Source organism: Giraffa tippelskirchi, chromosome 13 (assembly GCF_054371585.1).
Source record: "Giraffa tippelskirchi isolate mGirTip1 chromosome 13, T2T-mGirTip1v1.2.pri, whole genome shotgun sequence".
In the NCBI taxonomy this organism is placed as follows: domain Eukaryota; kingdom Metazoa; phylum Chordata; class Mammalia; order Artiodactyla; family Giraffidae; genus Giraffa; species Giraffa tippelskirchi.
This window is the reverse complement of record NC_137287.1, coordinates 57,192,066-57,336,244: the sequence shown is the minus strand read 5'-3', so window position 1 is coordinate 57,336,244 and position 144,179 is coordinate 57,192,066. Positions and strand designations below refer to the sequence as shown.

The 144,179-nt window shown below is 40.4% G+C and overlaps 2 long non-coding RNA genes across 2 annotated transcripts; one reads left to right on the top strand and one right to left on the bottom strand.

The window, feature by feature from the left end:
* Positions 1-73,251: 73,251 nt before the first annotated feature.
* LOC145532377 (uncharacterized) lies at positions 73,252-88,688 on the bottom strand. Its single transcript, XR_014073178.1, has 4 exons — positions 87,852-88,688; positions 77,376-77,446; positions 76,961-77,180; positions 73,252-73,951 (listed from the first exon to the last, which is right to left on the bottom strand). It is a non-coding gene; the product is annotated as an uncharacterized LOC145532377 (long non-coding RNA).
* Positions 88,689-88,757: 69 nt separating this feature from the next.
* LOC145532378 (uncharacterized) lies at positions 88,758-115,556 on the top strand. The gene is made up of 4 exons (XR_014073179.1): positions 88,758-89,418; positions 111,195-111,344; positions 114,400-114,582; positions 114,925-115,556. It is a non-coding gene; the product is annotated as an uncharacterized LOC145532378 (long non-coding RNA).
* Positions 115,557-144,179: the final 28,623 nt, after the last annotated feature.

Sequence of the window (144,179 nt, the reverse complement as noted above, 5' to 3'; positions counted from 1 at the left end):
ATGTCGGTCAAAGGTACGGAGTTCCAATTGTGTAGGATGAATGTCTGGTCATGTACAGTACTGTGACTAAAGTTAATAACATTATACTGAACGCCAGAAGTCTGCTAAGAGTACATTTCAGTTGCTCTATTCAAAAAAAATAATAATAAAACTGTATGACTATATGACTAATAAAACTGTAGTCATCATTTCACTGTGTAAGTATCAGAGATAAATTAGAAATATGGGATTAACAGATACACACCACTGTATATGAAATAGATAGACAACAAAGATTTATTGTATAGCACAGGGAACTCTATTCAGTATCTCATAATAGCCTATAATGGAAAATAATCTGAAATATATATATATATGTATATGTATATATATATATATATATATACATATATCTCGGAGAAGGCAATGGCACCCCACTCCAGTACTCTTGCCTGGAAAATCCCATGGACAGAGGAGCCTGGTAGGCTACAGTCCATGGGGTCGCTAAGAGTCGGACATGACTGAGCGACTTCACTTTCACTTTTCTCTTTCATGCACTGGAGAAGGAAATGGCAACCCACTCCAGTATTCTTGCCTGGAGAATCCCAGGGACAAGGGAGCCTGGTGGGCTGCCGTCTATGGGGTCGCACAGAGTCGGACACGACTGAAGCGACTTAGCAGCAGCAGCAGCAGCAGCAGCGTATATATATCTTAATCACTTTGCTGTATACCTGATACTGACACAATATTGTAAATCTATACTTCAATAAAAATATGTGACTCCCCAAAACAAACAAAAAAAGAAAACTATATGAGGAGATGGTATGTTAAGAAACTTGACTATAATCATTATTTCACTATCTAAGTGTATATCCAATTGTCATGCTTCCACCTTAAATATATACAAGTCTATTAAAAAATAAAAACACATTTGTATTAGCAATTTCATGTTCTATATTCTATAACTTCTTTTTTAAGTGGATAATCATATTAAGGAAGCTTTCAAATAACAAAATATGTATTATGTGTTCAGAGATGGTTGGTTCTTTTCCATCCCTGTTGAAAATTAAATGAGAAATGATTGAAAAATCAAGTTTTCAACATAAAGAACTCTCTCCAGTGACGTTCATTAACACACTAGGATGATGTTTGATGGTAGAAACTGAAGATCTCATTCCAAATATCAGCTGCTCATCAAAATCCATAAGATGCTGACGCCATCAAATTCACCCAGAACACTCTCAAAGCCACTGCTTCAGCCACACTTTTTGTTTTCTCAGAGAACCTCGAAAGCAGGATCTCTGATTCTCTGGTAGGACAGTTCTATGTATCCTGGAAGGACCAATCTCAAATGTCACCCCCTCCAGGAAGTCTTCTGTCATTCCCCACCCTTAGCCCCCTAACAAGCACGTCTCCCTCTCACACCAATAGCACTTTGCTTATATCACTATGTCAACATAAAATTATTGGCCTTTGATTAATGGTGATAAATGGTTTATTTGTTGTGCTAAGCTGTGAACCATTTGTGAGCACTGCACACTGACCCTTGGTATCTTTGGCACCAACCACATCAGTGACCCACAACAGATATTCCATATTTGTCAAGTGAAATAAATCCATTCCAGGCTCATCCCCAGCCCTTAGCTCCGCAGAGGCAACTTCTGCATGAATGTGGGCAGACTGAAGGAATGGTATGTTTCCAAATGAGAAGAGATAAGGCTCGATTTTCCCTTTGAGGGTTAAGGGGGAAAGGTCTGACCAGTTTAAACCGAAGAGAAAAGTGTTCAAGGGTTGAGCAGTAAGGCAGGTGAAGTATCCCGGAGGGACCCCACCCTCTGTTCTTTCCAAACCACTTCAGAACAGGTTCCAAACCCCCTGGCAAAATGGCTGGGCCAGCTCCTGAGGTCTGGCCCCAGGAGCTGAGTGCAGGGTGCACGTACCACCGCCAGAGCCTGGCCCAAGGAAAATACCAAATCCGAGTGTGACTCGTGACTTCTCTGCTGCTGGAATGGGCTCTGTCCTCTCACCCAGCTTTTTAAAGACTTCTCATGAAACCCAGGTCTCTGATAAAGTGCAAAAATACTAGTGCAGTTGTGACCACAAACAAGAAGCTGCAAGGAAAAAATGAAAAATGGAACAGAGCTTGGAAAGTGGGCCTCGTAAGTGTTGTGGCCAGAACTTAACCACATGTTAATCTGTTTCTAGGGCAGTGGAGCCTGGATTTTATAAAACTGTAGACAACTGTCACTACAAGTCATACTGACAACCATACTAGCGTTTCTAAAACTTTGTTCTGAATCTATCCTATGTGACAGTCCATTTTAAAGTGAAAAATGGATCTATTTTCAGATTGCAGTGGATCAACTCGTAATTTTTGCTTCTAAAGTAGTAGATACCAGGACTTCCCCGGCAGTCCAGTGGTTAAGACTCTGTCTTAACCTAGGGATGTTAAGGATTCCATCCCTAGTGGGGCAGCTAAGATCCTATATGCCTCTTGGCCAAAAAATCAAAGCATAAAATAGAAGCAATATTGTAACACATTCAATAAAGACTTTAAAAATGGTCCACATCAAAAGAAAAAAATCTTATTAAAAAATTTAAAAAATTAACTAGTAGATACCAAATGATCATCAATCAGATGAGCCTGGACCATGAACAAATATTACAAGCTAAGTTTAAAATAAGTTCTCAAGTTTTGCTTTACAGAGATAAATTATCCACAATTAAAATTACAGCAGTAAAGTATGTCCAACATTAAATCAAATAAACCAATGTTTTTAAAGCTTCAATAGTGTATTAAGTAAATGTTTTTGGTTGACAGATTAGCTGTTCTAAGGATGTTCGAGTGGGAGGGGACATGGCTAAACCTATGGCTGTTTCATGTTGATGTTTGGTAGAAACCAACACAATGGTGTAAAGCAATTATCCTGCATTTAAAAATAAATAAATTTTTTTAAAAAGATTTTTTGATGTGGGCCAGGTTTAAAGTCTTTGCTGATTTTGTAACAACTTTGCTTTTGTTTTATCGTTTGGGTTTTTTAGCCTCAAGGCATATGGGATCTTAGTTCCCCAACCAGGGATTGTACCTGCAACTCCTGCATTGGAAGGGGAAGTTCCAACAATTGGACTGCCAGGGAAGTTCCCTCTACTATTTGAAAAGTTAAGTACTGAAATCACAACTTGCTGGGACTAAATTTATTTATTTTTTTTCCCCAATAGGAAAAAATAATTGAGGGTAGAAGGGAAAGAAATATTGTTTCCTCTTGCTTATGAGACTAATTTTGATTTTGCATTAATAAATAGTTAATTTAAATAAATTCATTCCAATAAGCACAATTTAATGACGCTTCTTTTTCTTCTGTGCCCCTGATAGTCCTCAGACGAAATCTGTTTGGGGATTCAATTTTAGGTTCCCTAGAAATGCTCCTTGATGAAAGTGAAAGAGGAGAGTGAAAAAGTTGGCTTAAAGCTCAACATTCAGAAAACTAAGATCATGGCATTCAGTCCCATCACTTCATGGCAAATAGATAGGGAAACAGTGGCTGACTTTACTCTTGGGGGCTCCAAAATCACTGCAGATGGTGACTGCAGCCATGAAATTAAAAGATGCTTGCTCCTTGGAAGAAAAGTTATGACCAACCTAGATAGCATATTAAAAAGCAGAGACATTACTTTGCCAACAAAGGTCCGTCTAGTCAAGGCTATGGTTTTTCCAGTGGTCATGTATGGAGGTGAGAGTTGAACTATAAAGAAAGCTGCGCACCGAAGCATTGATGCTTTTGAACTGTGGTGTTGGAGAAGACCCTTGAGAGTCCCTTGGACTACAAGGAGATCCAACCAGTCCATCCTAAAGGAGATCAGTCCTGGTTGTTCATTGAAAGGACTGATGCTGAAGCTGAAACTCCAATACATTGGCCACCTGATGCGAAAAACTGACTCATTTGAAAAGACCCTGATGCTGGGAAAGATTGAAGGCAGGAGGAAAGGGGGATGACAGAGGATGAGATGGTTGGATGGCATCACCGACTCAGTGGACATGGGTTTGGGTTGACTCCGGCAGTTGGTGATGGTCAGGGAGGCCTGGCATGCTGCGGTTCATGGGGTCGCAGAGTCGGACCTGAATGAGCGACTGAACTGAACTGAACTGAGAAATGCTCCCACTTCACAAGTTTATCACCAGTTTGCTGGAGATTATGAGAGAACATTTTTGATTGATTGTATCTATCAAAGTAGTTCCCATAGTTTCAAGAAGAAAGGCAGAGAACGTGGACTAAAACTAGCCTACGTCTACAAAAACACCTTTTTTTCTTTTTTAAAAAACTCATGACTTATTAAAACTGAACAGTTACAATTAACCAATTAACATGCCTTGTGACTCCAGAAGGCAGAAGTAGAAACAATAGATGGAGACAAATTTGGCATTTCCATCACAGGATTTTCTATAGCCTGGTACCCAAAGGTTAGGGAACAACCAGTTTCTACTTGGGCTTGGGGTGCTGAAGACAGAGTTCCCAGACTGACTAGGGAGAGGGCAGGAGCCAGGTGACCTCTACAGGATTTCCTTCCAATGCTAATTTTGTTGTTGTTCAGTTGCTAAACTCTGTCTGACTCTTTGCGACCCCATGGACTGGAGCATGCCAGGCTCCCCTGTTCTTCACTGACTCCTGAAGTTTGCTCAAATTCATGCCCATTGTGTCAGTGATGCTATGTAACCATCTCATCCTCTGCCTTCCCCCTCTGCTTTTGCCTTCAGCCTTTTCCTGCATCAGTGCTAATAGCCCTCATAATTTCAGGGACAGCGACCATTTGCTCACCTGAGTGACTCTTCTTTCCCCTACAGCCCAGCTTTAGGAAGGGGCAATGGAGACCCCCACAGCTGCCATTTTCACAGCTGTACCTCATCCCTCACCCTGCAGCTGCCTGGCTTCCACTCCCCCTCCACTTCTGCATGGAAACTACTGTCCCTCAGGTCCCAAATGACCTCCTAACTGCCAGAGCTGATGGACACTTTGATGCATGACCACATCCTCCTCTCTGAAACTCTTCCTTCTGTTGGCCTCTCTCTCCAGCCACTGTTTCCTCCACTGTCCCTCTCATCTGTTTGGAGAGCATGCTACTAGGCATCTACCATGTGCAGGAAATGGTGCCAGATGTTGAGATGCAAAGATGAGTAAGACATACTCTCCATCCCTAAGGGAACTGTGGAGTTGGTGGCTATTATTGATGGAGAACTCACTAGATTTCTGGCACAGTTCTGGGTATTCTGACTCCAGAATCTGTATACACTTTTCTGTGTTGTGTCTCTTCCTCGGGATTTCCATCACATCATTCTTCTTCTCTCTTTACTCTTCTTTGATTAATTCATTAACACCCAGTATTTACACTTGGGTTAAGCTAGATAGAATTACAGGTAAGACTTAAATCAACAGAACTATTTAAGACTCATGTTTTGTAGTTTTAAGTATACATATATATATATGTTTATAGGTACACTGAAAAAGGAACTAGATTCCAGCAGTTAAATCAGTGTGTTAAGCCCAATATCTAGTTTCTTTTTCCCTCCAAAGACAACAGAAAAAATGCTGTACAGTTTATGTCTACGTTCCAATAATAGTATTTTGTATAACTGAATATCAGTGTTGAAAGCAAAAGAATATAAATGAGGTGGTATCTTTCATCATTCTAAGGCAGAAAGTGAAGAGGAATTTCAGCCTCTTGAGGGTGAAAGAGGAGAGTGAAAAAGCTGGCTTAAAATTCAACATTCAAAAAGCTAAGATCATAGCGTCTGGTCCCATCACTTCATGGCAAATAGATGGGGAAAAAGTGGAAGCAATGAGAGACTTTATTTTCTTGGGCTCCAAAATCACTGCAGACATGATTGCAGCCATCAGATTCAAAGACATTCGCTCCTTGGAAGGAAAGCTATGACAAATCTAGACAACGTATTATAAAGCAGAGGCATCACTTTGCCGACAAAGGGCCTAATGGTCCAAGCTATAGTTTTTCCAGTAGTCATGTGTGGATGTGAGAGTTGGACCATAAAGAAAGCTGAGCACCAAAGAACTGTGATGTTGAAGAAGACTCTTGAGAGTCCCTTGGACTGAAAGGAGATCCAACCAGTTCATCCTAAAGGAAATCGGTCCCAAATATTCATTGGAAGGACTGACGTTGAAGCTGAAACTCCAATATTTTGGCCACCTGATGCGAAAAACTGACTCATTTGAAAAGACCCTGATGCTGGGCAAGATTGAAGGCAGGAGGAGAAGGGGACGACAGAGGAGGAGATGGTAGAATGGGATCACTGACTCAATGGACATTAGTTAATTTGAGTAACCTCCAGGAGTTGGTGATGGACAGGGAAGACTGGCATGCTGCAGTCCGCGGGGTTGCAAAGAGTCGGACATGACTGAGCAACTGAACTGAACTGAACTGTATGGCTATGAGAGCTAAACCATAAAGAAGGCTGACCGCCAAAGAACTGATGCTTTCCAATTGTGGTGCTGGCTAGAGAAGACTCTTGAGAGTCCCTTGGACTGCAAGGAAATCAAACTTTTTGATCGTAAAGGAAATTAACAGTGAATATTCATTGGAAGGACTGATGCTAAAGCTGAAGCTCCAATACTTTAGCCACCTGCCAGGAAGAGTGGACTCATTGGAAAAGACTTTGATGCTGGGAAAGACTGAAGGCAGACGGAGAAGGGGCAACAGAGGATGAGATGGTTAGGTAGCATCGCTGACTTAGTGGATGTGAATTTGAGCAAACTCCAGGAGATAATGAAGGACAAAGGAGCCTGATGTGCTACAGTCTGTGGGGTCACAAAGAGAGGGACATGACTTAGTGACTGAACAACAACAACCTTTCATCACCATTTTTGTCAAATTTTGAGTAAGAGCAATGAGCAGATAAATCAAGGGAACAATTAAACAGCACTCCTCAGCACAAAGAAAGAGATATACATCTGCTTGCAGGCTCAGAAAAATGCCAAGGGACCAAGGATTCTCTGGGTAGAACCAGACTGTCCCCAGCAAGACTTCCTGCGTCAGGCAAGATCTTAGCGCTCCAAGGCTCCTTCCTGAGCTCTGGTCCCTGCACAATATTGTTCTGCTGGGAGGGAGAAATTCCTTCCTGACTCCTGCTTGAGTGATCAACTCAAGCCCCAAAGCCTAAGATTACCTGTAATTACCCTTCATCTTTATCTCAGTTTACCAAGACAGACTTGTTGTCGGTGATGATCCAGCAGGTTTTTTCCTGCTCTTGAAATATTACATATCCTGGTTAACCACATAACAGAAGCCTATGCTGATAATGTAGACTTAATTTTGCTATAGAATATTTTTCTTGAGATCTCATTTCTAGTAAGATACTCTTTACTCTATGGCAAGGGAGGCTCATGGATTGTCTCAGAAGAAACACATTTGCTGTAAGAAAATGATTGAAAAAAGAAAATATCAATAAATAAACATCATAAATATCATAAAACAAACTTATGGTTACCAGAGAGGAAAGGGAAGGGATAAATTAGGAGTTTGGGATTAACAGATACATGCAACTATATATGAAATAGATAAATAACAAGGACCTACTGTATAGCATGGGCTTCCCTGGTGGCTCAGAGGTAAAGAATCCACCTGCCAATGCAAGAGACATGCAGGAAGATCCCCTGGAGAAGGAAATGGTAACCCGCTCAAGTATTCTTGCCTGAGAAATGGACAGAGGGGCCTGGCGGGCTGCAGTCCATGGGGTCGCAAAACAGTTGGATACAACTTAGTGACTAAACAACAACAAAAAAACTGTGTAGCACAGGAAATTATATTCAATATCTTGGAATAATCTATAATGGAAAGGAATCTAGAAAAGAATATGTGTGTATATATATATATATATATATATATATATATGAATCACTTTGCTGTATATCTGAAACTAACACAACATTGTAAACAATCCATATTTTAATTTTTTAAAAAGGAAATATTAGTAATTAAAGATATATGAAAAATTATATCTTGAGCTTTGAAGATGATTTCTTAATGACAAAAATTTCAACCAGACTAAAATGTGAAGTTGGCCTGTCCCTGAAATCTCTCGTGCCAGTTCACAGGGTATTTATTTGTGGTATATATGTGGTTGTGTGTGTGGCTGTATGTGTGTGTGTGTGTGTGTGTCTGTAAACGTGTTTGTGTGCTGTGTGGGGAACTTGGGAAGAGGGAATTCATTATGCAAATTAGCCCTTGTCAAAGTCTAAAAAACAGGTCTAGGTTAACCTCAAAGTGGGCCTGCAAATAATGGCCTAAATTAAATAAATTCAACTTGCTTTTTCAATACTACATTAAGTCTTTAAAAATGTCATAGAGAGACTGATGCCCGTAAATATGTAGTATATTAATCTCCTTCCCCTAGTTTTTGGTGTGATGAAGTAGTCCAGACAAGGAATTTATCTAAATCATTTGAAGAGTGCAGTGAAATTATGTAAAATTGGTTTAGGATAGAAATCCTTCCACAATGCCTCTTAAACAAACTACACTCCAGCATGCCAGAAAAAATTACTAGAATATTATAAGAAAATACACTCTGTGTAGTGGCTTTTCTACCTTTCTTTTCCACCCAGATGATAGGCTCTATGGAACCTCACTTTACATTGGAGATTGTCAATGACTCTTGAGCCATAGCTGTGAGCTGTCTACCTTTACAAATAAAGTTTTGTTAGAATACAGCCACACCATTTCACTCACAGACCTATTGTCAACAGCTGCTTCCGTACTACAACGGCAGAGAGGTATATTTGCAAGGGCCCCTATTTACTGCACAGCTGAAAATGTTTTTCTATTTGACCCTTTACAGAGAAAGTTTGCAGAGCCTGTTTGGTTGTTACTTCCTGTTGTGAGGGCCTTTTCAACAGCTCTCTCCTCTTTGAAAAACCAAGAACCACAGTTGTTGTTGTTGTTTTAATCCTGAATGTCTTTTTTTTTTTTTTAATTGGGGTATGGTTGCTTTACAATGTTGTGTTAGCTTCTGCTGTACAGCAAAGTGAATCAGCTATATGTGTACATATATCCCCTTCTTCATGGACCTCCCTCTCACCCATCTACATATATACAATGGAATATTACTCAACCAGAAAAAGGAACAATATTGGGTCATTTTTAGAGACATGAATGGACCTAGAGTCAGTCACACAGAGTAAAGTAAATAAGAAAGAGAAAAATAAATATTGTATATGAACAAATATATATTGAATCTAGAAAAATAGTACAGAAGAATCACACTTTGTAAGCTTAATAAGAGTAGATAGGGAGTAAGAACTACAGTGATTTTATTTAAAGTGTCCTGTGAAGGTTCCTGCAATCTCCCAGGTGCCTTAGAGAACTTTTAGGCAAGGTTTTCTTCCATTAGTAGCTTAAGGAGAATAACAATGAAATCTCAGATAGGAGAGGCTTAGTTGTATTTGTATGTGCCATTGATTAGATGGTGATATGAAAAAGCGATCAGAGGTTTGGCTAGTCTAGAATGACAGAGGCTAGTGAAGGTTTAAATGTAAGCAGGAGCGGGGCGTGTCCTTCTAGTGAAAAACTGAGTAGGGGGAAGGCACAGATGATAAGCTTAAATCTCTCTGCAAGACTGGTTTTGTGCCACAGAAGTAATTACCAGGAAAAGGGAAATGACCCCCATTTAGACTACCCTGCAAGAATCCGATTGAATTAATTTGTGGAGAATTTGTCCAACATGTTCACACATATACCGTCCTCCACACATAAGGAACCCTCGTCTCCTAAGGTAGAAAGCAAGAATAACACCTCTCTGTTCTCCTAAAAGTTCTTGTACAAACACAAACTCATTTGTGGTTCACTGAGTGTGAAACAACTACTCCCACAAACAGAGCAACAGAAAGCAAAAATAGACTCGTGTGTATTTTTCAGTTTGTGGTCTCCTCTGTGTTTAAATACAAAGAGAGAGTTAACAAAATGAATGACTACATTACACCTGAAGAAGATGGGGAAGCAGATAATCTTCTTGAGTGTTTCTCTTTGACAGCCATTACGACACATGTACCTCGAAATATAATTCAGTCTATTTTAGGGACACTTGTGCTGTCGTTTGAATGAGAACCATTAGCTTCGCGGCCCTGGAGGAAGTCAACTTCTGCCCCAGAGGAATGAGGATGGTCGCCTTGTGTACGGTGTTTCATCTATGAGGCTCCCCAGTGGATAAATCATGAGAATAACTTGACTTTGAACATTCTCAGATCACCAAAGAGCTGCTATTACAACACATTGGAGAAGATGGCTTTTATGTTTATTGTTGCTTAAAACTTTGTAGTTTGGGATGCCAAAGAAGAAGAAAAGAAGCTTATCTATTCAGCTATTCTGGATTCTAGAGTAATTTGCCATTCTTATTGCTGTGTATCAAGAAAGTGGCAAATTCAAAGGCTGTCGTTTATTTCACTGATGGAATTAAAAATGAGTGTGGTCCAGAGCAGTAATCAATGCCTTGCTCGTTGTGATGGATTATGGTTCAGCTAAATAGTATGACCTTTAATTACCTGAAAAAATGCAATTTTCCAATGTCTTTGCCATTTTCTCTGTGATTTCCCACACAAATATGACCTGTCATGTGCTATTTTTATTTAGCTTAAATAAATTTAGTGCTTATAAAAGGTGCCGGATTAACAGCCCAGAGTGAAATTCTTTATCCCTTTAGTCCTTTATTATTAAACACTTTTAGAGCACTTTGTTCTTTTTTTTTTTTCTGAACTCCACTCAGTCAATTCATTGGGTTGTTTTTATTAATACTCTTTTATAGTAGGTAAGATCTTTATTCTTATTTTTTTAATAAGAATCCTAAAACTTCAAGGATGGGACCTGGGTCGCAAAAAGAGTTCATGATTAGTTTGTTTTAGCTCCTAAATTTGCATGTCGTCCCCTGTCACATGCTGTTGTTGCCCCTTGGGTAGGGTAGCTGATGAGTGTTTGTACAGAACTTAAGTAGTAATATTCAGTTACAGATTCCCAAATGAAATCAGTCAGCTTGTATCTAATGAAGAAGTAAGGGAGGCACTTCCCTGGCAGTCGAGTGGTTAAGACTTCAAGATTCCAGCTGCAGGGGGCGCAAGTTTGATTCCTGGTCAGAGAACTAAGATTCTGCTTGCTGCACAGAGTGGTCAAAAATAAATAAGTACATAAGAGAAGTTAATGCTCAACATTTGATGAAACCCAAAAGTACAAATGTGAATTACCCGAAAATGTCTACCAGAGACTAACAATGGAAAGACAGAATCCAATAATGATTCTTTCTTTTTTTTAACGGAGATTTGGTGTTTTGGAGGGGAAAAAGTTAACTTTAAAATACATGCATATAAAGGGGAAAAAAGTTAGACTCCTGCATCCAAGTATACTTATTCTACAACAAAGGAGAAACGAACATTTTTCCTCTGAAACTGTCTCTAGCCCAACATATCTCTAGCTCAACATGATCTCCTGTCACAAAAATGAGGTTTTGAAATTTTTATCTAGATAATTTGCAGATTCAGTGTCGCTAGGGTGCTGTTGACTGTTGACTTTTCAACACAAGGCAAAATTTTCAACATTTCATCTACAAAAATTCCACCAGTTAGTAGAATTAAGTATGTTTTCTGAATCACTGACAGATGAAAAAACAAGTGGAGGCAGGGTAGAAAAACTCTTTCTTTGATTTTCATTTCTTACTGAAGTCTTCACGAAGTGAAAAAAAAATCTTCATAGTAGTTAACTACTTTCATAATTTTAAAATGTGTTATAATTCACCCATTATCTCTTAAGATATTACTGTTCTCCAAATCAATGTATACATGGAATATTATATATTAGGACTTACTATATTTGACTGGGGTTTGCCTGGTGGCTTAGATGATAAGAGAATATGTTTGCAATGTAGAAGACCCAGATTCAATTCCTGAGTCAGGAGAATCCACCCTGGAAAAGAGAATGGCTACCCACTCCAGTATTCTTGTCTGGAGAATCCCATGGACAGAGGAGACTAGCGGGTTACAATGTAGTCCATGGGGTCACAAAGAGTCAGACACAACTGAGTGACAAATATGCACATATTTGACTATGGCATTGATTATAAATAACTTTACAGCTTGTTCTTCAGCCTCTAATTTTGTTTATCTAAAAAGACTGTGATCATTAGAATCTCAATGATTTCAATGTCATGCAGTCAAAATTATCTTTTTCAAAGTGAGTGTTCCCATAACGTTTAAGGAAAGCTGTCTCCTATTTCAGATTTCCATAATTAGCCACAAGCAACTTCTTGGATTTTTGAGAGAAGATTAATGGAAAGCTCCAGAAGCAAATCCTAAATCTGTCATTAGACCTAACACAGACTTCACACTTTCAGTGTTTAGGTGAAACACAGAAAAAGACACTTTCATTTATCATTTATCTTTAATGATTAAAAGCTACTCAGACATCACTCCTGAAACTAATATAATGTTTTATATATATATATATATATATATATATATATATATATAAATTATACATCAACTAAAAAAAAATACTTCTCAGACACAACACACATACAGTATCACTTAAAGGGGCTCAACAGGAAAAGAGCACTGGTGTCTCATCACTAGGCTGCACAATTTTGCTTTTCCACTCACCTCTGGAAGATTATCTTGGGGAAAGGTGCTCTACTTGGTATAGAAGAATCCTCCCAAATGGCTTTCTAAATTTAAATTCAGAAGCCCTCAAGTCAAACTGAATCCCACGAAATTGATCCCCTAACCTACAATTTTCGAATAGGGGTCTCCCCAGGGGAGGGATCACAAAACCTTTTCAACCCTATACTCTGACCCAGAAACTTCTTGGGTGACCTTCTACCTACATTCCCCTTGCCCTGAAGGAACCTGAGGGCTTCAACCCCCTCTCTTATTTGGCCTCCAAAGTCATTTTTTTCATCCTGACTCATCCCCCAGTTATGCTGTCGAAGTTTCCTCACTTGCCAAATTACTTCATGTTCCCAAGGAGCCATGAGAAGACACCTCAACACATCTCTTCCAAAATGACTCCTCCTTGGTCTAAGACCTCACCAGCCCCCCAAAGAAAAGCAGAAGCAAGGCCCATCAGAACTTCACTGAAGGTTCTCCAAGGAAAGTGAAGAATGAAGAAGATGGAAGATTCACAGAGGAAGGTTTCTTCCCTTTGGAGAAACTCAACACAAAACAACATACGAAAAGGGTTGAATATGGGGGGAGGGGGTTGATAAATTCCTTATCAACTTTCCAAATGTGAGAAATAGCTTGCCCTTCCTACCTGGGCAAATACCAGCCACGTCAGATCATCATTTTCCTCTGAACTGAAATGTGCTATTTGCTAGAGAAACCTGTAGTGGAAGCTGAGAGGAATATTTTACATAGATTTGAAGGAAGGTCCAGCTATTAGAGGCACTAAAAGCAGAATCAAGAGAGTTGTTCACCCACGGAGGGGATGAAGGAAGTTCATCAAAATAGCGTCTGACCCATGGACGGCACACAAAACAGACTTACATTTTGACTAAGAGTGTTAGACAGGAAGAGAGACAGAATTACAGAGAAAGGAATGAGGGGGGGAGGGAGTGAAGGACAGATGGCAAAGAGGATGAGAAGGAGGGGAAAGGGGGTGTGGGAGAGAAGGATGGAGGGAAGGAAAGAAGGAACAAATGAATGAACAAATGAAAGGATGAATAGAGAATATTCTGCAAGCAATTTTTTTCCAGCTAAGTAGAAACTGACGCTAGATTCATAAGTCTGATTTTCCTCCTTTAAAGGAATACCTAGGTGGAGAACCCACATATTTTATTTCCGGAGTACTTTATTTTATCAATAAGTCCCCCACAAATGACAAAACCCAGATCTATGGCTTACATTTGTTAGCTATATGATAAAAAAGAAAAAAATCAATTGGTTTCTATTAACCTCTCAAAGTTCTCTCCTTTCAATAATCATAATAGAAACAAATGCCATCCTGCCATCCCTGCAAGCCAATGGTCTATGCTTCTTTTATGATCTTCCACTTAAATTAAATACTAGGTACCTGGGCAGTGGAGTGCTGGTAAGGAGAGCATCTCATTCTGAGACTGGCTCTGCTGATGCCATTTCTCAGTAACTACAACAGGAAGGGCCTTCAAGAAGACAACACATCAAATACCTTGCCAAGAAAAGTTTTCTTCTTCATCCATTTATTTCTAGAAGTGCAGCTGGGAAATCAAATGACTTAGTAAGTAGACTGTTGGACCATAAGGCAGAAGCAAAATAAATAAATTAAAGCGCTGGCTGTTTTATTAAGGTCCCGTGGTATTACATAAGGAAACAGTTAGAATGTGGGCTGTTTCTGGTCTTCTGGGATTGGGTATAGTTTTGCCCTAGACATGCCATTTTTGGGCTTTCCTGGTGGCTCAGTGGTAAAGAACCCACCTACCAATGCAGGAAACATGGATTCAATCCCTAGGTTGTCAAAGATGCCCTGGAGAAGGAAATGGCAACCCACTCCAGTATTCTTGCCTGCAAAATCCCATGAACAGAGGAGCCCGGTGGGCTACAGTCCATGGGGTCACAAAAGCGTTGGACATGACTTACTGACTAAAAGAACAAAGCATACCATTTACCACTATTTTCAAGATGTGGAACAAAGTCCCAACAATGTTCTTTTGATCTTCACACATAAAGCTGTTTTGAATCTCAGCAGATATGACTCTAGTTCTTGGATTGAACAAAACTCCATTTTATTTTGCCACTTAATAGAGGGGAGTGGAAGCAGGTTAATTACCTTGGCATCGTATTTTACAGTGGAAGCTCAGTACAGGGTATGGTTCAAGGTGTATATCTCAAGAGCCACCTGAACAAAGCAGTTCGTGAGCTTTTGAAGTCAAATGAACACTCCTAAGAAATCCACACTAACAAAACCAAAAAAAGCACTCCAGTAGTTTTGACTCCAAAAAAAAAAAGAGGTTTATTTTGATAAACAAATAAAATAATTTGAAAGTTTGTAGCAGAGGAAGGAAGAGAATGAATGCCAGATTCTGAGAATTGCCTCCTATTTGTCTCATCGTATTACTAAGTATTGATTTTAACTTTTAAACCTTCCTTTATATAGTGGAAGAGGCATTGTTTACATTAAAGTTTCCCTTTTCCCTTACTTTCTGGCTAGTTAACTAGAGAAAAGAATTATTAGAAGTAGTTCACTTTGAAAATTTATAAAGATGAAGACAGAGAGTTTGTCTATGAATTAATGGTAGGCTGGCCTTTAGAAATGGCATGGATATAAACTTTTTAGCTTAAATTTTTAACAGTTTGTATTAGGAAAATGTCTCCTGGTAGTTCAATTATGTTTTTAGCATAAGCATACTTAAGCAAGTGTATCTTAAAATTATTAAAGAAAAATTCAAGAAACATTGAATGCCATCGTATATTCCATCGTTAATCATCTAGATACATCCTAAATCTATCTAGCATGTTTCTAAATTTTTCAAGCATATAGTGCTTATTAGGAATGAAATTTAAATCATCTGTACATGCAGTTGGCTTTCTAATTTTACAGATCAAAACAAAATGATGGGGTCAAGGGACTGACTGAAGGTCAAAGGTGAGTCTGTGGAAGAAAAGGGATCAAAGAGTTTATCCAGAGATCCAGACTCAGAGCATTGTGTCAGTTCCTATTGAGGCTTCATGGCTCACAAACTTTAAAAAGATTATTTTCTTATATAATAATAGTCATTCTGAAGTGAGAAGACAGAATTAGAAGTCCTACCTCATATTATTATTATGAACTAATTAAGTTGTTAATTGGGCTAAGTGATATTGTGGGGAATAGGGTAATTTTCTTCAGTGCGATCTAGCTCATTATAAATGGATGGTTCCAGAACACCTTAAGTATCTTCTCACTCACACAAACTCATTATTGTGAAAATGGTCTTGATGATTTAAAACAGCTGGCCTGGCTCCCCCATCTACCCCACCGGCTTCTCAGATTAGTCACCATGTTCTCAAGTGAAGGAGATGCCAGCTGCTGCTCCCACTGAAAAGGCAGCAACCACAGCCAGCCCCATGTGGGAGCCCTCCTTGGGTTCTCTGCCTTGCACATCATTAAGCAAATTGTCAGCTACGTTTTAATTACAGCACTTTTATGACTGCTGGTGATGTAAGAGACACAGTGGCACACCTTGTTTTTTCTCCAAGCTTGGCTGTGTTTGTAGGGCTGGCAGTTGGGGCCAAAGCATTTTTCATCTTGCACAAACCGAGCTAATTTATGTGGGAACCCAGACCCTCTCAATGTTGTTTGTACTGGGTCAATTTGCAGCGTCTAATGAGCCCTTTTAAATGATGGAAAAACCCTCCTTGGGTGCATGACTGAATATGCTTTTAAAGCCTGCCACAGAAAACAAAGATGCTCAATCAGAAAAGGAACCAGGCTCACCTTCCCCTCATTTACTACCTAACCCAAGAGAGCGACGCTCAAGCATCACCATAGTGCGAACAAGCTCCAGATGGCCGATGGCTTCTGGCTTGTCCCGTCTTTGGTGGAGAGGATCCCCATTAACTAATCTGGTTGAGAGTGGTGGAGGTCTAAAGGAGTCTGTTGTCTTCTGGTTAATAAAGAAGTAGTACATCCACTGCCATGTACCCAGTGGATTATATAAGCCAACATTCTAGAAATATTGTGAGTGGTGCTTGTTGAAATGGATAACCAATTAAGATATCTTTGATGACTTGATGAACTTTGGCTGCAAGATGCAAAAGCCAAACTCTCTAGTCAGTGTCACCCTAATGTCTTACAAGGCAGGAATCCATTGTCTCTAAGGACAGAGAGAGGCCAGCATGGCCTAGCCCAGCAAAATCTCTAGAGACAAAATGGGGCTCACGTTACTAGAAATCACGCAATAGTACGGTGGGAATAAGTAGATAAAGCTTTAACAAGAATAATATTATGTCCCAGACCCTATGTTAGGGGATTAAAACCTGTTTGGGATTTTTTTTTTTTGGCGGGGGGATGGCTTTTTATTGAAACTCAAGACACAAATCCTACATTTTGCTTTCTTTTTGGAGTCATTATTAAAATAGGTATATTATAATATTCTGAATTTAAAACCTGTGTTTACCTAAGAATTTCCTCTAAACTTTTCTTTTTTTATTTGACTTTATCTTATTGATTGCGCATTTATTTTATTTTTTATTTTAATTTTCTATTGGTGTGTAATTGATGAACAATGTTGTGTTAGTTTCAAGTATACAGCAAAGTGATTCAGCTATACATATACATGTATCTATTCTTTTCTACCAAGGTCAAAATTACACATGGGTTCTAAGTACATGTCAATATTTTCATTTCAATGGTCATCTACTACTTTTTAAAGTTATATCAGTATTAACATGCCTCTCAAAAAGCTTTTAAAATGTGGCTCGAAATAAAGGCAATGTGAAGTTTCCCAGAGTGAAAACTTGGTAAAGGAATATGATAACCTGGCTTGTGTGATTGGCTCTTGTAATAATCGTGTTACTCCAGAAAATGTGGCGTTACTTGATTTATCACATCAATGGGTTGATGACTGAAAACAACTTTTTTTTTCCTCTCCTCCTCCCCCACTACCCTTGTTACTCACACAATACAAGCACACAGAAGCTAGTCAAAGTGTACTTGTGAAAATGAATCAAACATATCCAGCTTCATCCTTTTACATGAGAAGAGAAATTAACACACTTGGATGCTCAAAAACTTGCCTCACAAGATGTGGGACCAAGACACTTCTCCAACTCAGGATGACTGGAATTCAACAGAGGCTAAAACTTCCCAGAAATGATGACAACATTCCTAAGTTGATCTTCTTTTAATTTTAACTTCCTTTATATTAGGACCTCAAGATGCAGTATTTTCACTACAAGACCATGATTGGCATGCAGAAGATCAAGCAATGCATGGCCCCTAGTGATTCAAGGCTGCACACAGACCCCAAAGTCTTGATTTCATACAGAAAGTAAAAATCACCAAACTGCAACCATTGACAAAGGACATTTTTCTATGTCAGTTTTCCAGGTATCCAAGAAACTGAAGTTCTTCCTCTTCACAAAATCTTCTTATGACACAGAAGACAAGAAAAGGACAAAGAAGGTCATTTAGAGGAATGTAAAACTAGAAAAACCACCACCAATGCAATGGCTTCCTAAGCTAAACACAAAACACATGGTGTTGAAAGTATTTTAATTATTTTTTTAAAGTACACAACCTGCTGGCTTGCCCCAGCATACTGAAAGGGTTTACACATTAATGTTTTTTCTAGGGAAAAAAAAAAAAAGACTTGTTTTCAAATATGATTCATCTGAGTCATCTTCAGCAATTCCCCCCACCCCCAATCTGATGTCAGGGAAAACTACTAGAAAATTCTGTAGCAATAAACCCTTTAAACAAGAGTCAATGAGAAGGAGATAGGCAAAATATTTCCTAGCATTCTAAGAAGGTAGCATTTCTCATGCAATTTAGGATGTTTAACTGTTCTCAGCATCTTGTGAAAATTTTATTCGGCTCGATTTCATGAAGATGACTTTTATCTTTTTCGTGACATATTTTACATCATCAATAGGTCAAGGATGAAACATAGCAATGCTGACAGGGAGATACAGAAAAACAGAATTACTAACGCGAGTATCAGATAGGTCTTGAGCATTTTCCAGCCTGGACTTGCTCAACTCAAGGGGTAAACTTCAGATAAGCATCTGAGCTCTCAGGTGTTTAACTGAATCCAACCTTCCAAACTTTTTGAGGTTTGCCGGTGACTGGTAATTATATTGTCATTTAACAAATGTATCTGCATTAAACCAGTGATGTTACATTAATGGTTAAGTTCACATCCATTAAAAAATGTGTATCTACGGCATTCATTGGGGTCTCTAAAATGTGTGGACAGAGATGGAAACTTATGTAGGTCTGTAGCCATAAATCAATGTCTAAATACTACCTGTCAGGTTTTGAAGTTATGCTAATACAAGAAGTTTTACTTCTCTCCAGTGTATAGAGGTCAGAGAAGGAGGGACAGATAGGTAACTTACATGGAAACGTTGAGGAAAACCCCAAAGAGTAAGGTATCAACATACGAATCTTGAAGAAAGTGATTATATCTAAGTCGGAACTTTAATCATCCTTCTCTAAGGTAAACACGAAATTCTTGGGTTTCCAGAGGCGGCAACAGAAAAGCTGAGAATTCATCCGTAAAATCTAGAACCCTTTCTTCAAAGTGTCTTTCATTTTTGACTAAAGCATTTGTGGGGGTAGAAAGTAATTTGACAATTTTCTCACTCACAAGCTTCAGAAGTGAATAAATAGCCCCTAACTGCTGGAGAAGACTCTTGAGAGTCCCTTGGACAGAAAGGAGATCAAACTAGTCAATCCTAAAGGAAATCAACTCTGAAGATTCATTGGAAGGACTGATGCTGAAGCTCCAATACCTTGACCACCTAATGTGAAGAGCCAACTCCTAATGCTGGGAAAGATTGAGGGCATTAGGAGAAAGGGGTGACAAAGGATGAGATGGTTGAATGGCATCACTGAATCAATGGACATGAGTTTGAGCAAACTCCGGGAGATAGTGAAGGACAAGGAAGCCTGGCATGCTGCAGGCCACGGGGTTGCAAAGAGCTGGACACTACCTAGCAACTGAACAACAACTGCTTCCCAGGTGATCATGGTAATAAGCAATTTTAATACACAAGATCTTTTTATATTTCTTATATGTACGTAAATACTTTCCCCCAGAATTATAAGATGGCAACTGGCTATATGCTAAAGTAAAAGTCAGCATTTTGAATGGATGTAGAATAAATGTAAAGTTAACATAAATAATGCATCAGTGGAAAAGTCACATGAGAACACTTGCAATTCTTCTTTAAAGGGATAGACACTATTTATAAATAGTTCTTGTTTCCTAGGCAGAAACCAGAGCTCTGAACCAGAAAGAGGAAGAAATGCATAAAATGGGCTTCCCAGGTGGCACAGTGGTAACAAATCTGCCTGCCAATGCAGGAGACCCAAGAGACACGAGTTTAATCCCTGGATCTGGAAGATCTCCTGGGATTAGGAGATCCCTGGGTAGGAAGTGGCAACCCTCTTCAGTATTCTTGTCTGGAAAATTCCATGGACAGTGGAGCCTGGCAGGCTACAGTCCATGGGGCCACAAAAAGTCATATAAGATTGAGCAACTGAGCACACGTTGCATAAAATGGAACCCTGGATAAAGACCTCATGATCCAAAAGTGAGCAAAGGCTTTCAGGACCCAAGACAGCAGAGTCTGAGCCTGAAGAGGAGAAACGTACACAGTCAAACCAAGATCAGAATTCAAGCCAAAGTCAAAAATAAAGAACCACACTAAGAAAGGTCATGTAGAAACAGGGGCAATAGGGGAGTCTGGTTCTCTGATCTTTTAAGAAGAACTGACAATAGCCTCAGTAGATGCCCTCCTCCAAGACTAAAGATCAGATCTCACTCAAGGAAGGATCCTCTTACCCAGGGTCCAGCATCTACCACTGACATCCAGGTCTCATCAGCCCAACCCTGACTTTGTCTCTACAGTCCAAGGCTAAAAAGAGGGATGCCAAGTCTCTAATGGTATTTAAAAGCTTGGAGTTTGTCTTTACAAAAGCTAGCAAGTCTGTAGAGCCAAAACTCTGTGATCCTAGTCTTTCTGAAGCCAAGTTCTGGCCATCTCTCTGGTTCATCAAAGCTTTTCAGGGTCTCCTTCCTGCCTACCAAACCCAGTCCCCATTACCTGTGAGCTAACCACCATCTCTGACCTCTGCCAGACATGAATTCTACTTTCTAGCTAAACCCAAATGCTTGCTCTACTCACTACACAGCAGCTCCATGATGTCTGAATCTCGAGCCATTTCTTCTACCTTAAATGTCCTTGCCCCCTTCTTTCACAGCCCTATGCCTTCACCTTCCAAATCCTACCTGTGCCCCAAGACTTCCTCAGATAGTACATCTCAGATAAAGCCTTCTTAGATTCTGTATCTCCATCTGAACTCCATTCCATAGGCCATATTTTTTTTTTTTACAAACACCATCTGCTGATTTGCTCCAGCCTTTGAAAACTCTAGGAAACTCTTGCTTTAAAATAAGATTAATTTGAATCACCTTCCTTGTTCTCCCAGATGGCCTCCTCTGATCGACCCAATTTTTTTGTCTGTGTCCTGTTCCTCTTTATATCTCTCATTGAGTTATTGATAGCTAACTGGTTGCCAGCTCAGTTTCAAACAGTGGCTGACTTTGGTGCTATTTTAGTTTTTATTTGAGGATGCCATAACTATGACAAGGAGCTGCTGCATATTACAAAATGCAGAGCTTCAAAGAGTCCCACCAAGAGTGACATTTAACCAATGACCTGCTGTTGTTCCTTGTTCGTTCACTAGGTTGTGTCCAACTCTTTGTCACCTCATGGATTGCAGCATGCCAGGCTTCCCTGTCCTCCACTATCTGCTGGAATTTGCTCAAATTCATGTCCATCGAGTTGGTGATGCCATCCAACCATTGTATACTCTGCCATCCCCTACTCCTTTTACCTTCAATCTTCCCCAGCATTAAAGTCTTTTCCAAAGAGTAGCCTCTTCCTAGCAGGTGGCCAAAGTATTGGAACTTCAGCTTCAGCATCAGTCCTTCCAATGAATATTCAGGACTGATTTCCTTTAGGATTGACTGGTTTGATCTCCTTGCTGTCCAGGGAACTCTCAAGAGTCTTCTCCAGCACCACAGTTCAAAAGCATCAATTCTTTGGTGCTCAGCTTTCTTTATGTTCCAACTCTCACCTCCATACATGACTACTGGAAAAGCCACAGCTTTGACTATACGGATCTTTGTAGGCAAATGACCTGCCTGATAACATATGTATGGTACCTGCCTCACAGATATCTACAAATCTGGGGCAGGCAGTATGGAAGGCAGGATAGATTTTAGGAGAACACCTCTGTCTTCAGAAACATATCCCCACAGGCTCAATTTCCAGCATGAGTAGCCTGACACCCCAGCACACTTTTGACAATGAAAACCATTGTGATGCCAGTCAGCCTGGGGTGGAGGAAATTTGAAAATCTGTCTAGAAATGCAAGAAGCAATGAAAGTAATGTAACCAAAGCACAAACGCTCCATTTTTTTAAATATAAGAACAGTTGGGTTGATTCCAATAATATTACAATCAACTGATATATAAGGCAGAAAACAAGATCTGATTCAGCTCCACAGATCATCTTGTACCTAGACAGCAAATAAAACAACGTATACTTGAATTTAACAAGTACATCAAGAATAGACATTGTGATGAGGAGGAGAGTTTGAAAGTTAAGTTGAAAACTGCCTCAGATGATTTTTTCTTTCTGAATCTAAATTTTTTTTTTTTTTGACAAATTAGTCCTCATGGTTGGTTTAAGTGAGATTTTGTTGTTGCTATTTTTATTGTTGCTGTAGTTTTCTAAGCCAAGTTTCATATTTACAAAGGAAAATATTAGCACATAAGCCAGAATTTGATAGAACCTGTTTATTCTGTTTCTTTAAAGAGATACATGTTAATGGATATTGAAATCACTGACTTTCTTTTGACTGGATTTATCAGCCCAAATTAAAAATATTTATTCCACTAGTGAAGAAAAAAACAGAGGATAGAGTTCTTCAAGAGTACACTCAGGAACTTCCCTGGTGGTCCAGTGGTTAAGAATCTGCTTTGCAATGCAGGGGACACAAGTTCAATCCCCAGTCAGAGAAGTAAGATCCCACATACTATGATGCAACTAAGCTTGTGCATAGCACCTACTGAGTCCCACTAATAGAGACTCCATGCCTCGAAGCAGAAGATCACGCATGCTACAACTGAGAGCTGATACAGCCAAATTAATTAATTTTAAAATGAATGCAGTAGAAAAGAACCATTAACCACTGGCCTAATCAATTAGACACTTAGTATAGGAAAGAATGGCCAGCTCAGGGTTGGGGTAATTTCCAGTTCTTTTCTAGGCTTGAAATTAGAAAACTATGGTCAAGAAAAACTTGACATTCAGCAACCTAAAAGACTTTCTTAACTTATAGGAAACGTGGAAATACTCAAGAATATACAGAAAAGAATGACCAAAATGGCTCATGAGGTTGGTGAACAATACCTCTAACGATAAGTAAACTGAGTATATCTTTATTCCAAAGAAGAGAAAACTGAGGCATATATTAGGACCTCAAATTTTTTTCGTGGAATCAATGTATATTCAATGATACTGAATAAGTTCAGAGGTGATTATCATGAAAAAAGGAAATGTAACATAGACAGCGATGAAGAAAAGGACAGGAAATGAACATACAATTCAACAGGAAGAAACCAAGTGAAGTAAAGGAAGTCATTACAGAAGAATTATTAGATTCTAAAATAGCTTACTGAAGAAACTTGTGGACATACTTTTCCAGGAGTCTTCTGGAACAATATTTTCTAGTCTTGTGGTATTCAGAGACTTGATGAACTTGGGGGCTTGTTCTTCAGCCCCAAAAATCATGATTTAGTTTACAGGAAAACTGATGTGGAAAAGACCAGAAGCTTCAACACAGGTTATATTTTTTCCTAATCAACAAAATAGAAGTCAGAAATCTAGGCTTTTACCCTGGTTCTGACTCTAACCATTTATGTGAATTAGAAAGACTCTAAATGTCTTGGGTAATAACATCCATACCTATAAAATGTCTGCCTGTAACAGAGATGTTGTGAAACTAACTGATGCCATACAATTAGGATAAGATTGCTATTGCTCTTTCTAACAAAGCAATTATTATCAACATCACCAAAACATAGCTGTCAAACTTCTGCTTCTAACAGTATGGGAGACCACATTTTTGGAAAGTTCCTCCTAATCCATTACAACTAAATCTGGGACAAATTCTAAAAAACATATTTTGTAATGTATTGCTAGGCTTAAAGACAAGAGAACTCTCTGAACAAACAAAATTATAACGGGGCTTCCCTGGTGGCTCAGTGGTAAAGAATTCGCCTGCCAATGCAAAAGACATGAGTTTGATCCCTGGTCTGGGAAGATTCTACATGCCTCTAACCAACTAAACCCGTGCCCTGCAACTACTGAGTTCTAGAGCCTGGGAGCCACAACTACTGAAGGCCATGTGCCCTAGAGCCTGTGCTCCACAGCAAGAGAAGTCACTGCAATTAGAAGCCCGAGTACTGCAACTGGAGGGTAGCCCCAGCTCACCCCACTTAGAGAAGACCCAACACAGCCAAAAATAAATAAATAAAATCATTGAAAAATAATAATGAGCTGAAACCAAAAGTAGAAATAGAAAGCTAGATTGCTCTGAGAACAAATCCTCATGTCAGTTCTAGGAACTGGATAATAGTTTTGGCCCTTTACAGAGTGAGGGAGTGTGAGCCAAGATTCCATATTTCTATGAGGATGCAAATAAAACAAAAATAGTCCAATTTCCCACAGTCTCTCAACAAAAGTGAATGTAAACTCTCTATGAAGGAAAGCATCCCCAATTTATGCAGCTGGGATGAGCAAGCAAACATGAACTTAAAATCATTAATTACCAAACACACACAAAAACAAGTCACCATCAGTGATAATCAATAGAAACAATAAAATCAGGTTTAGGTTTAGATTCAGAATCATATGGTAAGTCTTCGGATATTGGAATTATGAGACAAAATATGGAAAATCTATGAATGAAATTTTTAAAGAACGAGAAGATTTTAAAAATTGGCAAGAGACTGTTAAAATGGTCAAATGTACAAATGGATCAAATAGAATTTTATAAATGAAAAACTGGTTTTAAATTAAAATATCAATGATTGAGTTAAACAGTGTATTAGACACAAAGAGTGAATTAGTAAATGGGGTGATATATTGGAGAAATTATCTAAAATGTGGAAATCTTAAAAGAGAATCTTATGAAAAACAGGAAAGGTGGAAAAGTCTAATATAAATCTAAATAGAGGAGCAAAAGGAAAGACAAAATGTAGGAGAGGAAATAGCCAAAGCAAGAATGATTGAGAATATTTCAAATGATAAAAGACGTGAATCCCCAAGCTCAATGTAAAACAGCAAAATAAATAAAAAATAAATATATGCATCAGAGTGAAACTGCAAAACAGCAAAGATAAAGAAAAGGTCTTAAAAGCAGTGACAGTAAACATCACAACAAGGAAAGCCAGAACACAGAGCAGTAAGAACGTCAAACTGCTAAGACAAACTGACTAACCACCTGGAATTTGGCAACAAAACTATCAAAAACAAAAGTAAAATGAAGGTACTTTTAAATCAACAAAAACTAAAATGGTCCACTACCAAAGACTTTCCCTAAAGTGACATCTTCCAAACATCTTAGACTACAAAAACAAAACAAACAAACAACCAAAAACCTACTTGTCAATCACTGAAACAAAAATGCTCACAATAATACTTAATCTTCTTATGTAACTATTGTGCATTCTAAGTTTTATATTCTATTTATTTCCATTTTTAAAACAATGAATAAGGAAAATACGCAATTCATGTGTGTGTACCTTTTTAAGAGATTTTATACATGCATAGTTTCTACTTTTTTTTTTTTTTCGGCCATGCAGTTTGCAGGGCTCTAGCTCCCCAGCCAGGGATTGAACCCAGGCCACAGTGGTGATAAAGCCAAGCCCTAACCTGTGGGCTGCTAGGGAACTTGGAAAACAAAGAATTCAAATAGCAATAAATAAGAACAGAGAAAAAAGAACAGAAAAGAGAGACAAATGGAAAACACAAAATGGTAGAAATATAATTTTCCAAGAGTGACTCAAGAAGAAATAAGAAGGCAGAATTGTCAGTTGAGAAAAGATGACTCAGTCATTTGAAAGAGTCCCATAAGACAAAACAAAGCAAACCCCAGCAGGGTTAGACAAATGATAGGTGAGTGCTAACAAGATTTTCAAGGAGTGGATTGCCGGACACGGAAACTCTTCAGAGAACAGAAAATGAGTGAGCAGTCATCACTAGCAGTTCAACAAGGCTAGTACATCTTTCAAAAATAAAAGCAAGAAGGGAAGAATGTTATGAAGGAAATTACATAGCAGTCCATACTGAAAATCCACACCGGCACATGATGCTGAAAAAAGAACTGGAAGGCAAGAACTGCACAGCGTAAAACAAAACTGTCAGGCTTCCCTAGTGGCTCAGGGGTAAAGAATTTGCCTGCCAATGCAAGAGACATGATGGGATCGATTCCTTAACTGGGAAGATCCCACATGCTGCAGAGCAACTAAGCCGGTGCACCACAACTTCTGAGCCCGTGCTCTAGAGTCCGAGAGCCACGATTGCTAAAGCCCATGCCTGGAGCCTGTGCTCCACAATGAGAAGCCATTGCAGTGAGAAGCCTGCACACCGCAACTAGAGAGTAGCTCCTGCTCTGCGCAGCTAGAGGAAAACCCATACAGGAACAAAGACCCGGCACAGCCAAAACTTGATTAATTAATTAATAATTTTTTTAAAAAAAACAAAATTGTCTTTATTGGATCATGACTGTCTATATGGAAAACAAAACAAAATTATATACAGATTAAGATTAGATAGAATTAGTAAAAGAATTTAACAAAGTGGCAGAATATATATTCAATATATCAAATCCATTACATTTCTGCTGCTGCTACTACTAAGTCGCTTCAGTCGTGTCCAACTCTGTGCGACCCCATAGCCAGCAGCCCACCAGGCTCCTCTGTCCACAGGATTTTCTAGGCACGAATACTGGAGTGGGTTGCCATTTCCATCTCCACTGCATTTCTACCCAAAGGTAAATACAAAACCTCACACTAAGGAATAAGCCCAACCAAACAGCTGCAAGGCCTTTACAGAAGATAAAAGTTAAAATTAAAATTTCTTGAAATACACACTACAGAAGACTTAAACAATGTATAAGTCCATGGATAGGAATATCAGTGAGATATTAATTTGTAGTATTTTTTTCTAAATTCATCATTAGTTTTGATGTGATTTTCAACAAAATTCAAAGGTAATTCTTCAAGGAATTTGACAAGTTGTTTCTAAAATATATAGGAAAAAGCAAAGAATTGAGAATACCCTAGACATTGTTAAAGACTAAAGAAGGAGGGGGGTGGGGGGGAGCTCTTCTTATATCTAATACCAAAATATATTATCAAATAGTAGTAATTAAGACACTGATGTTGTTGTGAAGATAGACAAACCGATCAATGAAACAGAATAGAAAGCTCAAAAGGAGATAAGCACACATACAAAAACTTGTTAAATGGACCAGATGTCCCTGTTGTTCACTAGAGAAAAGGTTATTTAAAAAAAGGGTAATTCAGTCAATGATGCTTAGATAATTATTTGTGCATACATAAAATGTGAAATGTACACCCCATCTCCCATTAACCATTAAGACAAATTCCTGTTAGATTACAAACTTAACTGAAAAAGGCAAATTTTAATTGTATTAGAAGAACAGAAAAAAAATATCTTTATGATTGAGAATTGGGAACATTTCTTAAATAGGATGCCCCAATTTTTTAAACAATCAGTAACCACAAAAAAAAAATAAAGATTACATTTAAAAAGTTACAAAGATAAGCTACAAACTTGAATAAATATTTTGCAAAGAAAAAAGTAGAATCAATAGGTTTTTTTTAATTCAGAACTCCAAACCACAGAAGAAAAAGATGAACAATCCAGTAATGAAATGACCAAAAGATATAATAGATATAAAAGAAGAAAGTTCAATAAATAACCACATTAGTAACAGGGCAATAGAAAATTAGACCACAATGAGATGTTATTTTACATCTATCAGATGTAAAATTAAGAAAATAATATAATAAATTAATAATTTATTTTTCTTAAGAAAATAAGAATTTTTTTCATATTTTAAAATTAAGAAATATTTTATATTAAGAAAATTAAGAAAATAATATAATAGAAATTACTTATACAGTATTGCTATGTACTCAGATACTGTCCTAAGTGCTATATATATATATATATATATATATATATTCATTCATTTAATTCTCATAGAACCCTTAGATTATCATATCCATTTTGCAGAGAAAGCAGCAGGGGTAAAAAGGAAGTTAAAGACTTTGTCCAAACTCAAATGGCTCATCAATGACAGAAGAATTGTGAACCTGGACTTTGGTTCCAGAGTCCACTCAAGAACTCTCACGGCACCAGGTATTAGCAAGTCTAGGGAGCAACAGGAACTCTTGTATCTTGCTTATGGAAATTGAATTGGTACCACCAATTTGGGAAACAACTTTCATTTTCCTATAAAGTTAGACATCTGCATACCCATCAACTCAGCAGTTCTACTTCAAGATATAAATAGATATCAAAAAGAAACTTTCATCCATATATTTCTGGAGACCTATAAAAGCTGTTCAGAGCACCACAATCTGTTACCGAAACAGAAGTGGAAAAAATGTCAAGCGACAAGAAAATGAGATATTACTCAACCATAAAAAAGAATTAAGTAATGCCCTTTGCAGCAACATGGATAGACCTAGAGATTGTTATACTAAAGAGAAGTAAGCCAGACAAAGAAATACCCTGATATCACTTAAATGAGGAATCTAAAATAAAATACAAATGAACTTAATTCCAAAACAGAAAGGCTCAACAGACATAGAAAACAAATTTATAGTAACCAAAGAGAAAGGGGGAGTAGGGAGGGATAAATTAGGAGACTGGGATTAACAGATGCACTACTATATATAAAATAGATAACCAACAAGGACCTACTGTATATCACAGGGAACTATATGCAATATTTTGTAATAACCTGTAAGGGAAGAGAACCTGAAAAAGAATATATATATATCTATATATATATAGATAGATAGATATATAGATAGATATAGATATAGATATATAATATGTATAGATATATAACTGAATAGCTGTGCTGTACACCTGAAGCTAACATGATATTGTAAACCAACTGTACTTCAATAAAAAATTTTGAGAAATGTAAAAAAAATAAAAGGGATAAATTGTGCTTTACTCATACAGGATACTATGTAGGGGTGAGAAGGAATTAAACGTGCAAAAGCACTGATGAATCTTAGGTATATGAAGCTGAATTTTTAAAAAATTCTGTAAGAAGACTAAATTTAGTACAATATTTTTCCTATACTCAAAACAAGCAAAATTATTATTTGGGTCAAATATATGTGTAGTTTGTGTTTAAATACTAATGAAGAAATGATAAATGTTAAAAGTCATGTCTACTCTGGGGAGAAGGGAAAGAGACTAGGGTGGGATTGGGAAGAAGCTTGAATTTCTAGTATTCTGGTCCTAATGTGAGTGAACAGTTAGTGGATATTTGTTTTCATTTTTGTGCTTTATACTTACATTTAGCTTATTATAGTTATGAATAACACACAATCAACATGTTTAAATTTCCATATGTTTATTTCATGGTATTAAACATTCTGTTAAGGAAAAAACACTAATGTAGACATAATTCCAAAATTTCAATCCCTATCTTAATTAAATGTCATGAACTAGTAATACAATAATGAAACAAAAAGACAGAAAATGATGATCACAAGTTTACAAAGCGATTCACTCCTTATCAACTCCAAAAATTTGGTAGGCTGTTTGTTATGTTTAGGTATACAGCATTTTAAATACGGGACTTCAAATATATAGATCCTTTCTGGGCATTTCCAACAACACATTTTGAGGAACATTTCTGTTATAGAGTTAGTTACTCATTTGTTCTAGGTTACCAAACCACATTTAGTAATTTTGATCTGTAAATCCAATCACCTTACCATTTACTCTGCTTAATTGTTCAAATTTGCTCTATGTTTGCATTAATAAATTTGTTTTCCTTTGGGAGGGAGGGGTTGAGTATTCCACTCATGTTTGCACTAGTCAATCAGGGTTGCTTGGTAAGTGCCAGATAGGTTTCTGAACAGGATGGAGAATTTCAGGAGATAGAGAAGTCATGATTTGGATGAAAAACCACTGACTCAAGATAATTAACTCAAACTATGCGAGAATAAAGATATCACATCCCTAATACAGATCTCATAAAGCTGCTCCTAGGCTGCAGGCTTAGTTAAATTGTCCCTGTATACAGGATACTTAGTTTAAAACATGTAAGATAAATTTAATTACGACCCGGAGCTTCTTGGAATGTAGAGGTACAGTCAGCCCTCTGCACCTGTGGGCTCCATATCTGTGAATTGGACCAAATGGATCAAAAATACTCCACACACACACACACACAAAAAAAAAAATCCAGAAAATTCCAAAATGCAAAACTTGAATTTGCCACACCAGCAGCTATTTACATAGCCCTTACATTTTATGTGCTAGCATTTATACTGTATTAGAAATTAGAAGTGATCTAGAGACGATTTCAAATCCTGAAAGGTGATGCTGTGAAAGTACTGCACTCAATATGCCAGCAAATTTGGAAAACTCAGCAGTGGCCACAAGACTGGAAAAGATCAGTTTTCATTCCAATCCCTAAGAAAGGCAATGCCAAACAATGCTCAAACTACCGCACAACTACACTTATCTCACACACTAGTAAAGTAATGCTCAAAATTCTCCAAGCCAGGCTTCAGCAATACGTGAACTGTGAACTGGTTTTAGAAAAGGCAGAGGAACCAGAGATCAAATTGCCAACATTTGCTGGATCATCAAAAAAGCAAGAGAGTTCCAGAAAAACATCTCTTTCTGCTTTATTGACTATGCCAAAGTCTTTGACTGTGTGGATCACAATAAACTGTGGAAAATTCTGAAAGAGATGGGAATACCAGACCACCTGACCTGCCTCTTGAGAAACCTGTATGCAGGTCAGGAAGCAACAGTTAGAACTGGACATGGAGCAACAGACTGGTTCCAAATAGGAAAAGGAGTACGTCAAGGCTGTATATTGTCACCCTGCTTATTTAACTTATATGCAGAGTACATCATGAGAAATGCTGGGCTGGAGGAAGCACAAGCTGGAATCAAGATTTCCGGGAGAAATATCAACAACCTCAGATATGCAGATGACACCACCCTTGTGGCAGAAATTGAAGAAGAACTAAAGAGCCTCTTGATGAAAGTGAAAGAGGAGAGTGAAAAAGTTGGCTTAAAGCTCAACATTCAGAAAACTAAGATCCTGGCATCTGGTCCCATCACTTCATGGGAAATAGATGGGGAAACAGTGTCAGACTTTATTTTTGGGGGCTCCAAAATCACTGCAGATGGTGATTGCAGCCATGAAATTAAAAGATGCTTACTCCTTGGAAGGAACGTTTTGATCAACCTAGATAGCATATTAAAAAGTAGAGACATTACTTTGCCAACAAAGGTTGGTCTAGTCAAGGCTATGGTTTATCCAGTAGTCATGTATGGATGTGAGAGTTGGACTATAAAGAAAGCTGAGCGCCGAAGCATTGATGCTTTTGAACTGTGGTGTTGGAGAAGACTCTTGAGAGTTCCTTGGACTACTAGGAGATCCAAACAGTCCATCCTAAAGGAGATCAGTCCTGGGTGTTCATTGGAAGGACTGATGTTGAAGCTGAAACTCCAATACTTTGGCCACCTCACGCGAAGAGTTGACTCATTGGAAAAGACCCTGATGCTGGGAAGGATTAAGGGCAGGAGGAGAAGGGACAACAGAGGATGAGATGGCTGGATGGCATCACTGACTCGAGGGACATGAGTTTGGGTAAACTCCGGGAGTTGGTGATGGACAGGGAGGCCTGGCATGCTGTGATTCATGGGGTCGCAAAGAGTTGGACACAACTGAGCAACTGAACTGAACTGAGAGGTGATTTAAAGTCTATGGGAGGATGTGTGTGGATTATATGCAAATACTACACCATTTTACATAAGTGATTAGGGCATCCAGGAATTTTGGAATGCTGAGGGCAGGGGGGTTGTGTCCTAGAACCAGTGCACTGCAGATACCCAGGGATGACTATCTTGCACAGCTTCAGATCAATTAGAGGGCTGTGTCTTCATAGCTTTCCCATCTTTCTCCATCACACAAAAGCAGAAAGTCTACACACAGAAAACTTGCTGGTCACTCATTCTAATTTTCCCATGTCCTCTCTCATTTTTAGTGATTTGAACATTTTATTCCCTCTGCCTGGTGTGCTCTCCACTAGCCATTCCTTCTCCGTCCCTTTTCAAGGTCACAATTCCTGCCCAACATTGAGATATAAACTTGGACCTAATTGCCTCCCAAAGATTGTCATGGAACCATCCCATGGTGGCCTTTGTGTGCACCCCTGGATGGCCCCTCAGGACCGAAGAAAGTTTCCCCAGCTAAGAGAAATGCCATCAACCTTCTCTTCAGGAACAGTACTCAGCTAAACAGAACCTCCTTTCAAGAGGTCACGTCCCCTGTCCCAACTCTAAAAGGCCACCTAAGGTTCAGAGTTCCCTTGCACACTTGGTTGAAGCCATTGTTGTGAAAATGCCCAACTTCCCCTTCTGCCTATTCCTGCTTCCTTCCCTTCTCCACAGATGTTGCTCCTGAAAACACTCCACAATATATTTCCAGCACATGAATATCCACCTCAGAGGACTTGACCTCAGCACGTGCCTATCCCACGCCCAGGATAAGAAACCCTCCTACACGGGTCAGTAGGTATCCCTGTATTTTCCACCACTGTGTTCATATTTCAACTGCTAATCAATTCCTCTATCTCCCTATCAAAATTATAAGCTTCTTGACAGCAGGAACCACATCTTATTCACCTTTGTGTCCCCATTACCAAGAACATATGAGGTGATCAAGAACTAGCAGTGGAAAGAATGTAACAGTTAACAGAAAGGTGCAGAAAGCTATAATATTTATGCTTAAAAAGATATACTAGTTAAGGGTATGCTGGTTGCTCAACAATTAAACCCCAAATTACAGTCACTTATTGCAGGAGACCAGATATTAGCAAACTTTTTTGATAAAGGACCAAATTGTAAATGTCTTAATCACTGAAGGTGATACAGTCTCCATTACAACCACTCTGCTCTTGCAATGCAAAGCAAGCCATAGACAATAGGTAAACAAGTGGACATAGCTGTGTGTTCCAATAAAACTTTATTTACAAAAAGAAGTGGAGGGCCAGATTTGCATCCCCCACCATCATGATAGTTGATGGATTCTTACTCATGTAATGATGGATACAGATGTCATTGGTTACTGGCATCCTTCTCCCTTGTAATTTCGAGGTTTATGTTGCTTTTGTCCTGCAGCTCCACCATTGCCTAGGCTCTCTCTCTCAGAGTCCTTTCTTTTCACTTGGGAGCAAAGAAAAAAGACAGAACTGTTTCCTGGAAATTAAACCCATAACTTCCTCTCATATCTCACTGCAAGAGCTAATCACGTGACCACAGCTGAATGAAAAGGGACTAAGAAATGTAACATCTGGCAAAGCAACAGCTCCTCTGAGCAATCACCCTGTGTCATCAAAGGGTGACATGAACTTGTGGTGGACAGTGAAACGTCTCTATTGCAAAAGGACAATTTTACCCCATTTTAATGAAATCCTAAGTAGATGTATGTGTTCTCTTTCTTCTGGCTTTGTCCTTAAAATGTGTGCAGTTTTCGTGATCTATATTATTCAGACATTTTGGTATTCTTTCATGGGGATTCAGTGGTGAGCCAAAGATACGTAAATCCACCTTGCTTCCAGAGCATTATGTCTGTCTAAATACATCCAATCATCACCAAAATGTGAAACCACCCCAGTGATAAAGTCAGTAGTAACCAAGTTTAGTCTGGAGAGTCCAGAAAGGCTCAGCAAAGTCTTATTTGAAGTGATATCTGAAAAGAATCAACTGACAGAAGCAAGAAGGGAAAAGGGCATCTAAAGCAAAGGCAACAGCAGATTCCTTTATCCTAAGAGCAATGAGAAGCTATTATGTCTTAAGCAAGAGGTTATCATGATGAAACACGTATTCCAGAAATATCACTTTGGCTCCACTGCTGAGAATAGAGGGGATATTTCATGAAGACCAGATGGGGGGACACTGTACAAATCTAGAATGGAGATGATGAGACAATAAGAAGGATACAGGGGTGGGGAAAAGTGGATGGATCCAATATATATAGAAGGTTAAACCAAAAGGAACATGATGAATTATTTTCAACAAGAGAGAAAAATAAGGGACACTGGAGCCATACAGTAAGAACAAGTAAATTAGGGAGAGAAGAAGGTTTGAATGGAAGAGAAGCAGGATTTGGGGGAGAAGGTCTGGAGTTCAGTTTTGGAGGTGCTGAGTTATAAAGGTCTTTGAGATACTCAAGTGGAATGACAAAAGAGTCACCACTGGCTTTAACTTTATGAGGGTCACTGGCAACTTTAAGGAATGCTGACTCATTGAAGCAATGAGGTTTGTTTGAGGAGTCAATAGGTGAATATGGAGTATAAAGAATGCTTAAAGGAAATAGGTGGAAGGGTGGACAAGATGGGGAGTTTCACGGGAAAGATTTTGAGCTATGAAGTGAGTATAATTCAACACCTACAAAAAGATTCTGGTACAGAGGAAGATGTCAGCTATAGAGAAAAAGAAAATGTTAGTCACTTAGTCATGTCCAATTCTTTGTGAACCCATAGACTGTAGCCTGCCAGGGTCCTCTGTTCATGGGATTTCCCACGCAAGAATATTGGAGTGGGTTGCCATTCCTGTCTCCAGGGGATCTTCCCAACCCAGGGATCGAACCCGGCTCTCCTGCATTGCAGGCAGATTCTTTACTGTCTGAAACACCAGGGAGAAGAGAGATCAGAAATAATATGTTTCCCAAGAAGGTAGAACAGGGTGGCATGAAGAGCAAAGATGGGGAGATTTGTCTGAGCTGGAAGATAGGCTATTGAACTAGAGGGAAGGAGAAAAGAACAGGTTTGGGCAGAAATTTTCATGTTTGTACACCAGGAAAATGGAGAAGTTGCTATGTGATAGCTTCCATTCTGTCTATGATACAAGAGTCAGGGTCACTGTTTGAAACAGAAGGAACAGCATGAGATGGGGCAGGTGAGGAACGAGGATAAGAGGGTTGTGAGAGTGGAGAACGTTTGAAATAGTATGCAAAGTAGGAGAACAAGGTGATCCAGCAAACACAGGAGAATGGCAGAGCTCTAACACCCCACTTGAGGTTCATGACATTAATGTCCAGCGGTACCAATCTGGTCCGTGATTCATCTTTCTCCTGCAACCCTGGAGAACAAGATCTCAAGCAAACTGATTAACAAAGACAAAATCAGAATATCTAATTGCTAGATTTCTGGTCCACAGACTTTTACCCATGCTTCTTTCCCTATGAAAGGAGAATAATACTCTTTGAGCTGTTACAAATATTAACGCTTTAATTCTCACAACAACCTTATGCGATAAATACGATATTCATCCTACAAAGAGAAGAAGTTTGGTCATTATTGCTTCAGTTCAGAGCCAGAGACCACACTTTTCCCACTCTGCCATGTAGCTTTCCATTTCAAAACAAAGTTAAACTCTGTGTGGATTTAATCACACCTCCAAACCCAAAGAAATGTCAAACCAGCTGCATCCAGAAATTATCTAAGCTTTCACCTCAGTGGTGTGCTAGCAGTCAGGCTGTGCTCAAGACCAAGGAATTAATCAAACTTCATTTTATCCCTTGACAAGATCTACTTCTAGACAGACTCGTCTACAAATCGAATTCTGCCCAATAATTTCCCAAATACTAAAGTGACTCTCCAGGACACAACACTTTCCTTTCACTTTCACTGAGTACTACAGAATTCATTGAAATGATATTTGAATAAGTTAACACTTAACAAGGACAATGAATTATTATCCTCCACATCCCCCTCTATCTGCCTCCTTCCTCTTCAAATAAAAGTAAACTACAGCCTTTCAATGCGGTTTTAAGGAACACAGATGAGTCTATGTTGATTCAGGTCAAAAATTATTAACGATCACTTCAATTTTCATTCTGACCACTCAAGAGATGGCCCCTTTAGGGCTGGAAAAGTGATGGAGAAGCATTTCCAGGTGGATACTGATGATGTAGCATACCTGTGAGCACCTTCTCAATTCAGCAGAGGCATTTCAAACTCTCTGTAACACTTCTGACGGATTTCCCCATCCACCTATTTTGATTTAGACACCTCCAGAGTTGACTATGATGGCTACTTTTCTAAAATGATTGAAAACATAAGATGGAAACTATCTGCTCCAAGTGAGGGTGACAAAAATACCATCTAACACATGAAGAGTTGACTGAATTCTTCTCTCCAGAAATCCATCCATCGTGCCCTCTTTCTAAGTTTTTCTTTGGAGAACTTACCCATGAGTTCCAGTTGTTGAAATAAAGATCTTGTGAAGTTGTGTCCTTGGTACTAGGTTCACATCCCCAGCTCTAATGAACACCTGGTCCCACAGCATGATAACAATTTTCAGACTTCAAAGGGATGTCTAAGTCTAGACATCGCCTTCCTAGCCCAACACCCAGAGTTCAGAGATGAGAAAACAGTGACCCGGGAAGCTGGAGTCACTTGTCCAAAGCCACACAGCTAGTGAGCAGCAGAGGTGGAAAAGAACTCAGACCAGAGACAGCTGTGCACTATGGAGAAGATGTATGTTCTAAACAGAGGGTGGTGGATGAACAGGAAAGGGTCGAAGAGTAATTTATGACTCTGAAAATGACTCTAAGGAAATTAAAGAGAAAACTTACAAATGGAAAGCACCAGTAAAAGTTAGCTCTCTTCCTGACACAATACCCACAGGAAGCAGAGATGTGAAAGGGATGAATGTTAAAAAAAAAAAAAAAAATGTGATTGTGGCAACACAGGTGTTTAGAAGAAGGTACATAATCCATTTTTATCTGTGGGAAGTGGTCTGAGAGGGGAAACCAAAATGCCTTTTCTCTTTACTCTCACAAATGGGACTCATACATTGGTCTCTTCAAAAGAAGAGAAGGCAGGGAGTGTGCTTTTATTTTTAAACAAATTTTTCAAGCTGAGAGAGGGATATAGCACTCATTCCATGGGGAGATCAAGCTGAGGGTCATTCACTCATAATGACAAACCCATAGTGAATGATTTTTCACATATATGGATATAAACTCAAGTGACATCCCTTATAAACCCGCAGAAGGCCAGCTGAGATCATCACTGAATGGCACTGAAAACATAAAGTCATAACGTTTGATATCCGGTTCATTTTTCCTGCATGAGACCCCATGCCATGACCACTGTTTCTTCATTCCATACTCTCTAATTTGGAGTTTTAACATCTTCATGATGAGACAATACTTACACTTTCCATCAAGAAAAAAACCCTCATAAAATTATTTCAAAGGTGTTTGACTGCTTATAGTCTGAGCCATGAAACTACCTAACCCCTGCAAATGGACCTGTCATCCCTGCCCAAAGGTCATTCCAAATCCATGGAACATGAACATGCTGTTTTCAGAGGGCTAACAATAAAGATGTTAAACTACTTGTACCCAGAAATGGGATTACTGGGCCAGAGGGTGGTTCCAATTTTAATTTCCTGAGGGACCTCCATACCATTTTCCACAAGGGATCCAACATCACCAAACCCGAAAAAGCAGAGAATAGAACCGTGGTTACCAGGGTCTGAAGGGACGAGGAAGCGGGCCGATGTTATTCTATGGGTATGAAGTTTCAGTTATGCAAGATGAAAAACTGCTCGAGGCCTGCTGTACAATATTGTGGTCATAATAATAATACCATACACCTAAAATTTTATTAAGAGGGCAATTCCTGTTATGTGCTTTTTAACCACAAAATCAAGTGAATTACTTGTACTGATGATGAGTGTAGTAAACAAAACAATGAAATTTGTTGAAGGGGCTTGTGGGACATCCACATTTTGAGAACTTGGCTCAGGTTAGTTAATTCGAAGAACCCAGAAGGAACTCCAAAGTCACACCCACTCAGGAAGGGGTTTGTTTAGTGTTGTTTGTTTAATGTCAAAGGCCAGAGCTCTTATTGCCCTGAAGTGTTCTAGAGGGTTCTCTAAGAGGTGTGCTTTTCTGCCGTGAGATCACAGGTGGAACTATTTCTACACATACAGTGTCACTAAAAGTCAACAGTGGGGGCAATCAACAGAAATCAGAGGAGGCAGACCTAGTCAGTCAGGGATGAAGGGAGATAGTCCCCACTGAGCCCCTCAAGTTCAGTCTGCAGGCTGCACATCATCTCTGGGGCACCAGAACCCACAATGAATAATCCATGTGCTTCAACCTTCCCTTTCCAAGTAAGAGGCAGTGACTTCCTTTGACCATTTTTCATACGTAGCTAGGTATGAATAGTTCAGTGACTAAAAAAAAAAAAAAACGCTTAAATATTTCACTGATGTGTTCACATATAAAAAAAAAATTATAAGAATACATTCCCCTTCTCCCCATGAGACTCAATAAATCTCCTCTTAAAATTTGAATAGACAAAATAGCAAACACCATCAAACTTTGTTTTCTTCTGAAATGATCCTTGGTGGGGGTTGTTATTGGTCATTGTTCATTGTTTGGTCATTGGTCATTGGTCATTGTTTAGTGGCTCAGTCGTATCCAACTCTTTGTGACCCCATGGACTGTAGCTTGCCAGGCTCCTCTGTCCATGGAATTTCCTAGGCAAGAATACTGGAGTAGATTTCCATTTTCTCCTCCAGGGGATCTTCCTGACCCAGGGATCAAACCGTCTCCTGCATTGGCAGGTGGGTTCTTTCCCACTGAGCCACCAGGGAAGCCCTTGGTGGAGGTTAGGGGGAATAACTGGAAGGAAGGAAGAGGAAAAAGGAAAGGTTCTTCACAGCTCGTTTGTACAGAAGCTAATAATTATGCTGCCAGGAAGATGATAGTTGTCTACACTTTGGCAGCAGAATGTTATAACAAAGAAACTAGCCTCATCATTTTCCTACCACATTTTTCCCACAAATGTGTTTAATGCAGGAAAGCACAAGTAAGCTCACATCTGCTCTGTTCTCTCACATCTTGCTCTGCAGTTCAGAGCAAGAAAGAACAAAAAGTAATAGAGTCAGAGGTTACCTGAAAATGCTTTACTTTGTTAATATTCCCAGGTTCCTAGTACACAGCAAGGAATCTTCCTGCATCTCCAGTGGGAAGCATTCTTCAAAATTATTTGAAAAGGAATAAGAAAGAATGCTGGGAATTATGTTATAAACTGGCATATGGATGGCAATGTACTGTCCTCACAGTTAAATACCTGCCTGCTTTCATCCTGGTTGGGAACACTCTGTCTTCATCCAGGAAGGGCCGATTTATTTCTCTGTGAATGAACAGACCCTCTGTTACTACCAGGAAAGGTCTTTCCAGACTCAGAGACAGAAAACCTGGGCATGGCTCCCACTTTGCTGGGTGACCGAGCAGAGGTAATGCTACCTACTTCAAAGAACAGTGCTGAAGCCCAAAGAAAGTCCACAAACCTGCTTTGTCAATGCTAATGATGCAACTTAGAGCTAGTCTAGCTGTTTCGTGAAAGATGTGGACTGCAAGGCAGGTTCCTAAGAAGAAGACCATCTTCCACACAGATCTTCTTTTTTTAAGGCACATGTATGTGCATGTTAAGTCGCTTAGTCATCTTCAACTCTTTGGGACCCTATGGACTGTAGTCTGCCCAGCTCCTCTGTCCATGGGATTTCCCAGGCAAGAATATTGGGGTGTGTTGCCATGTCATCCTTCAGGGGATCTTCCCAACTCAGGGATTGAACCAGCATCTCTTACATCTCCTGCATTGGCAGGTGGGTTCTTTACCACTAGAGTCACCTGGGAAGCCCCTTTAAGGCACGTGCATGTGTGCATGCTAAGTCGCTATAGTCGTGTATGAACCCTATGGACTGTAGCCCACCAGGCTCCTCCGTCCATGGGAGTTTCCAGGCAAAAATACAGGAATGGGTTGCCATGCCCACATGAATTGGTGTCAAATGACATGAAGAGCTTTGGAGGCAGCGTCAAGAAGCCTGTGTGCGATCACGGCTATCAGGATGAATAAATCCATGACTATACACACTCATGCATGAACACACAGAGGTAATATTGCTTCATCCACCAAGAGGCCGACTGTCAACATTTGAATCCAGGCTTTGCCACTTCCTTCCTGGGCCTCCTGATTTCTAAAGCGTGGATAACACCATCACACACTGTTCAGAGCTGTTCACAGGCTAAACATGTCTGTACCTGTGAAGTACTCAGAACAGTGTCTGGCACTGACAAGCCTGATGAGCTCCGGGATTTATGCCTGTTTTTCCTGCTCTGGGGACAGTAGACATAAAACAATGGATCCATAGTAAGTGTTCAATAAACACTTACTGCCTGAATGAATGCCATTTCCTTGCAGCAGGAATGAATTTAATTGTTCTTTGGCTGTGTGGCTTTTCTGTGTTTAAGGATTATTTTTCATCATCCCATGAAGGAGTTTGGATGAGAGGGTCACTAAGGTCCTCTCAAGTTTTATGGGTCCAGGTAATTTTAACCATCAAAAACCTCCATGCAATCACCCCCTTGGAAGTGGTGGCAGTGGGTGTCCAGGGAGAAAGAGTTCCCCCCTGCCTGGATCAGTGGCATTGAAATGGTCGTCACCCCAGCTTGCTGGCTTTACATGTGCTGGTCTGTCTCTGCTGACACTTGTGCTCTTCCCTGCCCGTGGGGGTTTTCCTCAAGTTGGTGACTTGTGGGATTTGCAGATGCTACTTTTTTTGTGTCTCTAGGTTATTTCTCCAGGGGAAAAGGCAATAACTTCCTAAAATTCATATGAATGTGAAGAAAAGCAATGTTCCTGGCCGTCCTTGTTGTTTTCATCGTGCAAAATAAAAATAGTGAAAAGGAAAAAAAAATCTCTCTGCAAAAATTTAAATTCTTACACCATCAAGTTTTGCAGTCTCCTTCCCCTTACCAAAAAACGTTGGGGAGGGAGGAGGTTAAAACGCCTTATTTTAATTGTTCCAAGATGGAGATACACACTCCTTTGTGGAAGCTTCTGGGTCTGAGGGACGGAGAGCAAGGCTGGGGCAGAGGGGAGCATCAGGGAAGGAGCAATTGGCTTCGGGATCAGGCTCCAGCCTCTCTGGAAGCTCAGCCGCCTCCTCTGAGGCCGCCGAATCCGGAGTGGGGATGACTTGATGCAGCAGGGACAGCGGGGCCAAGCTGCAGAAGCGCCCAGAGCCTGCAGCTTCCAGCCGAGTCCAGGGGGCGCGGCTCCGGAGTGCAGAGCTCAGCGTGTTTCTGCAACTGTTTTGACGATGCTTTTGCGTGTTCCCATCACTACCGAGATACTGCGCTCTCCTCATGACCACAATCTATTAGCTCCAGTAGCTTTTGAGCCGCTGAGCCTCGCCGCAGCTTCCTGCCTAACCTGCGCGCGCGCTGGGTCGCTGCCAGCCCCTCGCGGGGACCACACGGTTGGGGGACGATGCCACCGCCACCCCACCTCCACCTCCATCGCCAAGTGGCCTTACTTTCTCTCCTCTCTAGAGGTTTGCCTTTGAATAAAAAGATCCTCAAAAGCTCTGGTCAACAATTTCTAATAAGGTATTCTAAGCCCTTCCTTGCAGACCTCCTCAAGAAAAGACCGCTTTTGAACTTTTGACGCTAATGAGGGCTTTAAAATCCAGTTACCTGGATCCAGGGAGGCTAGAAGGCCTGTGAACGTCAGCACAAGGCTGACTACATCCTCTGCTGCAATTAGGTCTTGTTTATAAGGCACGATTCTGCCTTCTTACTGGTTAGGTTTTGTTTGTGGTTATTTGGGGAAGAGTTGCAATTCAGTGTGTGTGTGTGTGTGTGCGCGCGCGTGTGTGTGTGTGTGTTGCACACAAGCTGGAGGGGGAAAAGATCTCCTGAAAGATAAATGTTTTTAGGTAGTACTTTGGTATTCATTCGGATGAATCTGAAAGAGACAGCTCTTGCAAGGAAGAAGGGAATACAAACAATTTTCTCTATTTCTGCATCTCGCATGGCTAGAGGTGACTTCTGGACCAGACGGAAGACTGAAGGGTTCAGGGGCTGCCTCTCTGATTCTTTCACCTGTTTGGGGGGGAGGGGGAGCTGGAGAAGTGGGGACAACCCAAGTCATCACTTTTGTGTGTGTCAGTTGAAACTACAAAGGCAACCAAAAGGAGGTCTTATCCGTTTTGTGTTAGCGTCAGTTGGGAAACAGCAGGTAGAAGCTGCATTTTGGTTTTACTTTTTTCACCGCCGAGAGCTATAAATAGATGAGCGCGTGTGGCTTTGTGCTCAGTTACTTACACTGGCCTCGAACCTAGCAATCCAGGCGGCTCTGATTCCCACATGAATCGCGGCAGGTCACGGCCCCCACTCATACATTTTCCACAACATATGAGTGACGAGAAGAGCTGGGTGTGTGTGTGTGTCGTTGTTGTTATTTTTATTTGAGCTTTGAGTTCTGGATGTATTCCACCCACACTGTCAACTCTGGAAGCAAGGTCTCTTCTTAAATGCCTTGAAGAGATGCTCAGCATTTGGTGAAGGAAGGAAGAAGACATCATTCTTTGGTGTGTTTACATGTGTCTAAAAATACACCAACTGCTCTGTTTTAAAGCTCTTCATCAATAGTCTATACACGGATTTTATAGGATATTGATCTACGAGACTGCATTTTCTACAAACCACCTTAATTCACCCCACTTGGTAAAGAACTTTGTTTTCACTTTTAGTAGGTGAAAGTCTGGATTTCAATAGTCAGAGAAGTGGATTTCCATTTCTGGCCAAGTCATTAACCCCCTCTGGGCATGAGTGGGCCACCTGAAAGCCCGGTCTCTCCAACAGCAGGCTACAGTGATCACCCCAATCCAGTTCTCGGGACTTTGGGCATTGAATCACTACAAGTCATGTGAGGTCGCTGGTTATTTTTCATATTAGAAGGAAGACAGATTTCTGGTCCAGACTTTCCTCCAATTTACCCAAAGGTGGCCAAAATAAACAAGCAACACACAAGCACACACACACACTTTCTTTCTTACCTTTTCTCTTGTTCCACCAAACCTTTCTACAAGTAAAAAAGACAATTGCTCTGGCAGATTCCATTATTCTCTATTCCCCTCCCTCCTCCAATATGTCTCCAGTTTGAAGAATATTAATATGCTCAAAACTAAAATATAAGGACTTTCCTGGCAGTCCAATGGTTAAGACTCTAAACTTCCATTGCAGAGGTCTTGGGTTCAATTCCTGGTGAGGAAACTTAAGATCCCACATGCCATGCAGTATGGCCAGAAAAAAAAAAAAAAAAAACCAACATACATGCTATCCATGCTACCTTCTAAGAATGAGATTCTGAGATTTTCAGAGCTAGCTGACATTCTGGTCACTTATGTTGAACTTAATTCTTACTTATATGTTTCCCATGTTTGTTATCAGTGAGGGAAATGGCTCAGAACGTGACACTAAAGTGGTCAGAATGGTCCACAGGTTTTAATCTCTAGAGCCAGTTCATGCCTCTCAAGTCCAAGACCACAGGTCACGACCCATGGCTACAGTCTTAGAGCTGTAGATGTTGTTACCAAAGAAATATGTAAGAGAGCCATCAGGGGCCAGAAACCATCATTTCCCCTCACTGGGTTGCTTTTTTGGAAAAAAAAAAAAGACAACATAGGTGAAGTTGCTAGAGTAAATTAAGTGTTCAAGAAGTGGTATCTTTCTTACTGTTCCAACTTCTTCAATTCTTCCAAAGTTTGCCAGCCTGGCCAGAGGCAATCAGACACCCAAAGAAAATGATTTCATCTTTTCCTTTGCATTAATATTGATTGAATATATCCCTAAAGCTATGGTCAAATGAAGCTCACATTTATAGTTAAAAGCATCTCCCAAGATCGTTCCACTTTCCCTAGGTTCAAAGACAGTCATTGAACTCACAGACTCTTACACAGAATCCTATACAAGGAAATGAAGCTAGAAATAGTTCTTCTGACACCTCAGTGTTTTTTAGAGCCATCAAATTTAAGAACTTTTCCTGACAACTGCCCTAGAAACTCGAAGATTTTGAAAAATTAACAATTATTCCACAATCACCCCGTTTTTCTTTCTCCTGACATGACCTATCACTTGACATTCCTTTTATGCATCCCATATGCCGACTTCTTGACAATTAATTAACTAACCTTCACAAAACTCCTCCAAGGGAGATGGATGAAAAGCCCTGTGGCCTTATCTACACTTTTCAGGAAACTAAAAACAGAAAGGTTATGACTTATCCAAAAGTCACACAGCAAGCTTTCAGACAGGCCAGGATTGGTAAACGAATCCTGTGTTGAGCCAAACCACTGTAACTCTCATCCTGAGAGAATATTCCTGACTCACCACAAAATTCAGCACAGCTGCCTAGATCGAGTTCAGTTCTCTGATACTTCCTAGAGGGTGTAGCCCTAGACGAGGCTGGCCAGGAAAAAATAAAATAAAATTGAATTCAACTTAATAGGCAGAGAAAAAGGATAAGGAAGATGGTCAATAAAGAATAGTTCATGCAGCCAAGCTGTCAAGCTGTCAACCTAACCTGGCATTGGGGGGACAATGAATACAGAAATATACCTAACTGGGAAAATGTTAGGTTCCTGGTACTGTCAAGGGAAAACAAAGACTTCTATAAACAAAGGCCAGGGTGTCTAGGGGACATTCAAGACAAGTTTACAGTCAGTTTCAAAGTTCCAGCTCTTGCAGTATTTTTGGCTCCAACTCACAGCCCTGGAGAAGGCCTTGCTAAGGCCACCAAGTCATAACGTTACTTTGTGGGATGATGTATGACTTCCTGTCCTTTTGTATTTTGAATTCCATTCTCAGTTTCTTTCCATGTTATTCCCAAATTGTGCTAACTCCTGCACTCCTTACGTGAGGTCGAAAGATAGAACTATTCAAAATGCCTTTCACTACAAGATCGTCGTCGTGGGAAGTAATTGCTCTGGGAAAACAATAAAGGAATGGATTATTGCTTAATACCGTTTGGAAAGATACCTGTATGGTTCAGTTGCGCGTGTTTGGGAATACGCTTGGCCACAAGAAGGCAATGTCGCTTGTAGATATTAGACTAATTTTCTGACATAGAAGTGTCCTCCCAGATAGAGAGCCAAATATAAAAACACAATCGCCCATTGCAACACAAACACAATGCGAAATTGCCCCTTGCTGATGGCACGTTACTAACCCGCCTGTTGTTTGAAACTATGCTTCAGGTAAATGTGTGCTTCATCTTTAAAAATATCCAGGTGAGTTCTTAATTTTTTCTAACATCATTTACCACTTGCCACAGGCCCCTGAATTCACACTACAATACGCGTCACTTCAGTGCCAGAGGATAAGGATGATTTTTTCTTTTAATGTAAGGACTGCCTGGATCCAGCAGCAGTAAACAAAGAAACTTAAAGCCCAAACAGGCAGATAAAGACTGCATCAATCTACACATCGAAAAGCGGACTCATATGAACTTCCAGCTGTAGCCACAAATTCCACACAGCTATGTGTAGCCTCATCGAAGTTGGAAGCATGTTTCTAATTTAATTTTCTTTTAAATTTTGGCCATGTCACACAGCATGTGGAATCTTAGCTCCCCAACCAGGGATGAAACCCATGCCCCCTGCACTGAATGTGTGGAGTCCCAACAATTGTACCATCAGGGAATTCCGAAAGCATCTTAAAATTAAAATCTTAAATGCTGAGAAATGAAGTTGCCCCACAAGGTCCAAGCAAAGACATAATTTTTAACGAATGTAGGTATGTGTATGAATCACTTTGCTGTAGAGAAGTCATTAACACAACATAGTAAATTACTATACTTCAATTGAAAAATAAGAACAAATTTTTAAGTTCAATTTTTTCTCTAAATTACCATTTATTGTTAAACCTAACCTGGAATTTTCAAAAAGTCTTGGGATATCCAAAGAGTGGCAATTTCTCAGACTAAATACAATATATCAACTGTCCTTAGTTCCATTTTTTTCAGTCTAAGACCCTCAGAGAAAAATGATGCAGATTTATAATGAGAAAATCAGGCCAGACTCACCAATGGTCCCAACATGGTGCCTAATTGGGACTTCAAAACTTTACTCTCTTTGCTTCATGGGCAACTACTTCACTGCCTTCGTGGTCAATTGGAAAGGAACCAGTAAGAATAAAGAGGGCCAGAGAATTCCTTGGTGGTCTAGCGGTTAGGACTCTGAGCTTTCACCGCCAAGGGTTGGGGTTCAATCCCTGGTTGGGGAACAACAACAAATAATAATAATAATAAAAGGGCCCATATTAAAAAAAATGAAATAATGCCATTTGCAGCAACATGGATGGACCTAGAGTTTGTCATACTGACTGAAATAAGTCAGATAGAGAAGGAGAAATATTATATGACATCTCTTATATGTGACATCTAAAACAAAATAATACAAAGGAACTCAACTTTACAAAACAGAAAGAAATTCACAGACTTAGAGAACAAACCTGTAGTTGCTGTGGGAGAGGATGGGGTCAAGGGACACTTAGGGAGTTTGGGATGGACATGTACACACTGCTATATTTGAAACGGATAACCAACAAGGGCTTATACAGCACAGGAAACTCTGCTCAGCGTTACGTGGCAGCCTGGTTGGGAGGGGAGTTTGGTGGAGAATGGATACATGTATATGTATGGCTGGGTCCCTTTGATATTCACCTGAAACTATCACAACAATCAGCTATACCCCAATACAAAATAAAACATTTTTAAAATTTTTTAAATAACAAAAGGGGCCATAAGAGACTGGAGATTAGTAGAGACAAACTGGGGACTCTTGGTTTATAAACAAGTTTGTGGTGGCCAACCTGAGAAGTTGATGGGAGCAGAGCTGCATGCTGCTTTATAATAAATCATTATAATCATAAACTTTATAACTTTTACAGGATGACTGTGCTTTTTATATGACACAGCATCCAAGGGATATCCTTTGATGATATTGCCCTTAATCATTTCCTGTTTAGCTTATTTATTACATAATCGTCTGAAGAGGTGAGTGATTACGTTTCCTATTATTTTTTCTGGCCTCCATTATATTTTTATTTAACATGGTTACTACCTCTAATTGTAGCTCTGTGCCACTCACTCCAACCGGCTGGCCAATTTACATTCCCTGTATCTATGCAAACAACTTTAAAGGTGGGAAAGTGCCATTGTAAATTGATTTGTTTGATTGCTTTTTAAATTATACCCAAGAACAAAGCAGCTTTCATAGAGGAGGGATTGGGGTGTGTGTGTGTGTGTGTGTGTGTGTGTGTGTGTGTGTGTGTGTGTTTCCTTGATCACACTGCCACCCCTTTTCAGCTCTGCACCGCAGCCTCCCTCCTGAATATGGAAAAATGGAGGACATCTGAGCGGTGTCTGTTTCATCTGGCTCCTCTCTGCCCGCCTCTCCCTCATCTCTCCTCACTAAGGCATTGGGTTCTCATCTAGCAGTTTCTGATTCTCGTCTTTCAAGATTGGCACCAATAGAAAAAGAGCTTATGAACTCTAGGCTAGATTCTTATCCTATGCGGGTTTCCTCTAAGGTGAGGAGGGTGGGGGATGTGTGTAGGGAGGACAAAGGGAAACATAAAAGAGACAGACAGGAGGATGCACTTGGGAAGGGATACCCAGGTGCGTCCCTGAGCCATTGTTCAACCTGAAGGCATATTTAAGACCTGGAATATTAAAGCAATTAATACTCCAAAAGCAATTAAAGCAGACTTATAGAAAAGTAGGCTAGTGCTATTTGTTGTGCCTGGGAAGGAGGACCATACACTTGCTCCAGAGGTGACCCGTGCCGCCCTTCGGCAGCCTGTTTGATAACTGTCTACACATGGGAACCATTCAGGCGTCCCTTGAAGCCTCAGTTTTGCAGGACCAATTCCAGCCACAAGCCATTCTGTCTATCTGAAGTGACCGTGGAAAATTGCCCTGCAGGCACCATTGACAGAGTACCCCGTCCCTCCCTGACTTTTCCTAGGACCTACACTGCTCTCTGCTCCTCCCCACACCCACCCAGAACCCCTGGGATTCTTCACCCTCCATAGTACAGATTCAGGTGGGTGAAGCCAGGCTTCTATTCCTAGTCTAGAACAATAAACGTCAACTGGAAAGTGGAGGAGGGCCAAGATGTGGTCAGGGAGAGACAATTGGTTCACTGGTAAAACCTAACAAAATAAAAAGATATATTTTTAAAGCATATGGAAACCACACCATTGTAACTTTTGTGTCCAGATAGAAATAGACTGCTATTTTTCTGAGGCTGCAAAAAGGTCAGCATTTTTTAGCAGAAGTTTCTCTGCTTTCTTTCCTGATGACATCAAAAAGGTGTTATAGGGACTTCCCTGGAGGTCCAGTGGCTAAGACTCTGTGCTTTCAATGCAAGCAGCACAAGTTTGCTCCCTAGTCAGGGAACTAAAGTCCCCTATGCCTTCCAGTATGGCCAAAAAATAAAAAGAACGGCCACTGATCAGATTTAACCATTCAAGTTGTTCTGACTCAGAACTTCCCAGAAAGAATAAATAACAAATAATTGATTCATTTATTTTTAAAAGGGTATTATAATTCGTGGAAGAACTACATCCAGCAACATTTATGTAGCCATATATTTGCTAATATTGATATGGCTACCATTTTTGTAAGACATATGCTATTAGAAGTTTTTCCAATCTAAGCTTGCAAGTGTTTGAAATGTCACCAAGCACGTTTCAGGTGTTTTCTAAGAGAGTATATGAATTTTTTGACCTATTTTATCTCTTTTTAATCAATTGGATCATTCTTTCAAAAGTCATAAAATATGGTCAAAATGATCCATTCACCTCAACTATGCTAAAGTTTTAAGGTTGCTTCAGAGAGAAGAACATACAAGATTTTTAAGGAGGGAGTGAAGTTAGTGGTTACATTTGAGGACACCCAATTTCTTAGTTTCTGTCATTCAAGACTATCTTACAATTTTTATCAGTGTTCATAAATTGAGGAAATCAAATGCACGTAGTGTGTGTGTGTGAAAAGGAAGGCATTTTTGAGGGCATATATAAAAGAAAGCTACTTTAAATGAAAGATCCGAGAGTCTTACTCATTTTAAAAATAATGCAATGTCTTTCCTCAGAAGAGCTCAATTTGACTTTTGCCTACGAGTGATCAGGGCCCTGACTCACTCATTTTTCCCGTTCCAAGTATCAAACTAAAGGCAGTGAAAAAAAAGAAGCAGAGTTCTTTTATGTGGATGGAAATGATGGTAGAAAGTGAGCAAATCAAATAGATTGCTTTTTGTAGGTGATACGGTAGAGCCAATAGATTTTTCTGGGCTCTACCAACAAATTGACGCATTTTTGGTTTTTTTTTTTAGTGTCCATAAATCAATATCCTATGTGTATACACACACATACACATAATACAGGTTCTAATTGCTTATCTGTCATCTGCTACTTTTAGATCAGAATTTTATGTACATATGTAGCTCAAAACACTGATATAAACAGTCCCCATGGAGTCTTTGAACATGTAAAACATTCAGTTGCTTAAGTCTTAATTAGGATCAAAGTCTGTCAATGACATCAGTGATTTTTAAGACAACCTGTTACAAAACAATATGCAAGGTGTTCTTATTTCTGATTTTGTGATGTGTGAAAGACCTGCTCACCCAATAAAGCCTCTGGAGGTTATAAGCAAAGAATTCATGATTCATTTCTAGAAATGGCTGCTACAAGATAGACATCTAAGGCAGTTTCTTGTATTTTTTTCCTACCTCTTAAGAGGTTAATATTTTTCAGTTGAACAAGGATTCAGGAGAAGTTTTATCCATGTTTCATGTTTGCATATATTGCGAATCTTAATGTGGGGATATTATTATCACCCAGTTATTCGGCAGACATTATTCACTCCAAAACTATGTGTTTCAATGAATATAAGGGCAGTATTAGCATACAATGCCTATTTTCAGATGGTTCATTTAATTACAGGTCAGAGAAATAACAGGCTCTTGTACACTCCCATATTAGCTCGCCCTGTAAAGCCATAAAACCTGTGTTGAAACAAACTGAAGCCAAATTAGCCCCTCTGTGTGTCACGCAAAACCATCATAGGGGGAGGAGAGTGGGAAAATTAAAAGTAAAAACCTATAAAAATTAGAATTTGCATTGTTCTTTGAACACCACCCTTATGGCAGAAAGTGAAGAGGAACTAAAGAGCCTCTTGATGAAAGTGAAAGAGGAGAGTGAAAAAGTTGGCTTAAAGCTCAACATTCAGAAAACTAAGATCATGGCATCTGGTCCCATCACTTCATGGCAAATAGATGGGGAAACAGTGGAAACAGTGTCAGACTTTATTTTTGGGGGCTCCAAAATCACTGCTGATGGTGATTGCAGCCATAAAATTAAAAGACACTTATTCCTTGGAAGGAAGGTTATGACCAACCTAGATAGCATATTTAAAAGCGGAGGCATTACTTTGCCAACAAAGGTCCATCTAGTCAAGGCTATGGTTTTTCCAGTGGTCATGTATGGATGTGAGAGTTGGATGGTGAAGAAAGCTGAGCGCCGAAGAATTGATGCTTTTGAACTATGGTGTTGGAGAAGACTCTTGAGAGTCCCTTGGACTGCAAGGAGATCCAACCAGTCCATCCTAAAGGAGATCAGTCCTAGGTGTTCATTGGAAGGACTGATGTTGAAGCCGAAACTCCAATACTTTGGCCACCTCATACAAAGAGTTGACTCATTGGAAAAGACCCTAATGCTGGGAAGGATTGGGGGCAGGAGGAGAAGGGGACGTCAGAGGATGAGATGGTTGGATGGCATCACTGACTTGATGGACATGGGTTTGGGTGAACTCCGGGAGTTGGTGACAGACAGGGAGGCCTGGCGTGCTGCGATTCATGGGGTCGCAAAGAGTTGGACACAACTGAGCTACTGAACTGAACTGAACTGAACTTGAACATCATTGACCTTTGCTATGTGTATAATATTATAATTGTTTATCACAGAACTCTGGAAAATAACAAATTTCCAACAACTACTGAAAAGTCTTCCTACATGGGCTTGTTCTAGTTTGTCATCAAGTCCAAGGAGAAGACGCCTTTGACTTACTTAGGATCAGTTAGCCTTTATCTGCATGTCTGTGGGCTTTTAGGTTACAAGACTTCTACTGAGCTTTTATCTTAAAGCTCTTGTTTACTGGCTCTCATTGACAATCGCCAAAGTGTAAATATATCCCTATTAGAATTGGTACCAAGAGGCCAAACATAACTTTTACAAGCTCCAAATTTTTTTTTTTTCTATTTAACAAATCAAGAAGAGAAACAATCACTTGTCACCATTCTTCCGTCTTTGGGTCTCTAGCATACACAGTGTTCCAGCAAACTTTCCCATCTAGAGGTCTCCTTGGCAGACACTGTAAATCATACCTTGCCTCCCTCCCGGCTAGACGGACTCATTGACTCCATGGATGGTTTATGGTTTTACAACTGGAGCAGGACCTGCAAAATAGCACTTTGCAGACTTATCACCGGGAACGGCTGGCCACCCGAGTTCGTACGCCACCAAAATGGGAATCTGTCTGTTTTTCTTTCTCTGGGGGCATTTCAAGTTATTAGGCAATACAGCCTATTTCCTTCCTTCCACCCAAGAGGTATTATGAGCAAACAATGAAAATCCAGCTCCCTATTCATGTTTGAATTTTGCCATTGTGTGTCCTTCTGTCTATTTGTCTGCCTGGCACCACCGAAGTGCAAGATCTAATGTGTTTCTGGACACAGTTCAGCTCTGGTTACCTGATGACATAAAAACACGGTGGGTAGAAAAGGGGTGCATTTGTAAGTCTATTGAAGGACATTTTGCTCTGCGTAGTTTAGCAATTCTTCTTTATGTGGCAAAGCTAATCTCTCTCTATTCACATCCCTAATTGTTCACTTGGAAAGCATTTTGCCTCTCTCCTTGCACTCAGGTGCAGCCTTCAGCTTTGTGCCCTCAGCATCCTTCAAATGCATCCTATGCAACTAATGTATGATGCCCTTCACTGCAGAAAACCGATCAGGGGAAAAAAAAATATATGTATTTATTGTAACTTTTAGATGTACAGAAAGGAGTTCAATAAATGGATTTAATGCTTACTCAAAATTTCAGAATCCATTAGGAAGTTCAGTTTTACTATGTCAGAGCGATACATTTCAGACCGTAATCATACCCTTTCCAAATCCCATTTAAAGTAAACCATTTATTTTTTCTACTTTTCCCACAAGTGCCTTAATGCAGAATTTGGATACTTTTCAGAAGAGACCTGTGAGGTAATGCATTTGAGAGACATAACAATATTTATAAAGTTTGGAAAATCTTTTGCTCAAATGAGTAAGGGAAATCTTCTTCGGCTTTGGCAGGATGGATAATAATATTGATATGGAATTGGGTTGTTTTCTAAGACTTTCATAACAAATGTGGAGAGTGAGTTCTCCTTATTTTTATTCTGCAGTGGTTTATAAGGCAAGACTGGAATTTTAAGGGTTCAGGGCACATTGTTATAGTGCTAAAAAAAAAATCATATTGTTCTCATTTTCCACCCCACTCCCCCGATTGCGTTTTTCCTTTGGTACCATAGCATCCGTGTTAATTAAATCGACAAATGGGAAATGCCTAACGTTTGTCCTTGTTTTACAAATAACTTTTACCCTCATGGGAAGAAAAAGAGAGGGAGAGAGCTTGATTAGATATTCACCATCTCATTCTCTGGTTATCTACTGAAAAGTTGAAGGCAAGAGCCAGAAGTTTGCTTGTATCACTAATGAGCATCCAATCTCAAATAATAGGGAAGGTGGTTTTGGTCTTACTGACTCATTCGGTCCCACGGCTGCTGTCAGTGAAGGTGGAAACTGCAAAATGAACACCTGTCCATGAGGAACTAGACTTGAGATAACCAGCTCATTTCATACAGACCATTGTCCAGCCATCAGATGGTAATTACTTCTCGTCCCCATCAGCCTCTCCTGGATCCCAGCCAATGGGCTGTGGGTGAAAGGGTGTGTATCACATTTCCATTCATCTGAGCCTTCCAGTCTCTTTCTTGCTTGTTTTCAATTACATAGACATGGTGGCTTTGGCACATAGTAAGTAAATAGCAACGTATTCAAAAAGAGAGGTCTGAAAGCCAATATCTGAAAGATACTCTTGAGGTTTAATGAACACAATGAAACTGGCACTGAAATTCTGGCATTCTGAACCAAAGTTATAAAATACAATTAATTAAGTTAATTGTGGTGAATTTGTATAATATTTCATGAAAGCCAAATGCAGCAGATGAAAGTCTAGAAAGCAGTGGAAAGCTTATTGGGCGTCCTACAAAGTAAATAATTCGTAAATTAAAATATTGATGAGATCAGAAAAAGAGGTGATTGGAAGTGTAGTTAGAAGATTTACTTTCATTCTTACTTTTTAAACACCTATCTAAATCCGTGGATCATCTTGATATTCTAAAGCCTTCCAGAATTCATTGTGGCATGATTTTGCTTAGCTTCCTTCTCTGGCTTCCCTGGTGGCTCAGTTGGTAAAGAATCTGCCCGCAATGTGGAGACCCAGGTTTGATTCCTGGGATGGGAAGATTCCCTGGAAAAGGGAATGGCTACCCACTCTGGTATTCCTGACTGGAGAATTCCGTGGACAGAGGAGCCTAACAGGCTACAGTCCATGGGGTCAAAAAGTGTTGGACATGACTAAGCAACTAATACTTCTCTGGCTCGTCCTTTCTTTGACCCACAGTCTCCCCACCCCTATGCTCTTCCCAGTCCATGCCCTGAAATCTCTCATGCCAAAGACTAATGGCTGACAGCTTTGCATCCTCTGGTTATACAGTATAAAGGATCAAAATTAAAATAAAGCAACTACTTTGCTATGACATGACCTTTGTGTTAAGTTCATCATAACTGCCCAATCAGACCATCTCTCCTGCTTGTCCTTATCTGTCTCTTCCCCCTTGAACTCAGCTCTTGTGAGCTTTTCATCCTCTGCTGGTTAATCTTCACCTAACTCCCATCTCTTTTCACCTTCTCCTCTTTCAACCCACCACAAATTTAAAATACCAAATACGCAGTAATGTTCCTTTTTTCCTTCCTTTTGTTTGGCTTTATCTCCCCTCAAAGCATTTTCTCTGGGATGTAAAGAATTGTTTTCTGTCCTTGTAAAATCTTTTGAGAAAGTTAATTAAATTTTTGGACAAACATTTATTAAGAGCTAATGGACAGGTACTCTGCTGGGCATCCACAAAAGGCATTTACAGCATCATTTGTGCTTTCAAGGAGCTTGAAGCCCAAGAAACTAAGAGAGACACTAAGAGTAAATAAATAAAGGATCCTTAAGTATCACAGGGGCCTTAGTGGAATTCTAAACAGGATAGAGTAGAGGCATAGAGGAGGGAGTGATAAATTCTCATAAGAGTATTAGAAAACTATTTCAAAGTGGTGACACTTGAAATGGATTGTGAGGATTGCATAAGAATCACCAAGCAGTGGAAGGGTAGGTGACATACCAAAGATACAAAATTGAATAGTGGGTCTTGATGGTAGTTTGGTATAAAAGAGGCTGTGGCAAACGCAAGACTAGACAGATTTGGTAAGGGCCAGCCTCGTGTGCTCCATTCAGAAATCTCGACTTCTTCCAGTTGTCAATAGGAAACCATGAAACGATTTAAAGTTGGTGCACAAATGTGATCCGATAGTTGTTAATAAATGATTCCACTAGCGCTAGGTGGAGGGTATGCTTGACTTTGATGTTCCAGATAATAAATAATAAGAGTCTGAAATAAAGTGATAGCCATGGACCTGGGAAGGGCTGCACAGGAAAAGCAGTAAAGAACTAAAATTTTGGGCTTGGTCATTGATTAGGTACTTAAAGCAGAGCATCTAATCAGTGACCACAAAGAAGGCTGAGCGCTGAAGAATTGATGCTTTTGAATTGTGGTACTGGAGAAGACTCTTGAGACTTCCTTGGACTGCAAGGAGATCAAACAGTCAATCCTAAAGAGACTCAACCCTGAATGTTCATTGGAAGAACTGATACTAAAGCTGACGCTCCAATACTTTGGCCACTTGATACAAAGCATCGACCCATTGGAAAAGACCCTGATGCTGGGAAAGATTGAGAGCAGGAGGAAAAGGGGGCAATAGAAGATGAGATGGTTGGATGGCATCACTGACTCAATGGACATGAATTTGAGCAAACTCTGGGAGACAGTGAAGGACAGGGAAGCCTGGTGTGCTGCAATCCATGAGGTCACAAAGAGTTGGAAACAACTTAGTGACTGAACAGCAGCTGATTAGATACTCTCAAAAAATTGTATGTATAAAGATAAATTATGTGGGGTTTTTACTGTTTTATTCATATAAAACTGAAATGGAAATGCCACAAATAGTGACAGTGTTTCCCTATGTGAGGAATGAAGAAATTGGAGTCCAAGATCTTGAGCGTGAAACCCATCTCCTCCATTTTCTAGTTTAGCTATTTTGGATGAATCTCAGAGACTCTTTGAGCCTCAGCTTTCTCATCTGTAGAATGAAGAAGCAATGAAAGATATTTTACAGAATTTCCTGGTACATCATAGTCACTCACTAGATGTTATTCAGAGTAAATGTATTTTAAAAGAGGACCCAAGGACACTGTTTCACAACTGCAAGCCATATGGCTGAGCTGTAGAATGCTAGGAAACAGTAGAAGCAACTGGTTGGCCAAGTTAAGAAGTGGCAGTTGAAGTTGAAGTGTTACTGAGAGCTCATGCATCATGCCGTGCATAAGATAAACATTTCAGCCTCTATATGTTCTTTGGTCATAACCACAAACCAAGGGCACGTCCTCACATGGGCATAGGGTGAAAACAACAGCAGGGAACTACACAGGGCTTTTCAGTCTCATCTGCAGAAAAGCCTCACACCCAATGATAACCTCAAACACGAGCACTTACGCTCAGTAAAGACACTTTGTGTACATTGTTAGAAATTCTAACTTAATCAACTTTAGACTGATTTTAGTGACATTTTTACTTTAAAAATAAAGGCCTTATTTTAATCCAGAATGATCATTGTGCATTCATGGTATATAAAAACATAAGAGTGATTTAGAGAAGATATTGCTTGCAAACGTCTACTTACCAATTGATACATAAACAGCCTTCATAGTATATGTCAGCCAAACAAATGTAAATTGAACAACGCATTAAGATGAAATATGAAAGCATTAGTACTTATGAAGGTACTTGTGTTGTTGTTGTACTCAGTCACATCTGACTCTGCAACCCCAGGGACTGTAGCCCACCAGGCTCCTCTGTTCATGGGCTTTACCAAGCAAGAATACTGGAGTGGGTTGCCATTTCCTTCTCCAGGGGATCTTGCTGGACCAGGGATCAAAACATGTCTCCTGCATTGGCAGGCAGATTCTTTATCACTGAGCCACCTGGGAAGATCATGAATGTATTTACTAGGGATCAATTAAATGGTTGATTCTTATAAGACTATAGCTTATTCTCCAACCTAGATAATTAACCAATCAACATTTATTGAATTCACTGAAAGCAAAATGCTGTCATTGAGGATACAATGATGTGCAAGATATAATTACAGCCCACATGGGATATTTGATCTAAAATGTAAGACAGACACCTAGGAAGTAATTAACTATTATTTGAACCAAAGATCGTAAATGTCAAGTACTAGCGTACACTAGTGTGCTATTACTAGTGTACTAGTTAGCCAAACTGCTGCAGAAATTCAAAGTATAGGTCTTTCACCTCCTTGGTTAAATTCACTCCTAGGTATTTTATTCTTTGTTTTCTTATTTTCTTTTTCTGATAGTTTACTAGTAGTGTATAGATAAGCAACAAATTTCTGGATATTAATCTTATATTCTGCAACTTTGCTCAGTTCATCTGTCAGTTTTAACAGTTTTTTGGTGGAGACTTCAGGATTTTCTTGCTATAGTGTCATGTTATCTGCAAATAGTGACAGTTTTACTTCTTCCAATTTGGATACTTTTGCTTCTTTTCCTGTCTGATTGCTATGGCTAGGACTTCCAATACTTTGTTAAATAGAAATGAAAGTGGGAATCCTTGTCTTGTTCCTGATCTTAAAGGAAACACTTTTGGCTTTTCACCATTGAATATGATATCAGCTGTAAGTTGGTCATAAATGACCTTTATTACATTGAGACACATTCCCTCTACACCAAGTTTTTTGAAAATTTTTATCATGACTGGCTGTTGAATTTTGTCAAATGCTTTTCCTGCATCTATTAAGATGATCATGTGGTTTTTATCCTTTGTTTTGTTAATGTGGTGTATCACACTGATTTATTTGCAGGTATTGAACCATCCCTGCATCTCTGGGTTAAATCCCATTTGATCATGGTGTATAATCCTTTTTATGAATCACTGAATTTGGTTTGCTAATATTTGTTGAGGATTTTTTAGAGAGAAATAGGCAGCTGGGGATCAGGATGATCAGAAAGCTTTGAAGAGTATTTAAAATGAACCTTGGACAAGAATGATCAGCTTTTATATATTTGAGCAGAAGAAAGAAAAGACAATCCTTTTGTGGCAACTACAATCATCCCATTCTATTCTAAGACAATTATTTATACAAAAAAAATTTCAGATAAGAAAGTAGAAATGTTAGAAAAACATCATAGAAAGATGCACTTATTTCTTCATCACAAATAATAGCTGGTTGAGAATTGGGTTTTCAACCTTCATGTTTCCCAATACCCAGATGAGTGTTGAGCACATGATAAATTATGGATAATATTTATCAATTGATTGTTAGTTGAAACTAACAATCATGACATGTATATGTTTATGTATAACATAAGCAGGGTTTCAATTAGACCCTGCTGAATGCGGTTCACACATTTGAGATTATTCTTTCTACACCAATTAAAAACATTTTTGCACCTGTCAAACAGATGTTATGATATGATATTGTATGATGGTTAAAAAATATAAATTTTAGTCCAAATAGTCTTATTTAACCAAAGAACCTCTTATGGTGGCAAAGAGTACACAGCTTATTTGAGTCCCGGTGTGTTGCTGCTGTGTTGTTATTGGTGGAGATGGTGCTGCTGTATTTAGCAATGAATTTATAAATATTATTTCAGAACCAAAAAAATTGATAGAACTGCAATAATAAATAGACATCTCCCAATCATTTTAAGAGAACTGAACAAATATTTCTCAACAAATGAAAGAATAAGCAGAAAAGTTCAATCAATAAAAATATAGAAGATTGAATAGCATAATTTGCAAATTGATCCAAAGGACCAACAGAGGATTCTTCATCTGATAAGCACAAAATATATCAACTTTAACAGCATGTACATAACTTTTACAAAAGCCTACTGTATGCCAAACTATAAAGCAAATCTCAGTGAATTTCATTAGACTGAAATTATATATTTTCTGTCCATAACATAATTAGGCCAGAAATCAATAACCAAAAAAATTTTTAAATCCTTGCACATTATTTTGAAATATATATTAATTGAAAACCCAGAAATATACTTCTAAATAACCTATAGTTAAAAAAGAAATCATGGTAGGAATTAGAAAATAGTGTATATCTGGATGAAGCCAGGGATGGTGTTTATAGAAAAATTTATAAATTTAAATAAATATATTAAAAAAGAATAAAAGGCTAAAAATCAATGACTAACCATTAATCTCAAGAGGTTAAAAGAAGGAAAGCAAATAAGATTCAAAGAACATAAAATAATAAATTTAACAGAAGAGAACAATGAAGTGGAAACAAGTACATCATAGAAAGAATTAGCAAAGCCAAAACTTATTCTTCTGAAAATACTGATAAATTTGATAAAATCTGGCAAAAGTGGTCCAGAAAAAAAGAGAGATGTCTTAAAAACATAGCATGAACTTAAAAATGGGTGGTGAGGAGGCAGATTACAGATCCTGCATATCTTTGGAAGAATAATAAGAAGATATTATGAAGAATTTCATTCCAATAAACTTGCAAATATAGTAAAACTACATTCCTAGAGAAATACAACTTTTCAAACCTGACTCCCCCAAAACCAGAAAATGTAAATGATCCTATTACAGAAAGAGAACCCATAGTTTAAAACACCAGGCCCAGATAGTAACACTAGAAAGCAAGAAGTAATGCCAATGTACTTAGATTCTGAACAAAAACATGAGGAACATTCCCAGGTTCATTCTGTGAACATATCATAACATGGATACCAAAGTCCTGCAAAGATGTTACAAGAAGGAAAATTCAAAGCCAATTGACCCATGCACAGGATATAAAAATCTCAACCAGAATATTAGCAAAGAAATGTGGAGCTATTTTGAGAAAATAACACATCACAACCAAGTAACTTTATTCCAAGAATGCAAAATTGCCTTCACATTCAAAAAGTCAACCACAGTTAACTCTCCGTATTTACTTTTTAAAAAGGAGAAAATATTTCATAAAAGCCAATATCATAATTAAAAACTGTTAGTAAAACAGGAAAGGGGGAAATTTTCTCAATCTGATAAATCATTTCCACAAAAAAGTAGAAAGAGAAAAGGGAAAACTAAAATCTTTCCCTTTGAGATTACACACAAGATAAAAGGGCCCACTATTTACCTCTCTTCATATGTCTTGTACAGGATATTTTAACCAATGTCATAAAGCAAGGAAAATAAATAAAGATATGATGATTAGAAAGAAATTAAAATTGTCCTTTGTTGTTGTTTAGTCACTAAGTCGTGTCCAATTCTTTTGCAACCCCATGGGCTGTAGCCCGCCAGGATCCTCTGTCCATGGGATTTTCCAGGCAAGAATGCTGGAGTGGGTTGCCATTCCTTCTCCTGGGGATCTTTCCAACCCAGGGATCAAACCTTCATCTCCTGCATAGCCAGATACAAGATCAATACACAAAATCAATTTTATACCTTTATGCCAAAAACAATCAGGAAATTAAATTTGCTTAAAGACCCCCTATGGGGGGGAAATTAGGAATTGGGATTAACACATACACACTATTATATGTAAAATAGATAACCAACAAAAGATCTATTGTATAGCATGAGGAATTATATTCAATATTTCATAATAATATGAGGGAAAAGAATCTGAAAAAGAATATATATATGAATAACTTTTCTGTACACCTGAAACTAACATAATATTGTAAATCAATTATACTTCAATACAAAAAAGAACAGGCAAAGTGTTTTAAAAAATAGAGACACAATTTATAACATCACAAAAATATAAAATACCTAGGAATAAATCTAAATATATAATATATATTACATACCATATATCTCTGGAGAAGAAAATGGCAACCCACTCTAGTACTCTTGCCTGGGGAGTCCCATGGATAGAGGAGCCGGGCAGGAGGCTACAGTCCGTGGGGCCGCAAAGAGTCAGACACGACTGAAGCAACTGAGCACACAACTCACAATTTATATCATGATATACGTGCAAGACTATCATATATATATACACATGTATATGCAAGATTATCTTTGAAAAGACTTTTAAATAAATGGATGAAGGTAACACATACAAGAATTGGAAGAATTGTCAGTATTTTAATACTCAGTATTGCACAATGTCATTTCTCCTCATTTTAATGAATAAATAAATAATAGCCATAAAAAAATCCCTACAAGATGTTTTGTGGCCTTGATGACATGATTTTTAAATTTATATGAAAGAGCTGAAAAGATGAACATGTTAAATCATCCTTCAATTTTGTGTTTCTATTTTCCCCCCATTCATTGCTTTTTCTTTCAGTTTACAAACTTACCTGGATATCACATTTAAAAAAAAAAAAGAGGCTCTGAGGACTTCCCTGGTGGTCCAGTGATCAAGACTCCACACTTCCAATGCAGGGGGCGTAGGTTCAATTCCTGGTCAGGGAACTAAGATTCCACATGCTGCACAGCATAGACAAAAAATTTTTTTCAAATTAAATAAAAGTTAACATTTTAAAGAAGAAAAGAGGTTATGCTCAACACCCAATCAGTAACCTAAGCTTTCTCCTGGGGACCCAGGAGAAAAATGGGCTTCCCAGGTGGCTGAGATGGGAAAGAATCTGCCGGCAATGTGGGAGACACGGGTTCAGTCTCTGGGTTGGGAAGATCCTCTGGAGGAGGAAATGGCAACCCACTCCAGTATTCTTGCCTGGAGACTCTCATGGACAGAGGAGCCTGGCGGGCTACAGTCCCATGGAGTTGCAAAGAGTCAGACACAATTGAGTGACTAATGCTTTCACATTCAAGAGAAAAATGAAGTCCCAAAACACTGAACTTCTGACCTATAATTTCCAAATGAGTAGCATTCCAGTGGAGGGCTCCCAAAGTTGCTTTCTTTCCGTGGCACTTGGGGTGTAATTGACAGCCTGCAAAAGCCATTGCCCTCCAAAAATTGGTCTCCACTTAGCTATTAATAGCTGTTCCTGAATCTTCCTATTCTGGAACTGCCCAGGCAGACCAAGCTGAGGTAAGCGCTGCCGTAGACACTATGGATACGGTACTCCCACTCTGAAGACAAAAGGATGCAAAAGGGAAAGTCTACGAAAGCGAATGGGACATGAGCCCCACCAGAGACCTGAGCCACAGCCTGCTCCCGCCACCCACACAAGAGAAAGAACCGGGCTGACTACTTCACGCTTCAACAGTTGTTTCTGATAGCTGTGAGATGAGCTATCTCTGAACAAACCCAAACCTGACGGGAGACACGACTTTCCCCTGGGCTATTCATATCACAACCCTTTGTTATGCCTAGACGTGGCCCTTCTAATTATTTTTTCCCTGGTTTGTTCATTTGAGGCTTTCAGTCAATTAATAATCCTGCCACCCTCACACCACAGGACAACAGGGTCAAAAGAATTGACCCCAAAATCTGTCTGTTCTCACCTCTCACCACATTGGCACTTGTACGTGAACCCAAATCAGCTAGTAAGAACCTGGGAGAAACTGTTCTTCAAAACAAGTATATGGGTGGAGAGTAATTTGGATGAAGATTTCGTGGCAATTTGTAGCTGGATGTGGGGACTCCTCTTTGGCTGTACTTAAAAAATGCTTTTTACCTCTGCTTGGAGGAGGGGCTATGAATTTCTGGTAAAGGGAAAAGACTGAACTGGCAATTACTGGCAAAGGTGATAGACATATTGGGAAACCCTGGTTCAGTATTATTTTGAATCTCTAAATATCTCGTGGATTGCCACACCTACACCATCCCCCAAACCAATGCTTTGTTCCCTATGAAACCAGCATCTGAAGGGTGTATGGTTGAAAGCATGCACTATTCTTAAAGCTCTTGGAAGAAGTCACATGGCACAATTTGAAAGACTCTATAACAGTCACTCAAATATTTCCCTAGTGACAATAAAAGGATTTCAAAGTTAAGTAAAGCTGCGTGCTCCATAATTATGTCTTGGAAAGAGAGTTGCTTTTTCCTTCATTCACAACTATACAGATGAATTTTGCATTTCTGATTTCTGCTTGTATTATCATACTCATATTATCATTTGTTCCAAAAATGAAAACATTTTCCTTTAAAGAATGTTATATGGTCATGCCTCTCATGGCCCAAAGTGAAAACTATTTAACATGATCCCTTTTAATTTTATACAGACAGGCACCCAAAAGTTTCTTGTGGCATCCTAGCTGTTGATTTTATCATCCTCATTGGTTAATTTATGTGGCTAATGACCAAATCTAATTGGGGCCATGTAGTTCATTTTAATCTTAATAAGGGGAAAATGAAGTATATATGACTTGAAACAAACGAAAAAAAAAGTGTTTGAGGCTTGAGTGGTTAGCAACCACAGGTCACAATATTTCTTAATCTTCACAGGTTCACAATTAATATTCTCTGACAAAAGAAGGCAATTGGGAGTATGTTTTCGTAAAATGATATGGTATTTATGAAGCAAGGCTGTTGTCAAGGATCTTGAACGAATCATTTCTTTCCCCAACAAAATGCCAGACACCTCTTGGGTAAGTGGTTATCAAATACATATTCAAGACGTAAGGAAATTTCCTGCTCTTCTTGTTAAGGGAGGGAACTAACTTCCCATGCTACATAATTGGGGAGCTGGTTGGATAGCATGTCATGCTATGAAATTTCATAATATATTTAAGAAAAAGCCAAGATGGAATCCCAGCCTGGGAAAATCTAAGTAGAGCCCGGAGAAACTGGACTTGACACCTCAAGCCAAAGCAGAAAGGACCTCCATTTTAAAGAACTGTTCTGAAAGTCTCCTAAATTGCACGAAACTCCATTTTTTCTGCCTCAGAAGATTAAGTGTTGTGTCAGTTCCTATCAGAAAGTGGAATCTCTGCTTCCAAGAAGTCAGGTTATTTCAAGCCTGCTGCCATTGCCTTGTCGTTTGTCTAACCCTGAGAGCAAACTTTTCTTCAAGAATTATCTTATAAAGACAGTTGGACCTGGTTATTCTTTGCAGACTATTTCACTAACTCACTGAAGTCCTTACCCCACTGACAACCCTGGTATAGGCCCCAGAGTTCCATGAGGAAACTGCTATCTATACCCCTCAATGGATAATAGCTGTACAATTTCTCCTTTAAATTGAGTTATTGGCTCAAATAAAAAGTTCAAATCCCTCTTTTGCTCACTTTTTTTTCTCAAAAAAAAAAAAAATCCTAAGTTTTTGTATACAAAACAGACTAAAACTAACTACAATTATTCAAGGGCTATTTGTCAGTTTCTGGATGAACCTGATTGTGGGTCTTCTGGTTTTGTGTTGCTTGCTTTTTAAAAAAAAAAAAGAAAGAAAGAAAGAAAGAAAAAATCTCTCATTTTGATGATTTTATGGGGAATCGCTGGCTACCCACTCCAGTATGCTTGCCTGGAGAATTCCATGGACAGAGGAGCCTGGCAGGCTACAGTCCATGGGGTCACAAAGATTTGAACACGACTGAGTGACTAACACACATGAATCCTTTAGAAATGGACCCAAACTCCAACTTGGAAGTATCTGATTTTCATCCAGAATAGCTAATTCAAGGGTGTGCTGAAAAAGCAATGCTTGGAATTCAGGCATTAATAGGATTACACTACAATGGCCAGATTCCACCGTGCTTCTCAGAGAAAAACTACCATATTGACAGGTTGTCTGAACTAAACTCCTTCCAGATGAAAAGCATGACCATGGCTTCCACCACTAAGGTTTTAATGCCTGATTCATCTCAACACTTGACACACGGCAGGGCCTTACAATATCCTAAGGATACATTTTATGGTTCTAGAGGCTCAGCCAAACGTAGCTTCCTAATAATAGTGAGAGACTGCACAGACAAAAGCACCACACTCATCAGCTGGAGTGGGTAGCTGTTCCTTTTTCCAAGGGACCTTCCCAACCCAGGGATCCTCCCGAATTGCAGGCGGATTCTTTACCAGCTGAGCCACAAGGGAAGCCCCCAAGCCCAACATTCTCCTCTGAAATTCTTTGGTGGTAAGAAAAACTCCATCTTGGGAGAAGCTTGTGGCAAATTGAACGCATATACCGAAAGAAAAAATATGATTGGAATAAGAAATAGTGCATCGCCTCACCAAGTGCAATAACATCCTTTCCTTTATTTTGAGTGTGTGCGTGTGTGTGTGTGTGCGTGTGTGCACTTGTTCCCTGCAAAACTGAGAACTCTCTTATTGCCATCACCAGTGGATCAGGCTGTTTCTCACTTGAGATAATAACAAATGATGATGTTACACTATTTGATAAACAAACCGTAATACAACCATGTAAATCCCAAGATTGGGGCCAAACACCATGGTGTTCCTCTGACACTTAACTGGGATTTGCTCCATGGCTAAATACTAGGCACCTAAGCCAGCTAAGTGGTTTGCCGGGGCTGCTCTGCCCAGATGACATCACCACTTGGCTTCCCAAACGCAGCTCTTGGCTCTGGCTGTTTTGGCTTCTTTCCATGTAAACATGGCTTGATTAATGCTGCAGAAGGGCTGTGAATCACGTACTCCACTCTCATAGGGGAAGTTAGAATGTCAGTTTTTCCCCATTTCAAGCACAGAGCATTGGGATATTGAATGCATCCCTAGCAACCACGGAGAAACTGCCTCCCGACGCTCTCCATGGAAGAGCAGCTGATGCATCGCCCACTGCGAGACACACACCTCCACCCCAGCTGCACTCACGGGTCTGCCCATTATGGCCAGATCACAAGCACATTACGAGGCTGCCCTTTGATGCAAAGACAAGGGGGAAAAAGGAGAAGCCCTTGCCACGCTTCCAAGAGAATAATGGGATTTCGCCAAGGCAGATGTTCAGGACAGTTCAGTGCCTCGGCGGGGTCTTTGTACTGCTGGGGTAGGTCTTCCCACCACTGCCTCCAGCTGGCAACCCCATTGAACATATCTGATTGGAAAATCAAACTAACCCAGGAAAGCTGAAAGCAGAAACTCTCCCAGCAGAAAGAAGACCACCATCAATGCCGATCTTTATAGCTCTTCAACAAAAATAAGTTTGCCAGTTGTAAATAGTTAAGAAAGAACTTGGAAGAAAGAGGGTTGGTGGGTATCAAGGGCATCCAATGACCCTGCCGGTCATGATTGCAACAGATGAAAGGCTTCACTCTACCAGCTTCAAATGGTTAATTTGAGGGTGTGGTGAGTCAGTTATGCAGGTTGTTGGGTAACGAACGCTCCTGATGCACGAGTTGCTTCTCGGTGATGACTAACCGCACAGGCTCTGAAAGTAGAACATGACAAGTGCTAAAATAATATATTGCAGCCAACCGATGTGTGTTTACTGGAGTTCCCTCTCTGCTTCGAAAAATTAGGAAACTGTATAGCATCCAGAGCCTTATTTTCTTCATTCCTCCTGTATTCCATCCAAAAAGTATTAATACTTAACACTGAAGGTTTCCACCATGTTTCATGAAATTTTTTCTGGAATATCACATTGTTTTCCATTTTGGTAAGCCAGGAAAGGAAATGTGGTTTTTACCTTGACTCTTAAGGTCAATTAAACTAGAACCACTCAGATCAGTCCAAGAGAGGAAGTGAATTTCGATATCAGTTCCAGGGTTAATGTCTTTCTAATGACATCTACAAAAAGCCCGAGCCTGTGTATGCAAGACTAAAAGGTGACAAGCTAACATCAGAAATCATTTCCGTTCTTTTAAAGGACCTCAGGATTATATAGTTCTCATCCACATGCTCACCACAAAGAGTCTAGGAATAGGTTCTTCAGAGGAAGGATTTCATTGATCTAGTCAGCCATCAGCTCAGAGTTCATAGGCTTCTAAATAATTCATAAAACAGAGTTGGAAACCGAAGTCACCAATCTAGCGAGATACAATTCACTTCAAAGTTCATGTATAAAACAAGCAGAGATGGCCATGATCGCCATGAAACCACTTGAGAAGTGAAGAGACAGCTTGGGATCCCTGGTGCTCCCAGGAAGCCACAATTACATCCCTAGGATTACTTGTGCTCCTTTGATTTTTTTCAGGAGCGCACACTGCCCCAGGCTCTGCCTTACAGATAAAGAAGCTATAAGATGCTCTCTTCTTGCACAAGACCACAGAAATACTGATACCCCAGTGCATAACATTAACTTTCACTGCCTCCGTGCAACACAATTAAGGTGATTGCATGGAGGCAAAGTACTTTGACCAGACCAAATTCCAAAGTTAGAATTAAAATGTAATATCATTCTTTAGATTTGATGCGGATAAGAAGAAACTTTAAGGCTTAGAAGCAAAGTATCCTTGTGGATCTCTTGGCTTTCATCTCCTCTGACAATTCAGGTGTGGATTTGGTTAGAACAAAAACATTTGAATGTCACTCAGACCAGTTGTTATTTAGATCCAGATGTCAGCTGTGTATTATTAAGTGACTATGACAATATTATTTATGAATTACAAGGGAATGAAGATGCCTTCATTCACTCTCAGTATTTGGAGTCGGACTACCTTGAAAGTCCCAGAAAAGGACCCAAGGACCAGAGCATCATTTTTGTTTCCTCTGAAAGATCCTTTTTCAGGGAAATAAGATTAAAGCAAATTAGAATGCTTTCTATGTTTTATTCGAAGCATTTTTTTTTGATCTTCTACTTATTCATGAAAGCCATTACATAATTTGGTTAAAATTTTCAGGAATTCAGAAAGTCTAGGTACTCACCTTCTTCAGTGAGTTCAGGGGCTTACTTGTCCCATGTGTAGAATGATTTATTCATGAACTCTCCAAAGCCTTCTAAAACAATGCTACGCAAGTCATTTAGCCTACCATATCACTTAGATGTGTTGAAGCTACATATAATAAATTAATAAATGGTAGTGGTTTTAACAATACATAAGTTTATTTTCCTCTCACCTAAAAAGAAGTCTGGAAGTAGGCAGACCAAGACTGGTACGGTGATTCCACGATCAACAGTGTCCCAAACTCCTTATCTTGCTCCTCCACTCATCTTTATTTAGCATATTGCCAAATGGTCCAAAAAACTCCCAAGCACCAGACTTTATATCTACATTTCAGCCAAAACAGTGAGCAACTATTCTCCAACAAACATTAATTTTAAAAATGAGGAAGGAGAAAGGTTCTCTGACACTTCCTTTCAGGGTTCATTAGGTAGAACTTAGAGATAACAGTCACCCCAAGTTGTAAAGACAACTGAAAAGTGTAGTCTTTATACTGGATGGCAATATACATAGCTAAATCAGGGCATTCTGATTTGGGAAATAAAGGCAAAGTATTTTGAAAAAGACAACAGCAGTCTGTCACCAATATCAAATACATAAAGACCTAAAATCTAATTTTTATTTCTTAAAATATTAAATGTAAACTTATTTCAAAGACAATATCAGGGAAATATGTCTATAAATAATATAATGGTTAATAATATAACATATATGAATAATAAATAGTCACATAGAAATAAATTAAACTATGGTATCACTGTACCGTAAGTCTTACTTATCCAGTTATTCCAGCTAAAAATTTTAAATCAAATTAAATTCCTCCTTCTACATTGTTTCATACTAAGAGTTTAGATTAATCAGAAGAGAGTGCAAATGTAAATAAATGTAAATAAAGTGATAGATAGTAATTAGGGAAGTAGATTATAGACTTGAGTCCAGTATGAGTCTGGCCTCAGCCTGGCTCTGTGACTTTGGGCAAGTCACTCAACCTCTCTGATTTGATTTCACTGTCTATGAAACAGAAATATGTGCTGGATCTGGGAGCTGCCCATGTCTGTGATTAAAAGGCTGGATATGGTCTATGGCCATACCACCCTGAACACCCCCAATCTCGTCTAAAAGGCTGGATATAGCAGTATGTATATGTCTATCCCAAACACTGAGATATTTAAAATGAATATCCAGCAAGGAGCTACTGTATAGCACAGGGAATTCTGTTCAACGTCATGTAGCAGCCTGGATGGGAGGGGAGTTTGGGGGAGAATGGATGCATGTGTATATATGGCTGAGTCCTTTTGCCGTTCACCTGAAAGTATCAGAACATTGTTAATCAGATATACTCCAGTATAAAATAAAAAGTTAAAAGGCTGGATAGCATTTGAGTCCCACTGTCTCCACTTCATTTCAAGATACATAACCTTGTTACACCTCACTTCCCTCATCAGTATAAAAGGATAACAAGAACATCTACTATTAGGTTTGCTTCACTGTCTATAGAAGGACAAGAGTTTATTATTCACTTGTCCTGCTTATTATTATCATTGTCTTTGATGGACTATTAATGTTATTAACCAAGAACAAGCCAGAAGGAGAGACTAGAAGTTATGGGTACCTAAAGGAAAGGCATGCTTTTCCTTCACTATGACTATTTGACCACAGAGAATGGACCACCAAAACGCTTGAAGGTCCTGGGGCTGCAGACGTGGAGCCTTCTGCATCAGTAGAGGTGTGATATTAAGGGGAAAAAGAAATACATGCTTTGAAAATCCTTCTTAGACAAACGTCTCACAATTTGTTTTGTATTGGGTGAAAGAAGAGGTTGCTGTGACATGCTCTTGTTGTACATCCAAACCTCTAAACCACTTGAATCTCTGGATTTCTAAATTTAACTCTGAGAAAACTAATCACACATTTTCGACAAGGATGAATTACTTAGTTTCCGGATTAATCACATTGAACTAGTTAACATTGACTCCAAAGTCTTAACCACAAACAGTTCTAAAAGTGATGCCATACAAAATAATTTTACTCTGAAAATTGTGGGGGAGTAATTTCTGCCCAATGGAAGGAACAGGAAAGCTCTGTGTTTACAGAGGAGCCAATTCAATACCTTGATTTTTCACAGACTAGTGTTCCTTCGTATAAGGAAGTCAGAGGCTGCGCTGCGCTCACAGCTGCTCGGATGGAATGGCTCTTTTGTAATGTTAAAAGTATGAGTCAGTATTTTACCCACAAGAGCCACACTTCAAAACTAGTACACAGCTTGTAAGAAGAAGCTAGGGATTCAATAGTCTAGCACCCAAACTTTCAAGAAAGAACAACTTTGAAAGTTGAAGGCTAATTATCTCAAGAACTGGAAATATGTATTTAAGTATTTGAACATCTAACAGGCTTTGTTCGTGCTCAGCCAGGTCTCCCCTTCCTCCCCACCCTCCCTCACACCTTCACCAACCTCCTACTCTGGCAAGTTTCTACTCATCAATATTCACAGAAAACTGATCTTGGCAGGAATGCCTGCCATGGAGAACTGCTGAATCATCACCAATGTCACAGGTGGCACCCAGAGCTTCAGAATGCACGTGTGAGTGTGTGTGTGTGTGTGCACGTGTGTGTAAGCACACAACTCGAGATGCTTGTAGTGGGAGGTGACTCAGACTGGCAAAGAGGGAAAACAGCTTGCTGTAAAAACATCTAAGTATTCTGTACACAGAGATAGCCCGCAAACCACCATCACCACCATTATCAGCAATCGAAGACATCCTCCACCTTTGATCCCATCTCTGAGGATGCACATGGTCCTTTTCCTCACTCATCTATTCATTATCAAGCAACTACCTGAGGTCAGGCGCTGGGTTGGGGAATGGAGATGCTGCTTGTTCAGACATGGTTCCTGCCTGCCAGGTGTTTACACCCCACTGGGGGAGACAGGTATTAACCGAATTATCACACATGCGAGTGGTGCACTGCAATTGTAAGAGAACAAAGTAGAGGAAGATGTTGCTATGGAAACCGAAAAAGAAGATTTTGACTGAGAAAGGCTGCTGATGGTTCCCCTGAGGTTTTGATGTTTACCTGAAGGATGACTCGGAGTTAAATTAGGCAGAAGATAAGTTGATTTCAAGCAGAGAGAAGACCATGGCAAGTCTCCACAACTGGAACAAGAGGGCAGGGGAAAAAAAGAAGAAAGTGATATGAGGTGAAACAGAAGAGCTGGGTGCAGACCATACAGGGCCTAGAGGATCCCTTCACCTCGCTGGGGTCCCTCTTCCCTAGTTCTCAGGACTTCCCCCCTCTCAGGGTCCTCATTTTGGTTGGAGGACATGTCTTCCAGTAGCTCCATGGGAACTACGATTTTTGAGAATGTGTCTGTCTGAAAAATACTTGTCACATTCTTACACGACAGCATATGATTTAGGTAGTCCCCTCTCATACATCATCTTATTTCATCCTCAGTGTGGCTTCATAAAATCCCACCACCCCATCTTGCCTGTTGAGAGAGATGCAGTTACTATTCCAAGGACCCTAGCTTCTCACAGGATATATGGGTTAAGTTGTGTCAGCTACCGGTTCTGTGAACTACACAGGTCAATTCACATAGTAGGACTACAACACACGTGTTAATAGCTAAGGTGAATTTAATAGATTAATTAAGCAGGGACCGGTTAACAAGCATATTATATATATATATATATATGGGACTGTCAGCAATGGGAGGGTATATGATTAAAGACTGAATCTCCTGAATCTCCTAGTATTAAAAATGTCCACTGTTCCAACAGTATTGAGGCAAAATTGTTCCAGAAAAGGCAGTTTTATGAGCAAAATGTGAAATTATCAGTGTCATAGATGCAGCCTTCACCAACCTTCTTTTCTACTGCCTCCCACCCCATCAGCACACCCTCACTGGTCCCACTCTCTTGGTTTCTCACCTCTCAATCAACGCGCTGGTTTAGAATGTCTCGAAAGCAGATGTCCTCAGCATTGATTCCAGGGGAAGAAATGTCACAGAGCAGCCCTACAAAAGCATGTCTCTGAAAGGGTGAGCAGATGGTGCCGGGGGTCCTATAATTCCATGGTTAGGATGCTTGGCAACAACAAGGACGCTGATGAAATTGGGGTTGGTTTCTTTGCTCCCTCCTTTGGCAACAATAAAACCCAGATCACCACCATGTATCTGTTTCTGCCCAGTGACAGGAATTTCAACAACTGCTTCCTTGGAAAGAGGAAACTTTCTCTCCCCTTACTTACCCTGGTCCCCATTTAGCTTTCTTGGGAAACACATAAATGTGAACCCTGGTTGCTGTTGTTGGTAGAAACTCTCTTTCCTCCACTTTCAGCAAGACTCATAAATTCATCATCTGTCAGAGCTTCATAGAAATTTCGAGGACCATGTGCATCCCCAACTTTTACAGATGAGGAAGGCAGAGACCAGGGGCATGAGCCCTTCAGAAGACCACACACCTGGAGAAGGACTTCGTTGTCGCCAGAACTTAACTCAAATCTTTAGTGGTTTGAATGGTCTTTCCCTATAAAATCGTCAGACAGCAATTTTCAGACAGCAGTATGACATTTTGGTGAAAATGAACGCATGTGATTCAGACGTGTCATTAAAGAATCAAGACCATCATTGAACAATTTGGTGTGCTACGTAGTCTAAGATTTTTTTGATGTGGACCATTTTTAAGTCTTTATTGAATTTGCTACAATATTGTTTCTGTTTTATATTTTGGCTTTTTTGACAAGGAGGCGTGTAGGATCTTGGCTCCCCAACCAGGGATTGAACCCACACCCCCTCACATTGGAAGGCAAAGTCTTAACCACTGGACCATCAAAGGAGTCCCTGCTAGTCTCTTGGTGCAGGCAGTCCTTTCCCTCCTGATTAATGCATTTCTTTTGAGCTCCAGGTAAGAGCATAAGCTTGAAAAGTGGATTGGGGGATATAAATAGATAATTCGCACAGTCACATCAGAGGGCTAGACTCTCCTATCAGCATCTGCCCAGTCCTCCCTCTGCATACCCATGGGAAAACAAAATGAACTCTAAACTGGGTTTTTCCTCTTCTTTACAAAGGTCTCTGAATTTCCCTAATCACCCTCCTCTGCTCTTTCTTCCCCCTCACCCATCCTGATCTATTTGCTGGTAGACCACAATGCTCACTTCTCTGACATCGCCAACATTACCTCTGCAAAAGCAGTGCTGTTTTGCAACATGGATGGACCTAGAGACTGTCATACTGAGTGAAGTAAGTCAGACAGAGAAGGAGAGATATTGAATGACATCCCTTATATGCTGAATCTAAAAAGAAATGATACAAATGAACTTACAGAACAGAGACTCAGAGACTTACAGAACCAGTGTATGGTTGCCAGGGGGGAGGGTAGGGGGGAGGGACAGTTAGGGAGTTTGGGATGGATGTGTCCACACTGCTCTGCTTGAACTGGATGATGAACAAGGACCTACTGTGTAGCACAGTGAATGCTGCTCAATGTTATGTGGCAGCCTGGATGGGAGGGAGGTGTGGAGAAGAATGGATACATGTATATGTATGACTAAGTCCCTTCACTGTTCACCTGAAACTATCACAGCAGTGCTTGTTAATTGGCTATACTCTGATACAAAATTAAAAGTTTATGAAAAAAAGGAATGCTGGTTTAAGTAAAGGAAAGGCCAGAAATTTTGTGGATGGGGTGTCAGGAGCACCCTGTTATAGGCACCTGCTAAAGCAAGCTTCAGGAACAATTTCATTCCAAGTAAAGGAGAGTCTTGCAACAGAGCCAGTCATGGAACAAGAAGAGGCATGTGCAACAGAGCTGTTTCACAATTTCCCCAGGTCTGATACCAAATCTCGTGGCGTTCTGCTTCTCTAGACACCAGGCCCAGGACCCCTAAAGGGATGTTGCCATGGCTACGATTTTTGCAAATACCAAATACATGATGATTGAAGTCTATGTCAAGCTCTGTCACCAAAGCAAAAGTGCTTGTGTGTGTTTTTCCATGTGCAGCCTTGTTACTACACTTTTTTTTTGCTTTTGGTCTATTTAAATGTGGATGGATTGCATGTTTTGCAATGAGTTTACTTTAATATGATTTATTTAACTTTTGCAATGAAAAGAAACCATAACTCAAGAGAGGACAAAAATGATGCCAGCCAGGATTACTCTCCTTCAACCAGTTTATTTCTTTTTAAATCACAAAAGCACAAAGAACCCAGAGTCTCTGATAATGAACGTAATATATGATTGCCATAAAAAGTTCACTCTCCCTTCAATTTCAATTTACCCCGCTATAAATCAGTGATCCACTTAATCAAATATTCTTCCACTTTAATTGTTTTATCTTGCTTTTATGTTAAATCTCACTGAGTTACTGCTGGCACCAGTCTTCACATTATAGAAAAAATGTCAGTGGTTGGCCCATAATTAGTCTAAAACTCAAACATCGGTTCTGAACATTAACCAGATTGGAGGAAACCCTCACAATCTCACTGGACCAGTGAGACAAATCCAAGTCAGAAAGTAAACTGGGATTAGTTGAGCTAGCCATCATCTGCTGTCAAAATACGGAGTGTGGGCCCTGGCTTTCAAACTAACTGGATTTTTTTTTTTTTCATAAATGTCTTTCATTATTATCTTACAGGGCATTAAAACTCTATTCGGTTGTCTCTTAAATTCTTCAACCTGAAACTGTCCGGTTAAGAATTGCAGGTGCTTGCCTGAACTAGCCCGGCAGTTCCCATGAGAAAATAGATCAGCCCAGCGTGTACTGTGTAAGGCCACAGCCAAACTTCAGTGTCTGTGATGAAGGGCACTTCCTGAGTTATTGTACCAGCACGGTCCCTGGTGGGTAATCTGGTTCTGTAAACAAGAAAGAAAAAAAAAAAAAGAATTCTGTGTTATTGATTGATAAACCCTTTTCTGACAAGGTATATAGGGACAGCCTGATTAGAATTCAACCCTGAGAACAAGGGTTTCCATCAAAAGCTAGTTGGACGTGTCATTTGAACGTAATCTTTGACCTTTGAACAGATACCCAACATAATTTTTTTTAAGTTAAAATTCTAAATATCTTTTTTTAAATAAACTCAGAATAAGGATCTATCTGAACCAGTCCGTCTACTTTTATCCAAGAAAATACATTTCCAAAGCAAAGAAACTTCCTCTGGGTGAGATGTACTTGTGGACTGCATAGATAAGTAGTAGAAAATAGAAGTTATTCAGAGGTGAATGAAGCCTTGAGCTACTTAGGAGACTTTCTTGAAAATATCTATATTTTATGAGGTGGAAGGTGGGAGGGAGGTACAAAAGGAAGGAGACATATGTACCTATGGCTGATTCATGTTGCTATATGGCAGAAACCAACATATTATTGTAAAGAAATTATCCTCCAATTAAAAATAAATTTAAATTTCAAAACTTAACTATTAAAAATCTGTACTTTAATATTTATCTATGTCTCTTGACTTTTTAAACAAAGGACTTAAGTAAATTAATATATTAACTGTTTTCACTTTAATGATCTAGCTCAAAACCAAAACAATTTTCAAGTTAAAAGAAAAAAGCTAAACAATTTTTCTTAAAATCCAAGAATGAAAAATAGCTTAAGCTATCCAAGAAATATTAACTTCATTTTAAGCATAGCTACAAGCATTAATTGATGTCAAAAGGTATTTCCCTTTAAAGGCTTTTTTACAAAGGTCAAAAAAAAAAAATCTATTGTTTGAATGATAGCAGAATTCTAAGATGCCAAACGTTTAGAAACAATTTGAAGCATCATGAAAAACTTCATCAATAAACTTCATTTACGTAACTGTTTATAAAGTATTGTGATATGTTATTACAGTAAGTATTTTTATTTTCAAAGTTATCATATCAAACAGGTGTAGCCAAATAGTATATATTAAAAATATAGATATAATTATCACAACAGAGTGAATTTAGAAAAAAAAAAAGACATGAAAAACATCCCATTAAAGGAAAAAGCCTTTATATGGGACATTATTCACATTTCTGCAAATGGAATTTTCTGATTAACTGCCATATATTATATTATTTGAATAACTTTAGGAAAGATTAATTCCCAAGCTCTGTTCTCAGCAATATTTTTTCCTGGCCGAAATTGGGCTTTAAAACAAAACGTCAGCAATGCCAACAGCTTATTCAAGTTTCAGGTTCAAAAACTTCGAAGGCAGGCAGTTAAAAGTGATTTAAGAAATGCAAAATCATTCTTTCACAAATGTGTATGTTAAACTAGTAAATTGATATATCAAAACCACAACCGGAATATAGCAATTTGTCTGTCTTTGCTCGCCGTGGTGTATTCCACAGCTGCCTGCCAGATAATATACTGATTGTAACTTTCCTAATTTACAGAGCCTTTAAATCTAATCTCCTGGGCCAGCCTAAAGGGCTTCATCCATTGAAATGCCAGAATAATTGAAATTGTCTTCGGCAGACAGTCAGGCAATAATGAATATTTTCTCTGTTGCTTGCATGCCAAGGTTACACATAGCACTGCAAACAGCACCGATCCCAAGCCAAGCCTCCCAGGCGAGGGGAAGCCACTAACCTGGGGCGGGAGACACAATACCCAATGCTTCCCCTTCCCACCGGCTGACGGCTCAGCGACGCCCACCACGCTTCCACACACTGAAGGACAAGCTCAGTTGCCCAGAGAACAAAAGTCCTAGTGGCTTCTCTGAATCTCCAGAGGCCGCTGAAAGGCCGGGAAAGGTTATGGGTATGGATTTCCTGATGGGGACCGCAGGAGAAATGAGCGCAGGGAGCTGCTGTTGGGATTAAGACAAAATATACACGTAGTTAATCAAAAGAAACCCGGCATTGATGGCGCCTGAGAAAATGCCGGCTTGTCATCTCGGGGCAGTCTTTCCCACACCTCTGAATGGTTTTTGTGAATGCAGAGGGCCTCCTGACATAGGGTCAATCCTGCCTCCACGGAGTATTAAGGATGTTCTGGCCGAAATGAAACGGTTCCGTCGCCGAATTGAATCACTAAGATCTCTGAAAAATCTAAAGACTAGTTTAACTTTCGGTTATGGGAAGGTTACCATTCTAAATGGTCAGAGGTGTGAAACAGATCTTTTTTATTGGGATATAGTTGCTTCACAATGTTGTGTTAGTTTCTGTTGCGCAGCGAAGTGAATCAGCTACATATATAGGTATATCCCCTCCCTCTTAGACTTCCCTCCCATCCACCCCCATTCCACCCATCTAGGTCACCATAGAGTACCAAGCTGAGCTTCCTGTGCTTTATAGTAGCTTCCCACTAGCTATCTATTTTACACATGGTAATGTACATAATCGGAGAAGGCAATGGCACCCCACTCCAGTACTCTTGCCTGGAAAATCCCATGGACGGAGGAGCCTAGTAGGCTACAGTCCATGGGATCGCTAAGAGTCGGACACGACTGAGCGACTTCACTTTCACTTTTCCCTTTCATGCACTGGAGAAGGAAATGGCAATCCACTCCAGTATTCTTGCCTGGAGAATCCCAGGGACGGCGGAGCCTGATGGGCTGCCGTCTATGGGGTCGCACAGAGTCGGACACGACTGCAGCGACTTAGCAGCAATGTACATAATTCAAGTAACTCATCTTGCATTCTTATGATTTCCATGAGTTGCTTTATAGGAGGAAATTAGAGGGACAAGAAAGGAATTAATCCCAAGTCACTGTGACTTTAAACTATACAGCAGCAAGGAAGTATTTCTTTTAAAGACATCACAAGTTACCTGGAAAAGACTGTAAAACCTACAGTTTATGTAATACGTGAGTTCCAATATCTGAGTTACTAAGTAATTGTGTGCCAAATACACAGAATACGTATTGGCTATCTACTGATGCTTACCAAATTACCCCAAAACTGGGCAGCTTAAAACAGCAGGAACATTTATTATCTCCCACCGTATCTGTGGGCTTCCCTCATAGCTCAGTTGGTTAGGAATCCACCGGCAATGCAGGAGACCTCAGTTCAGTTCCTGGGTTGGCAAGATCCGCTGGAGAAGTGATAGGCTACTCACTCCAGTATTCTTGGGCTTCCTTTGTGGCTCAGATGGTAAAGAATCTGCCTGCAATGTGGAAGACCTGGGTTCGATCCCTGGGTTGGGAAGATCCCCTGGAGAAAGGAAAGGCTACCCACTCCAGTATTCTGGCCTGGAGAATTTCATGGACTGTATAGTCCATGGGGTCTCAAAGAGTCAGCTGAGTGACTTTCACCTTCACTTTTCATGGTGTCTGTGGGTCAGAATTCAGGAATGACTTACCTGGGTGGTTCTGGCTCAGGATCCCATAGGGTAACAGCCAAGCTATTGGTGGAGGCGGCTTCATCAGAAGGCTGGAACAGAGCAAGAAAAACCACACCTCGTGGCTTCCTCACATCCCTGACCAAGTAGTGCTGATTGTTAGCGGGAAGTCTCTGCTTCTCGCCACACAGCTCTCTTTATAGGATTGCTTAAATGACAGTGGCATGATGACCTGGCAGCTAGCTTTACCCCAGAGCAAGTGACCCAAGAGAGAGCAAGACAGACACCACAATAGACCTGGCTTCAGAACTCACACCGACATTTCCTTAACATCTTCCAAGTTACACAGTCAACTCTCTTTAATGTGGGAGGGGACCCCATAAAGACGTGAATACCAGAACTTCCATCTTGGAAGCTGACCGCCACCTACCCATATTGTACCATTACATGGATCTGCCAGCCTCTTGGGTCTTAGGATCTCAACTATTACTCGTGTTTCCTGTCGCATTCTTACACACAAGCCCTGATGAGAATACAGGGGATGTGGGTTACTAAATATGTTTCACCCTTTCCCAGTTCCAAAGCCCACGGTGGTCTCAGTCCACCACCATCACTAAACCCTAAGATCCCTGCTGGCTCACTCTCCCAAACCCTGGTCCTCTACTACACAGCTGTGCATCCAGGAAACCTTTCCCCAATGGTCCTAACAGACTCCAAGGCCCAGGTATATTTTCAGATCCAACTACGAGAGAAAGAAAAGAAAAAAAGAAGAAAGATAGGAAGGAGGGAAGGAAACTACTCATGTATATTTAAAATACAGTGAAAATTAATACAGATAATTGGCTACACAAGTGACAGCAGGGCTGAAAAAGACAGAAGCACTTGAGCTTGATAGCAGGACAAAGAAGCAGAAAAGCAATTTTGCAGGGTATTGCAGAGAAGCAATACCCAGTGGTTCCCGCACATCCCTGGCCAAATAGTGCCACATCCTCAGGTCGGGAAAAATAAGGCAGGAAGCAATGTGACCAGAGGGCACGGCCATGGTCTCAGCCAGCAGAAGCTGAACCCTAGCGGGTGGGTCAATGAGAGAAGGAGCCCCGGAGTTCTGGAGAGGCAGCTGCCAGAGCTCAAGGCTGCTCCCTGCCTCACTCGCCCATTTCCTGCCACGCCTGCATTGATGGAATCTAGCTGGAAACTACCTGATAGGGGAAAATGTGGGGGTCTGCACCCCATTCCACTCAGAGCAGAGCAGGCAAAAGGCCAGAACAAGCAGATCAAGGACCAACCCATATATCCTGCTCAAGGCTAAGGCATCGTGCCGAATTGCACTTTTTCTCCTAATGGTTATATAAACATTTGCATGTTCCACATAGCATCTATAATCATGGTTTGAAATGGCTATGCCTTGTTCTATTATGTGCATGAACTCTGCTTGACTTATCATCTCCCTGGAGTTATATCTTCAGGTTCTTTCCATTTCTTTATTACTACTATTTTCAAGTGACAGTTCAACAAATATCTTCATTGTTTAGATCTTCATTTTCAGATCTGCTCTTTGGGCAAATTCCCAGAAATCATAATTATCAAATTAAAGAATATCAACATTTTTATGTCAACTGATACATATCTGGGGCCACCTGCTCTTGACCCTGTGAGTTTTTACACTCTTTCCTACTAACAAATCAAAATGGAGGCAAGTCCATATTTCTAAAAATTCCAATGCTTTTTATAAAATTTATCTTTGAAATTGCAGCCACAGCAATAGCAAAATCTTCCCTGAGAGCAATGAGATGCTGGAGGAAGAAGCTATGATTAACTTTGCAAAGGATGGCTAACTTCTCTTGGGAATGACTAGAATAATATTTAGTGTAGCATTTACTTCAAGGAAAATGAAGCCTCAACCTTGTTTCTCAGAAACAATTGAGAGCCTAAAGCAAATTCTAGATGAGGAGTAATCTTTCCAGCAGTAAATGTACCATTCTTGACTGTCAGGTTACCCAGATATCTGGGAATACCCAAATCTGAAAAAAGAAGAAAGTGTATAATAAGGAGGCCTTTGTGTTTCTTAAAAGACAATTGCAAAACAATAACCAAGGGCATGTGCACTACTAAACAGAGTCTGGGGGATCCTCGGGCTAGTGCTTCTCAAAGTGTGGCTCATTTGTGAACTATTCATAACCAGTCAACTGCAAGGTAAGTACAAAAACCGAGAGGAAGCATTTAGAAATTTTCATGGCAATCTGACATTGCAGCAATTCTTCTATTATATTTACAGAAGGTCTCTCTACAATAGATTGAGGGGAAAAAATCAAATAAGCCCTCACCAAGGATAGTTGAGGATAGAGTATTGTTAGTCATTCAAAGCCTGGATTGGGCAAGGATCTTGAATTCGCCTGTGGCATTGACTGGAGCTATTTTACATATGTCAAGAATTCAAAAAAGCAGACAGATAACAATGAATATTGTACCCTGGAGAAATAGTTTACAGTAATCGATATTTTACAGACAGTGAAGTCTCTCTTTCTGAGATTATTTTATACTCCAGGACTACCATAAATGGAAATATTGATTCTCACCTTAATTAATTAAGAAAAGTTATGCTTTTAGCTGACATATGGAGGGATAGGAATTGTTGAGACATTAAATCTCCTTACTTAATCCTATTGGTTGCTCAGTTACATCAGCTAAGGATTGAAGGAGTCTCCTAATTTCGTGACTATGTACCAAACCTGACCAACAGGGCAAATTTAATCATTAGAGATGAGAAACGTGAAGTCTAGTGCAGAGTGACCAGTTTTCTATGGAGCCCCCAGTCAGAGCCTGGAATTCATAAGGGTTTATTTGAATCAAGATGAGATTACACAAGTTAACAGCAAATAGGAGATAAATACAAATTACACAAGTTAACAGCAAACAGCAGATAAATACAAATCACTCCAAATAGCATTCTAATCTTTGTGTTACATGATCTTTGTTTTGTATCCACACTGCATAGAGAAGTGACAAGTCGGGCACAACTGTGGGAGATGAAGATTGTTTTCAGATCTCAGGTGAAAACCAGTCCCCACAAGCTCTTCTAAAACCCACTGGCATCTCACATTTGCAAAATACAGACATACAGGAAAGCATACCCATGTTTTTAAGTCCTAGTGATCTGTATTTGTTGGGCTTCCCTGATAGCTCAGTAGGTAAGGAATCCACCTGCAATGCAGGAGACCCTAAGTCGACTCCTGAGTCAGGAAGATCCACTGGAGAAAGGATAGGCTACCCACTCCAGTATTTAAATTCCAGTTGCATCCTTCACTGGCTGGGTGACCTTGGGGAACTACTTAACTTCTCTATGCCTCAGTTTCCTCATCTGTAAGTAAGTAAGTAAAGTCACTAAGTCGTGTCTGACTCCTTGCGACCCCAATGGACGGTAGCCGACCAAGCTCCTCTGTCCATGGGATTTTGCTGGCAAGAATACTGTATTGGGTTGCCATTTCCTTCTCCAGGGGATCTTCTCGACCCAGGAATCAAACCTGGGTCTCTAGCATTGCAGGCAGATGCTTTACCATCTGAGCCACCAGGGAAGCCCCTTCCTCATCTGTAACATGGGGCTAATAATAACATCTATAACTGAAGGGGGTTGAGAGGTACAAACTTCCAGCTCTAAGATAAATAAGTCATGGAGGTGGGTGCAATGTACCTCATAGGGAATGTTACAGTAACACTGTAACAACTCTGGAAGGTGACAGATGGTAACTGGTGTTATTGCGGTGATGATGCTATAATAAGTAAAAATATCAAATCACTATTTCGTATCCTTGAAATTAATATCATATTGTATGTTAATTATAACAAAAAATAATAACGGGCTTCCCAGGTGATGCTAGTGGTAAAGAACCTACCTGCCAATGCAGGAGACAGAAGAGACACAGATTCAATCCCTGGGTCAGGAAGATCCCCTGGAGGAGGGCATGGCAACACACTCCAGTATTCTTGCCTGGAGAAGCCCATTCACAGAGGAGCCTGGCAGGTTACAGTCCATAGGCTCACAAAGAGTCAGACATGACTGAGGTGACTTAGCACAAAAAATAATAATAACAATAATCCTTATAGCCCTTGTAGGATTGGTAGGAGGGCTAAATAAAATTGCCCAACTCACGAAGGTGCAGTTATTTTAATATTTACTCCTCTCCTTAGATTCAACCTTGTTACTCTTCTCATCAATCAAGGGTTGACTGTTTCCCACCACTACATTGCCACGTGATCTAAGAATAGCAGTATTGGGGGAATTACTAGGAAATTAGGAGACCTACTTCTTGCTTTGGAGGTATTATAATGCAATCAGAGAAAGAAATAATTATAAATAGTAAATGAAACATATTAACTCATAACAGAGTCGAAACTATTGAGAGAGTTAAAACCATGAGAAACATACTTAAAAATCTACTCAGGAGGAATTTCAGCCTAATGTTGTGCATGTGTGGATGTCGGAAGTAAAAACAGTGAGCTCAGGATTTCCCTTGTGGTCCAGTGGTTAAGACTCCACCTTCCAATGCAGGGAGTACAGGTTTGATCCCTGGTCAGGAAGATAAGATCCCTCAGGTCTGGTGAGCAAAAAAAAAAAAAAAAACCCAAAGCATAAAACAGAAGAAATACTGTAACAAATTCAACAAAGACTTTTAAAATGGTCAACAACAACAACAACAAAAAAGAAACTTAAAAAAAAATCAAATGGTCATACACATATAAAATCTCAAGCACTCAAAAATAAGGATCTCTATAAGACTGCAAAGACATTAGGATAATAATTCAGTTTCTTTTATGCCTCTGCACTCACACTACCTGCAGAACACTAAAAAATGTATCTCATTGAGTACCTAACCTCAACCAAGCATATCTGCTCCTCTTCCAGAATGTTCTGTCTTAAGGAATGTTAGATATCCCCCTTATACAGTTGGCCCAGCCAGAAATCCTCATTGTATCCCCCAAATTCTTCATCCCCATGCTTCTGATTAACAGCAAAATTGTATTGGTTCCTCCTTCTTGTCATCAGTCCTCTTTTCTTTGTCCCAACTCAGTTCAGTTCAGTCCCTCAGTCATATCCGACTCTTTGCGACCCCATGGACTGCAGCACACCAGCTTCCCTGTCCATCACCAACTCCTGCAGCATGCTCAAACTCATGCCCATCGAATCGGTGATGCCATCCAACCATCTTATCCTCTGTCATTCCCTTCTCCTCCTGCCTTCAATCTTTCCCAGCAGCAGGGTCCTTTCCAATGAGTCAGTTCATATCAGGTGGCCAAAGTATTGGAGCTTCAGCTTCAGCATCAGTCCTTCCAATGAATATTCAGGACTGATTTTCTTTAGAATTGACTGGTTAGATCTCCTTGCAGTCCAAGAGACTCTGAAGAGTCTTCTCCAACACCACTGTTCAAAAGCATCAATTCTTCAGCATTCAGCTTCCTTTATGGTCCAACTCTCATATACATACATGACTACTGGAAAAATCATAGCTTTGACTAGACACACCTTTGTCGGAAAAATTATGTCTCTGCTTTTTAATATGTTGTCTAGGTTCGTCATAGCTTTTCTTCCAAGGAGCAAGCATCTTTTAATTTCATGGCTGCAGTCACCATCTGCAGTGATTTTGGAGCCCCCCAAAATAAAGTCTCTCACTGTTTCCATTGTTTCCCCATCTATTTGCCATGAAGTGATGGGACCAGATGCCATGATCTCAGTTTTTTGAATGTTGAGTTTTAAGCCAGTTTTTTCACTCTCTTCTTTCACTTTCATCAAGAGGCTCTTTAGTTCCTCTTCACTTTCTGCCATAAGGGTGGTGTCATCTGCATACCTAAGGTTATTGACATTTCTCCCTGCAATCCTGATTCCAGCTTGTGCTTTATCCAGCCCGGCATTTCATCCTGTCCACAGTGTAATCCAGGTCATAGACATATCTCCCATAAATTAATCAGAACAGTCCTGGAATTTCTCTATCTCGGATCTTGCTCTTTCCAAACCAGTTGCTTCCTTGCTATCAGAATGATCTTCCTAAAATAGGCACATTTATCTCATTGCATTCACTTGCTTCAAAGGTTTCCCATGCCCTGAGGAGTTAACCTGACAGGGAGAAACCTCCAGAACATGGCTCCTGCTTACCTCTCCCATCTTCTAACTTACTCTTCTTCCACATGCCTCACATACCTTATGCCCACCTCTCCAGGGTCAGCTCCCCAGTACTCAAACTCCACTCACTTTTGGCCTTAGCCCATGTTTTCTTCTTCTGGGTTGGCCATTTCTGTCTCTCCTTCAGGATTCCTTCCTGATTTCCAAAAGCAAGGCACTTCTATATGCTCATAACAGCTAATAATTTATTTTTCTCTCTCTCCCCAAAGAAATATGACATCTGTTCCTAGGGATCTCCCAGGACCCAGGACTATGTATGACACATAGTTCATCTTTAAAGTTTATCTGTCAGATAAATGGACGGGTGAATGGATGGAGGGATAGATGGATAGATGGATGTATGTGTAGATAGAAAAAATGAATGAGAAAAGTAATTGCAACTGTTTTCCGTGACTTGGTTTGACACCAAGTTCCAGTTCCAGAGAAGATTATGGACACCCAAGCAGATAACACTGGAGATTACTAGTTACCAAACTTTTACTTTTTCAGCCAATCAAGGACTGTAATTTTTCGTTCAGGTTTCAGTACAGTGATTTCACATCAATGCTACTAACATTTTAACAATGAAGATCCAGTTTTAAATTATTATTTTTTTTACAGTAAATTCTACATCTTTGACAACTAAAGGGCAAAAGAAAACACTTATCACACAGATCTTCCCGATAGGGTTACAGGGGGAGCCTCTCAAGGGGAGCCTAGTGTTTTAGATGGGCTTCTGTTTGACATTTTTTCCAATTGTCTGGTGCAGAAAGTTTCCAGATTAAAAGCTAATTTGCTTTAGACCCTCTTGATGGAGAGCCTGAGCTTTGTTGTTCACCAGGGTAAAGTGTAATTTTCTGACTTCCCGACTCTTTAGTTTGAGACAATAATCCACTCTGTCTCCTCTTAATTAAAGCAAATAGCCCCAGCTCACAATGGTAGTTCAGAAGGGGCTGGTCTTCTGGTTCCCTCCTTGCAAGGAGCTAATTGATTTCCAAATGATAATGGTGTTTACATTAGAAAAGCCAAACCCCTTGTATTTAGTCCTCAGCGCACCCAAAACCCTCCCCAGTCTCTTGAATATCAAATGGCCAAAATACCTCCATTGTGGTCAATGCCTCTTAAAGGGTCAAGCTTCTGTCCCACAATATTTAAGGAGGTAATTGGTTAATTTCTCTTTTACATGCCAGGCTCCTACATTCCAGTTTCATCCCAAGGAGGAATCTTCTTGGAATTTTCAAGGAATTGCTTTCGCAATTTACAACCTCATTGTTTTACAATAAAGGGCCCCAAGGCAATGCTGGAGCAGTGGGTAGATCTGAATTTTAAGGACAATTTTGGAAGCTCATTCATATGACAGTTTAGGAGAAGGAGCTTGGGAGAAAGAAAGAGCACAGAAACCACACAGCATTTAAATAGCATTTCACAGTACGGAAGTGAAGATGGTGTGTATTACCACGTGTTTGAAATCACATGTTTCTATGGTACATACATGTACATAGACGTCTAAAGGGCTGATTGTTCCATCTTTGTTTTAAAGTCATGGGAACAATCCTTCAAAATACATAAATACCTATAGCTGATTCATACTGATGTATGGCAAAAACCATCACAATATTGTAAAGCAATTATCCTCCAATTAAATAAATTTTTAAAAAAACAAAATACAGTTCTTATTTCCATGATCTCTACCAAGTTTTTCTAGCATCTTGAGCTTCAGATAAATTAGTAAATATCTCAAATACCCCTGTTTAGAAATCCAAACATTAATCAAAACAAATCATGGTTATTACAGATCATACGCCTGGCCACAAATATTAAACCCACTTTTCACCACCACATGGAACACAAGGTTCAGACAAGACTCTCGTGGATGGGAATGGGTATTTGTCATGCAAGAGAGGAGCAGGAATTTTCCAGAAACTGAGTTCTATTTGTAAAGAAACTACTCTCTGTGAATACGTTTTTGATCACAGCAAATTGTTGAAGCAACACCCCAAGAAGAGAGGGGGGCCAGACAACGTTTCAATATAATCACTTTCTAAGTAATTAAAACAGGGGCTAATTTCTCTCATAATTAAAAAAACTTTGTTCATTGGCACACACATCCATCCTAATGCCACATTTAGCAAATGCTTTCATTTTTTAAAAATATCACCTCTAATGCACTAGCCTCTCTTCTATCAAGAAAGGCATGGCTGTAATTTACAAAACTCTTTTTTCCCGTGGATTCTTAGTTCAACCTTCTTTCTTCTCTTTGAGTCGCTGTCTTTCAGTCAATCCTGAGGCACTTCCCTTTCATTTTTCTTTTTGTAGTTATAATGTTATTGCATAAGCCTCTCAAATTGGTCACCTTATACATTGTATACATCAATTTTATATTACAAATTTTATATATGTCACCTTGAAAATGTTTATATAGTCTCCCGAACTATATATCTATGTCTATTATCTGTATATCTATATTTATACATCTATATGTGGGGTCACAAGGGGTCGGACACAACTCTGTGAATGACCACACATAGATAGATATGGTTTGAGAGACTGGAGTAATAATGAGTACTGTATATATACATATATGTGTGTGTGTGTGTATATATATTGTATATAACCAGTACTATATATATATATATATATATATATATATATACACACACACACACATAGCTCTTGCAGGTGGCACTAGTGGTAAAGAATCTGCCTGCCAATGCTGGAAACAAGAGAGATGGGTTCAATCCCTGGGTCGCAAAGATCCCATGGAGGGCATGGCAAACCACTGCAGTATTCTTGCCTAGAGAATCCCAAGGACAGAGCAGCCTGCGGGCTTACAGTCCATAGGTGTGCAAAGAGTCAGACATGACTGAAGCGACATAGCAGGCACACATGTAGTTCTCCAGGGATGATACTTTACAGATTAGGAAGAGTTAAATCTTATGAAGATTAAATGCTTTACCCAAGGTCTCCCAACTTGTTAACAGCACAGAAAGAACTTAAATAGCCCATTTCTACTACATATCCCGTTCTTTTAAAAATTTCAGTAAAAATCAACTATCATTCATCGTTTTGGACAGTAGAGCAGGCTGGTGAGACTGGCAACCAAACAAATGTTTCAAAGTGTAGAAATCTTGATGGTGACTTCCTAACTTTCAGGACAAGGGCACATAGCATACAATTCTACAGATAAAATCCTACGCTGGAAACCCTGCAAATTTCTAAATCTTTGGTGGAAGAACTCTGCACTGTCAAATATTGTTTTAATAAATGAGTGATTGGCTGGGGCTGGAAATTGTTCTGGTTTTTTCTTTTTAATTAGAAAGATTGTTCACCTTGATTATATTCTTTAACGGGACTTGTCATGTGGGTGTTAAAATAATAGCCCACATCTCAGTGTAAAAGAGGGAGAGAGTTGAAAGTTTGGGTCATGTCCTGGAAATCAAAAGGACATGGAATCACCTGCCTCTCCAGGTGAAACTGACAGCTTACAGAACAGAAGTGTGAGTCCCTGGCCATCAGGGACCAACATTCTGTTCCTACTTAAATGAAGAAAAAACCTTGGTAGGAGCCCAGAGTGACATAGCTGATAATCCTCAAAGGTAGCAAGACCGAGGGGGAAAAAAAAAAACAGAAGTGAAGGGGAGGAAGTAGAATGTAGAGCTCAGATGCAGAGCAAGCTACATCGGAAAAGAGGTAATTCAAAAGAAGTAAACATCAGTATCGATGCCTTAAGAGTCTGGGAAACTAAAAGGCAATTTTTGGAAACTCTCAAATATAGCTTTAAATAATAAAAAGCTGAAATCGTCTCTTACAAAGCAAAGTCTCCTTTGAAAGGATTCCAGAAAACCGTGAAATGCTGTTGATAAGACTGTGCCAATTTGTAAAGCTTGCTACAATCTCCAGCTCACGTTTTCCCTCTTTTTTTCCTCCTTTCTTTCAAAAAAAATTTTTCCCCTGAGCTTTGTTAGTCCTAGAGAAGCTCTGATGACAACAATAAAAACATAAAGTGTTTTCTAAAGCAGAAACCTCTTCTCCCCTACAACAAGGCGGGGGAGGGAGGATGGTGGTGAAGGGGGTGGACGCATTGAATTTATTTCCACAGAAATGATGTTAAAACAGCATTTGCAAAGCCAGAAAAAAAGATTTTTGATGGAAAGCTCAGGGAAGGATGTGTAAGCTAGCTCCTGAAGTTTCTCGCCCTTATCAGCCATTGTATTCAAGATTAATTATGGGTTCTCTCCAATCTCTCACTTCACTCAAATGTTTACCCACCCAGAGAGAGGGGGCTGATTGACTTTTTTTCAACTCAAGTCAACTTTTAACTAGTGTCATCTTAACGTGTAACTTACCAGTTGTTTTCAGGTATTTTCCCTTTCCCGTGTTGACCAATTATTTTCAATTAGGATTATAATTGCACTGTATAGTTAAGAGGCCCAATTAATATGTTTAAAGCAACAATGTGAAGGAGCATTTAGTGGAACTTTTATATTTAACTGTCAAGAAATAATCATGGCTTACATTTATGGAGCACCCTTCACCCTGAAGGGTACCAAAGTTTCCTAACAAATTCCACATGCGCTGTCAGTAATTAAAGGTCAGAATCGTGGCCCCAGCAGTACAGCATCCCCCTAGAAGTGAAGAAGGAAAGCCTATCACAGTAGCACTTAAGAAAAATGTGGAAACAAACAAACCCCCCTAAAGGCATCATATTCAAACTGCTGAAATCTAAAGATAAAAAATCTGCGACTTGGTGGCACACCAAGATGGCATGCCTGGTGGCACAGTGGATAAGAATCTGCCCCCCTCAATGCAGGGGACACAGGTTCAATCCCTGGTCCGGGAGGATTCCACATGCCTCGGAGCAACTAAGCCCCAGAGCCACAACCACCGAGCCACATACAGCAACTACTGAAGCCTAGACACCCTAGATCCTGTGCTCCGCAGCAAGAGAAGCCACCGCAATGAGAAGTCCTCACACCACAACTAGAGAAAGCTCAAGCAAAACAAGGAAGACCTGGCACAGCCAAAAATAGCTACATAAATTTTAAAAATCGTTGACCATAGATGTGCAGATGGACTTCCCTGGTGGCTCAAATGGTAAAGAATCTGCCTGCAGTGCAGGAGACCTGGGTTTGACCCCTGGGTCAGAAAGATGCCCTGGAGAAGAGAATGCAGCCCACTCCAGTATTCTTGCCTGGAGAATTCCATGGACAGAGGAGCCTGGCGGGTTACAGTCCATGAGGTCACAAAGAGTCAGACATGACTAAGCAACTAACACTAACTATAGATGTAAAAAAAAAAAAAATCGGAAGGCAGGTAGGAAATAAAAAGACACAGCATATAGGGGAAAGAAAAATTAATTAGAACAGACTTCTCATTAGAAACTGCAAACAGAAAGACAATATGCTCAAAGAAACGCTTCAAAATGTTAAAAGAAAAAACCATCAGCCCCAAATTCTATACACAGAGAAACTATCAAAAGTGAAAGAGAAATAATTTCGATAAATTTATAAGATTTTGAAATATGTGATTAAAAAAAGAAAAGAAAATGTTAAAGTCTCTAATTTAATTGGAACAGGGAAGGCAGTTGAGCCAATCCAAGGCAGTCATCCTCGGGAATGACTGAAAGAGGGCTCTGCCCTGCCAGAAGCAATAGTACAGCAAGTTGCATAAAGGACTTACATGGGGACACTGAACCCCCTTTTCAGGGATGGAAAAGGACGATCCCATGATACCATGGCAAGTCTGCGATTACTTGCTTTCCAACAACCAAGGCAAATTCATCACAGCAAATCAGAGTCTGCCAGCCTCTGATGGGCCATCTGTCATCCACGGGCACTCACTCCATCCTCACTCAGGAATCTGTGGCCACTTGGCTTCAGCATCGCCTGGGATGCCAACCCGGTATGCTAGAAGGTGAGACTGTAACTGTTCCCTTGACAGAGCTTAGAAAGTGCTTGTACGGGGAGGAAGGGGTGGAAATGCAGGAAGACCCCCACTTTCCCATAGTCACCTATCCAACAGTGGATCAAAAGGCTGAAAGATAAACATGGGTCTTACATATGCTCATATTCCTACGAAGCAAATTAAACCTCACCCCCAGGGGCCAGTCCCTGAGGTCTAAAGACCTGGTTACAGAGATGAGTTATTCACATATTCATTCAACAAACACCGGAGAGCCTAGCACAAGCCAAGGACTGATTTAGGCCCTGGGAACAGAGCAGGAAATAAAACAAACAGAACCTGAAAGGGTAAACAGAGTTGAGGAAGAATGGTAAGGAAAAAAAAATTCTTCCACTCAAAAATTATAAATTGAGCCTTTACTTCGGGCTGGCCCCACGTTGGACAGAAAAACAGCAGAGACTCTCAGGAAACCTTCCTTCTCGAAGGTTTCAGTCCAGTTTGAGTGCTCGGTGGTCACAAGTTCCCACAAGCCCACGTTTCTTTCAAACTGATGAAACGCAATGAAAGAAAAAGGGCCGCAGTGAGGAGCTCCTGAAACAGCAGGAAATCGCAGGTGATTAGAGATTGCGGGAGGGCCAGAGCAGCCAAAAGGAATGTAAAGTGACCAAGAGCAAGTCCCTTAGAAAAGAGCAAACAGCACCTTAGGGAGAATTTTTTTTTTCCCCCAAGAATAAGAAGAGCCCTCAGAGGAGAGATTTGATCAAGAGCTGTTGGGCAAGACCCCTGGGGAAGATGCAACCTGTAATTCTGGGATCACATGATTGCTTCCCTCTGGCACCTGGTGGGGGAGGTAGGAAAGGAGCTGATAAGCAAGAGATGACTTGGATGCCAAGACCAGGTCAAAGGGAGCAGGCGAAGCCACTGAGGAACCAGCTGTGCCCGTTTGCCTGCTCAACTTCAAACTGCTTTCAGGGTCAGCTGTTGTTTAGTAGCTCAGTCGTATCCGACTCTGCGACCCCATAGACTGCAGCCTACCAGGCTCCTCTGTCCATGGGATTCTCCAGACAAGAACACTGGAGTGGGTTGCCACACCCTTCTCCAGGATCTCCCCAACCCAGCAATCGAACCCACATCTCCTTTATCTCCTGCATCGCAGGCGAATTCTTTACCATGGGCAGGCAGACATTTCTCCCACGAAATTCACCTACTTTAAACAGCTGGCTGAATCTATTGTGTTGAAATGACAGTAAAGAGAAGCAAGAGGGTGGTCATCAAGGAAGATTCTTTTTTAAAAATTTCAGGTTTGCAGGGAGGAGGGAAGAGAAAGTTGTATTCCTTTCCCCCTGTAATAAGCAAGCATTTATAAAAAATATAATAAATCAGCACTTCCCTGGTAGTCCAGTGGCTGGGGCTCTGTGCTCCCAATGTAGGGGAGCCCAGATTTAACCCCTAATTAGGGAGCTGGATCCCACATGCCAGAATGAAGATAGAAGCTGCAACCAAGACCTGGTGCAGCCAAATAAATAAATTTTTAAAACAATTTAAAAATATATACAATGCATTGATACAATTATTTGGTGGGATGAGTTAAAAAAAAAAAAACCTCACTTTCTAGAGTAAAAGGACCCCAACAAATATGACAACTTCTAGAGAAAGGGTCAGCAAAATAGCTGTGCTGCTGTTGTCGTTGTTCAGTTGCTAAGTTGTGTCCAACTCATTGAGATCTCATGGACTGTAGCCTGCCAGGCTCCTCTGTCCATGGGATTTCCCAGGCAAGAGTACTAGAGTGGGTTGACATTTCCGTCTCCAGAGGATCTTCCCAGAGCAGGGATTGAACCCATGTATCCTGAACTGCAGGTGGATTCTTTACCACCAAGCCACCTGAGAAGCCCAGATAGCCATGTTAGGGAAGAGAAGACCTTGAGTTTGACTTTGATTCAGGGGCAGAAGAGAAAGAGATGAAACAAAAAGGAAGTGGGGGAGGCAGACAGTAGCTGTGAAACCAGCTCCAAAGCAGAGGTGTGGACAGGAATTAGGAGGCATTGGGTGAGGGCCGAGGTGGCGTCACAGTCAGCTGAGATCTCAGCACATCAAGGGATGGGAACCTGAGAATGATGCCACAGTGGCTGAAAGACAGCAGCATCCTTTCCCATCTTGAGACTTCTTTAAGTTTGCTCACTCTCACTTTCTCAATGATTGTATTGACTGCAATCACCATCTAAGCCAATCAACCCTCTGGGCAACACCCACCAGGTCAGATGTTACCACATCTGCCAAAATTTCACATGCCACAAATTCAGGCTCCATCTCTGAATTTATAGTTGACTCATTATCAGTGTAAAGCACCTATAAGTGTTAGTCACTCAGTCATGTCTGACTCCTTGCTACCCCCGCTGGACTGCAGCCCGCCAGACTCCTCTGTCCACGGAATTCTCCAGGCAAGAATATGGAGTGGGTAGCCATTGCCTTCTCCAGGGGAATCTTCCCATCTCAGGGATCGAATTGGGGTCTCCTGCATTGCAGGCAGATTCTTTACTGTCTGAGCCACCAGGGAAGCTCCTATATATGCCTCTTTTAAAATTTGGAATGCGTTCCTGTCCTGACAATATTTCCGACATTCTTTTCCCCAGACCACACCCTACCTACCCACTTCTTCCCTTCTAACTCTTTTTCTCCCCCTTGAAACATCTCTCCTCATCTCAAAATTCACATCTCCTAGGTAAGTTACAACCAAAAATAGTCTTATAATTCCAGCTTCTAAACAGATCGGTTGCCCAACAAATGCCTCTTATGTAATCCTGAGCATCGTACGCTGGGGAATGTAAGAGGTAAGAGGTATAAGGCAAGGCAGGTTGCCCTGGGAGAATTTCGGTGGAGATAAAACACAAAAAGTAATTCTAGAATTTTAGGAGAAAAAATACCTGTGAGCTTCCTGGGTCCTCAACGGCCACATTCATGTTCTAACTGCTCCTACATATCCCTTCCAATTTAACCCTACGAAGTATACATAACATTAAACACTCAAGGAATATTCTCACATCCCCCATTTGTCCTAAGAGCAGACCCCAGTCCTACCCACTTTTGCCCCATCCATCATCAAAGAGTCTGCCTGATTCTCTCTGATCCTTTTTTTCTGCCCTGACATATCCGAAATCTCACGTAATCCTCCTTTCGGTACACATCCAACTTGAAAACCTTCTCCCCCACAGAGAAATTTGCCAACTAATTAGGTAATGTTTTTAAAACAATACAAAATCCTTCAAATGTATAATCTCTGGTTACTATTTTTAATCTCCTTAAGCTACTCTAATTTTATGTTTCTTCTTAGTGCATTAAATTACCCAGAACTTACAATGGTTTAGTCTCCTAAGTCACCTCAGCAGCGATGCAGTTTTCCATCTAAAACTCACAGTGGCTTCTCATTTAAAGTGAGTGTCAAGGGAATTTTTTTTTTCCTTCCTAAAAATAAGTTCCCAGAGAATGTTCCTTCCTCCCCTCATGGGATCTCAGTGATAGCCAATGTTAGTCACGAACAGTCGCATCTCTCCCAAAAGTGTGTTTATATTGTGTTCCAGTAGTAAACAGAAGCGGAGAAGGCAATGGCACCTCACTCCAGTACTCTTGCCTGGAAAATCCCATGGACGGAGGAGCCAGGTAGGCTACAGTCCATGGGGTCGCTAAGAGTCAGACAACTGAGCAACTTCACTTTCACTTTTCCCTTCCATGCATTGGAGACGGAAATGGCAACCCACTCCAGCATTCTTGCCTGGAGAATCCCAGGGACGGCAGAGCCTGGTGGGCTGCCGTCTATAGGGTCGCACAGAGTCGGACACGACTGAAGCGACTTAGCAGCAGCAGCAGCAGCAGTAAACAGAAGACTGAAGAGAGCTATCGGCAAATCTCTGTGTACAGATTGTAGAAAAAGTTATTTCATCCTGGAGATTATATCGAGAAGCTGCTGGTCCTCTTTTTTTTCTTGATCTGTGGCTTATCACAGCTCAGGTGAGTGATGGAGCACAGAGATGAAGGGGAAGAATGTCAACTACTTGGCAAGTTCACCAACCAGAAGATTTCCAGGGAAGCTTCACCTGAGACTCATGGAGCAGGTATTAGGAAACCCTAAGGATGGGCCTGTCAATTTCAAGATTGTTCTAAGGAGCCCCCGAAAGGCTGGACTAGGGGTTGAGAGCTGGTTTGGCTCCACCACCAAATGCTGAGCAACAGTGGGTGATTTTCTCCATTTCCCTGAGCATTTCTTTCCTTATTGATAACATGAGTGTCAAAGTAGATGACCTATGAGGTCTTTCCTGGCTTCAAAAGAATAACTGAGGGAATTCCCTGTGGTCATGGTTAAGATTCCATGCTACCAATGTTAGTCAGGGAACTAAGATGCCACATGCCATGCATGCAGCCTGGCCAAATTTTTTTTTTTTAATGCAAACTGGGAATTCTCTGGTGGTCCAGTGGTTAGGACTCGGCACTGTCACTGCTGTGGACCTGGGTTCAATCCCTGGTTCAATCCCAGGGAGCTGCACAGCATGGCAAAAATAAAAATTAAAAGAAATAAGTGAATAAAGTTTGTATAGAACAAGAAATTCATAAACAGGATATGAGTCATTAATTTGGGAGAGATTTGAGTTCCTTCTAGGCAATGCTTTAAAGTTTGAGCTATAATATCAGATAATTTTGAAAGGAAATTTCCAAGTCCAAGTTGCCACTTCATCCTCTAGGACAAGGTTCTTTTTAATAAAATTCAGAGTAGCTGAGGAGTTAGGTTTGGTGAGGTCTATGTAGACCATAATATTTATAATATAATATTAATAAATGCAACCTTGAAGTGAAAATTTGAAGAGCTCCAAACACAGAACTCAATCAGGCCTTCAGATCAGCAACCCCAACTAACCAAAGCTCTGATGCTCAAAATAAATTACCTTCCTGGCTTCCTTCCTCCCTCCCTCCCTCTCTTTCTTCCTTCTTTGCCTTATATCGCATAACCCAGCAATTCCACTCCAGATATATACCACAGAAAATACTAATTCAAAAAGATACTTGTGCCCCAAATGTCGAAGTAGCCTTGTTTACTATAGCCAACTTATGGAAGCAATCCAAGTGTCCATCAACAGATGAATGAGTAAGGAAGACATGGTATATCTACTGCATGGAATACTACTCAGGCATAAAAAATGAAATTTTGCCAATTGCAGCAACATGGATGGACTTGGAGGGTATTCTACTCAGTGAAATGTCAGCCAGAGAAAGACAAATACTATATGATGTCACTGATATATGGAATCTAAAAAGTAAAGCTAGTGAATATAGCAAGAAAGAAATGCACTCACAAATATAGAGAACAGACTAGTGGTCGCCGGTGGGGAAGAGAGGAGGGAGGGGCAGTTTAGAGGTAGGAGAGTAAGAGGTAAAAACTATTTGTTATAAAATAAGCTATAAGGATGTATTGTACAACACAGGGAATATCCAATGTTTTATAATAAGTATAAATGAAGTATAATTTTTAAAAATTGTGAATCACTATGTTGTACACCTGTAGCTTTTATAGTGTACATCAACTATACTTCAATTAAAAAAAAATTATATGTAGGTTATAATGTCCCAGGGGATTAAATGAGATAATACTACATGTAAGACTCAGTGCCTAGGATTGAGTGCCCAGTAAATATCAGGTATTCCTTCTGATATTGATCCTTAAGATGAAAAATTGAGAGTGAAAATAAATGGTCCTTGTTTCTTTCAGTAGTAATGCAAAGGCTCGCTCTCTGACAAAATGCTCTGGTTTCAAACAGAGACTATGTGAAAATATTTTTCCTGTAAAGAAAATTCTACTTTCTTCCTCCTCCTGCACCAAACCCTCCCACTCACAATTTGACTCCTTATGCAATATTCTTAAAATTCATGGTAATTGTTCTATAATAATTTTTAATGTAGGGGCTTCCCTGGTGCCCAGTGTTAAAGAATCTGCCTGCCAATGCAAGAGACAAGTGTTCAGTCCCTGATATGGGTTCCATATGCTGCGAGCAACTAAGCCGCAACTATTGAGACTGTGCCCTAGAGCCCACACTCCACAACAAGAGAAGCCACCACAATGAGAAGCCCACGCACCACAACTAGAGAGTTGCCCCCACTCACTGCAACTAGAGAAAAGCCCACACAACAATGAAGACCCAGCACAGCCAAAACTAAACAATAAGTAAATAAATAAAATTATTTTAAAATAATAATAATTTTTAATGTAAAGAAATAGGACCGAGGGCAGAAAGTCCACCCCAATCATGTCTTAATCATCTACCGATGGACTGAAAGTATACGGCTAGCTTTTCACTCAGGCAAATTGCAGAGCTTGCTGGAGAAGTATTATATATTATAGATATCAATCCTAAAGGAAATCAACCTTGAATATTCATGGGAAGGAATGATACTGAAGCTTAAGCTCCAACATTTTGGCCTCCTGATGCGAAGAGCTGACTCATTGGAAAAGACCCTGATGCTGGGAAAGATTGAGGGCAGGAGGAGAAGGGGACAGCAGAGGATGAGGTGGCTAGATAACATCACCAACTCAACAGACATGAATCTGAGCAAACTCTGGGAGATAATGGAGGACAGGGGAGCCTGGTGGGCTACTGTCCACAGGGTCTGAAAGGGTTGGACATGACTTAGTGACTCAACAGCAGCAACAGATATCAATTTGTTAATTGAGGGGCAATCCATTTTCAGAATTTTTTTTCAGAAATATACCCTCAACTGGGATAAATTTAAGGTGATGGTGAATATTTCCAGACAGTTTTTTAAGATTTTATGTGGACCATGTTTAAAGTCTTTACTGAATTTGTTACAATGTTGCTTCTATTTTATGTTTTGGTTTTTCGGCTTAGTCATGTGGGATCTTAGCCCCCTAACCAGGGATCGAAAAACTACTGGACCGCCAGGTAAGTGAGGGGTGCCTTTTCTTGCTACTCATCTCTACCAAGCAGGAGCCCTGCTCCCAGATCCTCTTGTTTCCTGGAAGAGCCTGCACCTTAAATCACTCACAGAAGCATCGGGAAAGCCTATTGCCACCCAGGTGGAGTGCAAATGCAGGCAAAAAGCAGTCTCAGTTCAGTTCAGTTCAGTCATTCAGTCATGTCCGATTCTTTGCGACCCCATGAACCGCAGCATGCCAGGCCTCCCTGTCCATCACCAACTCCCGGAGTTTACCCAAACTCGTGTCCATTGAGTCGGTGATGCCATCCAACCATCTCATCCTCTGTCGTCCCCTTCTCCTCCTGCCTTCAGTCTTCCCCAGCATCAGGATCTTTTCCAATGAATCAGCTCTTCGCATCTGGTGGCCAAAGTATTGGAGTTTCAGCTTCAGCATCAGTCCTTCCAATGAATATTCAGGACTGATTTCCTTTAGGATGGACTGGTTGGATCTCCTTGCTGTCCAAGGGACTCTCAAGAGTCTTCTCCAACACTACAGTTAAAAAGCATCAATGCTTTGGCGCTCAGTTTATAGTCCAACTCGCACATCTATACATGACCACTGGGAAAACCATAGCTTTGACTAGACAGACCTTTGTTAGCAAAGTAATGTCTCTGCTTTTTAATATGCTGTCTAGGTTGGTCATAGCTTTTCTTCCAAGGAACAAGCATCTTTTAATTTCATGGCTGCAGTCACCATCTGCAGTGATTTTGGAGCCCAGAAAAATGAAGTCTGTTTCCACTGTTTCCCCGTCTATTTGCCGTGAAGTGATGGGACTGGATGCCATGATCTCAGTTTTCTAAATGTTAAGTTTTAAGCCAGATTTTTCACTCTCCTCTTTCACTTTCATCAAGAGGCTCTTTAGTTCTTCATCAGTCTAAGGGGCAGAATTCCTGCACTGCTAATTGAGCCTCAGCCACAAACATTTTGATTTTGAGCACATTGTTTGCGTCCCTGTAAAGTGAAGGAGTTAAACTAGATGCCTTCTCAGATCCTTTAGAGAATCTATTGTTTCCATGACAAGACTCAGGTCAAACAAGACCTCACACAGGTATCTTTTATCAGGGAGAAATTTTTGGTGAACAGAGAGGCAAATCAAATGAAGTGCAGTATGCCAACAGCAAATAGCATTGGCATGTTTCCTGGGAAGAATGCTCCCGTTCTCTGCCGTGTGGTCCACACCCTCTCACCCTCCATCACTGGAAGGACACCTCCCCTCCCTTGATGGGCAGTGACCCCCACAGAACCATCTCAGAATTCTCAAATAGACCCTTTTATTGTGCATGACGTGGTTAAAGATTAAGAAATACAGGGTTGGATTTTTTTTTTTACATCTAAAAAAAGAACCAAATGAAAGTCTTTTACTTTTCTCTCTGTTTTTTCTTTTTTTCCTAATTTTTTTTATTGTGATAAAAATCACAGAATATAAAACAAACTTTTAACCGTATTTCACTGTACAGTTCAGAGGCACTAAGTATGTTCACATTGTTACACAACTGTCACCATCATCCATCCGCTGAAGTTTTCACCTTCCTAAACTGAAACTTTGTCCCCACTAAACATTAATTCCACATCCTTCCACCCCAGGGCCCTTGGCGTCTGCCAATGTATTTTCTGACTCTATGGATTCAATTTGACTATTCTAGGTACCTCGTATAAGTGGAATCAAACAGTATTTGTCTGCAAAGTATTGGAATGCATTTTTAAGGTTAACAATATACGTCATACAGATCGTAGCTTCTTTTTCCCCCTTTACTATACAGTAGGCGCTCACCAGCCATCTACTTCAAAACCAAATCAAATTCTTAAGCCAAAAGAATTGTAAATATCGTCCTAAGAAATTAGAAAAGGATTCAAGTAGTTAAGCACCTTTCCCCATAAAATCTTATCTAGTAAATTGAAATTCTACTCTACCCATTCTGGCTTTCCCTTTACCGTACCTTCATAGGTAAATCACAGACAAAATAATTAATTTGTTTTCATTTAAACTTTTTTTATGAAAATATTATTTTCATTGTTCTACCCTTTAAGAGACAGCTTCTTCTTTCATTGCAGTCTGTGGAGGATCTAAGGGGATCACTGCCTCTGAGAAGCCACACGTTGGCAGAGGGGTAGGACAGACGAGGTTCCTGCACTAATCATCACCTTCACGAATTTAAATAATTTATTTGATGACAGGAAATTTTCAGGTTCCTTTCATTTTCAGGTCCCTTTACCATCCACTCACTCGACATGGTATGAAAACAAGATAAGTAATGACGAAAAGAAACCTTTCAGAAACCTGTCGAATGGTTCGCTGGATGACCATGACATACTGGAGTCCATTGTCATTGACCTCAGTATTTCCCAGAAGCTAGAGGATTCCTATTGGCTTAGGAACACAAGAGAAGTAACTACCATAAACTACAAGTCCCAGGATGCAATGGTCCCCGGAGATCAAAGAGACATATTTGGAGATGATGATATCTTCATTTTAATTAAGGAAATTTGCTTATCTTCAAAGAGCTTTCGAATATTCCCAGCACTTCATAAGACCCATGCCATTATAAATCCAATTTAAAGTTGGATAAGAAGAGGAGAGGAGAGATGGATGTGATTGAACTTCACAGTGAAAGTTGCCCATCGTGGGAAACCTCTGGACCCCATATTGTTCACCATGTTCATGTTCTAAGATTTTAGTTGCCAAACAAAACTCAAGAGCTCTTTCCACATGGCTTTACCATGTAATCAATTACTTTTAAAGGAAAACAGTCTACATAGCAGGAAACCCAGTCTTTCAAATCTGATTCTTCAGAGCCCAGGCTCTCAATGTTTCCCCTGTAGGAGTGACAGCTTTGCTACTAGAAACAAGCCAAAAAAAAATTTTTTAAAGAGGTGAATTTCAAGGTAAAACTGTGGTGATGCTTCCCTGGTGGCTCAGTAATAAAGAATCCACCCATAAGACAGGAGACACAAGTTCAGTCCCTGGTCCGGGAAGATCTCCTGGAGAAGGAAATGGCAACCCACTCCAGTATTCTTGCCTGGAAAATACCATAGACAAGGGAGACTTGCAGGCTGCAGTCCGTGAGGTCATGAAGAGTTGGATATGACTGAGCAACTAGACAACAACAAGGTAACACTGTGTTGAAGGAGCCCAACACTGAGAAAACTGGAAAGATCAAGACAGCTACAAAACTAGAAAGATGAGTTGATAATCCCCAAAAAGCACAAAATTGTGCTACCTGGTGTCAGCAATCAAGATTCACTCTTCACCCGTCACTATTAGAACCAAAGCATCTCCTGACATAACTATTCCTTTGGAAAGTTTGATGAGATGACACCATGCTTGTCCTTCCATCATTTATTAGCTCTTCTGAACATATGGGGTTAATGACAGATGGCCACTCAGAAAAGACCCATCAGAAACTGGGTATCAACATCCACACCCCCCTTGTTTCCTAACAAATCCATCCACAGTGGGCTCACCACCATAATTCCTCCACACCTTTTCTCCTATTTCCTTTGTTTTTTTTTTTTTTTCTGGTTCAGTTATCACTGAAATACACATTTTAATTGAATCATGCAAGATTCAAACTTCTTCGGCTTTGAACATTTCCATAAACATGCTACACGTTTACCTACAGCAATTCCACAAATCCTTGCAGGAAATTGAGGGCAGTACTGACAGTTTTTAAGGTAGAATTTCTTTTTAGCTTCCAAATGAATTTTCCCCACAAGCTAATCAGACAAAGTTCAGTATTTCTCTTATTTTGACTCTTCTGTGTTAGCTTCCTAAACAATTTGCTGTCCCTCTATGCTTTCCTTTGTGCTCTTAGACCACACAGGGCTACATGACCCTGACCTTGGTGTGAGTCTCTTCTTTTAAAAAGACAAGCATCAAGATTAACTCTAGGGACTTCCCTGGATATCCACTGACTGAGACTCCACGCTTTCACTGCAAGGAGCATGGGTTTGATCACTGAATGGGGAACTAAGATTCCACATGCCATAGCCAAAAATAAAAAAGAAGAAAGAAAATTTCTTGAACTGAATAAAAGTGAAAATACAACTACCAACTTAAAAAAAATTGTTCTTAAAAAAGATTAACTCTGTCTTCTTGTCTCCTGCTGTGAAATATATCAACCCGCTGCCCATTTGGTTTTCTCTCCAGCTCCCTATAAGTTGTTCACAGGGATCGTCTCTTGACCACCATGCTTTGGCCTCTCCTTCAACTTCAGCCCAGGCCTTCCCATTTCTCTTTTAGGAGAGATAGTTCTCCTTTCCTGGAGGCTTCCTTGCACTGATGCTCTCTTGTGATTCCCTTTCATCCCATTGCTAACAAGCTCACCTGTTTTTTTCCTCCAATGCATCAACTTCTATCTGAGGCTTCTTTTCCAACTCAATCCCCATCTTAGGGTCTTCTTATAGAATTTGTGAGATAAGAACCCCTTAGAATATTTTTAAGTTGAATCAGAATTAAATTCCCATGGAGCAAAAGATCATTTGTGTCCAAAAGTTTCTGACTGAGGCAGTTGTGTCCACTGGGGACAGCACAGAGTTAAGAAGACCGAAACCAGAGTGGTTACGTTACATTTTTTACAGAGAAATGGTTTTCCTGCTCTGCATCAACAAACTGAATCAATAATTCCAGCAAACACGCAGGGCTGTGAATCCTTTGGTTACTGATAGAGGATGAATCATAAGATTATTAAAGGTCTACGTCCATCACCGCCATGAGGGAAAGGCCATTTCAGGACACGTGGTCTTCTGAATCTGTATCTTTCATAGATGAAAGTTCACACTGAAATGTTTCAGAGAATTGACCACCTCCAGCAGAGTATCTCTAATTACCTTGGGTCAATCCAAAGCTCCATTATTTCAAAAGCTGGAGAGATGGCCCCTGAGAAGTCCTTGCAAGTCCTCACCAACTTGAATGATGATGTCTGCCCTCGATTCTCTTGGAATCTGGTCCAATTATGATGAACATCCATGGGCCACGCACTGTGTGCTCTGCAAATGCCATTATTTCATTTAATCTTCACCTTTAAATGAGCATTCTAGAAGGCTGATGAATGAATAGGACCAAAGTCATTCACTCCCACCCAAAAATACAGCAAATGCCTGTCCACCCCATCTTAAAATTTGTTCTGAGGTCATAGACTAGCACATTTAAAGATACTAAAAGGTAAAGAGGATTTAAACTCAGGCAAAGTATGTTTAAAAGGAAATGTGGATGTTTGGCTTGACTCCAGGGAGCTCTGACGGTGTCTTAAAACATCTTTCCGAATGTCATGTGGGATTTTATTTGTCTTGTGGGGCCCCAGGTGGAGGAGAGACTTCAGCTCAACATAAAGAATGGTTTTCTAGCCATGAGAGGAAGAGCATCTTTGAGAAGAAGAGAGTTCAGGTCACTAGAGGGATTCTCACCAATACTGAATTCAATTAAGTATTAATTACTTGACAAAGATAAATTAAGTGCTCAGTACTTCACCAAGCGCTGGTAATAAGATGAACTGATACACATGAGAATAAAGGAAGAATTCAAAAATTCGGTGCAGTAAGTAGAGATCACAGGGCCCTAGACCAGGTACTGGGGGAACACAAAGGAGGTTCCCATTCCCAGCTGAAGTTGAAGGATGGGGGTAGGGATGGGAAATGACAGAGGACTTTCTGGGGGAGGTGGTGCTGGAGCTGAATCCCAGTGGTGCAGGGCAGTGAGAAGGAGTGAGTCAGTTGGTAAAAGCAAGAGGGGTGTTCTGAGCTGACAACAAGATAATCAAACTTTTAGAGACAGAGATATGACAGAAGTGACTCAGGTATAAGATGAATGGTTGAACTTGTTGACGTTTGACATCCAATTTTGATTCCGCTTCTCAAACTAAAGAAGAAAATCAGCCCCAGGGGCAGAACCGATTCACATAGTCAGTTCATCCTTATCTCTGAATGAGGAAGAGAACAGCTTAAGGAAGCTGGGACATGGCCCAGGACAAATGTCAAACTCCCTGTCCTTCCAGGAAGTGGAACAAAAACTAAGTGAGAAGGTGGAATGGGAAGAGTCAGAGGAAAGCAGAGTGCGGTTGTTGGAAACCCACCCTCCCAAACTGGCCAGGCAGAGGGGGCTGAGTGAGGACCATTCACACAAGAGAAAGGAGACACCTGAGAAGCAGATACCAAAAAAATCCTACAAAGGCAGAGGAATAAAGCAATTGACTGTCGAACCCTCAGGGACAGACAAGAAATGTGCCTGGCCCAACATCTCATGGCTGTTTTGAACGAGGGTACCTGATCCTAAACCCACGGGGATTTCCACAGTACTATGCGGTTTGCTTCAGTTTTTCACACTAATACAAAAATTGTTGCTTGTGTTTCTTTGAGCTTTCTTCCCTAGGGACCAAAATGGTGATGATTTCTTTTGATTTCAAATACTTTCCTTTTACAGTTCCTGCTGGCATGGGAGGTTCCATGCAGGGGGAAGAATAGAGATGATGGTAAATAGGTGATAACATCAACCAGGCTTTTAAAATAGACTTTCATATAGCAAATCTTTGACGAGAACAACCCCAAATTGACCACATTACCACAATTAGTTGAGCCCTGTGGCCTGGAGGGGGTTAGATCATAAAGGATATAAGCAGCTGTATGGTTTTCTCAAGGTTCAACTTGATTTAAAAGTAATAAATATTTCTTGTGTAGTCAAAGCTATGGTATTTCCAGTAGTCATGTACGGATGTGAGAGTTGGACCATAAAGAAGGCTGAGGGCTTAAGAATCGATACTTCCGAATTGTGGTGCTGGAGAAGACTGTTGAGAGTCTCTCAGACTGCAAGGAGGTCAAACTAGTCTATCCTAAGGGAAATCAATCCTGGATATTTATTGGAAGCACTGGTGCTGAAGCTAAAGCTCCAATATTTTGGCCACCTGATGCGAAGAGCCGATTCATTGGAAAAGACCCTGAGGCTGGGAAAGATCGAAGGCAAAAGGAGAAGAGAGCACCAGAGGATGAGATGGTTAGGTAGCATCACCGACTCAGTGGACGTGAACTTGAGCAAACTCTGGGAGATAGTGAAGGACAGGGAAGCCTGGTGTGCTATAGTTCATGGGGTCACAACGAATCAGACATGAATTAATGATTGAACAAAAACAGCAACAAATATTTTTCTTTTGAAAGCCACTCAGCAAAAAGATAATGAATACCTATCATGACCATTTTTCTAGTTGTTAGTTTCTATTCATACTTGGTTCAAAAAATAATTTGATTTGCATAGACTCACCAGCGAGTAGAGACTGGTAGGTAATGTTGAGTAATAGTCAATAAAATTTTCACACGTTTGAAACAGGTCCAAAGGACCTGCCTCCATAAATAAGGAAGTCAATGGTTTTCTGGCATAAAATCACCTTGGGAAATTCAACAGGGGAATAGCCTGCCTGATGGACAGACAAAATTAGTGATATATAAGCTTCCAAATCTGTAGCCTCTATCCCAAGAATAAGCATCAATAAAGAAGCAGAGTGAAGATGACTCATGGGATCTTAAACCACGATAAGGATTACTATACAGACTTCCCTGGCAGTCCAGTGATTAGGACTTCACCTTCCAACACAGGGGGCATAAGCTGGATCCCTGGTCGGGGAGCTAAGATTCCACATGCCTTGTGGCCAAAAATCCAAAACATAAAACAGAAGCAATATTGTAACAAATTCAATAAAGATTTTTAAAATTGTCTACATTTTTTAAAAAATGACCATTCAAACTCACTAGTCTCACTCATTGAACATATTATGTATCCAAGTGCCCTAAAAGTAAAGATTCCACAGGAGTGTGGTGCCCAAAATCACTTTTGGACAAAACATGATACACACACAGTATAAATGTTGTACCAAATTAATAAAATATACCAAGAAATACTATTATACTAACTTTTAAGTGTAGACAATATTTGGCAAATCTACATCAGAAGTTTTCTTTTTCTTTTTTTTCTTGGTAAAAAGGGGCATTTTCCTTTTTCAAACTGTCTGGCTCCTTTAAAAACAATGTTAAAGCTATTTCTTAAAGGCTGATCACTTCTCCCAAGCATTAAAAATCAAAACACAGATTCTCATATTTTTGTAAATGCATTCTTCTCGCTTTTTCCAGCTTTAATGAATATAATTGGCATATAATATTGTATGAGTACTGGGTATACAATGTGATGGTTTGATGCACATATGTGCTGTGAAATGATGACCACAATAGGGTTAATTAATACCTTTTTCACTTCACATAACTACCATTTTTGTGTTTGGTACATTTAAGATCTACTCTCTTAACAACTTTCATGTATGTAATGCAGTACAATATTTTTAACTACAGTCACCACGCTATACTTTAGGTCCCAGGACCTATATATCTTAGAACTAGAATTTTTACTCTTTGACAAACATCTCCCCCTTTCCCCTGTGCCCTAGGCCCTGGCAACCCCCATGGCACTCTGGTTCTGTGAATTTAGCTTTTTTAGATGAAACGTAGTATTCTGAAAATAGTTTGAAGACAGTGAATAAACCAAGCATTGGAATATTATGAAGCAAGATATACAAATTCCTAGTTCAGCTCTGATTCCATTTTGGTGGCATTTGGGGAAATCATTAGTTCAGGATGTGTTGTATGTTTGTGTCTCTATGCACATCCAAGGGGAGAAGTCAGATTGGCAGTTGATCTCCGGGTCTGAAATTCATAAGAGAGGTCTGTGTGGACAATGTCAGTATGGGAGTCATCAGCATATTTACATTTAAAACCATGACTGCATGAGATTCATATGAAGGTAGTATTGACAGAGAAGAAAAGGAAACTAAGGAATGATCCCTTTTAATACCAATGATATAATTTCAGGATGAAGAGGGGAAACCATTCAAGGAGAGTGGGAAGGAGTGAGCAGAGCGGCAGGAGGAAAGCCAAGGAGTGTGGTCCAGGTGTGGGGCAGGGATGGAGGTCATGGGTCTTCTTGACAAGAGCAGCTTTTGTAAAATGATGGAGCCAAAAAAAGGGGACCCACGAGGGACTCTGCTTGGGCAAAAGCAAAAGTCATTCATCCACGGCAGCAGTGTTCCAAACCGCTGGTCTCACAAACCCTTTACATTCTTAAATGTATTAAAGACCCCAATGCACCTTAGATTATATGAGTTACATTTATCAACATTTATTAACATTACTGTATTAGAGATTATTAACTGGGGAATTTTTAAAACGCAAGAATACACAAATACACGTTGCCCTAGCCACCAGAGAGAAGGCCATTTCATCTAAGTCCTGGATAATAAGGTTCTATGGTTCAGTCTTTAAGTTTAATGCTTGTAACAATAAATCAAAGCCTTCTGAAGAGAAATTAGTTTAAAATTTTTAATTAAATTTATAAAATTACTTAAAGGTGTATTTCAGTGCACTTGTCATCCTTTTTCAATCTTTAAAGATCTCTCTGTTTGGGCATTTTGTTTGTGCAGTAAATTTAAAAACATCTTCTTGACCCATTATAAAGAGGAAAGACACGGGTTTTGTTTTGTTTTTTTAGATACCATAATTGGCAACAGAAAATAGGAGTTTAAACCTAAATGTATTGACACCTCAATACAGTTTTGAGTTTGCAGGTGTCTGGGTCAAAAATATTTAGGAAATAAAACCATTTTGATATTTGGGGAGCCCATTTCAAGTCCCTAAAAAAGCTAGGAACCAAGAAAATGATCTCTTTTTTCCTTTAAAAAAAAATTCTTTTTTTTTTTTGGCCACACCACAGGGCATGTGGGATCTTAGTTCCCAAACCAGAGATTGAACCCACTTCCCCTGCATTTGAAGCATGGAATCTTAACCACTAGACCCCCGGGGAAGTTGCTCTTTCACCTTTAAGATGAACACTTTTTTGCCTCTTTAATAAACTGTTACCCAGTATTTAGGATTCTAGAAACAAAACTAGCTTGCTAAGACGAATCACGTTTTATAATTCCTAAAGTAGACAAAGTTAGAGAGGGAAAAGTTCCCTAGGGTAGACATTTGGAGGGTAGAAGGAGAAAAACTGGGGAATAATAACTGAAAGAGAAATCTTAATTTTAAGTAGTAGTACTCTAGCCTGGAAGATCCCATGGATGGAGGAGCCTGGTAGGCTGCAGTCCATGGGGTCGCTAAGACTGAGCGACTTCACTTTCACTTTTACTTTCAGGCATTGGAGAAGGAAATGGCAACCCACTCCAGTGTTCTTGCCTAGAGAATCCCAGGGACGGCAGAGCCTGGTGGGCTGCCGTCTATGGGGTCGCACAGAGTTGGACACGACTGAAGCGACTTAGCAGCAGCAGCAGCAGCAAACTATTTATTTGCTGTGATTTGACGTGGATTTTACAATTAATTGCATTGAGAGAGACACTCAATCAGCACGCCCTGGACCGTGCACCACACCACATGAGCTCCTTGCATCCATTTTTATTAGCAGGATGGTAAACCCAAACAAATGGATTTATAATGATTTGCAGACAATTCCCATGCAATAACTATATTATTAAATCTGAGGCATTATTAAAGGTTAATTATATTTTAAATTATTGAGGTTTAACAATGATGTAATACATGGAGAAGATATTTATCTTCTCCTGTTTGTACTATAATTACTAAACCTCAATGAACTTCTCTCTTTAATTCTGCTATTCTCCTTGCTAAATAGCCCCTGTGATGGAACCCTACGCCTACAACCCAAGATGACTCTCTCTGCTGGAGATCTTTCATGTATCTCTTATCCACTTCTGTTCTTCTCCATCTTTACCCAAGATCTTGTCAATATCTTCAAAGAGAAGATGGTTGCTTCATGGCAAGAGTTCCCACCTTCCCTTGCTTTTCTCCTAACCGATATCCTTCTCTTCCTCGCCCCATATCTCCCTCAATGCACTAAGCATGTAAAGCACTAACTCTACCATTTCATTCCCATCAAGGTGGCTCAGTAATGACCTCTGCTATTTTTCCTTTGCTCATCTGTATTTGCTGCTGTCATTATACCTCCTTTCCCAGCTTTTAGAAGTGTTTTTTAATCCAATCCCAAATGAAACTCTTCTTACTCCAATTTGTGTTTTCAACATTTCGACTCTTCCTTTTAACCTCACAGACAAGCTCCTGCAAATATATCGTGCCCCCACTACTTTTATTTCCTTTTAAATGGAATCTAGTGCCCACCCTCTGAAGCTGATATTGTTGTTGTTCAGTGGCTAAGTCATGTCTGACTTTTTGCAACACCACGGACTGTAGCACTCTAGGCTTCCCTGTCCTTCACTATCTCCTGGAGTTAGCTCAAGCTCATGTCCATTGAGTTGGTGATGCCATCCAACCAGAGACCTATATTAATATTTCGTAATTAGTCCCTGATTCACACGCGTTCTTGTTTTCCTGCCATGCAGTTTTCACCTCCTAACTGCAAGTGTTCACAAATACCTTTGGGGGGTCTCTTTCAAGCTCTCTCCTAGTTCTTCATCTTCGTGTGTCTTCTCTTCCTTCAAATACAAGTTTTACTGAGCACAGGTTATTTGTCAGATACTCTTCTAGACTCAGAAGCTAGAGAAAAGAGGAGTACAGTTAAGATCCCTATCCTCATGGAATCTGCAAGTGGGAAAAGACAGACAATAAAAAGTATACAAGTAAAATCAGCACAGGAAACTCTACTCAGTGCTCTGTAATGACTCATGTAGGAAATGAATCTAAAAAATAGATATGTGTATGTATAACTGATTCACTTCACTGTACACCTGTAACTAACACAACATTGTTAATCAACTGTATTCCAACTAAAGAAAAAATATGCCAGTAAAATCAGATTAATAACAACTAAAGAATGTTACACGTTCTAAGAAGGAAATCAAACTGAGTAATGTCACAGAACGTGATCAGAGAAGAAGATGACCACTTTAGACAGTGTGACGGTGTGCGCAGGGGTGAAATCGGAAAGAGTGACACTGGAGTCTAGACATGAATAGGTCAGCTGAGAACAGAGTCAGCCACGAGGACAGAAAGCCAGGGCATGACTTGGAGGAAGAGTATTCCAGAAAGTAGGAAAGGCAAATTCCAAGCCCCTGGGGCAGGAATAGGCTTAGTGTATCCAAAGGACAAAAGGATGACCAGAATTGCCAGAGCATAGTAGCCCCTGGGGAGAGTAGGAGGTGACAGCCAGGAGGTAGGTGATGACAGACTGCAGACCACATGTGGGCTTGGATGAGATTTCAGCTCCATGGCCACATGTTTATTGAGGTTAGGCCTCCCCATTCTAAACCTGGTATATTTCATATTTCAAAGCTGAGTATCCCAAGTTTCATGAATACTTTCCATGTTATATCCAATTCCAGAAACCAAAGAACAAGGCATGCCATCACCAACGCCTGCAACAAAACATCTGTGTCCTCCTGCCATCATTTGCCCTAATATGGGTACCAAAAGAATTTTTTAAAATTACACCAGAGGATATAGTACTCTCACTGAGCTCATAGGTGACTTTAATTTTTTTCTTTTACTTGCCAACATTTTCTGAATTTTCCATCACGCACACCATTTAGGTGATAATAAAACAAATGCACAATTTCAAAAACAAACAGAAGGTACAAGACCATGTTGGGCTCTTTTCATCTGCTGATCTAGCTATTTTTCACTACTGAGATAAGCAAGTGCTCTTGTTCTGAAGATTCCTATGTTCTTTGTGATTGTTCTGGAGCTCTAAGGTGAGCTGTTTCCCCAGGAACGAAGCACAGGTAGGATCACACCTGTGGACAGATGCAGGGCTTGTGCTCACATGCCAAGGATGCTGCCAATTGTACCAAGGCCTTCTCTGATCATTGTTCAAGACACTGTTCTAATTTGAATGGTATCAGGGTAAACAGGATGCTACATGCAGAATGAAACTCCTCAAGCTCTTACCCAGAGAAATAAGGCTGAAATCACAAACACCCCATAAAGTTTAAAAATGAAATCTGTGATCTGCTCCCAGTACCCAGGTTGGGACCCAATGCAGCCATCTAACTTTTCTAACAGCGCCAAGGCCAAAGTGAAGGGCATCATGGGAGATTGTAAATGATTTCCCACCCTTCTCTTCCAGGGACCCCATGAATTTTGGAATTCCATATTTATTTGGTGAGTCAGAGGGAGTAAGAAAAGAAAAGAGAGATGTGAACTCCTGCCAAAAATCTAAGGTCTCTATTAAAAAAAAAAATCCCTGAAGTACGCCAGTTTAGCCACAGCACATCTGGGAATTGTTTGAAGGATAATGACAGTAATAATTATGATTACTTACACTTAATTCTCCCTCACAGGGGCGCTGTGAAGATTAATGAGTTAATACTCGTAATGTGTTTTTGGTTCCTGGATGAAAGCTCCCATAAAAGCCCAGATTATGACTATGGTTATTGTTGTTTATATTAGACCGTTCCTGTGGAAGGCTTCCCTCTCTGCTGGTCCACCACATTCCCATCATAAAGTACAACTACTTCCTAATGAGCAGCCCACCAGCTCCAGGAGCTGTCATGTCGGGCAGGAATCCCCCTCATTCAGAAAGAAAGTGCAGACAGACTCAGTGTCAGCTGCTGCCCAAAGCCAGCATGCCTGCTTGACAGTCCCATAGTCTTAGCTAAACCATCAGGACCCAAGAAAAAGGTAAGTAATATCCTGCCACAAATGGAAAATATATCAACTGTCAATATGTTCCAAAATAGAGATGCCACAGAAAAACCCATAGGTACAATGGCAAAATAAATAAGGAAAACTTTAAGCTAATGTTTAAATAAGACTCATAGAATATAGAAAGCTGAGTGCCAAAGAACTGCGGTGCTAGAGAAGACTCTTGAGAGTCCCTTGGAATGCAAGGAGATCAAACCAGTCAATGCTTAAGAAAATCAACCTTCAATATTTATTGGAAGGACTGATGCTAAAGCTGAAGCTCCAATACTTTGGCCACCTGATTCGAGGAGCCAACTCATTGGAAAAGACCCTGATGCTGGGAAAGATTGAGGGCAGGAGGAGAAGAGGGAGACAGAGAATGAGGTGGTTGGATCACTGACTCAATGAACGTGAGCTTAAGCAAACTCTGGGAGATAGTGAAGGACAGGGTAGACTGGCTTGCTGCAGTCCATGAGGTCACAAAGAGTTGGACATGACTTAGCAACTAAACAACAACATAGAATAGCTTTCTCTATCAAAGCCGCGTAAAGATAACACATCAGTGGATTGCTATTAAACATTCATTAATTCATTTTTTTAAAATAAAAGTTTGCAAACCTGCTTATCCAATTCGTAGGCCTATACCTAACAATGTTGAACAAGACAAGGTCCCTACCCTTGAGAAGATGGTCATTGAAATATAGCATGTCAGTTACCACCTGTGGTCTGGTCCAGACAGTAGAACTGTCACAAATGGAAGGGCAGGGATAACACAGCCCCTGTGATACTCTCTGGTCCCCATCTTAGCTGCAATTAGAAATGGCAATTTATTTGTTCAAAAATAAAAACATTTTTCATAGAGCTAACAGAAATGAGCCACCCAAAGTCCTTTATGGCATGGCACACAGGTAGAGACAAATGCATATACTATGTCTGGCTCCTTTAAGACACTCAGTAATGCATAGATGAAGGAGACTGGCCCAGAAGAAAAGGAGGAAATGCAAAACAAAAACTACCTTCTTCCTTCTGCTCTAGTATCTCATTTCTCAACTTAATACCATCATTCCTTCATTCTGGAGGGTCTCAGGATCATTAGATGAAGGAACTTAGGAGAAAACCAAGACCTTTCCGTATGTCTGTATATGGCAGAAGCTGCTGGTTGCCCACCCAATAACCATCCTTTCTTTGCCCATAGAAAGAAGAGCTTCATTCTAGTCGAGCACTTTCTCACTAGGGAAAAAAAAGACTACACTTTCGAATCTCCCTCCAAGGTAGATGTGGCCACATGAGTAAGTTCCGGCCAAGGAGAGGTTGGCAGAGATTTGTGTGGGAACTAGCTTGGCTGGTAAGTGTGTTTTTTCATCCTTCCCCACTTCCTCTTTCCTGCTGCCTGGAAACCTGACACGATAATAGAAACTGTAGCAGGTCTGAAGGACCATGAGGTGGCCTTGAGGATGGAAGGTGGAATAATGCCACCACCACCACCGCCACCCCTCACCCCTCACCAAAGATGTCCACGTCCGAATCTGTGGAATCTGGAATAAATGACATGTCAAAGGAAAATGAAAGTTCCAGGTGGAGTGAACATTACTCATCAGCTGACCGTACAATAGGGAAGTTATCCTGGATCACTCAGCAGGTCCAAATAACCACTAGAGTTTTTAAAAGGGGAAGAGGGAGACAGAAGAAAACCAGAGAGCTGGCCAAGTGAGAAGTTCTCAGCTTGACATCACTGGCTCTGAGGACAGAGGAAGGGGCCTTGAGCCAAGGAATGTGGGCAAACTCTAGGAAGTTACAAAAGGCGAGGACACAGACTCTCCCTTAGAGCTTCTGCAAGGAACGCGGCTTTCCCAACGGCTTCACTGAGCCCAGTGAGACACGTTTCAGAATCCTGACTTCCAGAACTGTGAGGTGAAGACATTTGTGTTGGTTTGGTTACAAAGTTTATGGTCATGTGTTACAGCAGCCGTAGAAAGCTAGTACACGAGCAAGGAGGAGGGCAGAAAGAAGGGGACAGTGTCCCTGATGACTTGGGGGACCCTGGATGACCGAACTTCAGGCTCCTTTTATGCAAAAGAGCAATACCTTTGGGGTTTCCCACTGTGTTAATTTGGGGTTTTCTTTTGTACACAACAAAACACAATTCATAACTGCTATACTGAACTTTACAGAGGGCTTCTCAGGTGGGTCAGCGGTAAAGAATACCTGCCAATGCAGAAGGTGTGGGTTCGATCCCTGGGTCAGGAAGATCCCCTGGAAGAGGGCATGACAATCCATTCCAGTATTCTTGCCTGGGAAATCCTATGGACAGAGGAGCCTGGCAGACTTTACAGTTCGTGGGGTCACACAGAGCCAGACAGGACTGAGAAACTGAGCATACACTCACACTTCAGACAGAAGGGACTAAGATTCTTGAAGGTTTGGTGACATAAAATTTAATGCTATTCTGTTATTTCTGTAGAATTGGAGGAGAACCCATGTTCTCCCAACCCCCATGTTTATCACCAAAAGCAACACACAGCGGTTCTCAAACTTTAGCTTGCACTGGAATCATCTGGAGGGCTTGTTAAAGCAGATGGCTAGGCCTCAACTAGAGTTTCTTGCATCAGCAGGTCTGCAGTAGGGCCGACGGACCCCACGTTGAGAACACCAGTCTACACTGTCAGCTGGACCAACCTCCGATAACCACTTCTTCCCTTCCATCACCAGACCCATAACCAAAGTCCAGCACCAGTACCACATGCCTGGGCTTTCACAGAGCCTTCCTAGTTGGCCACCTGTCTCCAGTCCTGACTCACTGATCCCCTCTACCCACCTCCCACCTAGTTAACTTTGCTTCCTCCATGTTCTATGTCAGCTTCAAAAGCATCCCTGCCTACCGATGTTGATCAGGTTAACCAAAACCTCTTTGTGGGACTCTCCAGACTCCCCATATTTGCCTGCCCTCTTTCCTAGCCAGCTCCAGCCATCACTCCCCCAGCCGTGCCTAGGAAGAGAGGCTGAGGAACCCAAAGCTGTCTTATTTTAGAGCCGAGAGAACGGAGAGCACCCAGAGAGAGGTGGCCATGTCCGAGCCCTTGGCAGGACCCAAACTGGAAACAAGCAGCTGTTTCCATCCTTCCCCAGCTCCCTAGGACTGCCCAGCGCTGCCTTCAGAGAACAAGGAAACACTGGGGCCCTTGAAGGCAGCCCACGGCAGGTTCTGCTTATGGGAACCAGCTGCAACTCCATGGAAACTCAGAAGGAGGAGAGAACATAATGTGCATTTCAACTAATTACTCCAGAAAGGGAATGCAGCCAGAAGGACCTGAGATTGCCTGTGTGCTGTTATTCTGAATTTTGAAAGGGAGGGCAAACTTAGAGGAAATTGGCAGCCACTTCATCCAGTCTCAGCCAAAATGGCATTGTGTCCCTCCCCAGAGCAGCTGTGCGGCTGTGTGGCTGCAGGCAGAGCCCTTGCCTTCCTTTGTGTGCAGAGAAGGTCTGGCTTGCAGAGCTGGAGATAGGCTGCCCCACCCTGGGAGGCTGCTTTCAACTCCCGGGAGAAAAGACGAGGCAAGAGGACCCCCAGCGATCTACCAACTAGCAGCCTGACCTCTCGTAGGGTCTTGCTGGGTTCCTCTCATCAAAATCAGTCTTCCAATGCCTTGGAGTTGTGCTCTCGCCAGGAAACCTGGTACCCGGATCACTGAGGGCTCTTCTTTAAGAAGGAAAGCTTTTCATCTGCTCATGGTACATTTTTCTCCTGCTCCATTAGAAAAGAATTAATTCTTTCTTGTCTTTGTTTTCAGTCTAGTCTGCTTTCTTCCTTTTTTTCTTACCCATTATGGATTCATATAAACCTTTCCTCACTCTCAAAATGATTTGCTATAGCCTGCTTTTAACCGCCCACCCTCCCCAACCGCCCTCCAGGCTCCAAGTTCGATTTCCAGTAGCATCCCAGCGCTACATATCTGAGCTTCTCTGAACTCCCACACATTCCAAACCAGGCTGCTTCCTTCTCAGTAACTCTTCCAACAAGCACTTACTTGAGTTTCCTATCTATTGCAGGTGACCCTCTCCTCCCCTCTTAGAGATCAGGGTTCGGGTTTTGTCACAAGCATCTGTCAATAGCCCCGCTTGTAAAGGTTCTGGTTAAGAGTCAAAAAAAAAAAAAAAGGAAAACTCCCTTCCAGAGGGAGTTATGTGGGGTACCCAGGCTGATGCAAAGAGATTTTCTTCCCAAATCCCTCCTTCAATGATCTTATCAGAACATTTTGGAGAAAAGAGACATTACTGAAAAGTCAAATACAAATTCAACAATATGAAAGATACTGTTTTTATTGAGTTTTTTTCATTGCGTTCATTGAAGTTTCTTACTTCTAAACCCTCCATTTGTTTTCTTCACCTACTGTTTTCAGCCTCTCGGAGTGACTAATCTCTACGCAATTTAAGTGGGAGGAAGATGAAACCATTGCCTTGAGTAATTTTAGTGAACTTTCTACTTTCCTACTTGGATTTAATCGTGGGAAGATGACTGGAAGAGAGAGGGAAATGGCAATTCTAACCAGGAACACAGACTCTGGCTGAAAAGTGAAAGTCAGGTATACCCATTAGAGTCCTTTCCAGGGAACATCTTAGCTCTGTAGGCTGCGGGGTAACACTTTCATCCTGAAAGTGAAGCTAATTAGCCTGTAGTTCTTTAGGTTTCTTTTATGATGGTTGTGGAAGGGAAGGGGAAGAAGGGAGCTGACTTTTCAATGAATGGGAGTGGAAATTCCAGGTGAATTTAAAGCACCAGCAAACAAGCATCTCCTCTCACTGTTTCCTTGATTTTGTCCCAGACTGGAAAGTCATCCCCTTCCGACTCTTCCATGGAATTTCTGTGTGGTCTTGGTCTTACTCAATTAACCTCTCCCCTTCTGCATTTCATCATGTGTGTATAGGCAGAGGATCGACTTCAAAGACGTCCAGAGCCTAATTAATGTCTCGAGGGTACCTGAAGATTCTTGGATGGAAAAAAATAAAACCACCACCCGTATGCAGATTCTGAGATGACATGACAGCAGGTGGAAATTATTACTATTAAATGTGACTCCATCTCAGAATATTTGGCAAACTCCTCCTCCCAGGCATGAGAAATCTCAAGCCGTTGAGAGTCAGCTTCCTCTTCAACCAAAACTTCCTCTACCTCTGTCTCCCTGTGTCTCTGTCTCTATCTCTCTGTCTCTCTCTGTCTTTTCTCTCTCTAAATCTAAAGGAATATATATGTATATGGGTTTCCCAGGTGGAGCTAGTAGTATCGAATCTTCCTGCCAGTTCAGAAGACAAGAAGACAAGAGTTGGATCCCTGAGTCAGGAAGATCCGCTGGAGAAGGAAATGGCAGCCCACTCCAGTATTCTTGCCTAGAGAATTCCATGGACAGCGGAGTCTGGTGGGCTATAGTCCGTGGCATTGCAAAGAGTCAGACATGACTGAACGACTGAGCACACACGCCATATATGTGTATATACAAATACTCTTGACAAAACGTTAGAAGACAACACAATCAATAAAAACTGAAAACTGAGAACAAAATAATGAAAAGCATAATGTGATGACAAAGCAGACAAGTCATTTTTGTATTACTGTAAGTGCTGAAGGTGGGCACCCAAACTACTTACAAAGTAGGAGGGATAAAAATGTCTGTATGTCTCATAGGAGAAGATAAGACAGTGATACAAACATCCAGCTACTCTTCTGTGTCAGCTTCTTCCTCCATTTCTCTCTTCTAGTTGCTCCTGTGGGGGGTTTTTTTTTTAACGAATGTCTTTTTATTCATTAGTGATATTAGTATATTGTTTCTCTCTCTTTTTATATGTTTTTACGTCTTTCCAGAGTTTTATCAATTTTTTTTAAAAATAAATTTATTTATTTTAGTTGGGGGCTAATCACTTTACAATATTGTAGTAGTCTCTGCCATACATTGACATGAATCAGCCATGGGTTTACATGTGCTCCCCCTCCCGGACCCCCCGCCCACCTCCCTCTCCATCCCATCCCCCTGGGTCATCCCATTGCCCAAGCCCTGAGCATTTGTCTCATGCATCGAACATGGAATGGTGTTCTGTTTCACATATGATAATATACGTGTTTCAGTGCTATTCTCCCAGAACGTCCCACCCTCACCTTCTCCCTCAGAGTCCATAAGACTGTTCTATGCATCTGTGTCTCTTATTCTGTCTCGCGTATAGGGTTATCGTTACCATCTTTCAAATTCCATATATATGCATTAGTATACTGTATTGGTGTTTTTCTTTCTGGCTTACTTCACTCTGTGTTATGGGCTCCAGTTTCATCCATCTCAGTAGAACCGATTCAAATGTATTTTTTTTAACGGCTGAGTAATATTCCATTGTGTATATGTACCACAGATTCCTTATCCATTCGTCTGCTGATGGACATCTAGGTTGCTTCCATGTCCTGGCTATTGTAAACAGTGCTGCGATGAACATTGGGGTACACACGTCTCTTTCAATTCTGGTTTCCTCGGTGTGTATGCCCAGCAGTGGTTTACCAGAGACAGAATGATCCTGAAACTCAAGGGAAACATTGATGTAATGATGCTTCTGAGGTCAGGAAAATAATCCTTTATTATAAGTTCCTAAAAATAACCATTCAAAACCTTTACTAATCCCCCATCATCCTTCCCTCATTTAATTCATGCAGAATCAATTAAATACAACCAGCAATTTATTTTAAGCTGTCCATATCTCATTTGTCCTGGGTGACTAGACAACATTACCATATCTGCAATAGGGCTTCCCAGGTGGCGCTAGTGGTACAGAACCCACCTGCCAGTGCAGGAGACATAAGAGATCCCTGGGTTGGGAAGATCCCCTGGAAGAGGGAATGGCAATCTACTCCAACATTCTTGCCTGGGAAATCCCATGGGCAGAAGAACCTGGCAGGCTACAGTCTATGGAGTCACAAACAGTCAGATACGACTGAAGCGACTTAGCATGCACCCTAACTGCAAAGGTCTTCTGATATGATCATAAGATAGATTTTGTAGGCCTTCCTTACATCCTCAAGCTGGAAGATGGCTTGATAAGTTAAAACCCTACATTTGTTGATTCATTTATTTAACACATATTTATTGAGCTCTCTTTAAGTGACAAGCACTGTATATCAGGGAATTTGAGGGGGACCGGTAAAAAGACAAAGCAGAAAGGTCATCTTTGAATTATCTTTAATGCTGAAGATGGGTACCTAAACCATTTGCAAAATAGGAGGGGTAGAAAAGTCTTTACACCTTATATTACAGAAATACTCTTGATCATGTCATTTAAATATATCTTTTAAATTCCAAAGATAGAAACTCCAAAAGAGTTTTCCAAATGTACAATGATACTTTAGAGCTAAGATTTTTTTAAAAGATAGCTAAATCTCTTAAATACCTGAAAAGTAACAGATTGCACCACCCCCCACCCCCTCAAGTCCCACCCAGTCTCCTATTTTGAAGTCAAGAGAAAGCCAGTGGTTTAAAGAAACACTGACTTCCTTCATTATCTGGTGCTCCACACAGAGCACACATACGTCAACGCTGTATATTGTCACCCTGCTTATTTAACTTCTGTGCAGAGTACATCACACAAACTGCTGGGCTGAACGAATCACAAGCTGGAATCAAGATTTCTGGGAGATATATCAACAACTTCAGATATGAAGATGGCAGAAAACCACTCTAATGGCAGAAAGCGAAGAGGAACTAAAGAGCCTCTTGATGAGGATGAAAGAGGAGAGTGAAAAAGCTGACTTGAAATTCAACATTCAAAACACTAGGATCATGGGATCCAGTACCATCACTTCATGGCAAATAGTTGGGGGAAAAAGTGGAAACAATGGCAGATTTTATTTTGTTTGGGCTCCAAAATCCTGCGGACAGTGACTCCAGCCACAAAATTAAGACACAGGCACCATGGAAGAAAAGCTGTGACAAATCTAGACATCATATTAAAAACCAGAGACATCACTTTGCCAGCAAAGGTCCGTATAGTCAAAGCTATGGATTTTCCAATAGTCATGTATCTGTGTAAGAGTTGGACCATAAAGAAGGCTGAGCACTGAAGAACTGATCCTTTCAAATTAAGGTGCTGGAGAAGACTCTTGAGAGTCCCTTGGACTGCAAGGAGATCACACCAATCACTCCTAAAGGAAATCAACTCTGAATATTCATTGGAAGGACTGATGCTGAAACTCTGATACTTTGGTCATCTGATGAGAAGAGCTGACTCATTGGAAAAGACCCTGATGCTGGAATAGATTGAGAGCAGGAGGAGAAGGGGGAGACAGAGGACGAGATGGTTGGATGGCATCACCAACTCAATGGGCATGAGTTTGAGCAAACTCCAGGAGGTAGCGAAGGACAGAGAAGCCTGGCATGCTGCAGTCCATGGGGTCACAAAAAGTTGGACATGACTTAGCAATTGAACAACAACAACAACCAGACAAAGCAGGGAAGGGAACAGAACCTAAATAATAGATACTCCCTGCTTTCAAAAAAGTGAGATGGCTTTGGGGAAAGCGGTGCTCCACTGCAAGAAAGTTGTATCCCATGCATTTAACCTGCAAGTGCATTTGACCTCGTCTTTAAATGAAGTAGCAAATGGTCATGATTTTTATTTACTTTAACTATTGATGGTACTATGACATTGACTTCACATGAAATGACATAACCATGATCGTTAACTGCAGCTTATATAGATTTTTGCAGTGCCCTAAATATAGTCAATATTTATTAAATATTTGTTCAAGTTACACTTTGTTTTTCAACAGATAGTTAAAAGTGAGTAATTATAATAGAGATGTTTGTTAATTCTTTCAACCAGTATATATAGCTGAGTACTTATTATGTACTAAGAGTCACTGAGAAAACAAAAATGAGGAAGCAATCATTTCTAGCCAAAGAAGTCTAGAGCTCAGTACACAAAAGATGCAAGCCAACGGTGAATTAAAATAATAATGTGCAAGATATCATCCTATCTACTAAGAGCTATCAAAGCAAAGAGGAATCACTTTGCCTAAACTGCCTTATTTGGAGCATCATCCCATAGATAACACCTAAAATACTTCCACGAAGATTTTGAGGGGCTGTGTTCCAAAGTCAACCAACCATGACACACCAAAGAACATGAGCGATCTGGAGAAAACACTGAGTTCTGACACTGAAGTAATTACTGATGACTCCTATGGGTGGCATCTGAAGCTGAATACCAATAAGTCATTTTTTTATCTCAACCACTTTGAACTAAGAATAATTTAATATCAGAGTTGGCAATCACACACGTCTTCACTAGTACACTGCAACCTACTTAGGAGCTACATTACATCTCTCCCTGATGAATAACTTTATATTCTGTGGTCAATAATAAATCCCCTTCTTGCCAAGCATGGTGCCAATTTCCACACGATTCAGATTTTCAGTGATGACAGTATAAAACCCAGCACAAAACTGTTCTCCTGCAGGACAAAAGGTGGTATACCAAATGACTGGAGGCCATTCTCCATAGCAGGCTGAAGTTCATCAGAGGAAGTATTTCATTGACTCTATTCACATAATATTCTAGTACCATTCAATCCCCAGGACTGTGTGTTTTTTTTTTTTTTTAAGGTAGCAGACCTAGAAACATAAAATCTCCAGCTAGAAATCTTTCTTTAAACAGCCTCATTTTACAGATGAGGCGGGCCAAAGTGACTTGCTCAAAATGCCACAGTTAAGAAATAATGAAGTCAGAATCATATCTACATTTTTCCTGACTTTTTCAATTCCATCATCCTCTTAAGGGGGTCATTAGAAAGGAATGCTACCATCCCGAAGGCAAGCATTAATAACTACCACTTGAATTATTTAAAATCCAGAATCAGTATATAACCGGATTGCTTTTCTATCAACAGAGACAGTACACATAAAAAAACCATAGTCTCCTGAAAGAAATTAGATCTATTGGAACTGAGCTGTGGAATCATGTAATAGGCGGATTGTGGGAAATATACAAGATTCCTGAGAAAAGGGTGATGCCCTGAAATGATTGAACTCCATAAGAACAGGAAATATGCGATTCATTTTCATCCATACTGTGTAGCAATGCCTGGCAATACATTCTCAATAAAGCCATGTGTGGCCCATGAGTGGCTCTATGTAGATCTTCAAAGCGATCTTGAATAAGAGTAATAATCATATGAGAGAGTCATAGACACAAAGCACAGCACCACCCTGAAGGCTGCAGTATTTACAAAAACAGGGGAGTTTCTGGCATTGCCTATGGGAAGTGATCACAACAGACCACACCTCATTGGTTTGAAAATCAGTGGCCTTATTAAGAAAGAAATAGAAGTTCTCCAAGCAGGTGAAGTAATTTCTCTTTCATATCTGCTTTAAAATTTACATTTGCCTCCACTGACATAGCCACTGTCTCTTGTTGTGAGTTTCATGAGCCTGTGGAACTTTTCACCTTCTAGATCAATATGAAGTGAAGTGAAGTGAAGTGAAGTTGCTCAGTCGTGTCCGACTCTTTGCGACCCCATGGACTGTAGCCTGCCAGGCTCCTCTGTCCATGGGATTTTCCAGGCAAGAATACTGGAGTGGGTTGCCATTTCCTTCTCCAGGAGATCTTCCCGACCCAGGGATTGAACCCGGGTCTCCCGCATTGGAGGCAGACGCTTTACCGGATGAGCCACCAGGGAAGTCAGATCAATATGAACTGTTCCTTAAATGACCATGGTGGGGATGGGGAGAGAGAAGGAGAGAGGTGGGGGGGGATCAAATTAACCCACTTCAAATGAAATATTGGAACTGATTTATGCTTCCAGAAATAAAGCATCTCTGCTTAAAGAACCAGGCATGTTTGGCCAGGTTTAAAATAAAACAAGTAGAAGTCAACCAGCTGCTGGAGAAGGACTGCCACCCCTACAATGCACACAATTGTCCAAATTTTCAAGGCAGTCCCTGAAAAATAAGGAGAAAAATGCTGCCATTATTACCAAAAGCACTAAGATTTTGGATTATGCCTGATATTACTTTATATGCACTTATTAGATATTTGGCGACACAAGCTGATATAAGTGAAAAAAAAACCAAATGATGAAAAAAATCAAGATTTGGAAGACATTTAACATCATGGAAAAAGCTTTATATTAATATATTGTGACATGAAGGAAAGCTCATGATTCCTTCATGTCACGACATATTGTAGGTATATAAACATGTAGGTCACACAGCATCACCTTCATCCAGGTCTGCCCAGATTCAAGAGGAGGGAGCAAAGATTTCTCACTGGAAGAATGTCAATACAACCTTGCAAAAAATGTCTGTAGGAAGGAAAAAACATTGGTATGGCCATCTTTGGAATACACTCTGCCACACACGGAAGAAATACTGACAGTAAAGACACCACATTAAGAGCAATTATCCTTGAGCGACCTGAGAACAACTTACCTACTCTTTCCATCAGTTTTGCAACATTTCAAGAATTTGCATGCTTTACTCTCATAATCATTTCTCTATAATATACTTGGGGGGAGATGCAATAGGAATCCAATATTTTCCTACAGAACTGGAAAATTTGGGTTCCCAAGATCCCCATATACAGGAGTGTATCTCATTCATTATATTTGCTCAAGTCTATGGGGTCGCACAGAGTCGGACACGATTGAAGTGACTTAGCAGCAGCAGCAGCAGCCTTCTCAAAGAAGGTTCTAATTTAGGGAATACTTGGAATTCAAAAATCCCAGGAAAAAATGCTCTATGATCTACATTGAAAACCTTTGCCTCTTAGATCTTATTCCTAAGGATAAGTCATTCAGTTGTGTCCAACTCTGTGACCCCATGGACTATACAGTCCATGGACTTCTCTAGACCAGAATACTGGAGTGGGTAGACTTTCCCTTTTCCAGGGGATTGTCCCAACCCAGTGATCAAACCCAGGTCTCCCACATTGCAGGTGGATTCTTTACCACCTGAGCCACCAGGGAAGCCCATTCCTAAGGATAACAGTACACAAGTTTTCAAGGCTCTGCAACATTGCTGTAAAGACATTATCAGTCCAACTTATTTGGCAGTGGAGGCCCATTTTTGCAGCATATATCCGTTGAAAACAGTTTGGGGGTACGCTTCTCTAAACCAGAGTTTCTCAACCTCAGCATCATTGACATTTTGGATTGAATAATTATTGTCATCAAGAACTGTCCTTTGCAACCCTGGCTTCCACCCACTAGATGCTAGTCACAAAGCCCCTTCCTATCCCAGCTGTGACAATCGAAATTGTCTCCAGACATTACCGAGTGCCCAGTAGGGCGAAAAATGACTCCTACTTGAGAACTACTGCTGGCTTCACCTGTGGCTCAATTGGTGAAGAATCCTCCTGCCAATGCAAGAGACATAAGAGATGCAAGTTTGATCCCTGGGTCTCGAAGATGCTCTGGAGAAGGAAATGGCAACCCACTCCAGTATTCTTGCTGGGAAAATCCCATGGACAGAGGAACCCAGCAGGCTACAGTCCATGCGGTTGGAAAGAGTCAGATGTGACTGAACACACACACAAATGCTCTAAATGAATAAGCAAAACTAGCTTTTCAGTTATGTGAAAAAAGAATAAAACAACCTTTCCCAGATAATTTAAGACACAGATGGAAATTGTTGTGTATATGCTGACCACAAATATGACTTCAGTTCAGATTGGTCGCTCAGTCGTGTCCGACTCTTTGCGGCCCCAGGGACTGCAGCACGACAGGCCTCCCTGTCCATCACCAACTCCTGGAGTTTACTCAAACTCATGTCCTTTGGGTCAGTGATGCCATCCAACCATCTCATCCTCTGTCATCCCCTTCTCCTCCTGTTTTCAATCTTTCCCGGCATCAGGGTCTTTTCAAATGAGTCAGTTCTTCTCATCAGGTGGCCAAAGTATTGGAGTTTCAGCTTCAGCATCAGTCTTTCCAATAAATATTCAGGACTGATTTCCTTTAGGATTGACAAGGATCTCCTTGCAGTCCAAGGGACTCTCAAGAGTCTTCTCCAACATCAAAGTTCAAAAGCATCAATTCTTCAGCACTCAGATTTCTTTATGGTCCAACTCTCACATCCATACATGATTACTGGAAAAACCATAGTTTTGACTAGATGAGCCTTTGTTGGTAAAGTAATGTCTCTGCTTTTTAATAAGCTGTCTAGGTTGGTCATAGCTTTTCTTCCAAGGAGCAAGTGTCTTTTAGTTTCATGGCTACAGTCACCATCTGCAGTGATTTTGGAGCCCCCAAAAATAAAGTCATCACTGTTTCCACTGTTTCCACATCTATTTGCCATGAAGTGATGGGACAAGATGCCATGATCTTAGTTTTCTGAATGTAGAGTTTTAAGTGAACTTTTTCACTCTCCTTTTTCACCTTCATCAAGAGGCTCTTTAGGTCTTCTTCGCTTTCTGCCATAAGTCTGGTGTCATCTGTATATCTGAGGTTATTGATATTTCTCCCGGCAATCTTGATTGCAGCTTGTGCTTCTTCCAGCCCAGTGTTTCTCAGGATGTACTCTGCATTTAAGTTAAATAAGCAGGGTGACAATATACAGCCTTGAAGTACTCCTTTCCCTATTTGGAAACAGTCTGTTGTTCCATATCCAGTTCTACCTGTTGTTTCCTGACCGGCATACAGGTTTCTCAAGAGGCAGGTCGGGTGGTCTGGTGTTCCCATCTCTTTCAGAATTTTCCACAGTTCATTGTGATCCACACAGTCAAAGCCTTTGGCATAGTCAAAAGCAGAAATAGACGTTTTTCTGGAAGTCTCTTGCTTTTTCGATGATCCAACGGATGTTGGCGATTTGATCTCTGGTTCCTCTGCCTTTTCTAAAACCAGCTTGAACATCTGGAAGTTCACGGTTCATGTGTTGTTGAAGCCTGGCTTGGAGAATTTTGAGCATTACTTTACTAGCGTGTGAGATGAGTGCAATTGTGCGGTAGTTTGAGCATTCTTCGGCATTGCCTTTCTTTGGGATTGGAATGAAAACTGACGTTTTCCAGTCCTGTGGCCACTGCTGAGTTTTCCAAATTTGCTGACATTTTGAGTGCAGCACTTTCACAGGATCATCTTTTAGGATTTGAAATAGCTCAACTGGAATTCTATCACCTCCACTAGCTTTGTCCGTAGTGATATTTCCTAAGGCCCACTTGACTTCGCATTCCAGGATGTCTGGCTCCAGGTGAGTGATTATACCATCATGATTATCTGGGACATGAAGATCTTTTTTGTATAGTTCTTCTGTGTATTCTTGCCACCTCTTCTTAATATCTTCTGCTTCTGTTAGGTCCATACCATTTCTGTCCTTTATTGCAGCCATCTTTGCATGAAATGTTCTCTTGGTATCTCTAATTTTCTTGAAGAGATCTCTAGTCTTTCTCATTCTATCGTTTTCCTCTATTTCTTTGCACTGATCACTGAGGAAGGCTTTCTTATCTTTCCTTGCTATTCTTTGGAACTCTGCATTCAAATGGCTTCAGGGTTACCCCCAAACCAAACTCATTCATTGACTATAAAAGTCTTCTACATAGGATAAATAAAGAGTAAAACCAGGAAATTTGCTCCTTTAGTTCTCATTAAAAAAAAAAAAATCTATAGTCAAATCAAAAGTTCATTCTAAATTATTAGAAAGATTGAGTCACAGAATTTTTAAAGAGATGAAGTTTTTTAACTTTCAAAAACATACTAGAGTCCCTGCAAAATTAAGTAGATGTGGTCAACCAGAGTTAAAAAAGAGATCTGCTTTCATAAGTACCTCTGTTATTAACAAATATATTGATTATGCACATGTCAATAAGACCTCCTGTTTAAAAAGTTGATCCAGCTAATAATCCTATTTACAGAGAGATTTAAATGTTAAACTGCGTTCAAATTTATATCCAAATTGATGAGAGTCACAATCCATAATTACCAAATCTTCAGAACTATTTGCATCCCAAATGTTCTGTTTTCCATGGGCTCATTGTGAATAATGGAAGTTCTCTAAACTTAAGCAAAATAGCACCCCCCTCCCCCAAAAAAGTACCAATAAGTAAGCAAAGGGCTGGAAAGAACCTGAAAATAAATGACATTTGAGAATTGTAAGGCCAGGGAGACATTAGTGATCACGTGTCTGGATATCTCCTGAAGGAGGCTGGCCGCAGTGATCCCTGTGTTTGTCACATCCTTATGCAACCTCCCTCCCCGCTCTTTGAGCAAGGACTGGGCTTCCACCTGCTTCTAACAAACAGAAAACGGCAAAAATACTGGAACGTTACTCCTGAGACTTGAAAACTAATGTAGATAATCAGCACATCTTCTTTTTTTATAGGTGGCATGGTAAAGCATTTTACCTCATGTCAACTAGCTGGTTAGTCAAGCACTGGACCACATGTGTGGTTGTTATTGTCAGCCAGCCTCTCAGGTCTTCAGTCTCTTCATCTGTAAAGTGAAAACTCAGACTACACCAGGGATGGCCAAATCTGGTTCCTTGTGTAAACAAAGTTTTGTTGAAACACCGTTACATTCATTTGTTCATAGCAGCACTATTAACAATAGGCAAGACATGGAAACAACCTAAGTGTCTATCAAAGATAAATGGACTCACAGACATAGAAAACAAACTCATGGCTACCAAAAAGGAAAGAGGAGAAGGGTTAAGTTACAATTTGGGGATTAACATACCTTCACTATTATATATAAAATAGTTAAAAACAAGGTCTTACTGTAGAGTACTAGGAATTTTATTCAATATCTTGTAATAACCTATAATGAGAAAAATATGGGAAAAAAATATGCATAACTGATTTACTTTGTTATACATCAGAAACTAACACAACATTGTAAATCAACTATACTTCAATAAAAAGATGGGGGGGGATTTTTAGAGGACATGACTCAGTGCTCCTTATTTAGAATGAAATAGTGGAGGTGATTGATAATAATAATAATATGGTTTGATCTCTATCATTTATCTCTGTGGAATTAGTAGAAGATCACAGCTGTCAATGCATATTTATTTAATTTAATATCTATTTAATTTTGTGCTCTCTGGTCCCACTCTAGAGCACAAGTAGCTCCTACTATAGAGTACTACTGCTGCTCTCTGACCTGAACAGCCTGATAGTTTAATCACCTCCAAGGAAAAAGCAGTTCACATCATACACTTGACAGGCTAAATGAAGAGCAGATTCAAATGGTCTTTCCAAGATCTAATGAAAAAAAATTCTAATTTTGATTTATCTATGAGAATTTACCAAAATAAACAAAAAATTCAGGGCATTAAATATATTTTCTTAAATGCAAAAGCTTAAAGAAAAAAAGAAAAGAGAGAAAAAAGAAACAGGAAATGGTGACGCCCACACACTCAGAAAAGGAATCCCAGGACCAAACCCCATTTCCTGCCCAGCAAGGTAACAGAAACGTCTCTCCTTTATCTAAAATCTGGTTCCTGTGCCACGCAGAACCAAGAGCTAAGCCAAAGTGTTGGTTCAGGTTTGGCAGAAGAAGTCTATTTCTTCTTTCCTTGAAAAACACAGCCAGACCTGAATCCCCAATCACCTTCTCTTTATTCATAAAAAAGAAGGAAGACTCATCCTCCATTCCTGCTTGTGAAGCCCTGGGCTCACTCCAGCCTCACCCGCCCATCCAAGATGACCTTGCCTGGTCCTGGTCCATTTGTCACCAGGAATCTCTCCTACATTTGTTGCTGATTAGAGAACGGTGAGTCTGTGTTTTGCATCCAGACCCAATCCTGATTCCCTCCCTTCACCTTCTAAGATGCTGCGTTTTAGTCAAACACAACTAGAAACCAATGAGACCCAACCAATAGCATTGCATCATTTTACTTTTAGGCCTGATGCACCCCCAAACAAAGACAAATCAAGGTTTTGCAATTATCTGATCACTTGGGCATGTGAAGAGAACCATACTTGCGTCATTTGGGAAATGTTGCTGCTATTTTCGTTACAACTTGCCTATTTTTTTCCCCTCGAGTTCTAATGCTCCACATGAAGTCAAGGGATTTAACCAGTATATGAACCAGGGCCTGAATAATACAATTAAGTCAACTTCCAAATCTCAAATAAGGAAATGATTGTCAAATAATTTGGTTTTTTTTTTTCAAATCTGCCTCTTTAGGAGTGATGTTTTACTCAAAAGAAGTTTGGCAGATGTCTGCTAATTATCATGACCATTCCTTCTTGCAGAAATAAGTAACAAGAAATGTATTCCCTCCAAAAGGAGAGGGCTTCCCAGGTAGCTCAGTGGTAAAGAACCCACCTGCCAGTGCAGTAGACACAAGAGAAGAGGGTTCGATCCCTGGGTTGGGAAGGTCCCCTGGAGTAGGAAATGGCAACCCTCTCCAGTATTCTTGCCTGGAAAATTGCTTGGATGAAGGAGACTGGTGGGCTACAATCCTTGGTGTCACAAAGAGTTGGACACGACTGAGCATACATTCATGCCTAAAGGAGAAGCAAGCTGGAAGGCTGGCTAAGGATCTCATTGCTTTTAACGGCGCTTATCTATAAGATGGTGCAATCATCTTGGAAAATAATTCAGCAGTTTATAAGTTAAACTTATACCTATATTTTGCTCTATCTCTTCCACCCCTAGGTCTTTAGTCAAATTAAAAATATTTGCCCAACCAGAATTGAAAGAGACATGTGTACCCCAATGTTCATCACAGCACTGTTTATAATAGCCAGGACATGGAAGCAACCTTGATGTCCATCAGCAGATGAATGGATAAGGAAGCTGTGGTACATATACACAATGGAATATTACTCAGCCATTAAAAAGAATACATTTGAATCAGTTCTATTGAGATGGATGAAACTGGAGCCCATTATACAGAGTGAAGTAAGCCAGAAAGAAAAACACCAATACAGTATACTAATGCATATATATGGAATTTGAAAGATGGTAACGATAACCCTATATGTGAGACAGAATAAGAGACACAGATGCATAGAACAGTCTTATGGACTCTGAGGGAGAAGGTGAGGGTGGGACGTTCTGGGAGAATAGCTTTGAAACATGTATATTATCATATGTGAAACAGAACACCATTCCATGTTCGATGCATGAGACAAATGCTCAGGGCTGGGGCAATGGGATGACCCAGAGGGATGGGATGGGGAGAGAGGTGGGAGGGGGGTTCAGGATGGGGAACACATGTAAACCCATGGCTGATTCATGTCAATGTATGGCAAAAACCACTACAACATTGTAAAGTAATTAGCCCCCAACTAAAATAAATAAATTTATTTAAAAAAATAAAAATATTTGCCCAGATGAAAGCATATAGATCCACACAAAGACTTGTACATTCATAGCAACTTTATTTGCAATACCCCAAACTGGAAATGACTCAAATAGCCATCAGCAGCAAAAGGATAAACAAATTGTGGTATATCCTAAGAATGGGACACCACTCAGCCTTAAAATGAAGTGGATGATTGATACAGCCACACAGATGAATCTGAAAATCATTATGCTGAATGAGAAGAGCCAGACAAAAACATACAATACTTGCAAACTAGTCTATCATGTTAGAAAGCAGATCACTGGTTACCTGAGGATGAGGGTGGAAGGAGAGAGAATTACAAAGGGACACAGGAAAGTTTGGAGAGGCTGGTAAGTTTCACTCTTTTCACTGATGGTTCATGGGTGTACACATATGGCAAATCATATCAAACTGTATACTTTAAAGATGAACCATTTATTGCATGTCAGTTATATCTTCATAACACTGTTTCTTTTACCATGTGATTCCTGTCTTATTTCACTGGCAAAATGAAATAGGCGGCAAACTAGAAATGTGTGATACGTCCGCTCGGCATTTCAGAAGTCAGATGAGTTATCTCTTTTACTAGCAGGAATCCTTTTATGCTGAGAAATCTGGTCCCTCTCACTCTGTACTCCCATTCTCTCTCCAAGCCCAGTTGTCCCCCAGGACAACACAACATCTTGTGTTTCTTGTTTCAGAGTCCTCTGACTTCTTCTCTCCAACAGAGGAAAAGAGATGACAAGGGCGAATCTGCCTTTCCTTTCAGTGAGTAACACTACCCCATGGTCAAGATGCAGAAACGCCTGACCCCAGAGCACACCACAGAAACCAGTTCTTCACAGGAATTCACCTTGAACTGAGTAATGGGGCCTTCTGAGCGGGTTTAGTCTAGACCTGACAGCAGAGGAAGATGAGGGAAAAACACCTGGGTAGAAACAGTCCCCCGGGGCCCCCCTCCTGGGGAAGACTTTTGTCCTCCCTGATCTCATCGGAAAGCCCCCCTGCTTCTCAAAGCTGCCTGCACCCGCAGACAGATGTTCATCTGGAAAATGCCACTTTGTGTTAAGTACACAGTTGGTCGATTTACACACCCAGCTGCAGGGCTCGCCAGCAACAACAAGCGCTGTGTGTACTAACAACCTCTCTGTTAACTCTCCTGTCTGAAAGCTAAATCAAATAGCCCTCCCAGCCCATGTGTGATTACAGCCACACACTTCTGCCTGTCACCTCATGCTGCACTGTGGCTCATATCCTAGGTGAACCCCAGACAAGCCCAGTTAGCTTATTTCTGGACCAGGATATGGTAAGATGGGTTTTTGATACAGGTCCTATTCAGGATGAAGGAGTAAAGATGCTCCTGGCCCTCCAGGAGGCTCAGCTTTCTTGGAATACCACATTGCCAAACCAGCCGCAGTGTTGGTTTGAGAGATGCCCAAAGTCAAAGATTTCTGACACATCTCATCTGTACATCTCATGAGGTGGACATCTCATCTGTCCAGCATCACAGCGCTGCTTTCCACCAGGGAATAGGAGGGTGCGTGATGACCATCTAGAGATTAGCATATTGAGTGAAGTAAGACTGACTGTCTTAAATCCAAGTACAACACTGGAGACTCTGCACACTTTTCAGTTTCAAACGTTCTCCCAACCATCTCGTGTGTGTTTGAACATCGCTGAGGAAGTGAGCTCCCCAGAAAAGTGATACAGTTACTTGTGTAGCATGAGCCAAGGCCCAGAAGATTATAATAAGCATAAGCAGTCTTGTCACACAGAATATTAATTTCACATATTTGGTATAAAGGTATAGTTCACAACTGGAGCGATTTTGCCCCCCACTCCAAGGGGGATACTCGCCCATGTCTGGGAGTGGGAGATGCTGCTAGCATCCAGTGGGTAGAGGTTCAGGTTGCTGTTCACGTGTGCTTGTGTGTGCTCAGTCATGTCCGACTCTTTGTGACCCCATGGACTCTCCTGTGGTTCCTAGATTGCAGTGAGATTCTTTACTGCTCAGCCATCAGGGAAGCCCATAAATCAACTATACTCCAATATAAGATAAAAATTAAATTAAAAAAAAAATCCAGCTATCACAGGGGTTACCAGTTTAAACCTGAATAAGTTTTATAAGCAAAGTTTTTCAGCATGCATAGTATTTAAATGCTAATGTTATTTTTATAAACAATGTGGCTGAAACAGAAATATCTGTAATCATCATCATTAGTCATCTTTGTTTCAGGCAACTAATATTTTAAGAGGAGAAAATAAATTAATCAATTTAAATAGTCAAAAAGAGAAAATAAAATAAAATAGAGGTGGCTTACTTTCTCATACATTCGACAAGTCCCCAGAAAGTCACAAGTTTTCATTGTCTATCAGGGTTTCTCAACCTCTGTATCCCTAACATTTGAGGCCAGATAGTTCTTGGAGTGTATGTGGTAGGGTGATGGGGGATGTCCTCTAGGATGTTTAGCAGCCACCTGAAGCTTCTGTTGCTGCTGCTAAGTCGCTTCAGTCGTGTCCGACTCTGTGCAACCCCATAGATGGCAGCCCACCAGGCTCCCCAGTCCCTGGGATTCTCCAGGCAAGAATACTGGAGTGGGTTGCCATTTCCTTCTCCAATGTATGAAAGTGAAAAGTGAAAGTGAAGTCGCTCAGTCATGTCCGACTCTTTGCGACCCCATGGACTGTAGCCTACCAGGCTCCTCCGTCCATGGGATTTTCCAGGCAATAGTACTAGAGTGGGATGCCATTGCCTTCTCCCCCTGAGGCTTCTAAACAGTGGTAAAGAATCTGCCTGCCTATGCAGGAGATGCAAGAGATGCAGGTTCTACCCCAGGTCGGGAAAATCCCCTGAAGGAGGGCATGGCAATCCACTCAGGTATTCTTGCCTGCAGAATCCCATGGACAGAGGAGCTTGGCAGGCTACAGTCCATTGGGTTGCAAAGAGTCGGACATGACTGAAGCGACTTAGCCCACATGCACGCATAGTTGCTTTATAATGTGTTAGTTTTAGGCATACAGCAAAATGATTTAGATATAAATATATCCATTCTTTTTCAGATTCTTTTCCAATTTAGTTTATTACAGAATATCGAGTAGAGTTCCCTGTGCTATACAATGGGACCTTGTTGATTGTCTATTTTATATTGAATAGTGGGTATACTGGAGGACAAAATGGCAGCCCACTCCAGTATTCTTGCCTGGGGAATCCCATGGACAGAAGAGCCTGACAAGCTACAGTCCATGGGGCCGCCAAGAGCCGGACATAGCTGAAGCAACTGAGCACACACGCACACAGGGTCTATATGTTAATCCCAAAGTCCTAATTTATCCCTCCCCCTGGCCACATTTCCCCTTTGGTAACCATACGTTTGTTTTCTATGTCTGTGAGTCTGTCTCTGTTTTGTAAATAAGTTCATATGTATCATATTTTAGTTTCCACATATAAGTGATATCACATGATGTTTGTCTTTCTCTGCCTGACTTACTTCACTTAGTGTGATCACCTCTAGGTCCATCCATATTGCTGCAAATGGCGTTATTTCATTCTTTTCTACAAGCCACCTCTATTTTAAATGGTCCTCAGAATATGGAGTTAGGCAAAGCATCTCATTTTCTGCCTTGATTTCCCATGTCTGCAAAATGGGATAATCCTGTCATTTATTTCTCTTCTTTCTCTGTGAGAGCTGCTAATGAATGTTTGCCAAGTGCTTTGAAGATTCTAATTACTGTTATCCCCCATCTATCAGCTCAAGATTGCACAGCTCCTGGGAGCCCTGCCGACGGGAGATACTGAGCAAATGAAGCCAGTCCTGTCACTGTGGTTACTCTCAATCCTTTTCAGAGGGCAGTATCAGGCCCTTAGGCTTGAATTACTCAAATCAGCTCTAGAATCTGCTGAAGGAAACTGAGAGTTCTCACAATTAAATCACAGCCTTTCCCAAAGTCAAGGACTTGGGCAGAGGGCTTTCCAGGTGTCAGCAAACAGGATTCAGAAGACCTTAGCATGTGGTGAGAATTCAAAAAATCTTTGTTGCCAAACAGCACATGAAAAGATGCTCAAGATCACTAATACTAGAGAAATACAAATCAAGACTACAAAGAGGTGTCACCTCACACTGGTCAGAACAGCCATCATCAAGTAAGTCTACAAATAATAAATGCTGGAGAGAATGTGGAGAAAAGGGAACCAACCCTCCTACACTGTTGGTGGAAATGTAAATGGGTGCAACCACGATGGAGAACAGTAGGGAGGAGGATCCTTATAAAACCAAAAATACAATTACCATATGATCCAGCAATCCCACTCCTGGGCATATACCCAAAAATGATGAAAACTCTAATTCACAAAGATACATGCATCCCAGTGTTTACTGTAGCACTATTCACAATTGCCAAGACATGGAAGCAACCTGAGTGTCCATCGACAGGTGAATGGATAAAGATGTGGTACATACATACAATGGAGTGCTACTTAGCTATAAAAATAATATTACTAAAATAATGCCATTTGCAGCAATATGGATGGATCTAGAGATTATCATACTAGTGAAGTAAGCTGACAGAGAAAGAAAAATATCATCTGATATCACATATATGTAGAATCTAAAAAAATGATACAGATGAACTTATTTACTTAACAGAAATAGACCCATAGAGAAAACAAACTTACAGTTACCAAAGGGGAAGGGGGGTGAGGAATAAATTAGGAGTTTGGGATTAACATATACACACTACTCTATATAAAACAGATAATCAACAAGGACCTACTGTCTAGCACAGGGAGCTATACTCAACATCTTGTAATAACCTATAACGGAAAAGAAACTCAAAAAGAATATATATATAACTGAATCACTTTGCCGTACACCTGAAACTAACACAGCATTTAAAATCAACTATACTTCAATTTAAAAAATCTCTGTTGATTGCTGCTTGATGCATAACTCAGATAAAATGTGTCACGAAGTTGGGTATATTAATACCTACATTTCAGAGTTGCCATGAGGATTCTATATATTTTCAAAATCAACCCAGTGCCTCACATAGAGCCAGCACTGCCCTTTAAGAAAAAATTTTATAATCCAAAATCTGCTGATGGCTATAAAGTTGTGCCAGTTTCTCACAGAATTCTTGCCAAACAGCTGAAAGCTTGATGTTCAACACCCAAATGTATTTGCCGAAAGCGAGGACAATCCTCTCTTCACCTCTCATCACAGTTTCCTGACCCCAAGTGTCTATCTGGAAATGACAACAGCTTCAAGTTCATAGGTCTGGAGGAAGCCACCAACAAAACCCCAAGGAGCCCAGGCTACATGAATCATCACCACAGGAGTCACCACCAGAAGCCGAAAATATGAGGCGTGGTGTCCGTCATCATGGATGGACCAACTAACCCAAGAAGTCAAGGCCAGCATCAAATTACAGCCAAGTAACAAACAGCGTCAGGCATGCAGAAGTGTCCATGCTAGTGGCAGTATTGATGAAATGATAGGAAATATCAGATAAACTGATAAACTCAGAGGAAGAGATCTGGAGAAGGTGGAACTTCATAGAGTCCGAAAGCACAGATAGGAATTCTGGAAGAAAGATGCTGGAAAAGCAGCCTAGGCTTCCTCACTTTCTTACCAATTGCAAAGCAATCCTTCTGGTTTTCCAAGCAAAATTCAGCCTCAATTGTAAAGACTCTGAGTTCTGGCATGGGTTTTGCAATGCCTTGCTCCGCTGCCTGCTACTGACAGCAACCCAGACTCCCTAGAGCTTGTCATTCATCCAGAGTGGACTGAAGCAGACCCAAGGTTCTCAGACTTAAGCCTGCATCAGAGCCAGTGGAGGACTTGAGGAAACACACTGCTGGACCGTACAGTGGGGCTAGGGCCTGAGAGTCTAACCAATTCCCAGGTGATGCTGATGTTGTTGACGTGGGAGATTCCTTTGGAGAACCAGTGCATGAGAGTAAAGCTACATTCGAGCAAACACACAACTTTTTTGGGAAAACAAGCCAAACGCACACCCAACCCAAGGCTAGTCAGGAGCCCCTGCTTCGGACCACATTGGACATCACGGCCTGTGCCGTTATGACATCATTTGCTAGACGTTCAACCTCAGATACCCAGGAAGACTCCAAGACCTGGCTCCCTGACACAAATATTTGTTGACCTCCTACCATGAACCAGGTTACTTGTGCTGACCTCAACTCTCCGATATTTTCATCGCAGTTTGCGAGATCAGCATTAAACGATGCAAAAATGCTTCTTTCAGTTGACATAAAGGAAAGCAGCAGATAGACAGGGATCAAACAAGAGATTTTAAACACACATACGCCAACACACCCCTAAGTGACCCAGCACAGGAAGAGGGCGGAGGCCAGAAAAAGGGACCAAAGAGAAAAAACAACCCCAGGCAGATGACAGATCAACTACTCTGTGGTTAGGTCCAGAGCATAGGGATTGAATCAGTTCTGGAAAGTGCTGCCCTCCCAGATCTTCCTCTCATCTTGCACTTTTTAAACTAGCATTTTCCTCATTTTTAAAACTGCCAACAAGGACCTACTGTACAGCACAGGGAACGCTGCTCAATATTCTGTCATGACCTAAATGGAAAAAGAATTTGAAAAAAAATAGACACATGTATATGTATAAGTGAATCACTTGGTTATACAACTGAAACTAATGCAGCATTGTTAATCAACCATGGTCCAATATAATATGGGATGGGGGTTGGTGGGAAGGAGGTTCAGGAGGGAGGGGATGTGTGTATACTTATAGCTGATACATGTTGTGTACAGCAGAACACAAATTGTAAAGCAATTATCCTCCAGTTAAATATACATATATATATATATATACATATATATATATATGAATCCAATGATGGACCATAATGAAAAAAAATATTAAAAAAGAATGTATATATGTGTATAACAGAATCACTTAGCTGTACAACAGGAATTAGCAACATTGTAAATCAACTACACTTCAATTTAAAAAAAAGAATAAAAAATAAAATTCAAAACATGATATACAAGTAAAGAAGAGCAGAAACAATTTTTTTAATAAAATAAAAAATAAAACTTCCTGGCCATGGTAGCCCTTTCTACAGCATTTGGCATTTTTCAGAATCTCCTACTGAATGCTTACGAAAGAGATATTCTTTCACCCAAGGCAGGTAAGTATCCATCTTTTCAGTGAAGACTAGAGCTATTCTTGCCACAGCACTCCTTTTGGTTTCTCTTTAATGAGTGAGGCTGAAAAATAAATTCACCAGCTGAAAACTGCCAGGGAAATTTGAGATGGCAAATGCAATTATGAACTTGGTTGAAATGTGTTATTAATAATTATGTTTAGCTCTGTTGTAGAGTTTGCTGGCTTCAAAGCCTTTTACAAACATCAACTAATGAATCCTTACCTCAGCATGGTGAAGTAATTAAGCATTATTATCCCATTTTACAGAGAGGGAAACTGAGGCACCCAGAGGCAAAGTACCTTGCCCGCAGCCACAGAAAGACTCTCAGGATCATGAGCCCTCTCTGACTTCTGCTTGTGTGCTGGAGAGGTCTCCCTCCTGCGGAAAGTCAAGTTTCTAGAAGGAACCACACCTCAAATACAAGGATTGACAGAGAAAGCCAGGTGCCATAACACCTTGCTACCAAGAAGTAGAATTTTATTTTTCTTAACATTTCCCTTCCTCATTAACTTTTAAAAAGCACGCTGACTTGGGGGAAATACTGAAACATTTTAATGATGTGTAAAATTTAAAAAGAATCATAAAACCTTCTGCCCACACAGAGAGAATACAGGCCTGGTATTGGACTCATGCTTTTCTTTTTCCTTTTCTATTTCTATCAGCTCCACTTCTGTGCCATGCAGCTCAGATACAGCCAGAAACTTCTGAGTAAAAAGGAAAGAAGATGAACATCCAAGTGCAGCAGGTTCAGCCAAGAGAGCGGACCATGGTCTCCATTGCCCTTTGACAAATCTGATTCTCACCTCCATTTCCTGAACTTTTCACAGAGCTGCCAGCCCCACCACAAAAGCTCCTCTGGGGTTTTTGGCTTTTTTTTTTTTTTTTTTCTTGTATTTTGCCTAATTTTCTTTCCATCTCCCTTCTGTTTTTAGATCTTTTCTTCAACAGGAGAGGTAGCAGGCTAGGTCTGAGGGCTGGCCTCTCTAAAGTGCCGTCACCCCAATCGAAGGACCTGTGGTTGTGATCTAAAAGTCTGAGACAGACCGAAAGTGGCGCCTTGTGACAGGAGTCCACGGGGGCCTCTGGAGCCTGAGGCACAGGTCTCCCTGGGAGCCAGGGCCATCTTCCTACGCCTGCCCTCGCAGTGGTGAGGAGGGTGATCCCCAGGGTCTTTTTTTTTTTTTTTATAAATTTATTTATTTTAGTTGGGGGCTAATTACTTTACAATATTGTAATAGTTTTTGCCATACATTGACATGAATCAGCCATGGGTTTACATGTGTTCCCCTTCCTGGACCCCCCACCCACCTCCCTCCCCATCCCATCCCTCTGGGTCATCCCATTGTCCCAGCCCTGAGCCCTTGTCTCATGCATCGAACATGGAATGGTGTTCTGTTTCACATATGATAATATACATGTTTCAATGCTATCCTCCCAGAACATCCCACCCAGGGTCTTTTGTCTTCATTCCATTGCTCATGGAAGATGGGAGATAGCAGTGGGGCGTGCCTCCTCCCTGGGGAGAGACACCTGCCCCCACCCTGGATGCGCTCTCTTTACTGTAATTCAGTTTTTTTTTTTATTCATTTATTTCTGTGTATGTGTAAAATCTCCTGGGGTTTAATTTTTATTTATTTTTTTAATCAAAGTAATAGTGCTTTGAGGGCTTTCCAGATGCCTCAGTGGTAAAGAACCTTCCTGCCAATTCAGGAGACACGGGTTTGATCCCTGGGTCGGGAAGATCCCCTGGAGAAGGATATGGCAGCCCACTCCAGTATTCTTGCCATGGACAGAAGAGCCCAGTGGACTACAGTCCATGGGGTCGAAAAACAGTCAGACATGACTTAGCAACTAAACAACAACAATATAATTGCTTTACAATGTTGTGTTAGGGTTCGTTGTAATGCACGAATCACATCAGCACCAGCCAGCTGTTCATTAGTGTTTATCTGTCCTCCTTGGGCTCTGGTGAAAGCTGACTCCCTGAGCTTTTAAAACCCCACACAGTTTAAGACATATTTTTTAATGTGTTTTTATTTTCTTTTTGTTGAAGTTTCATTCATTTACTATATTGCGTTAGTTCCAGGTGTACAGCAAAGTGATTCAGTTATACATACATATGAACATATTCATATTTTTTCTAAAAATTATTTTCTATTATAGTGTATTGCAATATATTGACTATAGTTCCCTGTGCTCTATAGTAGGATATTTTATATATAGCAATGTGAATCTGTTAATTCCAAACTCCTAATTTATCCCTCCCCTCATTTCCTCTTGGTAACCATAAGTTTGTTTTCTATGTTTGTGAGTCTGTTTTTGTTTTATAAGAAAGTGCATTTGTACTATTTTTTTTTAGCTTCCACATATAAGTGACATCATATGATATTTGTATTTCACTTTCTGACTTGCTTCACTTAGTATGACAATCTCTAGGTCCATCCATATTGCTGCAAATGGTATTATTTCATTCTTTTTGATTGCTGAGTAATATTCCATTGTATATAATTACCACATCATACCTCTGCTTTGACACAACCACTTTAAAAGGAAAACAGTTGTCTGTGTGTCTGTCTCATTCACTGAACAATGAGATCATCTCAAGTAAAACTGGATCATATTCATTCTGACATCCCAGCTCCTGCACTTGTACCCGCCCATAGCAGATACTCTGTAAATGTTCATTAAATGTAAGCACAATTGAACAATTGATTAGATCCTGCCCTGTACTATGTGGGACAGACATCACCAGGACCCCCCGCCCCATCCCCACCTACTCTTACATCAGATGCTCCCAAACCAGCTGATCACCAAGATCATTCAAAGAGGTTTTAAAATTCTGATTCTTAGGTCCTTGCACAAAGATTTGGAAAACCTTCCCTCACACAATTTTGATCCATATGCCAGGTTTTGAGATCATTGCTTAAGTTTGCTCAGAGAAACCTGATAGGACATAAAAATGATGCTTTAGGAGAAATAGGGTTGAAATAGTTATATTCACGTAAAACGCTACAGAAGCCACGGCCAGGAGGGGAGTTGTTGTTGTTCAGTTGCTCAGTCACCTCCGACTCTTTGTAACACCCATGGACTGCAGCACACCAGGCTTCCCTGTTCTTCACTATCTCCCAGAGTTTGCTCGTGTCCATCAAGTCGATGATGCCATCCAACCATCTCATCCTCTGTCGCCCCCTTCTCCTCCTGCCCTCAATCTTTCCCAGCATCAGAGTCTTTTCCAGTGAGGAGAGGGAAAAGGGAAAAAATCTTGTCACTATTGCTTGAATTTTAACTTTTAACACAAACCTCAAGGAAAATAAATTTAGTCGAAGACTTGGTACAGAAATCCAGAGCACCTGTCAAGTAAAACATTTCTCTTCTTTCAAGAAAGCAGAGGGATTGGGGAAAACTAGAAGATCTCCTTAACTGAAGTTACAAACTTGAGTCTTTGGTCAGTGCCAAAATATCTTCGATAACACATTTACACACCTATAAAAACAAAAAGTCCCGTCAGAAACACCAATAAATGATTTGGAGCCTGTATTAAAGCCATACAGCTGCAAAAACATAAAATATAAGCTCGGATTTTTAGAGCAACTGCTCCAGAAAGAACCCAGAGTCTAAATAAAATGACTTTTTAAAATGTTAACAGTAAAAGTAAGATTGTCTTTGACTATTTATTTCATGTACCGTATGTATGTGTGCACAATTGACTCAAGACACAGATGACTATTATAAATTGACCATAGGAGGGGAGAAGTGGGCTTTGTGATTAGGGGTGAGGATGGCAAAGAGTATGAGCTAAAAGTGTATTTAATTTTTTATAGCTTAGTCTCCAGCCTAAGAGCGGGCAGAGCTTTCACCATTCACCCAGATGCATATAAGGGAGAAAATAAAAAAGAAACTGATCATTCCAAAGCTAGTGGTAAGAAGAATTACCCATGCCATCTTGACAAGCCAAGCCAATGATCAGCAGAGAGAAGGGATTTGCAAAGAAGTGAAAAGGAAGATTTTAATCTTTTCCAGGTCTAGGTGTCCCTGAAGCTGTTCTAAATTGTCACAGACCTCCTCCCACCCATTCCTGATCCAACTGCAAATGCTTGTTTGTTCAGCTTTCCCCCCTCCCCACCACCCCAGGCACAGCAAGAAGTTACTCTGCTATAATTCCAGTTCCAGCAAGCTTGGTTCATTTTTAACAGTTCTTGTGTTATTAACTTTGTGACTAACTCAGAGGTGCTTGGCTCTTGAAACGGTGCCACAAAAGCTTCTCTCTCATCTCTGGGTGATGTCAGCCTCATAAACAGGGAGAACCGGAGGAAACAATAGAGATTTCAGTAGTAACATTTAATGAGGTAGACCCTTATTTTCCCCAAATCTAAAATTACTTTCATTTTCTGCATCAGGCAGTTAAAAGTGATTTGCGTGCTTTGACTTTGATATTCCCTAGGAAAAAAAAAAAAAATTGTAAAGTTGTTTTACATTCTCCATCAGAGGATGATTTCAAGCAATTCATATGGACTTTATGAAAAGAAATTGCTGATTTCCCAACACACTTGGCAGAGATGATTCAAACAAGCCTTAAAACAGCCTTCAAAGATAGGAATGAGTTCAGCACCAGAAACTAAAGGACATGAGCCTAGGAGAACCTCAATAAAGCCCCAGCAAGCTGATGGCTTAAGAAGGGAGCAAAACCCAGGACTCTTCGCATTGGAGACTGAGATATATTCAAAGTTAGAGAAATAGTCTACATACACACCAATATAGCCTAGAGGGTTATGTGTCCCCAGTGGAAAGACACAAATTAATGACCTTCATTAGAGACATGATTTGAATCCGAAGTTTAACTTTACAGAACCATCAAAAATAGAGCACCCATGATAACCTGCTGACAGCCAATGCATAATACTAACTAATGGTTCACCGGACACTTGCCAACACCTATACTGAAACATACAATGCTTATGCTAACATGGCACAATCTCTTTAACCAGTATAATTAGCTTTTCATTTTTTTTATAGTATCCTCCAACTAATGCAGTGGAGAGGTGGTTTCACCCTCAACTGTTCTTATGCCTTTTGGTGCAAAGGGGAAAAAAAAGAAGCTAGACCATCCTAGTGATGCAATGTTTGGCTCAAAATTGAGAGCCCAGAAGCTCAGGCAAAAGCACAGAGCCTGTTTCTAAATTCTGAGTCTGCATTGTTGATGTTAAACTCTTCCTCCAATGCTGCAATCACATTCTCCAATGATTAGGCTCCTAACAGAACTTGTTTTACTTGAAGCCTGTTCCCAAATAATCATGGTAAATGGTAGGAATCTCAATAAAGATGTCTTCATTTATTATGTCTATGAGGCATCCTTTGCCACTGTTGGTTAACTGACCCCCATGACGGAGTCATTGACCACAAGGAGCCAATCCTCCATGGGATGGATGATATATACTCTAAATCACACTACATATTGAGACCTTATACCTTAAAGAAGCCAAGCACCTATACCATGCCTGGGAAAGCATGTCTTATCACCCTTAATTATTTTCTTAACATGCCTTCTTTTTTTCACTTGTTTTCTTCGTAATTTGTATCCTAGGAACTGGGACTCCATGTAATGATCAGCCAGTTTCCACAGAGCAATTTGGGATGTGAATTTTGGAGCCAGATAAGGCTTTTCAAACCTACATCATTATATATCTGCACATCAAAGAGCAGAACCCACATTGCAGTAGAAGGAGCATAACCTTGTATTTATACAATCTTTCACTGAATAAATGTGTATCAGTCATTGAAAAACAGCCACTTCCAAGACACAAATTATACCTCCACCTTCATGCAGAGATGACCTTTCAGGATGAAAACTCCTTACAGCCACATCTGAAACAAATTTCCAGAGATAATTCACAGTCCATAAAGATTATCTCCAGAAGCACAATTGATGCAAGTGAACTGGCTGAAATAGGAGCACGTATTTGTTTGAAATACTGGGAATCTACAGGAGCCACAGACCATTCAGTTCTTTTTTTCTCTCCTGTCCTGCTTCCTCTAAGGTGACTTTTGGGGAGTGGCTTTTGACAGATAAACTGTGGCAACAAAAATGCTATTCAATAGATATACCTAGGTATTTTTTTTTTCCCTAATGTTTGCCACCCACTGGCTTAAGATCCTAAAAAGTAGAAAGGAACAGAACTGTCACTACCAGACGACTAAGGACCTCAAACAAAACTAAAGTAGAGAAGCCTGCGTTCCACAACTAAGACTCAACACAGCCAATAAACCAATAAATATTAACGCAGAGTTTAACAGTCCATCTTTCACTTAGTCCTAAACCACGATTCTCTTAATCCCACTGTATTACCCCTGCACAGTGTTCAAAAGAAGCCCCACTGAGTTATGATCTAACCTAAGGCAGGCTAGCTCTACAGATGGATTTCCCTGGTGCCTCAGATGGTAAAGTGTCTGCCTACAATGCGGGAGATGCAGGTTCGATCCCTGAGTTGGGAAGATCTCCTGGAGAAGGAAATGGCAACCCACTCCAGGACTCTTGCCTGGAAAATCCCATGGAGGGAGGAGCCTGGTGGACTACAGTTCATGGGGTCGCAAAGAGTCGGACACAACTGAGCGACTTCACTTCACTTCAAGGCAGGCTAGCTCTACAGATAGGAAAAACTAGGCAAAAAGATATGAAATGGCTTAGCACAGGCAAGAACAAAGGACACAGCTCCATCTTTCCTCATCTGTTGCCCAAGAAGTCCACTAATTTTCTCAGTCTGATAAATGACTGATACAATCAAAGGTAATGTGAATCTCCCTGTTCATGTCTCCCAAATGAGGTTGAAAATCTGTGTGTGTTTGCACATGCATTTCCAAAATGAGTGATTTAAAATTACATTGTTTCTGTCATTTGGTCCAATCTGCCTTTAGGCATGAAAAACAAGGCAAATTAATGGCAAAGTTTGCCCGTGTCCCCTGCCCCAACCAAACTCTCCCCAAGAAACTTGAGGAAGTCTTAAGGGAGAAGCTGGGAATGTTGGCATGAAACAGAACTGCCCAATTCCTTCTTGTGTTGCTGATTCAAGGTAGTTGGTGGACACAGAAATGGTTAAACGGGCCTGTGGGTGTATGGAAACCACAACCTCTGTTTATAGCACAAATTTATTACAGAATATGGAGGCGTGTGTGGATGATGGATCAAGCTCAGGGTGGTGCATCCTAAGAGCAGAAAAAGTTGGGATCACATGATCCTACAATATTGTTGGCTTAAATTAATACAGTGAACAACAAAAATTAGTTACTATACAGTCATCGTCATGCTTAGTCACTCAGTTGTGTCCAACTCTTTGCAACCCCATGGACTGTAGCCTACAAGGCTCCTCTGTCCATGGGGATGCTAAAGACAAGAATACTGAAGTGGGTTCCCATGCCCTCCTCCAGTCAACAATTGCTACAAATAATAACCAGTAGTGACTGAGCACTTACTAAGTGCCAGACACTATGGTAAGTGTAGTGTCAATTGACTGATTTCATCCACCCCCTCAAAAATTTGCAAGGTAGGTAATAAAACACTTAGGATCAAATGAACCAGAAATCCATGTTCCATGCTACAGAGCATAATGGTGTTCTATAAGAAGTTGAAATTTAAAGGTACTTGCTCTCAAAAGTCAAGGAAGTAAACATTGGCTGGGTTCCTCTTGGTGCTGTCATTACACACAATTTTAAACCTTCTTATCGCCCGCAGAGGTCTAATAATGGGAGGATGGGAGTAAGAAGAGCGGGGTGTCAGTTTGTTGTTCTTTGGGTATCCATCTATTTAGGGTGCCACTAATGCACTGACATCTTCAGCTTCCTCTCTATGTGTCAACTTACCCACTGCTGAAAGATATGAAGTAACATAGTGTATCTTCCCCCAGGGATGTGGCTGTCCAATTTAAGTAAGACCCTTGAGATCCTTGAATTAAAGCAAAGTATTGAACTTCCCTGGTGGTTCAGTGGTTAAGAATAAGCCTGCCAATGCAGGGGACACGGGTTTGATCCCTAGCTGGGGAAGATCCCACGTGCCTTGAAGCAACTAAACCTGTGCCCTACAAATGCTGAGCCTGTGCCCTAGAGCCTGGGAGCCACAACTACTGAGCCTACTTGCTGCAGTCACTGAAGCTCTAGTGCCTAGAACCTGTGCTCCACAACAAGAGAAGCCACTGCAATGAGAAGTCTGTGCAACACAAGTAGAGAGTAGCCCCTGTTCACTGCAACTAGAGAAAGTCCACACTCGGCAGTGAAGACCCAGCATAGCCAAAAATAAATAAATGTGTTTATTTAAAAAAAAAAAAGCAAAGTATTATTAAAAATCTCAAAAATACGAAGGAAAAAAGAAGAAGAAAGGATTTCTTTATGACACTGGTCTACTCCTGAGCAAAGGTACAATAAAGCTATTAATGGTTATGTGAGAGACAAGGCCAGGACTGGTGCCACAGGCTGCACAGTTCAACCCATATTCTGCCCTGGTTTTCTGCGAACCCTTAGGCAATTTATTTAAGCACCCCACACCTCAGCTTGTTCACCTGTAAAATGGGTATAATCATACTCACTACCTCGCTCGCATAGCATGAGGTGGTTAATTAAAGATGTGTAAAGCTTTTGAAAACATAAAGTGCAATGTATGTGCTAATTAATATAAATCCAAAAAAGCACCACTGTTCAATTTTTAATGACCTATATATTTT